The sequence below is a fragment of the Meriones unguiculatus genome, chromosome 14, assembly GCF_030254825.1.
Source record: "Meriones unguiculatus strain TT.TT164.6M chromosome 14, Bangor_MerUng_6.1, whole genome shotgun sequence".
NCBI classification, from domain to species: Eukaryota; Metazoa; Chordata; class Mammalia; order Rodentia; family Muridae; genus Meriones; species Meriones unguiculatus.
Window position 1 is genome coordinate 52,765,731 of NC_083361.1, and position 121,896 is coordinate 52,887,626.

Below are 121,896 nucleotides of genomic sequence, written 5' to 3' on the forward strand. Positions count from 1 at the left end.
CACATGCACATTCATGTACACATGAATGTATGCATGCATGCATGAGCACACACACATGTCCACCACCACCACCAACAACAACAACAAAACCAAAATGAAATTGGGAGCAGTATGAGTGCAAGGCCAGGGGCCTCTGCAGCCCTGACACTGGGAACACACAGAGCAAATGGAGCTCAGACAGAGCTCTCACACACGTGCCCTCTGCCTAGGCCTGGCACATAACGAGGCCTCCGTAAGTTGGTGTGGTGGTATAGATGAGAATGCTCATTAAATAACCACAATAATAAAGAAACAAAAAAGAAAGGACCATGACTGCTCCTAGGTACGGAGAAGGAGAAAGTGTATTGTAGACATAAGGGAGCGTGTAGTCTATGGCAGGGCCATTTGAGACAGTCCAGGGTGAACAGGACCAGACTGGGCCAGGCTGTGTGAGAGAAGATCCAGACCGAGAGGCCGGGAGGGTAAAGGGTAGACAAAGAAGCCTCAGATAACCAAAATGGTTGGGAGAGCAGCTGGGGGGAATGTAGCCCAGTCCCTGGGCTGAAGAAGTTTTGAACAGGGGGCAGGGTGTACCAGCCAGGAGGGCCTTGTAACAAGTAGAACCTAGGAGCCAGCCATATCTGATTTGATATGGGTTTTTTTGTTTGTTTGTTTGTTTTGCTTTTGTTTTGTTTTTAGTTTTTCAAGACAGGGTTTCTCTGTGTAGCCTTGGCTGTCCTGGACTCACTTTGTAGACCAGACTGGTCTCAAACTCCCAGAGATCCCCTTGCCTCTGTCTCTCAAGTGCTGTGATTAAGGCGTGATTTGATATGTTAACAGGCACTTCAGTTAGCCATTTGTCCTGGGTTTGAGACCTAACACTCATATATTTGAATACTTGGTCCCCAGACATTATTAAGACAAAGACAGGCGGAGGAAGGCCATGTCAAGACACAGCAGACGGTAGCTGAGCTTTTGGCTATTTATTGGGTTCTTTCTTTTACCTTTCCACACCATCTCTATCCCTTCCAATTCTCCTACACTAGGTAAGAGAGAAAGAAGGATAAAGGTGAAAGGGGGGATGTCGATTTTGTTAGACTACACCCTGTTGATTAGGGGCTTCGAGCTCCTTGGGGAAAGTTTGATCTTCATCAACAACAAAGAACAACGAGTAGTAGTAGCAGCAGCAGCAGCAGCAGCAGCAGCAGCAGCAGCAGGAGCATCAGCAGCAAACAGGGGCAGCAGCAGCCACCACCTCTCTTGGGTCTCTGGCATTGATAATACCCTCTGCACAGCCCCTGGAATTTCAAAAGCAAACTACCCTCAGCTGGCAAAATCATGGTCCTCCAAGAGCACAAGACAAATTATAGTTAGCTGTTGTGGACAATCTGAAGCAGCCCCATATCCCATACCTGGGATTAAAACAAAAACATTCCCAACAGTCTCACTGCAGAAGACAGCCATCTGCAAGCCAAGGATAGACCTCAGGAGAAACCAGCTCTGCAGTCTCCTTGATCCTGGGCTTCCAGCACCGAGGGCTGCAAGTAAAGTTCTGTTGTTTCAGCCCCAGTCTGTGGGATAGCTGTGTTTGTTGGTTCCCCACATCAGTGGCCCAAACATTTGGGAGGGTGACTTAAAGGTGGAAAGATAAGAATCTGTTTTGCCTCCTGGATTCAGTCCATGGTCACTTGTGTCCACGGTCACTTGTCTCCATGCTCCTGAGCACGTTGTCAGGCAGAGCATCACGGTGGCAGGAGTGCGTGACAGAGATGCTTTCCCACCTCACTGCAGAAAGAAAGCTGAGGATGAGACAGGAAGGGACCAGGGTGAAAATGCTCCCCAAGCACTTCCTAACAGTGACCCATTTCCTCCTGTCGTATTTCTGAAGTTGTCCAGAACATGGGGGGGGAGCTACACGCTGGGACCAACCTCCTAACACAAGGGCCTTTAGTTGGCTAGAGAGGGCAGGGGCAGTCTATAATAATTGTGTTAGGGCCGTGGTTCTCAGCCTTCCTAATGCTGCAGCCCTCTAATACAGCTCCTCATGTTGTGCTAACCCTCTAACCAGAAAATTATTTGTGTAGCTGCTACTTTTTTTTTTTTTTATTTTTAGAACAAGGGTTCTGCAGCCTTGGCTGTCCTAGAACTCACTCTTAAACCAGGCTAGTTTTGAACTCAGATATCCATCTGCCTCCACCTCTCAAGTGCTGGGATTAAAGCTGTGCACCACCACCATCCAGCTTCATTGCTACTCCATTAAGCATAATCTTGACTGTTATGAATCATAATGTAAAAATTTCTTAAAGATGGAGGTTTGCCAAAGGGGTCATGACCTGCAGGTTGAGAACCCCTGGATTAGAACATTCTGACCCAACTAATACAAGAAGTGATGCTACAAAGTTGTCATGTGATTCCAGGGGAGTGCTGGCTGGAGAGTGAGCTTACTCCTTCCACTTCTTTAGAAACCCACATCTGTACTCATCGGCTTTCCTCCATGCTAAGTGAACTGATGGTTTCCTACACCTGTGTCTTAGTGACCTTCATGCATTCTGTGAATGGTTACCAAGCTTTGGGCATCATAATCCAAGACTTACCCTCTTACCCCCCACTCTTACCCCCCACTGACCCCTCCCTGTACAGCTCCTGGTGAAGGTTATTTGTCAATGTTTGTAGTTACGGCACAGGGGACTGCAAACATTACCTACTACAATTACCTGGTGGGAATGTGTGGTGGCTTTCCATCACTATGACAAATACCTGAGATACATCAACTTAATGAAAGAAAAGGTTGGTTTTGGCTTAGAGTTTCGGAGGCTGCAGTCTATGGACTGTGGTGAGGTACAGCCTCAGGTATGTGTGGTCAGGACATCTGCTCACATTGTGGTGTCCAGAAAGCAAAGGGACAGAGAGGAAGTGGACAGTCTCAGCGTCCCCTCCAATGCCTCCTAGTGACCTGACTCCTTCTCCTAAGCCCTGCTTCCTAGAGGTTCTGCCACCTCTGAAGAGCCCATGGAATGGTGAACAGGCCTTTAACCCATGGTCCTTTGCGGAAACTTCAAGACACAATCTATATAAGACACTTCTGTGTAACCCTGACACCCAGGACCTCACATTCAAACCTGTCCTGCCCCAGCCTCAGCTCAGCACCCCTCTGGGAAAGCTGTGACACTCTTGGAATAAGTCCTAGAAGTTTCATGATGCCCCATGCTGTGTGCAGGGATGTGAGTGGAGCATCCTGAAAAGCTGGGTGCACCATCCCTTGAAAAGCACGTTAGCAGGGGCCCTCCCACAGTTGGCCCTTGGCCTGTGGTGCAGCCTTGGCTGGCGAAGGGAGTTAGTCTCACAGAGGTGACGTGATGTGCGTGGGGTTTACTGCCTGACAGGAGTGGTTTCCAGACCCTGACCTGTCTTTTGCCTTAGGAGTAAGAAGTAGTGATCTAAGGCAATAGACGCCAGATGTGATGCCAGATGTGACAGCTAGGGCCTGCATGCAACTAGATCCCGCCATCTCTTCTGTAGGAGGGCGGATTCCTGGGTGGTCTGTAATTCTCAGAAAGACTGTACCATGAACAGAGGATGCAGTATCTTAAGTAAAGAGGATCTGAGCAGAAGACCCTAGACAATGTTTCTGTCTCTTTTAGAACAGGATGTCCTAAAGTGGTTGAGCTCAGCATTCCTAGTGAATTCCAGGGCTTAGAACCCAAGGCAGTGTGTTTGGAGGTTCTCAGATAGAGTGAGCTGGGTACTCAGACCTGACCCCCACTGCTCTGTGCAGTTTTCCTAGGTCTTTCAATGTTGGCTCACCAGGGCTCTCAGCAATGGAAACCATCTTTTGCAAACATCAGACACTTATAATTAGTGAAATGGTTACAATGATGTCCTGTGCCTTTGGATTACTGTGCCTAAACATGTTAATAGCAAAAGCAGCCATTCTGCTAGCCTTAGGTCCTCATCATAGCAGCCATTCTGTAGACCTTTGTCCTAGTGAGCTTTGCCGCCTTGACATCTGAGAGGAAAGCCTTGGTCAAGTAGTTGCCTAGATCAGATTGGCTTATTGACGTAACTTGGGGGAGGGGATTATGGTGATGGTTAATTGACATATGAAGGCCCATTCTACTGTGGGTAGCATCATTCCTTAGGAAGGTGGTCTTGGGTTGTATAAGAAAACTAGCTAAGGGCTGGAGAGATGGCTCAGAGATTAAGCACTGGCTGCTCTTCCAAAGGTCCTGAGTTCAATTCCCAGCAACCACATGGTGGTTCACAACCATCTATAGTGAGATCTGGTGCCCTCTTCTGGCATTCAGGCAGAACATTGCACACATAATAAATAAATCTTGAAAGAAAAAATAAAAAGAAAACTAGCTAAGCAAGAGCCTGCAAGCAAAATCAGTAAGCAGCATTCCCTATGATTTTTTTTGTAAGTTCCTGCCCCAATTTTCCTCTGTAATGGATTCTCTAGGCTGAAACAAACACTTTTCTAAGTTTCTTTTGGCCAGGGTATTTGTTTAGCAACGCAAATCAAACTCAAATTATGGAATATTATGCAGTTTATAAGTGACGTCTGCACACAGTAAGAGCACTTACCCAAACAGAGCATGACGTGGGGCCCTGGCAGTTACAGAAAATAAAACTGCACAAAGCTCATAACTCTCCATAGAAGCTCAGCCCTCCCACCTAGGGAAGCTCTCAGAGCTTGGCCACCTGTGTCTTGTCCTGTGACATAGAGGCAGGTGGACAGCCAGATGTGCCTCAGAAATAAGAAGCCCCCCAACTCCCACCCTAGCATCGCTGGATAACTAACACAGGTGTGCCCCAGCTTTCATGCAGGGGCTCAGCTTTGCCTGGTGGACAGGCTTGCCTTTAATCCTGATTTAGTGCCCGCCTGAGTGCAGGAAGCTTAAGCCTGGGGAATGTAGTCAGAGCAAAAATGTTTGGGCTTAGTGCGAACTTAATTCTTCCCACTATTTGGGGTCCAGAGCTTTACAGTAGTACATTTAATGATACGAGCTCTCTTGTGATCTATTTTTTCAGGAGGTTTCAGGCTGTCTGCTTCTAGAATTAAGCAGCTCCTACCTAGGAAACACCTTCCTGTCAAATTCTCCCAGCCAGTGCTGCTGCTGTGTGATTTTGCTCATGGGCTCCAAACCAGCAGAGCTTTTCTGTGTTCTGACAAGATAATACAGTCATTTCTTAACTAGGAGGCCAGGGAGACTCATAAGAGCTGTGGAGGGTTGGACGCAGAACCTATGGAGCTCATGTTCCTCATACAAAATGATGCAATATTTGCATATAATGGACAATCTTCCTAACCACTGTATATCACTTATAAATACCTAATGTGATGCGAGTTGTATAAATAGTAACCAGTACTATATATAATACACAGGGAATAACAAGGAAAAAAAAGTTACATGTTTGGCACAGATTACTATTTTTTTTTTCTCGAGACAGGGTTTCTCCATGTAACTCTGGCTCTGCTGGAACTCACTCTATAGACCAGGAAGGCCTGGAACTCACAGAGATCCACCCGCCTCTGCCTTCTGAGTGCTGGGATTAAAGGTATGTGCCATCACTGCCCGGCTAACATATTAAAAAAAAAACATTTTCAGTTTATTAGTAGTTGAATCTTCATGAGCACAGCCTGTGAATACTTGGGTCTAACCGTACAGTTTTAAGGAACAGACTGCCAGTCACTAAGAATGGGGAGGAGGAAGGAGAGAGACTCCTGCCAGAGAAGCAAAGAGAAATTATATAGAGAGAAAGATAGAGGGTTTCAGAAATTGAGCTGGCAAAAATGCTGTCCTCAGTGGAGACCTGTGACGCTGAGACTGTCATTTCATGCTACAATCACAGTTGCTTCCACAGCCACGGCCACGCACAGCCAGGCTTCTGAAGTGCCTGTACGGCCTTCATGGAGTCACCTGTTGTGGAGTGAAAATATTTAAGAAGCAAGCAAACAAACAAACAAACAAACAAAACTCTGTGCTGAATCTACGTATGGACAGTTTTCTTTTCTTGCTACAGTTCCCTGATCACACAGGCGGACAGCTGTGATCACAGAACTTATACCGTCTGCCATTTTTTTTTTCAATGCAGTTTATTCAGGAACCTTGAACAATCATCTGACCCTGGGGAAAGCCAGCCCACTTTAAATAGCCTCTGGGTAGCCAACCTCAGCATGCCATGTGGGCAATGCAGATAGGTCCACATACATGGAAGCAAGCCAGATCCTCGGCCTTAGCCAAATGTGGAGTTGTTTGTGACAGAGAGCACTCATCATCGGGAAGGTGGAAGACGGAAACCAGCTCCATCTTTCAGGCTCCAAACCAGCAGAGCTTTTCTGTGTTCTGACAAGATAATACAGTCATTTCTTAACTAGGAGGCCAGGGAGACTCATAAGAGCTGTGGAGGGTTGGACGCAGAACCTATGGAGCTCATGTTCCTCATACAAAATGATGCAATATTTGCATATAATGGACAATCTTCCTAACCACTGTATATCACTTATAAATACCTAATGTGATGCGAGTTGTATAAATAGTAACCAGTACTCTACAAACGCAGCTCTCTACAGTTCCCCCTTTTTGTTTTGGACGCATCAGGCAAGAGTAGAGGTCTGATCTCTGATATTAGAAATAAATTGGGACTTTGTACCGATGTTCATTTAGGTGTCATCCACCCAAAGATCATCAGACCTGTCCGATACCTTTTTCTCAGAGGCGGGACCTGGGGCATCAACCCGCATGCAATCAGATATGCTCTTCTCTGGGTCGAAAGCGGCTGACCCTGAGTGCAGTGCTTAGCCTCGCATCCTGAGCGTAACATTTTAGCTTTTTATGGTAGCCAACCATGCTTGGGGAGACTGTCCTGCTTCAATGGCTGTAAAGGCCTGAATGGTCATGGCTGCATTACGCTATTGTGAGACTCTAATCTTGCCATTTTAAGTTGCTGAGCGAGGATTTAAAGCACAAGAGGGGACGTGCACGGGTGAGAGGCAGAAACCACACTATTTCCCAGAGAGCAGCGGTTCTCAACCTAATGCTGCGACCCTTTAATATAGTTCCTCTTGCTGCAGTAACCCCCAACCACAAAATTATTCCATTGCTACTTCATAACTGTAATTTTGCTACTGTTAGGAATTGTAATGTAAGTATCTGTTATGTGATCCCCAAAGGTGTTAGGACCACAGGTTGAGAACCACTGTCATGGAGGATTTAAGCATCCATAGATTCTGCTTTCTGAGGGAGAGGCCAGAGCCAGTCCCGTAGATCCTGAGGCATGGTCGTATTGGGCAGGGGACTCTAGCAGAACAATGATGCAATTCTTACCAGTCAATAAGCACTTCCCTCCAGCAGGAGTGAGGCTCCTCGATGGTAGGGCTTGTTTTCTGGAACGGAGCTGAACCAGTGGCTTCTAAGATGAACATGTCGCTCCTTAGAACTCACTCTTCTAAATCAGTTTCTCTGCCCCCAAGCCCAGCCCCAGGTTTCTGGAGCTTGTGTAAAAGTCTGTCATGACACTCCGGTGTCTTTCACCAGATTATAGGAAACAGCCAGGGAGGAGTCCTGCCTGTGAGCTTACAGGAGAGGCCACAGAGCTGTGGCGAGGCTGGGATGAGAGTCATGGGTGGAATCAGATGACAGAGAATGGAAAACCTGAAGCCTTGTCAGAAGCTGGAGGACACCGGCAGTGTGCTCACCGAAGAACTCAGGAGGTGGGCTGTGAAGTGTTGCAGTGGGGCCTCCTGAACCCCCCACAGGTTCAGCTCTCCCGTGGTTCAATGGGGTAGTCCTCCGTGTAAAATGGCTCAGCTTCTTTTAAGAGAGAAATTAATGCAAAGGGGATTGTGGCAGCAGGAATTGCGCTTTTGAATTTTGGTCTTTCTCAGGCCTGGAGATACTCAGCAAGCCTCTCTCCAGTTCTGGGCAGGTGTGGTAACCACAGTCAGCCACATGACTGAGAGAAACCAAGACAAACACCAGGGCACTCTGGAGCTTGATGTTTGGTAGCTTGAAAAGTTATTTCCTACTCAGGATATTTTCAATCTAGGAGGGGCCCATTGGGATATAATTTACCAGATCCCAAGGAGCACCTGTACTCCATAGCTGTAGGCTAAAGTATTAAGTAAATGGAGGCACATCAGTATGTATGTTGTCTTTAAGACGTCACAATTAGGATAATTAGGGCACAGTAAGAACAGCTTTGCACCAGGCATGGTGGCACACACCTGTAAGCCCAGAACTCCAGGGAGGATCTCTGTAAGTTCGAGGTCAGCTGGTCTACAAAGTGAGTCCAGGACAGATAAGGCTACCCAGAGAAACCCTGTCTCAAAGAAAAAACAACAACAACAACAAAGATAGCTTTGCAAGTCTCCTTCATCTTGCTCCACACATCTGGACATCATGCCCTGGAATCTCTCTGGTTGTTTTTAGGCTCATCCCTGTTTCCTCTACTTTCCCCCTTTACTATTACTTTGAGGAAAAATTCTACACCTCAAAGAACTTTACTTATAGCTATTTTGTTAAGAGCACACACACACACACACACACACACACACACACACCCTATTTTTAATTATAGAAAAAGGGGGGAATGTTGGGATCAGTAAGCAGGCATTTCTACAGGCAGCCCCTAGGGCCTGGCAACCGGGCGGGTATCAGGCATTTGGAAAGACACCCAGACCACCTGCTGACCACCTGGAACCACCCGTGCATGCTCTGGATCACGCTATAAGAGAACTGGGGCCCCTCCCCTTACGCTCCTTCTTCTCTCTCTCTCCTTCCTTCTCTCTTCCTCTCTCTGTCTGTCTGTCTCTCTCTCTATCTCTATCTACCTCCCTCTCTGTAACCCCCCCTTCCCTAATAAACCTCCCGCGTGGAACCGATCTCCTGGTGTGATCTGTGGACCCGCGTGTAACCTCTACATCTTTCTACAATTCCTAACACACACACTTACAATATTTTGCCTTGGGTTAATGCTGTCAGGGGATAGAAACTGTGACTTGGACACTGGAGAACCCCAATATACCTGAGAAGCAAATGACCAAGACAGGACAATCATGGTTGCTTGCTAGGCTCCAAGCATGGCCCACCAGGAACCCCAGGAATGTCATGCATCTGATAGGTGTCTGCAGCCTTGTCCTGTCTGTCTGTCTATAACCAGGTCAGACTGCCCTTGAGTCCTGCAACCTTCACAAACTGACCTCTGACCCTGCCTAGCTCCTCATCCACTTGGCTCTACAAAGCCTGGCTGCCATGTTTTCATAGAGCATGAGGAGAGGCTCCTCTGCCTATGATAATGCTGGACATAGCTTGTCCTTCTCTTTTGGTCATTCTTCACAGCCCATGTGACCCATCCTGCTAAGGCTGTGGGAAGCCTTTCTAAGGAAGCCAACTAAGACAGTGGGTTAGGTCTAGATTTCTGCATCAAGAAAGATTTTTATGTTCTTGAGGTCCAAAAAACAGAAGAAAACAAAAGGTTAGTGACCAGCAGACTTTTGTGAAGAATACTGACCCTCCCCCGCCAAGCCCCAGCCTAGCAACCCTTAAGTTGTTTTTCATAGAGCCTTCCGCAGGAATAGCAGTGAGCAAAGTTACCCAGGGGCTAGGCAGAGCCCTCCCCTGGGCATGAGCCTCTTTAACTATGCTGAAGTGCCAGTCTTAGGGGTCAAGGCCTGTGCCAGCCTTTCTGTCATCCTCTGTCCTGGTTCTTTCACAGTGAGAACCCCTAGCTCCAGGCAGATAAAAATACCATGCACCATGCACCTTGCTGTTTGGCTATAGAAAATGTTCCTTTTCTTTTCAAAGAAGAGCCTGAGAGAGCAAAACGCCCATTCAAGCGAGAGCTCAGCCCCCTGTCTGCTGGGTGAAGGCAGCCAGGCATCTTGGAGCACCAGTTTCTTTGTTCTTCAGGGACTCTTCAGTAGCAGCCCCAGAAAGAAGCTGAACAAAAGCTGGGCCTGTCAGAGCTGCCTCAGTAGGCAGAGCTCAGGCACATCTGCAAATGTCTGCAGGCTAACTCCCAGGTGGGCGGGAAGGGTGCTGAGAAAGGGGATTAGAATCCCCACCCCTCCTCACAAAACAGCAAGGAAATGAAAGAAAAACATTTAATATATGTAATTATATATAGACACAGATACAGATGTGTAAAATCTGGCTACCCCAAGATGGCTAACATTAACAATGTGGGGTCTTTTTTGGCCTACATCTCAGTAAGAGCACCCACATGTGTGCACACACATGTACGGTGACGGGGTCATATCATACAGCCATCATGAAAATTTAAACGCCTTTTAAAAATGCATTTATTTTTCTTTTGAACTTCTCCCTTGGACTCCTCACCTCCATCAAGCACTAATCTTTTAAAATCTATTATGGACTTCTGTTTAAACGCAGTAGATTGAAAATATGCATTAACCTCTGCTCCCTCTCAAAACCTCACTAAAATGATGGCAAATGGATAACAGAGGCATTATCCCTAAAGAACAAAGAGATCAGCAGAATCCCAGGCAGCACTGAGAGGTGCACACGGTGTTCAGGAAACTGGAAAGCAGACAGATGGAGCAGTGGTCAGAGCTTGGCAGAGCCGGCAGAACCAAACGCAACTGCCTTCGGATGGAAGCTAATGGCACTCAAGCAGAGGTGTGCCGGAGGACCCTGGGAAAGTGTGATATTTAGGGGTATTCGATTCCATTTGGAAGGTATGGAAGCAAGAGTGGTTACAAGTCATCTTACGAAGTAACGAACTATCCAGATCTTCTCCTCCTGCCCACCTTCAAGAGACTTCCCTATGCTGTCCTGTTGGACAAGGGTTGGGAGCTGTGAGGCGCTGAGCTCAGGCAGTTCACATTCTCTTGTTGCTGTATTCTGGGCGGTGCTGTTCCCTGGGCCCCTGCTCTTCCCACATCTTTCACTTTAATAAGCCTCAGCCTTTCCAAGGAGCAAACGCAGTTCAGTTAGCAAAATGTTGTGTAAACATGAGGACCTGAGTTCAGCGCCACATCCCTCACATAAAAGCCAGGTGTGCCTGCACACACATCTGCAAGCCTGTCTCTGGAGAGGTGTGGAAATGGTTAGATCCGAGAGTTCACCGCCAGCCAGTCTAGTCAGTCTAGCTCTGGATACAGTGAGAAACTCCATCCCATAATTAAGGTGGAGAACGATAGTGGAAGACACCCACTGCTCCCTTTTTCACTCATTAGAATGCTCAGTCTTAGATCTATCAGAGATGAGAAAGATATAGAAGGGATAAAAAACAAGAAAGGAAGAAATCAAACTATCCCTACTTGCCAATGGCAAAGTTTCATATTTATCATACTATCAAATCTACTAGGAAACTCTTAGAACTAATAAAAACTTACAGTAAAGTTGCAGGATAAAAAAAAATTAACATACAAAACCCAGTGGTCTTTGTATATATTACCAATGAACTCATGGAAAAGAAATTAGGAAAAATATTTTATTTCTGATGTTTCTCATTTCTTGCTGTTTAGCTCTTTGTGTTGTTCATAGATTCTAGACACTAATCCTCTATCGGAGACTCCCCATCCCGTGAGCAGCCTCTCTAGCTGGTTAACAGCTTCTTGTGCAGCCCAAACACTTTTCAGTTGCATGAAGTCTCACTAGTTGCTTTTCCCCATCCCCTGCACAGCCAGAGTCCTGTTCAGAGAGTTCTAACCTGAGCCTAAATCTTTTTTTTAGCTTTATTTATTTATGTATTTATTTATTTTATGTGAATGCTCTATCTGCATGTACACCTGCATGCCAGAAGAGGGCATCAGATCCCACAGATGGTTGTGAGCCACCCTGTGGTTGCTGGGAATTGAACTCAGGACCTTTGGAAGAGCAGACAGTGCTTTTATCCACTGAGCCACCTCTCCAGCCCCTGAGCCTAAATCTTGATGTCTGCTCCCTACTCTTTCTTCTTGAGGTTCAGAGTTTCAGGCCTACCACTGAGATCTTTGATCCATTTCCACTGGATTTGTGTCCAGGGTGAGAAGGAGCAGGTTGCATTCTTCTGCATGTAGATTTTCACTTTCTCAACACTCTGTTAAAGATGCCATTTTTCGCCAGTGCGTATTTTTAGCATCTCTGTCAAAAATCATGTGGCTGCTGATATATGATATCTGGGTCCTTGCTTCTATTTCATAGATCACTGTTTCGGGTTTGCATCAGTACCATGCTGTCCTTATTACTGTAGCTCTGTCGCGTACCTTGAAGTCAGGTGTATGATGCCTCCAGCAGTAGTTTTGTTTGTTTGTTTTGTTTCATTTGTTCTTGTTTTTGTTCAGGTTGTTTTGTCTATCCAGAATCTTTCATATTTCCATATAAAATTTTAAGATTAATCCTTTTCCTGTGAGGAAATTGTATTGTAATTTTGACAGAGATTGCATTGAATCCATAAATTACTTTTTATTGGAGGGAATTGTGTTGGAATTGTGATGGAGATTGCATTATACATTGGCCATTGTCACAGTTTTTGTCCTACCAATTCATGTGTATGGGAAGGCTCTTTACCTTCTGGTGTCTTTTTCAATTTCTATCTGCAGTGTTAAATAGTTTTCATTGTATAGGTCTCCTGCTTTAAGATTATTATGAATGGGATTGCTTCCTGGATTGTCTTACCAGTCTGTCTTTGGTATGTAGGAAAGCTAATGACTGTGTTGATTTTGTAGCTTGCCACTTTGCTGTAAGTATTTATCAGCTCTAGGAGTTTCCTGGTGAAGTCTTTGAGGTCTTTACTGAATAGAGACCTCATGAATAGAATCATGTCAAATAATGATACTTTGAGTTCTTCCTTTCCTGTTTGTGTCCTTTTTATTTTCTTCTCTTGTCTTTCAGGACTCCACACACTATTTGGAATAGGAGTGGTATAAGTGGACACCCTCAACTTATTTCTGCTCTTAATATGAATGCTTTGAGTTTTTCTCAATTTGACAAGCTACAGAATTCCCCATATGTTTAAGTTGCTGAGGGTTTTGCTGCTGTTGTTGTTGTTCCTGTCTTAGTAAGGACTGGTGGCTGTATGTTGTCAAACACGGAGCTCGTTGCTCTTTTTCTTGGTTTTGGCCCCCCTGGGATGGGCCATATGGCTTCTGCTACACCAAGATGATTATAGAGTGCCTCTGTTAATCTGTTCCTGTGCTCAACTGTTTGGATGGATTTTCTTGCACTGAGGACCCTTGCATCCTGGGAATAAGGGCAGCCTGCCCATCATGTGGTGCCCTTGTTTTAGAATTCTGTGAAGCCCACTTAGCACCTATAGTTATGAGTTTTGTTTCTGATATAGCTTCCCAGCAAATTGTCCAAAGGTGCCCTCTCCTGGTCAGGTTTTTATGCTAGGAGTATGCCAGCACCATCCATCAAATAAGCTGGAAAGTTTTTACACTTTCCCCTTGCTCTGAAAAGTAAAGAAATGGTAGAGTTAAGCCAGCCAACAGGCCCAGGGAAGGCCTCCAGTTCACACCAGAGAAAGAGAGAAAAGGGAGGAAGGAAGAAGATAGACAGAGAGACGGGGAGAGGGAGTATCACAACATAGCTTTACACCCTCAGGCCATGGCCAGTGTCTAAGTATTGCTGACAGAGGCAGTGAGGCCCACAGAGCCCAGAGGAAGGTCAAGGAGCAAAGGTCAGAGTAGCACCACAGGAAGACGGGTGGAGTGGGGCAGGAGAGGGGCAGGAGAGGAATGGGTTAGTCTAAGTGCCAAGGGCTTTGAAAGAGAAGACTAAGTCCCACATCTGCAAATTTGAAATGCTAATCCTTTTTAGTAAGTATGGCTAGGCTACTGTAAAGATGGGGCTCCAGGGCACCTGACTCCTCAGCCTCCACTTTACACCTTCTTCACTGGAACCGCTGAGGGGAGGAGCCTGGAGACAGGCCAGCTTCGAGAAATACACCAGGGAGCAACAAGAATTGGCCTGGCTCGACCTGTACATGTGGGGAGTCAGCACAGAAGTCAGTGTACCGTGCAAGGCCCAGAGCAGTGGTCAGGGCCAAGGGGCAGAGAAACGTCATTTAGACTTGAAGCTAGAAGTGAGAAAAGCCTGAGGGTTACAGAGAGCCTTAAAACAACAAACAAACAAACACAGATTGGATGCAAGGAGATGGACCATTCAGAGTGCTTAGGGTCTGCCAGAGACCAGGAAGAACACTAGGTCTGCCTGCTGATGAGGCATCAGAGTGGTTCAGTTCTTTTGTGAGGGCCACGAAAGGTTGGAACGGAAAATGCCATTAGTTTTAGCAACTATAAGTGATCAGATCACTACCCACACCTGCTCCCCACACAGCCTTCTTTGATGTTTTTTCGTTCTTTCATATTAATTAATTAATTAATTAATTAATTAATTAATTCTTTTGAGACAGAGATCCTCTGTGTAGCCTTGGATGTCCTGTACTTTGTAGACCAGGCTGGCCTCAAACTCACAGTGATCTACCTGCTTCTGCCTCCCTGAGTGCTGGGACTGAAGGAGTGCACCAACACGTCTAGCTGTTCTTTCTTTTTGAGACCATCAATATCTGTCTGTTATCTGAGCTGCCCTTCAGCTCCTGAGCTCAAAGCAACCCTCCTGCCTCAGCATCCTTTGTGCTGTTTGCTGCAGGCCACAGTGCTGTATCCAGCTACTCTGTACCTTATTCCAACCTGATCACTGTTCTTTTCTCCCCCAGACCCCCAACTCCAGCCGCCACCATGATGTGTTTTATTGCTTAAGGGTGGTGCATCGAGTACCCACCCCCCGTGCTGGCTAGTTTTACGTCAACTTGACACACAAACTAGAGTCATCTGAAAAGAGGGAACCTTAGTTAAGAAAATGCCTCTGTAAGATCCAGATGTAAGGCTTTTTCTTAATTGGTGATTGATGGGGATGGACCAGTCCATTTTGAGTGGTGCCATCCCTGGACTGGTGGCCCTGGGTTCTATAAGAAAGCAGGCTGAGCAAGCCATAAACAGCACCCCTCTATGGCCTCTGTATCAGCTCCTGACTCCAAGTTCCCTCCGTGTTTGAGTTCTTGTCCTGACTTCCTTTGATGCTGAACAGCAATATGGAAATGTAAGCCAAATAAACCCTTTCCTCCCCAACCTATTCTTGGTCATGGCGTTTCATTGCCATGAAACTAAGACCTCCCCTTACCAGGAAGGGTGAGCCCCAGGAGAACAAGGACTGCCACCTGCTCATCACCATTGTGTCCAAAGCACCTGTTAAAATGGCCATGGTAGAAGCTCAAACTGCATTGAGTGAATGACTGAAGGGAGTGGAGAGTGAAACGGGTTGGGGTGTGGACAGCCAGCATTGCCTGAGATGTGCGGAGGATACCATCCTCCAGATCTTCTAAGCCAGATTTCCAGAGGCCATGGCCCTACCTTCTGAATCTCCACACATACTTCTACCCTCCTCGGAACCCCCACAGCCAAGCAGTCCTCCTGGGGCAAGAAGCCACACCCAAGGAGGAGAAAATTGGATCTTGGGCTGCATGTCTGGCAGGGCAGCTTTCATTTACCTTTAGCCCTCTGTCTGTGTCGTGTGTTGGTTTTTGTTTATTTGTTGGTTCTTTTGCCTTTGCCAGTGGGGCTCCTTGTGTATGCTCTGATGTTCTGTGTTTTTTTCCACTGTACATTAGCTGATACACACTCCCAATGAAGCCATCTTGAGAGGGTCCCCAAAATATGACATGTGGGTGGACCTGGGAGGGCTCCTGGATCTGCTGTGTGCCACTAGCCATACCGATCCCACACAGCAACACAGCAGACCAGTGTCCTGTCCTGTCCTATCTTTTAAAGTGGGAAGGTCATACCCCTGAAATATGGTGGCCAGGATCCCCACAGAGAACATGCAGAGTGGACTTAAGACTGGACATGGGACACACACAAGGTACAGTGCTCTGTTACCCAGTTCATGGAGAAGCGCACCTGGGGGGCTTCTAGGAGGGAGATTTCATCTACCGTGTCTGGGCTTGAACACAACTCTGCTGATACCTGGGAACCTGGCCACAGTCTTTGTTAGTCAGATTTTTGTCAACTTGACATAAGTGTTATTTGGGAAGAGAAAGCTCAGTTGAGAAAACGCCTTTATCGGATTGTCTGTAGGCAAGTCTGTAGGGCATTTTCTTGATTAATGATTGATATAGGTAAGCCCGGGCCACAGAAGGGGTTGTGGAGCCACACTTGGGTAGGTGGACCTGGGGTATGTAAGAAAGCAGGATGAGCAAGCCATGAGCAAACTAGCCAGGAAGCAGCGTTCCTCCGTGGCTTCTGCTTCAGTCCCTGCCTCCAGGTTCCTGCCTTGAGTACCTGCCCTGACTTCCCTCAGTGATGGGATGTGGCCTAAGAATTGTAAGCTCAAACAATCCCTTTCCTCTCTGTGGTGGTTTGAATAGGTTTGGCCCCCATAGACTCATGTGTTTGAATGCTCGGCACATGGAGTAGGTGTGGCCTTGTTGGAGGAAAGTGTCACTGTGGGGGTGGCCTTCACGGTTTCCTGTGCTCAAACTCTGCCCAGTATGGAATAAGAATCTCCTCCTGGCTGCTTTGGATCATGATGTAGGGCTCTCAGCTCCTTCTCCAGGACCATGCCGGCTGGTATGCTCCCAAGCTTCCCATCACAACAATAATGGACCAAACCTCTGAAACTATAAGCCAGCCCCAGTTAAATGCTGTCTCTTATAAGAGTTGCCTTGGTCACAGTGTCTCTTCACAGCAACTAAGATCCTCCCCAACTGCTTTTGGTCATGATGTTTTATTTCTGCAATAGAAGCATTAACAAAGACATCGTCCAACAAGGGGCCCTGGGCACGAGTGCTGGAGGCTCTCACAGTTCACCTTTCTGGATCCCCAAATCCTCAACACGTGCCCCCCCCACCCCTCTGCAGCCACTACTTTCTCAAAGTAGATTTTACTTGCAATTGCCATTTGCTAAATCTGCCTCCTAAAAACCATGCGGGGGGAGGGGGGATTAAGGCTGATTACAGATGTTACAGAAGCCATCTAGTCTCTGAGCACTGGATGGGAGTCCAGCAGGAGGTGAGAAGCAGCTCAGCTCCTCCTGTCCCGACCCAGCCACCAATCTCACCTCAAACTCTGAGCCCTGGCGTCCAGCCTGGTAAAGAGAGCTACGGATCTCTTGCCTCAGCCTACCGGGGACTCACAGGCAGCAGGCTGGGTCTCACAGGGACTGCAGACACAGTCATGGGGTCCGTGAGGAAAATGAGCAGCTCCTTCAAGCGTGGCTCACTCAAAAGCTCCACATCAGGGTCCCAGAAGGTGAGTGAGCTTTGCTTGAGGCCCAAGGGCAGGTGGACAACAGGGTTGAGGGACATGGGCCTCTGTTCTGTTTGAATGCAGTGGGCTCTTGCCTTCCAGATGTGTGTGTGTGTGTGTGTGTTCTATGCTGAGTGTGTCTGTGTTGTGTAAATGTGTTGTATGTATATAGAATCTCTATTGCATCAAGCTTCCTTCCTAGGTGGTGACCCCGCATTCCTGTCTCTGTTGTCCTGTGTTTATTGTCTCCATTTTCTCACTTTTGGACTTTACCTATGGGCAGTGTCCTCAGGGCTGTGAGCTGAGCCATGGCATACTTTGTCTACACCACAGGGCACTCTGTGAGGGCTCCTATGTGACCTGCTTGCCCCCTGCTTTGTTCTGTTCACAGATCTGTAGAATTACTGAGGAGACTCAGGGATCCATGATGCCTGCAGTGTGGGCCTCACCCTCGTGGTGTGAAGTATCCCTTGTTGAGAACCCCAGAAGAATGGGTATAGTGATGCTTCTAGAAGTGAGGGCGGCCCTGAGCGAGGCCCAAGCTGGGTCTGGGTTTCAGCGGCCTCAGAGCAGGCTGAGTGGAAGTCCCCTTCTGGAAAAGCCACCTACTTTATCAGTTAGGCTCACTTATCTTCTGGACATTGCTCTTTCCAAGGTGACTGAAAACTAGCCCAGGAGTGGGTGGCCCTGGACATCTTGGGCTGCAAGAGGGGATCCTTTGGGCCCAGGTTACCATGGTCCATGCAACTGGGTACTTGAAACCTGACGGAAGGTTAAGAAAATCAGACACGAATACCTGTAAAGCAGGAATCCAGTGGGTCATGCCCTCCGATGGAGACACAGCAGCTGCTCGGTAGTCAGCATGTTTATTATATACAGGATAAACAAAGAGGCTGGTCAGATTTGTTTATTAGATACAGTATGGACAAGGGGGCTGGTCAGCCGATCTGTGTTTATTAGATACAGTATAGACAAGGGGGCTGGTCAGCTGATCTCTTTATTAGATACAGTGTGGACAAGCAGGCTGGTCAGTTAACCTGTGTTTATCATATGGTTAGCTAATCTTGGTAGGTGGTCTTTGCAGAGGAGCAGCCTCAGGGGCTGTGGCCATGCAGTCATCTGGGCTGAGGAAGCTCTGTACTGTTTGCACTACTGTTTTTAGCTGAAGGTCACCCATTCATCAACATCCACACTTGGACCAGGGAAAGGCCTTGCTGTTCCTGTGCATCTGAGGCGCTTATGTCCTGGATATGGCCATGTTCATGTCAAGAATGCTCATTCAACAGGCATACACTCTCTTCCCACACTAGGTGACCAGGATAGATCATCCTTCACTCAGCCACCCTCGGGTAGAGCCCAAACCAGGAGGTAGAGGCTTTGAATACTTGTTGAGAACCATGGGCTCTGGAATGGTGGTGGTGGTCTTCTGTTCTCCCAAGACACCTCCCCTACTGAGGGTAAGGGAGACAGAAAGAAGAGGGTGTGGGCAGGAGGGTACATCCCTTCAGGAGCTCTTTCTGAACATGTGACTTACCGGCCATGCCCTGGTCAGTGTTGGGAACAGAAGCCAGGGCAGTGGTGAGCCAGGTGAAGCCCTGGGGAAGGTATTCTTTCAAGCAGGATGCTGGGTCAGGCTGTGGCCTCCGAGCACACAAACACCTGGGCATGCATCCACCTAGTTGTTTACCAGTGTCTGATGTCCCGGGAACCTGAAAACACACAGAGAAAATAGGAAGTGATTTTTTTTTTAAAGCTTCTCCTATTTTCAAGAATAGAGAAGCTCCATCCAGGGGCTCCTTGTGGGTGGTAGGAGGTGCGGCTCTCTGTTCTCCCAGGAGGGCGAGAGTCTCCATTCTTTCTCCAGAGCCTGCACACCCACGGTCTTGTAAATTAGCATTCACAAATCTACCACCACACTTGGCAGGAACACGACATTCACATGCTGCTGCTAGCTGTGCCGCCTCGCCCACATGGTGCTGTGTGGCCCTCCTCCCTAGAACACAGCTGCTCACACGGCTAACTGATAAGCTCTGAACGGAAGCAGGCTGTGCTGTTCTGGAATCCCAGGTCTCTGTTGCCCTCTGCCTGGGGTTTAGCCTAATGGAGCAGCAGAGCCTGGGTGTGGGGAACTCAGTACTTTGAGAGTTGTAAACACTGAAAACTAGCACCTCTGTCTTCCTGTCTTTCTCTCTTCCTCTCCCTTCCTCTCTCCTGCCCTTTCCCTTCCTGTTCTCTTTCCTTCTTTCTCCCCCCTCTCTCCTTTTTCCCCCTCCCTCTCTCTTTCTCCCCAACTCTTCCTTTCCATCCTCCAGGACTACACACTCAAGCTTACTTCACGGTAAAAAGGATGCCCCTCCCACTTTTAAGATGACGTCAACCCATGGCAATTTATGGTGCTCTCTTGCATGGGCTGGTAAATGGTCCAGTGGCAGAGAACATGAATTGCGCGCGAGAGGCCCTGGGGTTCCCTTCTCTGAACTGGCCCCCACAATCCCAACTCTCCGAGTCCTCCCTGACACAACCAGACCCTGGCACCCCTCCCCAATCCAAAATCTCCAGGCCCTCCCTGCCAGAACCCGACCTAGTTAAAGGCTCAGTATTGCCTGGGGCCTGTTTATGACAATCCTCAGGCCAAGAATGAGATCATGGAAGGGAAAATAAAGGATGGTTCTTCAGATTGTTTCCTTTCACTGTATAGGAGTCTTACTCCGTAGTCCAGGCTGGTCTTGAACTCACAGCTTCCTGCCCCAGCTTCCCCGGTGGCTGGATCACAGGCGTGAGCCACCATGCCCACCGGTATGTAGGACTTTTAAGAAAGTTAATCTGTAAGAGGATACTGAGAAACAAGTTCCACGGTACAAAGTATGCTGTTTCCTCTGTTTTCATGAACACTTGAGCCTGCTTTGTCCTTAGGAATTGGTGCCCTTCCAAGTGCCATTGTACCTGGCCCTCTGTTGTAAAAGGCAGTTTTGGCCTTTGGCCTGGTCAGCTTTTCCTGGATGGGCAGCTCCTCCCTTGGCCTCATTCCCCCCTCCCCACCCGGACAGTAACCAGACAGGGGACTTGAACCAGAGAATGACGGCCAGCTACCTCTAGTCCAGGAGGCCCAGCCTTCCGCAGCCTGCCTTCTGCAGGAAAAGCCTCCAGGTAGCTATGTGTTAGGAAAAGCCTGTCTACATTTTACTCTGCTGAACGGTACAGACAGATAAAATCTGAAGTTGAAGATCAAGGTCTTGAACAAATTCAATGGTGCCGCAGCCTGGAAGCTATACCTTAGATCCCCTCCGAAAATTCCAGCACATGTACTCAAGTAAATACACAAAAAATTCTCACATCAGCATGGCATGCTGCTGCAAACAGGAGTGCCCCGGGGCTCACCAGCAAGGGTGTGCTGAGGTTTCTGTGCCTCTGAACAACGGAATACTAGACAGCATTTAAAATGAATGAGCCAAGTCACTTGTGTCAACACAGATAAACCCCAGAACATGTTATTAAAACAATAAGCTTCTCATAGACACTCTAAAACACACAAGAAAAATTCTAAAATTGACGTGTCTCTTCAGGATAGAGTTGGTTAGCTCTGTCTGCAAGTCTTTCTTCATGTGCTAGATGTGATCATTTTTCCTTTTCTTGGCCTCTTTCCTCACCTGTAACAGGCTCACAGGGCTCGCATGTCTCTTCGCCTTTTTGATGATTTTGAAATCAAAGCGTTCATAAATGAGAAGTGTTTTCATCCTTCCCAAGTAAGCTCAGGTGTGGCAAGGGAAGTGCCCGGGGCACTCTGCCTGCCTCCCACATTGCTGACCTATCAGCAGCTCCTTTGCTTCTTCAGCCCTGATGCCGCACACACATCAGGCCTGTTCTCTGTAGCAGCTGCAGCAAAAGACACACCCTGTTCAAGGGAACAAGAGCTGTCACCTTGGTAACCAAGCCGGGGGAATTAGACCTGGCTCCTCCGAGGTTGTCTTTCTTCTCAGAGAGTGTGGCTGGAGTCTGGGGGATCCCAGCAGATTTTCATGTTAGTCTGTTCCTGTGCAGGAAGTCACTGGGCTGAGGAAGCTCACTATCGCTGGGTGGGGGTAGGGACTGGGTAGGGCACTGGCAACGGGGAGAGCAAATGTGACAGTTGGGAGCACCATGGGGCAGGCCAGGGATAAGGGTTTTCCATGGCCTAGGTCTTAATGCTTATTGACCTTCCCGCTGGAGCCTGGTTTAAGGGGCTGTATGACAGTGAATAAGCCACTCACTCCCCTACAGGCTACAGGAGAAGGACACAGGAGAAGAGCCTTGGATGGGAACCCACAGTGGCAGCCTTGTGCTTCTGGGGAAGATACTGACCAAGGAATCCAGGAAACGTTTGAAAGATTGTTTTGTTGGCCTGAGACATAGGGGAGGATCTAAGGCTTAAGTAGAAACTTCAGGGATCTTGAGACTGGTCATAACCTGTCCAGCACCTCACAGAATCTCCATCACAGCCTAAGCCCAGTGCACCCCGGGAACACGATTTCAGTTCCAAACCAGTGGGATCAGCACACTGAGAGTCTTACAGTGCACACCAGGACACCAAGGGCTCTGATAAGTCTTGAGGGATGCAACCTCCCTTCAGTACAGAGTTCTTTATAAAAACCCTTTCCTCTGAGGGGCACATGACCGTGTATGTCGTCAGGGATTCAGGGAACAGACAAATGTGCTCTCAAGGATGAACTAAGGTGAGGGCTCCAGTCCTGCAACCGGGTTGCCCCTCCCACTACCCAGCCCTGCCTAAACAGTTCTCAACCCGTGGGTCTCGACTGCCTTGGATTGGGGGTCAAAAAGCCCTTTCACAGGGGTTGAATATCAGATATCCTGAATATCAGATATTTCCATTAGGAGTCATGACTACTAAAATTACCATTGTAAAGAAGCAATAGAATAATTTTATAGTTGGGGTCACCACAACACAAGGATTCTATAAAGGGTTGTGTTAGCATTAGGAAGGTTAAGAACCACTGGCCTAAAGGATGCACCAAGCAGAGCACATCAAAGATGTCCTGAAATACAAACAGAAGAAGATGCAGTCACGCAAAGTCACTACAAAACTATCAACATTCCCCAAAAGAAAATGTTCAAATTTCAGAACCAGCAAACTCGACAGAACGTGACAGGGAAGCAGGTTGTAGAAGATGCCCAGGGCCCACCTCAGCTGCAGTACATCTGTGGGTGTCTGCTTAGAGGCCCTGGAAGGCTCAGGAGGACAGCTGCTGCCCTGCTGCCCACCATCTTCAACAGAGCAGTACGCCCAATGTGCTGAGGCAGAGAACATGCGTGTGCCCCTCTCTGAGCGGTGATGACAGTTTCTCAGGGGCTGAGCCAGAGGTGGCCCTCTAGTGAGCAGGATGATTTTGGTAGCTGTGTCGGGGGTGGGGAGGACTTCTAAAATCCCCCTTTTCTCCTACCCCACCTTAAAGCCCCCAGGCAACCCTGGCTTCGCCCTGTTCGTGGTCATAGATATACCAGTGCCTAGGAGCCTCTGGGCCTTGCCACTGCAACCCACACTGCTGGCAACTCTGTCCTCCAGAGCCGGCCACAGCCTTGCAGGGGCCTTCACTCAGGCCTCTGGCCCCACCCTGGCTTCCGTCTTCCTTTACCTCTGGGATTCAGAAATGAGCAGAGCAGTGCCAGAGTTGGCTTCTTGCCAGACCTTTTCAGCCTCTGTGGGGTCTTGCAGATGCTCACATCCCCACAGATCCCGCCCACACAGAGCTGAGACGTAGCTCCGGGTAAATCCAGGTTGCCATGGCGCTACCCTTGCCTGCACCAGACCCACTTAGGGTTCTGCTGTGTGATTACAGGAAAGCTATTCAGCTTCTCTGGCCCTAATTTCCTCATCGATAAAATGAGGTGGATTTTCCTGCGTCCGTCAATGAAGATGTCTTCAGTTTCCTCCCATGTTAGACTACCCTTATAACGAATATAGATTTAATGTTTATAGCGCCCATGGAAAGGCAAAACAAAACACAAACACAAAAACTGGTTGTCGTGAGGGAGTATTTGTGGCTTGTTCTTTGTTGATTTTCTCTGCAAACCCATTGTGGTGTTTGGACAAAGGATGGCCTTTAATAAATGCACGCCTCCTTTTCTCCCACAAGCACATGCCAGCATTGCTGTGTGTCCAGCAGCGGCCCTGGAGCTAGGGGTCTAGAATGTCCAATCAGAAAACAGCAGCATGCCCTGCAGGGGTGGACTTTCTGTCGGAGTCAGCTATGCTGAGTAAGTGCTGCGGAAAAGGATGGGAGAGGGGCTTGGACATCAGGGTACATCAGGCAAATGCCTGAAGGCTGAAGAAGGGAGCCATGCAGACACCCGCAGGAAGAGCATCGGAGACTTGGGGCAGAGGTGAACAAAGATGGATGGGAAGCATGTGTGAAGGGGGAATGTGTCCCAGGACCTGCTGGCTCTCTGGGCCATGGCGCAGGCTTTGACCTTTTGGTATATCATTGACCCAAGAGTAAAAGAAGCATGCAAAGTATGGAGTTTAACTTTTGAGCAAGTCGAGGTGGCATCGTGGCCATCTTCGGAAGCAGCTAGACTTGAGCTGTGAGAGGTTGGGAGGGTGGGGTGGCAGGATGTGCATCACAGCTATAGAAAATGCTCCACGGGCACTGAAGGCTGCAAACAGCCCTGGATCTGAAACAGCTTGCAATGTGTATTTAAGACCGAAGACAAAAGTTTCTGTTTGCAGAAGCTGCTGGGAGAGGCACAGTCACGTGGGGTCACAGGGCCACCGGGGGCCTCCTGCTGCCTTGGGGACACCAGGGAGTTCTGGCTGCTCTTCCCACCTCGCCAGCCATCCAAGGATGGGGTGGCCACACCCCTTCTCACCAGTCTAAAAGTGTATGGGCAGGGATTTATTGGCAGCACATCTTGGTCTTGGCTCATACAGAACTAAACACGTCTCAGTTCTTCAACTTCATGGCTGTCCCACTTCAGTCAGTTTAGACTCTCACTGGCTTGCATTTCTGTTATTATTATTTTTTTTTACATGTGTCCTTGGGTGCAAATGGTTCTAATGTGCTTTCAGGGGGGGTGGTTTTTTTTTTTTTTAATTCTCTCTCTGTTTCTTTCTCTCTGTGTATGTGTGTGTGACTCAAGCATATTACATCCTCACATGTGTGAGTGCAGGTGGTGTGTGTGTGAGAGTCAGAGGACAGCTCCAGATGTCACTCTGTCTGTGCCTTCCATATGGTATGTGACAGACAGGTCCTTGAGCCTCCAAGAAATTACCTGACTCCATTTTCCATCTCTCTGGAGGAATTCTGGGACTACAAACACATGCTGTGACAGCCCACTTTTTAAATGCAGGTTCTGGGATTTGAACTCAGGCTTTCCCTGTTTGCATGCCGCGCACTCTACCCGCCGAGCCACACACCCCCAGCCTTATTTTTTGATTCTTAAAGAGACAAATAAAAACTGAACATCTCTACCGTGCACAACATGACACCTTGAGGTATATGAAGGGGTCTGTCTTTATGTCTTTAAGCTGTCTTCTTTCTCCCATACCATATTAGCTTTCGGTGATGCATTACTCACAGAGGTCTCTGCTCAAGGAAGCATATACCATTGTGTGTGGGAGATTGCACACACACTCCAGGGGGTCTTGGCAGTGTCTCTAAAATGGGACTGGGGGGATTACAGTCATTCTTTTCTTGCATTCTTCCCACAACGAAAGGCAGGTTAACACCAGCGAGTGGGACAGATGTTTAATGGCACAACCACCTGCTGTAAACCCAGAGAGAAACGCCCAACTGCGCATCTCCATGACCTTTCTTCAACCTCAGGCGTACATACAACTCTTGAAATAAGGACAGAAAGGAGGGTATGGGCAAAGGCCTGTGCAAACAGGATAGGACTTGTTCTGTAGATATGGTGTGTGTGTGTGTGTGTGTTGGAGGAGGGGTTGTTCACACATGTGTAGGTGCCCTTGGAAACCAGAAGACAGTGCTGGAGTTTCAGGGGACTGTGGGCCACCCTTCATGGGTGCTGGGAACCGAACTCAGGCACTCCGTAAGAGTGGTGTGCACTCATCACCCGAGCCATTTCTCCAGCCTCACCTATTAGAAGCTCTTATGACCCAGAGTCACCCTTGCTTCTCACCGAGAAGCCATGCCAAGCATGGAGACCCCTTTTCCTTCCTGAAAGGGCTGCCTCTGCTCTGCTTCCAAAGGGTTGTGTTGGTCCATGGTTTTCCAAAATAACTCACTCAAGAGAATCCTTATAATAAAGAGGCATATCTAAGGGCTGCATTTTGGGGTGGCATGTGTGTGCGCACGTGAGCACGAGCACGTGTACTTATGCCATAGCACATATGTAGAGGTCAGAGATGAGCCTAAGTGCCAGTCCTCACTTCCTTACCATGTTTGAGGTGGTTTACCAGCCCCTGGGGATTGTCCTCTCTCTACCTTTCATCTCTAGAAAAGCACTGAGATCACAGACCCATGCCACCAGGCTCAGTTTTACCTGGGTCCTTGGAATCCAAACTCAGGTCCCCACGCTTGCATGGCAAACCCCTTACCCACTGAGCTATCTCCGCTGCCTCCTCTCTGTGCAGACAGAACCATCTGGGGGAAAGCGGGGATCAGAGATGGGGGACACAGGGACCATGACTAGGTTTGTCTCTACCCTACTAAGACCAACACAACCTTCCTTGGCTTCACTCCACATCAGCATTCCAGCCACATGGGCCTCCAGCTGCTCCTACCAGCTGGCCAGAGAGAGGCCCAAGGACCAGCTGGTCCCCTTCCCTGGCAGCCTCGTCCTAGCCTGCCACAGCCCCACTTAGGTCATTCCTCAGGCCGCTTGACTCTGAAGCAGCCATTCCCATGATGATTTGCCCTCAAAGCCCATATGGGGTGTGTTTGTTGTTAGTTCTGTCCTAGCCACCCCCCACCCTCCACCCCCCATTCCCCACTCCCCACTCCCCATAGAGGAAAAGCTCCAGAAAGCAGGCAGGACTGCTGGTGTTTCAGCTCAGCAAACACACTTTCAGACTTGCTGGGGAGCCTTGGGGCTCAGAGCCTCTGAAGCGCCTCACTGGGTGGGGTCTTTACATTCCACTCATGGGTACTATTTCCCTTCTGTTCCTCCCTGCAGCCTGACTCTGTCTCTGTCTCACTACAGTCTCCAGTTGTCAAAGAGACTGCTGGGGAGAATTCTCACCGAATGGGTGATACAAATTTCTGCTCTAAGTCACTGGTCCACCGCAAGCAACTGAGTATTGTTCTCAGACCCTCAAGAGGTCCCCTCGAGGAAGGAAATGGCTCTAGTTAATCACAGGTGTGTACTCTCTAGGGCAGTGATTCTCAACCTTCCTAATGCTGAGACCCTTTAATACAGTTCCTCATATTGTGGTGATGCTCAGCCACAACATCCCTAACTGTCACTTTACTACTGTTCTGAATTGTAGCATAAATATTTTTGAAGATAGAGGTGTACCAACGTGGTTGCGTCCCACGGACGAGAACCGCTGCTCTCAGGTCTGATGCATCCTTAGCCTTCTGAAACAAATGTGACTTTTACTATTAGTTGTTATCATTACTAGCAAAAGGAACGCTGCTTAGCTGGAGGTACTGAGGGGCCCTCCTTTTGTTGGACGCCAATACCCTCTATTGTCCAATAGTACAACGCTTTGGGTAGTCAGTAAGAGAAATGGATCACGCCTGGCCATATATAGACCGGAACTGGAATTGGAGAGCTGAATCGGTGAGCCCCTGCCATGAAGTCACTATAGACTGGGCAGAGGTGTATCCCGGGGTTAGTCTGCTGTGAGCAGTCAGCCCACAGTGCAGACAGACATGTGCAGTGGCCGTTGGCCTGCAAGCCCTTGCCAATCCTCCTCAGCCCTGGAACCCAGCTGAACACCTGCTCCTCCTGGTTTGGGTTTAGCCTTTCCTACTCTGGCACCCACAAGGGCACCTACTTACCTTGGTTCTGCCAGAGCCTCCAACATGTGGGCGCCTGCTTTACCAGGCTGCCAGTGTGGCTGGGCATCAAGCTAGAAGGATATGCTCCGAGGCAGGCATAGCCCATGGAAAAAGATCTTTACATCTGCTTGCAGAGAGGAGACCCCTTAGCAAAGAAGTCCAGGGGTTCCTGCAGAGAGGCCTTCATAGGAAGAAAGCCTGTGTGCGCAGAGCACTGGGTCCCCTGTGTAAGGATCAAGGGCTCAGTCCCACATCCATATACCATGGGTGCCGGGTGCTGGCTGGGTCCAAGCATAATCTTCCTAATGGCCCAGGCAGCCGCGCAGCATCTGGTGGGGCCTAATGCCCTGGGAATATCTGCTTTCATGTGATTAACGGCTGTCGATAAGACTTTGATCCGGGAAAAGCAGGCCTGGCTGATGAGCCCAGCTACCAGCATCACCTTGTTAGGCTGGGAGACAGGAATCATTTCAGGGAAGAGGTGAGAACGGAACTCATGGGCAGGAGAGAGAGGGAGAGAGAGAGAGAGAGAGAGAGAGAGAGAGAGAGAGGAGGAGAGACAGGGCCAATCCTGTTGTTGAAGGTGTGAAAAGTAGCCAAGGGCAAAAGCATTCAGACTCCTAGGACCCCAGGGTATTATCCCCATCTCTCCCTCCCTGGGGCTTAGAGGAAATTCCTGGACCAATACCTACATCCATGAAGAGAATGTTCTACTAACACACAGTCTGTACTTACACCTCCTGGATCTGGCCTGCCTCATCTTCTCATCCCAGCCAGGCAAACAACTGTCGGTACAAAAGGCCAACTGCCAGACAGGGCACAGGGGCAGGTCCTTTCAACTTCTGGGTCTTAAGATTGTGGCCAAGGGCCCAGGAAGCCCTGCAGCTATGGAGAAGACCTTTCCCCTGACCTGCCTGGAAGCACATTGGTGTGTTATGAATCCTTTATGTCCACAGGTTTGAATCCAAGGGTTTAAACAGACTTTTTTCTTATTGCTATCTCCTAAACAATACAGGATAATATGTTTGTGTAATATTTAGGGTTGAGGCTGTAGCTCTGTGACTTAGTATGTGGGAAGACCTGGGTTCAAGCCCAAGCACCACCAAAATACATATGTGTGCATCTTCATACAGTATGTACACAGAGCACGTGTATTCTTATAGATATTCTATGCCATCCAGATATGTCTTCAAGAACAGACATAGGTTCTGTGCACACACAATTTTGTCTTGTCTCAGGGCCTTGAGTACTTGCAGATTTTACAGACCTCGGACCTTGTGACTGGTCTTCCTTGGATACCTAGAAATAACTGTATCCTCAGTACACTCCACTGGCCTGCAAGGCTTTTCCAATCCTCCTTAGCCCTGGTACCCAGCTAAATACCTTCTCCTCTTGGTTTGGCTTCAGCCCTTCCTACTTTGGCACCTACAGGCGCTGGAGTCTCTGCCAGAACCAGCGCATGGGAGAAGGCAGAGCCCCTGCCTTACCAGGCTGTTTACGGGGCCCCATGCTGTGGAGAGAAGGGGCTGGGGTGCTAAAACCACACATGAGGTAGCTAAGGCTCCAGGAGCCCACAGAGCCTGTGGCTTGTGGGTGTCACATCACACTCTCCAGGGTTCTCTGCACCACGGCGAGGTGTCGTGTGCCTCCAGAGCCAACACAGATCTCTGAATTCTGGAAGCTGTCTTTAGCATACACTGGATGGGTTCTAGGATCGTCTTTCCTCTATGGATTTCCACCTTTCCTTATAAAATGCGTATGACTAACAGGATTGGTTTGTACAAAATTTCAGACAGGCATTTGTGCAGGTCGGTAATTTGGCTAAGAAAAGCAGCAATTTGATAAATACTTTTATAGAAAGCCAACTACAGCTAGGGGTCGGGTTGGCTCTGAAGACAGCCAGGTGGGGGCAGCAGAGCGCTGAGCTGGCAGAGCTGGGGCTCACCAGGGAGAGGAAGGCCATTGAAAGGATGTGGAGAGTGCCAGGTCAGCCATGTCTGCCCCTATTCCACCCCCCGCCCCCCATCAGGACAGGCTGAGTAATTAATGTAAGATAGGGTATTGTTGTTAGACTAATAGCTCAAGGGTTCCTAGCCCTCTCCACCCCAGGCAGACACCCCAGGCTCTGGAAGTCCCCTGAGGGGCCCAGGGTAGAGAGGCAGCTCAACCAGTCAACCAAGGTACATGAGTCACTCACTTTGACACTTGCTGGTGACAGAGGTACCTAAGCCCCTCTTTGACTGAAGTCATCTGCATCCCGCAAGAAAGACCCAGAGGAGGCTACCATCCTGATCGCAGGCAAGCCTTTGGCACGTGGCGGGCTCACCTAGGTTTGGCGCCGGAGGGACTTTCATTGGAGATCTGCTGTAACCCTTGTTGGTTATAGCACAAAAACAATATGCACACTTTCTTGTTTTAATTTTTTTTTTTTCAAAAATTTCAAGATGGCAGTAGAATATGAAACTGAATTCAGGTCCGGTATGAGTACAGGGTCCCATGTGACAGCACATTTCGCCGACCTGTATGAAGATGCCTTTGGCCTCACCTAAGCCCACAGCCTGCTTGGGGTTTGAGTAATAGGTGGTGTTTTAGGGTTTCTATTGCTGTGAAACAACACTATGGCCGGAGCAAGTTGGGGAGGAAAGGGTTGATTTCGCTTGTACTTCCATATCACTGTTCATCTTAGAAGGCAGTCAGGGCAGGAACTCAGACAGGGCAGGAACCTGGCAACAAGAGCTGATGCAGAGGCCGTGGGGGAGTGTTATCTACCGGCTTGTTCTCCATGGCTTGCTTGCTCAGTCTGCTTTCTCACAGCACCCAGACCACCAGCCCTGGGTGGCTGAACCCACAACAGGCTGGGCCTTTCCCCACCAATAACTTATTAAGAGAATGCCCTACAGACTGTTCTGTTTTTCTTAATTGAGGTCCCTTTCTCTTGGATGACTCTAGCTGCTGTCAAGTTGACATAGCCAGCACAGGTAGCTTCATGGTTCTGAGACAGAGAAGCCAGCTCTTCTGTCTTTCCCGGAATGAGCTGGTTCCTGGCATGAACCCCACCAGCCCCTGCTCCCCTCCCCCAACTTAGAAATAGCTCTCTCTTCACATTCAAACCACATTAGTTTGTTCCCTAGGAGGCCAAGATTCCTGATACCTGAGCTCTCTCTCATTCCACAACTGCTACCTGTTCTGAGACGGACCTGTGGGCATGACTTTTCCTGGGGAGCCTATTTCAGTTTCTCCAGAGAGAGGCAGCAACGGCATGCCAGAGTAATGACTCCAGCCGATTCCAGCCTGGTGAATGATTGAGTTTATTGGGGTTACTCACAGCAGCACAGGAGAGTCAGACAAATGCAAAAGGGAAATTGTGTTGTTCTGTATTGCTTAGGAGATAGCAATAAGAAAAAAGTCTGTTTAAATCCTTGGATTCAAACCTGTGGGCATAAAGGGATGAAGGCATGATCAGTGTGCTTCCCTGCAGGTCAGGGGGAAAAGTCCTCTCCAGAGCCGAAGGGCTGCTGATCCCCACCCAGCCTAGGTGCTGACTCACAGAAGCTGCGTCATGCCAGCCCTTGCACAAGGTTCAGGTGGCACCGCCAAAGCGTCCCCTCTCCCTCAGACACTGTTCATGCTTACGTAACTTCAGGGAGTGCCTCTGAGACAGGACTCCTTGGGGGTTTGGTGGGGCTTGCCTCCCAGCACACCAGAGAGGGGCGTTTCAACAGAAAGGGAGCAGCTACATAACCCCCTCCACACCCTCCTCGGCCTCGCTAGCCTGTTCCTTTTATAACCACCCCCTGCCTGCCAACAGGTAGTTGTAGGAGGTTTAGGCTCAGGAAAGCTGTCCTGAGATGCCCTCAGCTGCCTGTCTGTCCACAGAGCTCTGCCCGCCCCCACCTCAGTTCCCTCTGTACATCCCACCCCACCTCCTTTCCTTCACCAGAAATTCAGCCCTTAAGATAATGTCTGCAGTCTGGGTACACAGCTCAGTGGAAGAGCATTTGTGCTGGCTTTGATGCCTAGCAAACACACACACACACACACACACACACACACACACACACACACACGGTGGTGGTGAAATGCAGACACATAGACACAAACAGGGAGAAAGAAAAAGAAACAGACAGAGAGACTTACACTTTCCTGGGATTAGGTCAGCCTTGCAGAGTTCTGAACCTCAGCCAGATGGCAGTTGCCCACAGGAGTTCCTCACATGACAGACTCAGAAATACACATGTACTGACTTCCAAGGAGTTCTGTGATCCACGCTTGCGGTGTGCCCTTAAGGAGAACAGGAGAAAGGCCTCAGGCCGGGGCATTCACATACCCGCTCAGCAGGAGTGAATCTTTCAGTTTCTCCATTGGAGAAAGGCAGGTGTTGGCACCCTTGCCACCAGCTTCTGGGGCCGTGAAGGGGGTAAGGACATGTTTATAAAATATGGAGAAAACCACAACATCTCTCCTCTGCTTAATAAGGTGTACACATGTGCTGGGCGGTCCCAGCACACGCCTTCAGTCTCAGTACTCAGGAGGCAGAAGCAGCTGCGTCTCTGAGTTCAAGGCCAGCCTAGTCTATAGAGTGAGTTCTAGGATAGCCAGGGCTACACAGAGAAACTCTGTCTTGAAAAACAAAAATTAATAATAATAATAATAACAATAATGTGAACACACATGAAAAAAATCTTAAAGCACCTTGGTGAATTAAAATCTTTTTCTTTACTTTTGTTAGAATAATGAACTTCATGTGTTCTTAAAAATTAAAACATAATTACACCAATTCTCCCTTTCTTTTCCTCCCTTAAACCCTGTCCACTTGCTTCCTTTTAAATTCATGGCCTCTTTCTCTTCATTACTGTTACATATACATACAAATATGCATAAATATATAAGCGCCACCTGCTCAGTCTGTTTGGTGCTACTTGTATGTGCATGATTTCAGGGCTGACCAGGAGGGACTTAATAACCAATTATTGTGATCACCCATTCTCAGATTCCTTAGCTGTCTGAAGTTCTTTGCTTAGGGTGGGGTCCCTTGAGATTTCTCCCTTCCATGGTTGCACAGAACTTAAAAAAATAAAATAAAAATCACTTTATTGTAAAGAACTTACAAACAAAACATCAAGAAACGAGGTTAACATAGCTGTCTAAACAAACACCTGTCCAGACTTGAAGTCTGTATGTCTCAGTGACCTTCCACACAGTTAGAACAGCCATTCTGAGGTGTGGGAGTGTCTTTTTTTTTTTTTTTGGTGGCACTGTTCTTTTTAGATTTATTATTATTTTTTATTTATTACAATTTATTCACTTCGTATCCCAGCTGTAGCCCTTTCCTCATTCCTTCCCAATCCCACCCTCCTTCCTTCATCTATTCCCACGCCCTCTCCAAGTCCACTGAGAGGGGAGGTCCTCCTCCCATTCCATCTGACCCTAGCCTATCAGGTCTCATCAGGACTGGCTGCATTGTCTTCCTCTGTGGCCTGGCAAGGCTGCTCCCTTCTTAGAGGGAGGTGATCAAAGAGCCGGCCACTGAGTTCATGTCAGAGACAGTCCCAGTTCCCATTACTAAGGAACTCACTTGGATACTGAGCTGCCATGGGCTACATCTGAGCAGGGGTTCTAGGTTATCTTCATGCATGGTCCTTGGTTGGAGTATCAGTCTCAGAAAAGACGCCTGGGCCCAGATTTTTTGTTCTGTTGCTCTCCTTGTGGACCTCCTGTCTTCTTCATGTCTTTCTATCTCCCCCTTCTTTCATAAGATTCCCTGCACTCTGCCCAAAGTTTGGCTATAAATCTCAGCATCTGCTTTAATAAGCCTGCTGGGTAGAATCTTTCAGAGGCCCTCTGTGGTAGCATCCTGTCTTGTTCCTTGTTTTCACCCTCTTCTGATGTCTAACCTGTTTGCACTTTCACTGTTGGTAACGTTTTTATGCACCTACCTACCAAGAAGGAATGAAAAATCTATGACAGAATTAAAACTGGAAAAACAATTAGCTTCATCTACTTTGTCACAGTTCATGTGTCCTTTACTTTAGTTCTGGTCTTCCTCATTGCCTAATATTACCCTTTCTTGTTCTTCATTCTATATGTCACACCACGCCCATACATACCTTTGTTTACTGATAAATGCGTCTGCAGTATAGGCAAGGATCCACATGTAAGGGAGAACATATCCAGTTTTTTTTTTCTTGAGATTTTGTGACCTCACTTAATATAAATTCTATACCCACCAATTTTCCTACAAATTTTGGGATTTCATTTTTCCCATAGAGCTGAATGGTATTCATATACAAATATATATATTTTAGTATATCTCTTTATATTATTCATTCTTTTGCCTTATGATCTTTGCCCAGATGAATTTTCTCTCTTCTTTTGTTTTCAAGTTTTCTATATTCCACATATATGTATATATGTGTGTATGTATGTATATATACACATACATTTTTCTTATATTATAAGTAGACTAATTATAAATGCCATATGGCAGTTTGGGCTTTTTAAAAAGCAAAGCATGACCTTTTACCCTTTCAGGTAAAACATTTATAGCATTGCATGCAATATAATTTTGAGATGCTTATGTATCTGCCATCTTAAAATTCATGTGTCTTATGTTTGATCTACTTCTGTATTCCCACCTCTCTTTTTCAACCTTTTTTTTTTTTTTTTAGGCTTATTAAATGTCTTTGTTGTTTTTCTCTTCGTTGGAAGGTTTATACTTTTTTCCTACACCTCTATTGTTCCCTAGGATTCCAGCCAGATAACTTATCTAAGTAGAGTGTTAGCTTCCGAGGCAATGCAGACCTCGGGGACCCCAGTCCCTCTAGCTGCCCCAGCGGAGACCTCGGGTCCTCCACCCCTCTAACCACCTCAGCTGCTCAGTAAGTGATGGTGATCGCTGCAGGAGCCTGTCAACCTAGGTTCGATTTCTGGAATTCACGTAAAGGTGGAGAGAGAGAACTGACTCCACAAGCTCATTGTCTAATGCACACTGGCACAAAATAACGACTTCAAATTAAATCTGTGCTCCAACTGACCTACTCATCCTCCCCTTCATCTCCCGGAACCCACACGGTAGGGTTAGACTCTTACTGTGTGTGGCCCTCTCAGGCTGGCTTCTTTTACTAAGCGACTTGCATTTAAGGTCCTCAGTCTCTATGCCTTGTTCTTGTTTACTGATGATAACACTCTCTATGCGGCATGCAATGTTCACCTGTGAATGACACCTCATTTGTTTTAGCTTTTCAGCGACTGTGAATAAAGTTACCGTCAACATTTGTTTGCAGGTTTAAAAAAAATTTTTTTTTGTATGGACATAGTTTTATTTGTTTGGGCTTTTGAGACAAGGTCTCGCTTTATAACTCTGCTAGCCTGGAACTTGTTTATCTAGACCAGGTGGCGTCTAATGTCTGGCAATCTTCCTAATTTTGCCTACAGAGCCTGAGGTTTACATGCATGTGCCATTATGTCTGGCTGGACATTTAAGTTGTGAACCCATTCAGCCACTGGGCTATGTGGCGAGACAGCTCATAAGATGCTGCCTGCCTGCCCTTCAAAGAGGCATTTGAGAGCAGCATCAAGGAAGGGAGAGAAAAACTGGGAGGAGACAGGAGCCCCACAAAGAGACCAACAGAGCCAAAAAATCTGGGCCCAGAGGGTCCTGCAGAAACTGATGAATTGACAAAGGACCATACATGGAGAAGACCTTTAACCCCTGCTCAGATGTAGCCAATGGACACATGGACTCTGACATGAACTCTGTTCCCAGCTTTTTGATCCCTTCCTGCTGGTGGGGGGCAGGCATTGCCAGGGCACAGAGGAAAAGGATCCCTCAGTTCCTTGGTTGGCATTTTTTTATTTTTATTTTTATTAATTACAGTTTATTCACTTTCTATCCCAGCTGTAGCCCCTTCCCCCATTCCCTCCCAATCCCACTTTCCCTCCCTCTTCTTCGCCTATGCCCCTCTCCCAGTCCAATGGCAGGAGAGGTCCTCTTCTTCTTCCATCTTGGCTGGCATTTTAAAATAGGCAGAAGAGCATAGCTTCCAGGGACTTCTGGAGACAATGCCTTTTGCCTTAAATCTCTAGCTGCAAATCCTGTCTTCCTTAAGGAGCTCTACTCCACAGAGGAGGGAGGGAGCTTTTTCTCAGTGCTGAGCAGAGTTCTCTGGCTCCTGGGCCTCAGTAGGGACAGCACACACACACACACACACACACACACACACACACACACACACCCCTCCCCCAGCACATGCGCACACATGAACATGACAACCAATATAATAAAAATACTTAAAGAAAATAGAATATTAGGATAATGGACTGTCCTGTGCTGTGTCCCGAGCTTGAAGAGCTCGCCCTGTATTCCTGTAATTCTTTGCTCACATGTGTGGCTTATTAGCAGCCTCCCCAAACGAAGATGTTCAGCAGAAGATTAAAGTGCAAAGTCTTTCAAATTTTAACAAGAAAGATTTGAGTGACAGAGCGTTCTACCCTGCGAACTTTGCTGGTCTTCCACATGATTTACTGAGGGCACCCAGATAGTTCTTTGGGGTCTGCGATGGCTATTCCTGATAGTCAATTTGTCTACATTTGGAATTAACTATGTGGCTGGGCACATCTGTGCAGAAAGTTTTCTTAATCATTTGAAGTTCGAATGATTTAAAATCCATTTGAAATGCAGATCTTTTGAGGTGGGGAAGATCCACCTTTACTCTGGGACACACCTTCCACTGGCAGCCTGTATAAAGACAAGGAAGAAGGAAGCTTGCTCTCTTTGCCTGCTTGCCTTCACTTAGGCTGGCAAGTCTGTTCTGTCACTGGCATTAGAGCCCACCTCTTTGGGGTGCTGGTGTATACTGAAGACAAGCTGAGACATCCAGCCTTGTAGACCAAATGACGGCTGGACCTTCTGTTGTTAGACAGCCATTGTTGGACTGGCGTACCACAGCCTGTAAACCACTCTAATAAACCACACACAGACACACACAGACACACACACAGACACACACACACATTCTGTCAGTTCTGTTCCTCTAGAGAATCAACTAAAGAACCTGTACAGGGTCATATTTTCTTTAAAGATTATTATTCCCCAAATTAAGATTAAAAAAACTTTATTTTTGGAGTGATGATGTATTACTCAAAAAGGATGAGCCTGGAACAAGACCCCCTTGGTGGCTTTGAGTGCACCCGTTAACGCGCCTGCCTCCCAGCCTCCCAGCATCCTTCACAAAGTCCATGAGGAGGCACAGCTGCCTGCCTGGCAGCTGCTCATGATGGCGTCCTTCCCATGCAGTTCACTGCTGCAAACCAAACAAGTGTGCAGTCAGATGGAGGCAAAATAACCCCTTCCGACGCCATTCCTGCCCAGATTTCCTCTCAGGAACACAGACATCTTGAAAGAGGAAAAGGCCACATTGGCTTGCCCGTAATGAGACCCACATTCTGGGAGGTGCGCCCCAGCCCCAAGTGACTGAAGAAGCTTGAGTCACAGATGTGAAAGTCCTCACTGGGTCCCAGCAGAGGGCAGCCAGTGCAGACACCGGGACTGGTGAGATGTCAGGAACGCAGGGAGCCACCTCTATGGCTCTCTCCCTGGAACATCCAGAAGCTCCAGCTGTGGCCCTTTGCTGTAGTAGAGCCCGGAGCCTTCCCACACGACTGCACTAGCTCTGCGGACACAAAGCTTGTGGGATTGTTCACAGAGCTACAGCCTAGGGCATTCTTTTGAAGCAGTCACTACCGGTACCTTCATTGTAGGGCTTATCCCGGAAACTAAAGCATATCCAACTCTTGGCAGCTCCTCCACACCAATGTATCTGTTATCCCAGAGCACGTCATCTGCCAACATTACAACATAGCCCTCTGAGATGCAAGAAGAGAGAAAGAGAGAAAAAAAGAAAAAGAAAAAAAAGAAAGAAAGCCCTTGCAAGCCAAGAGGAAGGCATTGTCCACTTGAGATCCACTTATGGATTCTTCCACCTTTGGTTGTCCAGAGCCAGTGCATTCCCCAAGCAGAAGGGTTGATCCAGCTACTGCCGGTCTGGAGGGCTGGGTTCCAGGTGGAGGCTGCTGTGAGACTAAACTATCGACAGGCCTGGATTCCTCTGAATAACAACGAGCATTATTTTGGCCAGCAGATGCTGTGGGCTGACATGGGCTGCCTAGCTGAACTGGTCCCCTTTCTGGAAAGACCCTCTGCCCTTCAGACAGAGACAGGAATTTCCCCGAAGCCTGAATGCTTAGAGTTTGAAGATGGTACTGTCCCCTAACTGGGGAAACATTTATCTTTTTATTTAGTCAGGCCCTCGGAGAAATAAAGTGCAAGGCAATCAAAGGCATCAGCCAACCTCTTGGTCTGTGCCTCATCTGGTCGCTCGTAATTACCTTTTGTAACAAAACCAAAGATTTGAAAGCTACCACCTAGCTTCCTCTGCTCACGCGGGCCTGACATGATATGATTCCACTTTAAAACAGTCTTTTTTTCATCTTCTGATCTCTGGATGTGTCATGGAAAGGCAATGGCATCTTGTTTTACATGTGTAAATAAATTTCTGTAAGCTACAGAAGCTGGCCCCTGCTGCCAATCTCAGGAGCGGCACAGTGTTTTCCCGCTTGTCTTGCCTCAACTGGGCCTTTGTAAAGGAAACGGATTGGGTCAGGGCTCCCAGGGCAGGACCCGCTTGAGCCCGGCAATGCTGAGCTGAGCATATGCCGCCTTCTGTCCGTGTCTCCCTTCAGCCCTTCTTCCTTCTTGAGCGTCATCTCCTCATCTCCTGCCTTTGTCTGTCTTGGCCAGGGACTGTTCTCCAGCTCATGGTGGCCCCTGGCCGGCTCGGATGCCGCACAGCTGCTATTTTAGCAGCTCTGCCTGGAGTGCCACCCTGACTCTCACCCAAACTACCCCACACTTTGAAGCCCTCTACGGGGGCTTCCTCTCCCTCTCTGCCTTCCCATTGCTCTCAGGTCTGGTTGAAGCCCTTCCTCTCACCTTTCTGGAGCAGATGACTCTCCTTGTTCCCGACTTTTCCCATCAATGCATTCAGCCAAGCTCAGATTCAACCAAACTGTACGCAAAAGCCCTTCATCTTTACTGGACACAACCATTTACATAGCATTTGCTTTGTGCTAAGTATTGCAAGTCACCTAGAGATGATTTGACATCTACAGGAGGCTGGCTGTAGCTTCTGGACAAATACTGTGGCATCTTTTTGAACATGTGAGGGGGTTGGTACCTTGGAACTTATCTCCTTACAAATACCTTCAGGGTGACTGTTTCCAATGTGTTCATATGGGGACCACCTACTACCCAGCCTGTGACCCCTTACAGGTCATTTCTGAGTCACACTTGTCACACTAGCAGTGTTTGAGGATAGAATGACATCAACAATGCACAGAGATACCAGAACACCTAGGTAAAATTGAAGGATAAATGACGAACTGCAAGTGTTTGTCACTGTACATAATCCTTTAGTATAATGTCAAATGAATTTTGTTTTTGTTTTCTAGGCAGGCTTTTCTTTGTGTAGCCGTGGCTGTCCTGGACTCCATTTGTAGACCAGGCTGGCCTCAAACTCACAAAGATCTGCCTGCGTCTGCTTCCTCAAGTGCTGGGATTACAGGCCTGGGCTACCTCGCCAGGCTGCAAAAAACAATTTTTTTTTTCTTTTTTAGGAGGGGGGCAATACCATGTAGGAAAATGAGCAAGGGGTGTGCAAAGTTCCACAGAGACAGGATGCATATGGCCCTCAAACATGAAGCGATGCTTACCTACACAAAAGAAAACATTTATTAAAACTGCACTGACACAGCATGCATTAGAGCACTTGGCCTGATGAAAGCAGAATGCACATTCTTTTACGGTTTTATTATCGCGTGTGTATTCATAACACTCATGTGAAGGTCAGAGGACAACCTTGTAGTGTCGGCGCTCTCTTTCTATACTTATGTAGGTTTCAGGGACTGCACTCAGGTCACCAGATTTATGAGGCAAGAACCTTTATTGGTGGAGCCATCACACCGGCTCAAGAACATACATTCCACTCAGGAGCAGGTGGATGTTCCCCAGAAGAGACTGTATACCAGCCCACAAAGCAAGTCTCAACAGATGCTAAAGGCCTGGGACCGTGGATCATATTCTTCACACACTGTGGAATCACACTACAACTCAAAACTAGAGATTTGAGATATTTACAGACCTGTGGACATCAAACCATAGAGCCATAAACAGGCAGTGGATTACAGAAACATTGAAAAAAAATTTAAAAAAAATTTGAAGGAACAGAAATTAAACAGCAAAACTTGCAGGATGCATCTTAAGAAATGCCCAAGGGAAGTCTGCTGCTATGAGCATTTGTGTGGCAGATGGAAGCGGTCCTAATGCGTGCATGGTATGCCACAACAAAACTGAGTGCTTTGTTCAAGTGACATCAACCTGTATGCAGGGAGTGACCTGATTTTTAATGTTAGAAAGCTAGAAAACAAAAACAAACAAGAGCAGCCAAACCGTTACCGAGCGGAGGGAAAGTCGATGCTGCATGGATAAAACAGGGAACAGAAAAACCGTGGGAGAAATCGCTGTCTGAGTCGGTTCTGTGAGACGGACAGGTGAGCCAGGAGAAATGAAAGGAACAAGAACATGAACAACCGTGCCCAGCAAACTAAAAAGAAGCTGAATAAAGTGGGAGAAAGTTTTGGAAGAAATAAACTATAGAAACTGATTTAAAAACCCGAACAGACATAGAAAAGTAAACACAGTGATTTTAAAGATTTCTGCCCAGAAAATTACCGACTTAGATGGAGTCACTGGTAAGTTCTGCTAACTGTGTAAAGAAGACAGAAGACTTGTTCTTCGGGGTGCTTCCTGCCTTGTCCTACAAGGTCAGTTTTACTATAATAGCAAGCCAGATGAGGCAGGAAAACTACAGCTAAACTATATTGAGACCCCATTTAAAAAAGATTTATTTATTATGTGTACAATGTTCTGTCTGCATGTGCACCTGTATACCAGATAGAGCTCATTATAGATGGTTGTGAGCCACCATATGGGTGCTGGGAACTGAACTCAGGACCTCTGGAAGAGCAACCAATGTTCTTAACCACTGAGCCATTCCTCCAGCTCCTGAGACACCATTCTAAATGAGACTGGCAAACGCCAACCTAAAGTTAAGCATTATCCTTTGTTGATGAGAAAGGCAGGAACCCTCATAAGCGCTGGTAAAAAAAAAAAAAAAAAACAATCTCTGCACAGCAGAACATTTTTATTCATTTATCCTTTCTCACTCATTTCTAGAAGCCCCATTTCTAGGAGTCGAACCTAAATGTTAAAGAGACACATGGAGAAGTTTGGGGTTGCAGTGTGGTCTGTGAGACAGAGAACAACCTAAGAGTCCTCAAGAGGGCCCCGGCTCCATCAGTTTCCCTGAGAGGTATTGAGAGGGGAGCAGTGCCATCAGCTTCCAGACATTCACCCCCAGATCACAGCTGCGAAGCTATGTACAGAACAAGGCAGAAAAGCAGTGGGAAGGCCCTGGGGGGAGAGGAGTGGAACAAACATGTGCATACTGAAACCCAAAAGGAGGCAAAACATCTCTCCAGACATCTTGCTTGTGGAGAAGCAGATAAGAGAGAGAGCAGAGCCACAGTAGCTACACTCTGCAGAATAGATGACATTTGTGCATTTGACTTTACAGTAATGAAAATACTTCACATAGGTATAGCTTGGATTTAAATCTAAAAGCTAACTCATAAAAAAATACAAAGAAAAGTTAAGTACGTAAACTTTACTGTGTAACAAATTTGTAGAATAACTGGAAGAGAATTAAGAGATTTGAAAGACCCTAAGAGTCTCTCCCTAAAGCAGAAAGGAGCAAGAAAGCATTTGAAACTTGCAGAAGTTAGCAGCGAAGCTGACAGTGTTTTCTAAACTGTACCCAGGGAAAGGGGGACTGTGCTGACATCACTAGGAATGAGACTTTCAGAGCAAAGAAAGGGACCAGGATGTAGCTAAGTCCTCATACTTCCACATTTGAATTGGAAACTCATTTTCAGCTCATGAAACATTTTATGATCACACATACATGCATGCACACACCCCTTGGTCGTTCTGCCCTTTGCCCTTTCTCAGGCTGAGAAACAGCCCAGTGTAGAAGTAGGCATTGTGACTGTGAAACCAGGCTGCTTGGGGGAATGGTGGAATCCAGATCTGTAACATGACCTATGCATGACAAATCAGAAACCTTAGGTTTTCATGTCACATAGCTGGGACACTTTGAGACACTCCTGGGTGTAATTGGCAGGACTTGGGAGCCCACGTCAAGTTGGACAGTTGGAGCTACAGGAAGGAAAGCAACAGCTGTGGATTAAGATACATCAAACGAGTTCAAACCCACGAATTTTGTACTGACAGTCCGAGAAAAGGAGCATGTTCTCCCTGGGATGAGGCCAAGGATCCAACTCACTTCTCAAAATGGGAGCCATCTCCCTGCTATGCAACCACATCTGACCAGAGCAACCCTCTCTTTTGAGATAAGAGTCTGTTGCATTAGAGATAGACATCTAGCAAGTCTTCATTACCGTTATACAGCCTAGAAGGAAAAAAAAAAACACCAAAAAAATCAAAAGAGTCAGACCTGTGTCAGGGCTGCTGTGATACAGGCCTACATAGCAGCTGTGAACCCAGCTCAGTGCTCAGTCAAGCATTGGTCCACAATTCCTGTCCAGTAGCACCAGTGCCGGCCTTTGCTGGGCCCAGAGCTGAAAGGAACCAAGGAAAAGTTGGTTCCTTTCAACTGCAACATCTGAGGGAAGTTAGACTCCCTGTAACCCTGGATACCTGCCAGACTCCTGCCATGATCTGCAGACTGCTGGCTATAGGTTATCTCCAGGGCTAGACTGTGTCCCTTCCTCAGGGTTCTGCCCTGAAGAAAGCAACCTGGACTGAGCAGCCAGGCCTGTTCCAGTTCACATGCTCTTTGGGCAAGTCAGCCATTCACCAGTCCAAGCTTCCCGGTTGCCTCCAGCTACACAAGCTCCTGGGACAATAGAGAGCGGTCTGCTCCTAGGAGCCTCGCAGAGCTGTGGGGAAGAGCAGTCCTGAGGGAGTGGATGTCAAGGAGCCTTTCCGGACTTCCCTTCCGGCAGGCAGAGAAAGCACGCCAGAGGCTGGGACGCATGTGCAGGCGTGTTGTTACAGCGGATCCACGAAGCTCTCACTGTGCTGGCCTAGGGGTGACTGTGACCCCGGTCAGGCAGACTGCTGGCAGAGCAGAGACAGAGAGGATTAGAAGCCTCACGTGGGCCCGAGAGTCATGTGGGACTCACCCCGCATTTGCCGTTGGTTTCATCTCAGCCCAACTCTGACCAACTTGAAAAAGGCTCAGCTGTAATTAGAAGCATGTGGCTCCTCTTCCTGACTCCTAAGGGCTGGGGCATTAGCCGCCTGACTCGGGGCTTCTCAGAGAATGATTATGCCCAATTGTCTCAATTATGCAAAGTAGTCTGACATTTGCCTCTCAGAAGGCCTGGATGGGGCAGGGGAGGTGGGGACTACTTCAAAGGGAGCTAGCTCCTTGTGTATACCGCGCTGAGCAGCCTGGGAGCCAGGTCATGGGGCCATTGTCTCACAGGGATCATGAGGACCAGGCATAGGCACTCACATGCTCTTCATGTGGGCTACCTCCTCTTAAAGACTGAGCCCCCCTCCCGCGGTTTCCTGCCTGGGCCCAGGAGGAGGCTGAAGGAGGCCGGGCGGCATTCTTCCCGCTTGTTCGGCAGCTGAGGCAGGTAAGCTCGGCGGCAGAGCTTGGCTCTTTCAGCCCCTTGCTCCTCTCTGCAAAGGTGGCTTCAGGGCCTCCTGGGGACTGAGTACCAGATCCAGGCTCAGTGGCTGGACAGGTTGATTGACAGGAGAGTCTGTCAGGTCAGGGAACGGCTGAATACTCTGAACTTCCCGGGGGAGGGGGCGGGGGGGGGGGACAGTTTCTCCAGGCAAGTGCCTGGCATTTGCTGGGACTCGCCATCTGCAGGGCTGGGCAGCACCTGTCCTCTCTTAGCATCTCATCTCACCCCGTTTTTTGGGAGGGAGGGGAGGGAGACAGACATCTTTCTTAAAAGCTCCGCAATACTGAGGTTCACAGGGTGTGTACTTAGAAGGCTGCAGCTGCGGGAATGTTGGACTGCTAGAGTTTAATTAGGCTTAGGGGGAACATGGGTGGAGGCCCCATTCCCTCTCGAAGTGTGGACTGGACTCTAGACGCATTCAACAGCACGTGCCAAGGCCAGCAATCCCATGTGGAGGAGTCTGTCTTGAGAAAACGACCTGAAGGTATGAGGACATTCACCCAGCCCTGTGTAGCACAGTGCAAGCCACGGCTGCCCAGACACGGAGGCTGGCCCCATAAATCACGGCCTATCCAGATGCAGCATTATGAGACACTTTTAAGCGACAGAGAGGAAGGGATGATAGCCATGTGCAGAACAAATCACAGCTTTGAGGTTTGCTGCCCGTGTCTGACTGCATGTCTAATCGATTTGTAGAGAAAATGCAGGGGTGAGCACATGAAAACATCAATTGTCCTTTTAGGATGAGGCCTTGGGAGCACCTGCTTATTCGTTCCTTTGTGTGTTTCACCTTCTGGTTCTTCTCTTTGAAGAAAAAAATCTATGACAAATTTTTAACCCCAAATATACATGTTTTTAAATCATAAAAAAAACCTACCTAGAAAGTAGGGACTATGGCTCTGTGCCTCTAGTGGGCTTGGGTTAATGAGAATGAAGGCGGCCGGTGGAGGGAGAGGAGAGACGCTCACCCTGTCAGGGCTCCATGCAGCCACAGGGCTAAGGCCCGGCCTCTCCACGGGAGGAAGGTTTAACTGGGGAAGGCTTGTCTCTGGCAGTGTATTGCATGCGCTCTCCACAGGAGAAAGATGGGTTTGATGAGGGAAGGGTTGTCTCTGGCAGTGTTTTGCATGGCATTTGCAGTTTTATTTGTAGTGCGAGTTGGCCACTCTCTGCAGCTTTTTTTAGACCCCAGAAAATGTCACTGGAAATGTCAGTTCACGTCACGTGTGTTTGCTATAATTGTTGTTTGCTTGATTATTTTCTAGAAGTCTAGAACTTGATTTGACTCTCTCTAACTTCTAAGTTAATAAGCGGTACAAGAAACAGAACGGCACCCAGACACTCGCCTGTCATCCTCAGGCTGAACGGATTAGAAATAGACTTCCCAACAAGCTGAAAGTCTTGTACTAGGGGAATAGTAGATGGTTTTGGAAAGTCCCTGTTTCTCTTGAATATTTTTCAAAAGATGAGAGAGACAGAGAGAGAGAGAGACACAGGGAGAGGCACACACAGAGAGAAATTGGAGTTGGCCTGGAAACTGGAAGCCCCCAGCTAGCTTGAAAGGCTGGGTCAGAAGGACTCATCAACTGGGCTGCAGTTGTGACACTGTCTCAAAATCAAACAAACAACAAAAAACCAAGTTCAGCTAGAGATACATTGGTGACCTGACCAAAGAGCTGGCCTGCTTCTTATTCTTTTTGAAACCCAACCTTTCAAGCGTTGGCATCACGGGTGTGTGCCACCACCCTGGGCAGGTTACTTTCAATGGAAGATTTTAGACATTGAATCCCTCTAGGTTGCTGAAGATGTTGGTGGATAGGGGTCCACTCTGCTCCTAGCTGGGGGCTTCCACTTTTCAGGCCAACTCCAATTTATCTCTCCTCTCTCTCCCTTTGAAAAATATTCAAGAAAAACAGCTCTGTTAGATTAGGTAGTAGGCAGATGAGACAGAGCAATGCTGAAAGTCCCCATAACCCAGAAAACAGATCAGTCCATGCCTCAGACACCTCACAGTCAGGAGGTGTCATCCCAGGTTCTTGCAGAAAGGATATATTAGTATTGACTATTTTTCAGAAACCATCTTTAGCTCACACACACACACACACACACACACACACACACTCACACACACCCGGGCACGCGAGTTTGGGCACACAATGCTGGAGACGACTTCAAGAACAGAAGCTATCGGTAGCTCCACGGTCTCCACAGTGACCGGGCCTCTTGTATTTTCTGTGCCTCCCTCCCTCTGGGTTGCCACCCCTCCAAGCTCACCCCTATGTGAAGATATTGAGTACAAGCATCCTCCCCCAGAGAGTTTATCTGTCCTCCCGTGCCTCCCCTCCCCCAGGGTTGGCAGTGTTTGATATGCCTGACGTTGAAGACCACAATCCTCCTGGGGACGGAGCATCAAGATAGGCAGCTCCTCTCGTGGGACAGGGAAGCTGTGCTCAGGGAAAACGGCCCATGCGGTCTTTTTATTCCATTTGGTAACAACAGTAAATGTAACGCATGAATATCCAGAGTTGTTAAAGCAGTCAGGAGAGGAGAGGGCTGCCCGCCTCTGCCTCTCCTCACCTGCTCTGCCACAGCGAGATTCACAGTAGTTTGGTCAGCATCCTTTTCCGCCATGCACACAGCTGGGTCAGGAGTCATCAACTGCATAGTAAGACTGTTTCAAGGAAAAAAAAAAAGGCAGGTTCAGCTAGAAACACACTGAAATAGCATGCATGAACTGCTACCATGATAGTAAATGAGATAAAGCCACACTAAGAAAGGAAAAAGAGTAAGCAAAATTAACCTTAATTCTACACTTTATTGAACTCAACATGTTACCCAATACCAAAAACTTATTTATGATCTATTTCATGTCGCTTTTCTGCACTAGGTTTTTGAAATCTTGCAAACTCTGGGGCACCCGTGGTCATGGTGAATGGCTGTGGTTTACCCTCCACTCAGCGTATTTCAGACAAAGCGGTTCTAGCTCTTTTCCTATCAGCAAGTATGTTCCTAAAGAGCCAGATCCTCCCAGAACTGTCTTGACACACCCTTTTCCCAGATGACAGATGTTAACACTTACTAGAACTTACAGCTCTATTTCAGTCTTACATTTGCATAACCCACGATTTAGATTAATCCTCACCCTTGACTAATGGGGGATCAGAAGGGGCCACCCTGCAGGTCCCCATGCCTCTCATGTTTAGTGCCTGGGCACACAGGGTCGGGGCCAGCTGACCCTTTACATTTGGGATGCTTTAGAGATCAGCACTGGATACAAGGACCCAAAGGAGAAGGAAAGGATGGAGCACAGAAAATGAGAGGGCATGTGTCATGGGTGCCAGGAGGCACCCCTGTCCTACAAAGAGTGGCCCTCTGCATAGGCCCTCCTAACAACCTCACCCTTCTGTGTGAGCCTGCTGGGCAGCAGCAAACCCTGAGCAAGGGCTGTTTGTTGAAGGGCTTCATGATCCCTGTTGGGATCCCTCAGTGCTCCAATCAGGAAGGAGTCAGTGACACAAAGGGTGATGGGACACATCGTGCTCAGGCACTGTGACTCTGTTTCCCCCTCTTTGAAGATATCTGATTGTGAAATGGAGACTTGGAAACGTAGTCCTATGTGTATATGGTACTTCAACTGACAACAGATTGCATGGATGACACAAAGCTGAAAAGTTCCTGTCACCAGAGATAGTCCAGCCAGGGATGAGCTGCATCACCAAGCATGGCTTGTGGGTATGTGGTGATGACAGGGTAAAACCCAGTGCAGAGACAGCACACAGCACTCAATAGTGACAACAAATGACGCAGTTACCAGCTCCTGTGTTCACAGTGCTCCGCTGCTGGCCACTTTACAGATTATCCCTCCTCCCTACTAACGACTCTCGCGCTAAGAACACGTGTGTTATCCCCATATTAGAGGAGGTTCCACAGCTTCATTTGAATGGCTGAATACTATTCCATTGTGTGTATGGACCATAGTTTGTCACACTAGCCATTGATAGATACTTGAGCAATTTCCAGTATTTGGCTGTTTTGAAGATCGATGTAAACGTGTATTTGTTTGAGGCTGTCCCCTCCCCCACCTCAAAAACACTTGTTACTGGTTTCCTGCATGTGTGTGTGTCTATCTGTATGTGTGTGTGTGCATTTGCATGTGTGGGTGTAAATACAGATACACATGCATGTGGTTTTAGCTGTGTGTGTGGGTATATGCAGAGGTCAGAGGTCATTCTTGGGTGGCTTTATTCAGCCACATCTACCTTGACTCCGACAGGGTCCATCCCTGGCCTGACACTTGCTGGTTAGACAGGGCTAAATGGCCAGTGAGCCCAGGGATCTTCCTGTCTCTGCTTCCCCAGCACATCACAGCCTCTCCATCACACATCAGTGATGGCAAGTGAGTGCCACCTGGCCTGGCTGTCTGTTTAGGGGATGTGGCAATGGTGAAGGTGAAACAGTAACTCACTATGGCTTTGATCTCTGTTTCCCTGATGATTAGTGATCCATCCTTTTTGTCATTATTGGCTACTATGTATTTTCTAGGGAGCTCTGCCAACTAAAATTCTTTGCTTACTCTTCTTTTAGAATATCTTATTTATTCTCTGGTAATTTTAGAAATGTATACACTGTGTCCTGATCATAGTCAACCCCAACTCTCTCTTCCCATGCCCTGAGGATACATTCCATTATGTTCCCCTCCTACTTTTATGTCCTTTTCTTTCTCCTTCCTTCCTTCCTTCCTTCCTTCCTTCCTTCCTTCCTTCCTTCCCCTGCCTCTTTCCCTCTCCTTTCCCTCCCCTCCCCTTCTCTTCTGTCTCCTCCTCTCTTTGCCCTCTGAGTCCATTAGTGCTACCTCCTAGAATGCTGACTGATCTTGGATTGACCTTGTGCAGGTCTGGGTAACTGCAGCTGCAGTGAGTTCCGAAGTGTGACAACCACATCACATCCAGAGGACAGCACTCTACAGCACTCCTGCCCTTCCTGCTCTTACATTCTTTCTGTTCCTTCTTCCTCAGCGTTCACTGAGCCTCGTGAGGTGGGGGAGGTTGATTTAGATGTTGATTACATGTCCTATTCAGGGCTGAGCACTCCAGCACTTGGACCAGTTCTGAGTCTGCGCTGCTGCCCCTTCAGAAAGGAGCTTCTCTGGCCAAGGTTGAAGGCAGCATTGATCTATGGGTATAAACATAAATGTGTATGAGGCAATTTAACATGTTTGTTTGGCAAAACAACAATAGTAGGTTCTCCCTGGGGAACTCTGACTACCTGAGCCATTGGCTTTTGACCAGGTTTACAGTACCAGGCGTGAACTCCCTCCTCTGGAAGAAGCCTCAGATCTGATCAGAAAGCAGTTGGCTGTCCCCAGAAATCTGCTGCTAATGTATCAGTGGGCACATCTTGCCTGGCAAGTTGATATTGTAGCATAATCCAGCACTGGGTAAGACCAATCTTTCCCCCCACTGGCATGCAAGGCACTTTCCAGTACCATGAAAGCCAGCTAGCGGGGAGAAGGTTTTCAGGTCAGTTCCAGCTTGATACCTCTATGTCCTGCAATTGAAAGGTGTGGTATCTCCCTTTGCTCCCTTTCAGCCAGCTTGTCCTTCTGTTGTTGAGTGGCAAGGCACCTTCATATGATCTAGGTACTAGGCCCTCACCAGATACATGAATCGTGAATGACTTCTCTCACTCTACAGGATGCACCTTTACGTACATTTTTAACTTAATGAAATCATCTGTTTAATTTCTTTTGTTGCTTGTGCTTTGGTGCTGTTTAGATGTGCACTGTCAAGTCCAACATCAAGATTTAGCTCCATTTTCCTCTTTCTCCTAAGATTTATGATTTTAGATCTTAATTTTGGGTCTGATCCTATTTGAGTTAGTTTCTGTGAAGAGTGTTAGGTAAGGGTTTGAATTTATTCTCTGGTGTATAAAAATACAATGTTCCCAGAACTATTTGTTGTAAAGACCTTTCCCCACCACCACTGAGAGATCATGACAACCTTATTATATGTAAATTTTCCATAGATATGTGGATTTATTGCTGCACACATTTATAATTGCAACATTAAAATCACAATCTTCTGCATCAGCCAAGGGAACATGATGGCGGGAAGTTTGACTCCTGGAGGAAACAGTGTTTTCGTTTTTCCTTTTGTTTATGGTTTTTGTTATGGAATCTAGGCATCTGGAATTAGGTGGTGTTTTTTGGTATGGATGTTTGATCTTCCCTTGTTGAGTGGAGGCTTGGATCTCTGTTTGCTGTTACCCAAGCTTGCAAGGTGGCGGACTGGATGAATGGCGCTTGGGGTTCACTCTTGGGGCAGCTCTGTATTGATCTGAGAGTGGTGTCAGAAGTGATACAGGTTCAGTTAACTAGGTATAGGTTCCGTTTCTGAGGCCAGGAGCAACCCCTCTGAAGGCTTGTAAGGCTCTTGCTGTCCATCTTCAGCAAGACCGCTTCAGGAGAGCTTGCTTGGTCCTGCAGGCGGTCTATGGATGGCCGAGGCCGGGGTCACAGTGTTTCATGAAAGTGAGGGGAAGGATACCGTAACAGCTTCTCATGGAGGTGAGTAGGATAGGGGCCAGGATGGAGGTTCTTATCCGGGTTCAAGGACAGGACAACACGAGGCACTAGGCACTTTGATATGTGGGTGGGCTGGGTCTGAAGATGTCTAACTGAGGCTGTGGTTATCAGGAATCCCCATAGTCCTGGAGTGGCTTAGTGGGTGGGATGGCTGTAAGGTTAGCAAGGAGAGTGGGTCTGGCTGTCCTACCTTTATTTCTGAACTTGAAATCCTCTTTTACTGGTTGATACTTCTAGATCTATGCCAGTACCACACTGTTGTACATTCTGGATAAAACTGGATTCACAGATTTTCAAGGATTCACAGTCCATTTAGCCACTGAAACCTCTTTTGAACTTGGGAATCAACATTGATCCTATTTTTACAAAATAGGTCTGTGGAATCTCCACAGGGCTGCCTTGAGCCTGAACATTGTCTTGAGTTGTTTGCTAAGTTGCCATATTGGGCAAATGTAATGATACAAGTTTCTAATTGCAGCCCCTAGGAAGTGAAAGCAGGAAAATAATGAGTTTAAAGTCATCAAAGCTACAGAGCAAGCATGAGGCTAGCCTGGACTTTCTGAATCTTTGTATCAAAATGAACAATAAAAATTCACCTTGTTAAATCTCCCAGTTAATGAACAAAGATGTGTTTCCTTGCACTTATTGTTTTAATTTGTGTTTGGTCGTTGTGGTAAAGAACCAGTGACCAAAAGCAATTTGGGGAGGAAAGAGTTTATTTGGGATTACATATATCTTAGTCCACCATTGAGGGAAGCCAAAGCAGGAACTTAAGTGGAGCAGGAACCTGAGGGCAGGAACTGAACCAGAGGCCATGAAGGAGTGCTGCTCACTGTTTTTCTCAGCCTGTTTTCTTATAAATCCCAGGACTACCTGCCCAGGGTTGGCATGGCCCACAGTGGGCAAGGCCCTCCCACATTCATCATTAACCAACACAATAGCTATAGGCCGATTTTATGAAAGCATTTTCCTCCATCGAATTTGTGTCAAGTTGACAAAAGCCAACCAGCACAATTGACCCCTTGTCTACTAGACACAGAACACATTACTATTAAACCATAAACCTCCCTTTCTTGTTTATCCCTAAGAGCTCATATTAATAATGTTTTAATATAAAACAGTCCAACTTTTAAAAGTCCCGCAATCTTTAGAAATTCAAACACTTTAAGAGTTCAGTCTCTACCCTGTCTCAAAACCCAATAAAAATAAAAGTTCACTCTTTAAAACATCCAATGTCTCTTTCAAAGTTTAACGTTTCTCTAAAATTACAGAGTCTCTCTAAAAGTCCAAAGTAGGATCCCATAAAATAAAATAAAAAATAAGTTACATAATTTCATACTCTAAGAGGGAAGAATCAGAGCACAGGCACAGTCAAATCAAAGCAAAACCAAAGTTCAGTAGTGTAAAAAGTTTGGTGCTTGACATCTGGGGCATGCTCGTGATTCTGTGGGCTCCGAAGGGCTTGACAGTGGCCTCTCTCCAGCTCTGCCCTCTACCACACACACAGCTTGTCTTGTGGGCTCAAGCAGGCATTTCTCCTTGGCTGCTGCTGTCCTTGCTAGTCATCCATGGTAGTGGCCTCTCCACACTCTTGGATCTGCACTGCAATCGGACTGGACCTTCACCAGTAGCCTCCCTTGTCCTCTCCTCAGGGACTCTAACCTTGTTACAGGAGGCCAGGCCTCACTTTCTTTCTGTGACCCCTTCAGTCTTGGAGCTTCAGCTGCACCTGAGTCTGCATCTTCTCCTGTGGCCCCTCATGGTCTTCGACAGGGCCAAGCCTCAGTTGCTTCTCATGACCCTCTCATGCTTTCAGAACCAGTACCACTTGGATAACTCTCACACATTACCAAGTTTGGCTGCCAATGTGAGATGCAGCCTTGGCCTCCTCTAGCCAACAGTTTCTGTGTGCTGACTGGGAGGAATTAGTTCCAGATTTGTAATCCTAAATAATGCTGGACTCGTTTTAATCACACTGGCTCTTCAGACCCAGATGACCAGACACAAATTCTTAATTCGGAATATGAAATGGCCCTGATAGAGTCTTTACTTACCTCTGAATCTTTGCAACAGACTTCCATCCTCTGCATTTTTCTCAACACTCTTAACTCCTAAGTTCCCACTGAACAGTGCACTGAGCTCTATAAACGTTCAAAAGCATTTCCAGCCCAAAGTTCAAGTGCCATTACCATCCTCCCCCAAACACATGACCAGGTCTGTCATACGAATTCCGCATAACTTGGTACAAATCTCTGCCTCAGCTAGGATTCATATTGCTCGGATGAAATGCATAAGCAGCTTGGGAAGGAAAGAGGTTATTTGAGTTTACGCATCCCAGTCAGTTTCATCATGAAGGGAGGCAAGGCACGGCTAGCTCACTCTGTGTGCATCTCTCTATCCACCGCTGGACACTGGATTGCTCTCTCTCTCTCTTTACTGACCTGTTTTTCACTCTTTGGGATATAAATAAGTATAATTGCAGGATCGTATGCTAATTCTGGGCTGGGTGTTGAAGAACCTCTATACCAGCTTTTGCAATGGCCATCCTATTCTTCATCTCCTCAGCAATGAGTGCTATTTCATTTTATTTATGTCGCCCTGGAGTTCCATCCACCAGGTAGGAAGGGCATCAGCTGTGGTTCTTGTAACCCTGCTTTAACTTGACTTCCTTGGGTGTTTTGTGCAGTGGTGGGAACCTGGACACAGCATGAAAACATGTGACAGTACTAGAAGATGTTAGCGATGCTACAGACACGCCTAGGGTGTGGCGAGGAGCCCAGACCTGGAGCCTGCTGGTGCTGGGGAGGCACTATAGGTGTGGGGACTTCTTTGTCTAGACTGGGTGACCCTGGGAACCGTCTTTTTTTCTTCCCTTTAACACAAACCATGCTCGTTTTTAGAAAATTAAAAATTCAACATGAACAGTGAAGAACCTAGAGAAAAAGTATACATCCCTTACCAACAAGTGAATGAATCTTCTTCACCTTTCTCCTGGCAGTATTCAATATTTCCTTTAAAAATAATGATGTCTTACAGCACTATTCACAATGGCAGAAAGATGGAAGCAGCTTGCCTAGTCACGGCTCTGTGGGTATTAGCAATGTGCTGTTTCTGACACTTGGAAAGGAATTCAGTACTGACATGGGCTGGGATGTGGTTGTACCTAGAAAACATCATTTTCACCTCATTACCTTCTCTCTTTTTCTTTGTTTCTTTTTTTGATCTTTGACGATTTATTTTAAAAAATTTATTTATTACAATTTATTAACTTTGTATCACAGCTATAGCCCCCTCCCTCGTCCTCTCCCAATCCCACCCTCTCCTTCTTCTTTCTCCCATGCTCCTTCCCCAGACCACTGATAGGGGAGGTCCTCTTCCCCTGTCATTTGACCCTAGCCTATCAGGTCTCATCAGGACTGGCTGCATTGTCTTCCTCTGTGACCTGGTAAGGCTGCCCCCCCTCCCCTCAGGGGGAGGTGATCAAAGAGCCAGCCACTGAGTTCATTCATTACTTTCTCTTATTCCCTCCATCTCCTACTAACTCCTCCCTCTCCTCCCCTTCCCACCCCCAGCTAGTCCCCCTTCAGTCTCTCTGCATGTGGTACACTGAGTTTAACTGGAGTTGCTTTTCTAGGTGTGGGTAGGAGGCAATCTACCAAAGAGAACTGGCCTTCCCCTGCCTTAAAGATCACCCTTTTCCTCAGGACTCCCATTTGGAACATGATCTCTTGGTGTCCCCAGGGCAATGCCCCCTGGCAAGAACAGAGGGAGCTTCTGGGAAGGGTGCACTGGGTCAATTCCTGACATTTCACATAGGCTAGCCCTGTGCCTATGAGGGATTCGGAAGCCCAAGCATTACAAATAAGGTCTTCATACCATCACAGGCACCATGACGTTTGAGTCGGACACCAGCCTAGGGTCCACAGACGAGAGGGAGCTTCACCTTCTTTTTCTGGAAAAACCTTGGCAATGTTAAGGGCTGCTTTGCCACAGGAACAGACAGGCTGTGTCTACCTTGAGACACAAGAGCCAGAAAGGCCTATTGGCCACAGGCCAGGGCCTCCCCTGAAGCAGAGGGTGGAGCAGGAAAGGATGATTGTGGGTTTTAATCCCCTGTGTGCAGAAGAGTGCTCTGGCTGGGGAGCCTGTCTGACTCTCTGAAATGGAGAGTTTCTCTGGCAAGCTGGTGCTACCCCTGGTGCCCCCACCCACCCACTGCCGGGATCCAGTCACCTGCAGCATGCAGGGACATCAGCCAGTCTCCCCACCTCCTGAAGGCTAGATGGAGAAGCCAGAAGTCTAGACTCCGCCTAAGGGATAATGCCAACTAGCAGTTCTTTGTACGGAAGAGTCCAGCCAGGCCGCTGTGTGGGACGAGCAGCCGTGGGTGAGCGTTTGAGTCGTCTGCCCTAAATATACACATGAAACGAGTGGTTTATCCTGGCTATACTGGTCCACAAATCAGTCATTGCACTGTGGAGTTTGCTGTTAATTTTGGCCCAAGAAATGGCCATTGCGTAAACAGACTCATGCAGGAGAAAACCAGTGTTTATGCTTGGAAGCCGATTTTCCCATCCCTGCCAGAGCAGAGGCACACCCTGCCTTTGCAGTCAGCCTGTGTCACCCTTGCTCCTGCCCTGGCCTTCTCAAGAGTGTATCCTAGCAACCCTGCTTCCTCCCATAACCTCCCTGTTAGGTCACCCTCCTTCAAGAATAGACATGAAGGTCAGGTTGTTAATGCCCCTGTGACCCCGTATCTCCTGGTACCCCTACTTCTCAATGAGCAAACTTCCCCAGGACCTGACACTGTTTATGCCTCCTCACTCAACCCTTCTACTATAAAACTGCATTTTAAATGCCAGAGAATTAGCAGGGTATGGTGGCTTATGCCATTAATTCCAGCAGTTCTAGCGGGGTAGAGGCAGGTGGATCTCTGTGAGTTTGAGGCCAGCCTGGTCTACAAGCAAGTCCAGGACAACCAAGGCTACACAGAGAAACCCTGTCTTGAACAAACAAACAAACAAACAAACACTAGAGAATTCAGATTTGATCTTAGGACACCTTGGCCATATTTACAGATCATTCTATCAGAAAAGAAATATACAGTAGCTAACAGTCTCCATTGCTCACCTGCCCAGGCTCCCTCCCAGCCTTTTCACTGCTTGCCAGGACCTACACACTAGTATTTGTTAGAGGAAAAGCCTATACTTTGAGTGAAGCAGAGCTGAGGAAATCAGCTGTACTTGATCAGGGCCACCAACAATGGCAAGTGTTCAGAACTCAGAAAAAAACCTCACCTCTCCAAAGACTAGAGTGGAAGAGACACTGACCTAAATGCCAAGGGTACATTACTCCTGTCCCAGCTTCCTTATCCACCATGCATGACCACATGTGCAGGGCAAAGCGTACCAGCTAGAGCAGGACATCTGGTGTCTTCCTCATGCTCTCCACTGTATTGCCTTGAACAAGGGTCTCTCACTGGACTGGAAGCTCAGTTTCAGTTAGGCTGGCCAGCCAGGGAGCACTCAGGAGCCAGCTGTCTCCACACACCTCCCTGAAGCACTGGAGTGCAGGGGCCTTGCCCTTCTTTTTATGTGCCTGCTGGGTTTCAAACTCAGATTACCCATAGAGCCATGTCCCCCAAACCCTCCCTCCTTACCTTCTTACTCCAGGGTGCCTGAAAGCAACAGAGGGGCTAGATTACAGGCACAGTTTTGATTTTTTGAAGCTTTATTATTTTATGTGTGTGGGTGTTTTGCCTGGGTGTATGTCTGCGCACCATATCAGTGCCTAAATAGGACAGAAGAGGGCATAGGATGTTCTGGAACTAGAATTACAGATGGCTGTGAGCTGCCATCCTGTCGTCCTCTGGACAGTAGCTGGAACTCTTAACCACTAAGCCACCTCTCCAGATCCTTGCTTTGTTTGTCAGAGACGGTCTTGCTATGTAGCTCAAACTCCCAACAATTCTCCTGCCTCAGCCCCCTGAGTGTTGTGTGAGCCACCACACCCACCTTCTTTTTTTTTAAAACCATACTGCAGTTTATATATATATATATAAACACATAAGAAATTTCAACTCTTATTCTTTGAGTTACAAAAGTCAAGGTTTGACTAAGTTATTACTGGATTTCATGCAATTGTTTGTATAACTCTAGTAATGCTCAGCGGCTTAAGATCAGAACCAGTTCTTAAAAAGAAAAAAAAAACACTAAAAACATAAGAATACTTAGCCCCTGTCGAATATTTACCTGGAGGGTATGTTCATCTAGACTTACATTCCAGGATTGCTATATCACTTCTAATTTTAAAGGTCACATCCAAAGGAGAAAGCAAACCACCTATAAACGGGCGTTATTTGTTTATTTCTTGGCTTGTGATACATCCCTAATTTGTTGATGTATCCAACAAATCTCAACTTTGCTATGCAAATTATAGAAGGAATCTGCTCAGCAATTAACTTAGAGTTCAATTTCATACAGGCAACATGTTATATGTGAAAAAAAATTACTAACTGAACTGCAGGTATTAAATACTGAAAAAATTAACAGTTTATTACAATTTATTTCATTTAACAATCTAGGAAGTTTGCAGCCATTAGTAGTTCCAGTGCAATTTCAGATGCAATCGGGAATTCAGGAATCTCCGTGGAGCTCAGTGGAGCTGACCTTGTAGGCAAAATACACGCACACTTTCGATAGCACGTGAGAAGGGATCTCTCTAAAATTGACCTCATTGGTTTCATTCTCAGCAAATTGCCCTACCCCACTCAACATGGCCTTCATTGTCCCTGATGTTAATGTGTTCTCTTTTTACGATAAATTCATGACCATCAGAAGATGTTGATTTGACAGACATGGCATCAGGGCCTTCACAGCCACCACAGGTTTTCTCCTCTCCATCCTTTATGTTCTTATAAAATTCTACTTGATCCCACAAGAACTTTAGTAGTTTCCTGGCAAGGCAGAAACTTTATCTTCAGTAATACAGGCCAATTTCACATCCACCTTCTTAAACTGTGAATGGTGAGCCGGGTGGAGCAGGGTGAAGACGCCGAGATCTGGGAACACTGGCTGCAGCAAAAGGTTTCTGAACTGGGTGACCAGAAATGAAACCGAGTCAAATGCTTGATGAATGCTCGTGGGTCCGTGGCCCGGCTGCGCTCCACAGTGCCTGCGTCCTGAGCACACTGTGGAGAGGAGAACTCTTTCCTGGGCAGGCGTCAGGCCAGGTATCGCCACCTGAAGCCCAAAGGCTCAGGCTGTTGTCCGACGAGTCCCGGTGCTTTGGCTAACTGCTGTGCTCTTCTGGAAGCATAATGATTTAATTACGGAGAGCAGAGACGTTTAATATTTCCCTTGCCACCTCTCAGCATGTAAGTACCAAACTAGTATAGCTTCGGAACTTTTAAAATTAGTCAGAATGTCTAATTTTAAAAAGTGCTGCTTGATTTGTTGACTTGAGTTTCATTTTGAAAAGTCAGCGAAATGAGTTTTACTTGGACTTGGGAAAAATTTCCAACAGTTTCTGAAATGGTCCTAAACCTGCATTGAAAGTTCATGTGAAGCAGCATCCTCAACATTGACAATTATCAAATTAAAACATCAATCAATTCTGAAAGCTGTTGAAGTTGATCTGAATAATGCAGTTATCAAATATTCAGCAGACTGAATTCTTTATGGAAAACAAACAAGCACATTCATCTGACTGATGTGCAGGATTGCTTTCCTCTTCAGTAAGTGGTAAAATTATATATCATAATGTCAAAAGGTTATTATAATGCACAACATGTAATTAAATAGTTATTTTAAATGCATTTCTTTATGATTCATTATCAATGAATGTTATGCATATATACACACGTACACTTTATATGCCAACTTCTGGAGACTCTTTAAAAATTTCTCAAGTGAAGAGGTTTGAGTGGAAGAGGTTTGAGTAAGTCCTGGTTTATGGGAAAAGGTGGAGGACAGGAGAGGGGGTGTGACCTATGTGGTGACAGTACCGGGGACTGTGAAAGGGGTGGAGGGTAGAGGTGGGGGCTGGGCAAGGCACAATTCTGTCCCCTCAACCTCTTCTTGGTCTGCAGTCTGCCCTCACTTTCCACGGGCTGGACATCTTTGGAGGGTGTGGGCTGGACAAGCAGGATGTCCATCCTCCAGGCTGCCTGAGTGTCCTAACTCAGGGGTTACACCTTTCCGCTACTGGTGGCACTCGCTCAGTCTCAGGTGTTTACCAAATGGCTCCACTGTCCAAACTTACCCTTGCCAATAATGAGCATTGACCTCCTGTGTTTTCAGATACACAAGTTCACCGGTACCCTTCACAGCTTTGATTGATGGCTGCAAAGCTGGTTTCCTGATTCCACCTGCTTCCAAGTAGTAGACCCCTCCACTGGGAGAATCAGCTCTCCCAGCCTGTGTATGTCTACACAGGTGTGGATCCGTGGTATACATTCAATCCAAAGGTTGTAATTCCCACACTCATTCCCAGATAAAGCCAATGACAGTCCTTCAGTGTAGCTCCCATGTTCTTTTGACACACTTGTAGATTATAGATTAGAAGCAAATACTCCCCTACCTTCTGATACGTGGAGTTATAGGCTCCAGCCCTGACTTCAGTTCTTTCTAAAGGAACCACAGTTTCGTGAAGGCTGAGATTTAGAAACTGTAATTTGAACACTGGGTATATCTGTAGTTGTGTGAATGTTGTTGCTGTTAGGCCCTTTCAAGGGATGGACATGACTGTGTATTCACATAGCCTAAGTTGTGTGAGACAGACACATTACTGGTCCCTGCCTCCTGCAGTCATGTGTTTGTAACACCTTTGAGTGGAATAAGCTGAGTGACCTACTTCTAATGAGCAGAATCTGGGAAGGTAACGGTATAGACCACAGATACTAGGATATAGAGGCCTGTGTCTGCTCACTCTGATCAGTTCAGCTGCCTATAGAGAGGCTCACATGGCAAGAAATGGGATGAGGGTCAAATCTCTGTGAGTCAGAAAATGGTCCCTCCCTGGACGCATCTCTTTAGACGAGACCACAGTTTCACTTAATTGAATCCTTATGAAAAAACCTGGAGTCAGAAGCACCAAACACACACACATCAACCTCCTAGGTCCTACATGCTGGGAGATGAGAGCTATGTGTTGTTTTAAGTCTCTAGGTCTTGAGGAAGTTTGCAAGGTCAAGCAATATATAACATATTCATCACATTGTATGGATGTATGTTTTTATGTCCCATGTCCCCATGTGTGTGTATAGAAAGATGACCTATCCGTCCTCATATTGCTCTATATATCACAAACTAGTCATACTGATAATTTCATTTCAGGTCCGTTTCATTGAGCTCATCCCCATTTTCCATATTTGTACTGCTTTCTTCAATAGTGGAAGGCCAGCTCCAACTGACCATAACTTGTTCATAGCTATGTACGTCTTCATTCACAGAATACATAGAGAACGATGTCAGAACTGCTCTTAGCTTTCCTTTGAAAAAGTAACCTAACTGTAGAGTTTAGGATTTGTTTGGTTGGCGTATATTTCAGACTCTGTGGCATACAGTCAAAGCACTGTGACCTTGTTTTCATAATCAAAACACAAGCATGCTCTGTGAGCTCCTCTGGGAGGCAAGAAATAACATACAAAGGGGAAAGCATGCTTCCTTCCAGACAGTGAATGTCTGCTTTGCTGTTGAGCTGGGCTCTAGCATTCTACTTGTGAAGTCTGGGTGAGATGAAGCTTCTACTCGCTTCCCTGTGTTTCATTCTCTGAGCTGATGGTGCATTCCTTCAAGAGCACAATAGCACCGAATCCCAAGGCCAGCAGCACAGTGTACAAGGCCCGGCGCTATTCAGCCTTCCTAACGCTGTGACCCTTTAATACTGTTAGTTTCTCACATTGTAGTGACTCCCAACCATAAATTATTTTCATTGCTACTTCATAAGTATAATTTAGCTACTGTTACAAATCATAATGTAAATAGTTTTTGAAGGTAAAAGTTTGCCGAGGGGGTCGCTACCCAAAGGTTGAGAGCCATTGTCAAGCAGTGATTAAATTATTTATACATGGGGCTTTAGCTCAGTGGTGGAGTGTTGGCCTAGCATGTGCAAAGCTTTCAGACTCATTGATCTCTGGTGTGGGTATACATGTGCACTTACACACCACACACACACACACACACACACACACACAAACAAACACAGTTGAAGCCCTATGAAGCCCTATGAAGACAGACACTGTTAACTCTCCTCCAGCCCACCTGGTCAGGTTTTGTCAGAGACCTGCTCCCACTTATGGTCTCCCACTAGAAGACAAGAGGGGTCATCTGAGGTAAGCCAATCACTTCACTGCTCTGAGCTTCCTCCTCCAAGTGAGGGTGTCACTGGTGTGAGGCCAACATGACTTGGGTAAAGACCTCTGCCTTGCCCACACTGGGAAAGCCACTACAGGAAGTTTTCTCAATCTTTGTGGCCTGGATGCAGCCTGATGCTGCCCCACCCCTTCTCCTTGTGTTTTCTCAGCCGCCACCTGCTATTTTTAGAGGGCGAAGGATACTTTTTCTCTGCTTCCTTTCCTTGCAAAGGCCCGCAGCACCCAGCACAGAGCCTTACACAAAGAGCATCTTCAGCTGGTGGGTGCCTGTGGATTAAGCTTAGCAAATGGAAAACAGGAGCACATGTTTCTAGGCCCCCACTCTCACAGACCACCAGATCCTGAAACACAAGCAACCCCTTGATTGAAATGACCCTGACTGAAATGCCAAGGCCTAGCTCAGCAGTAAAGACCGTGGGTGAGGCATAGGTTTCATCACCAGCATTGCAAAACACACTCACCCACATACCCACACCCACCCACACACACACACACTCTCTCTCTCTCACACAGACACACACCACACACACACACATTCTCTCTCTCTCTCTCTCTCTCTCTCTCTCTCACACACACACACACATACACACACACAGACTGTGGGACATAGGAAACTTCCTGTTAATGCATGTTAATTTTTTTAATTACATTGATTGTGTGCATGTGCTCATGTGTCATACATGGTTCATGGATGGAGCAGAGGACAACTGTTCATACTTTATATGTAGGTTCCAGGGATCAAACTCAGGTCATCAGGCACCGTGGAACACCTTTACCTCCTGATCCATCCTGCAAGCCCATGTGATTTCTTTTTTCATGAGTCATGCTGATGGCTTACAGAATCTAATTTTCATTCCTTTCTCTTCCAGGGTCAGAAAGCTTGGATAGAGAAAACATTCTGCAAAAGAGAATGCATCTTTGTAATTCCTAGTACAAAAGACCCTAACAGGTATGTCAGATGCTGCTGTGGAGACATTATCTGAGTCAGGGCTTGCCCAGCAAGTCTCAGCAACTGTCCTTTCAGTATCCATGGGAGAAGGGAGAGGAGGCAAGGACTGGCCAGAATCTGTCCCCACAGAGCGTTAGCAAAGAGTCACCTGGCTAATGAGATCCTCTGTTCTTAGCAGGGGATTTCTCTTTGCAGCTCTCTCCTGGGCTCTCCCCCAGCCAGATGGGAGCAAGAGCTTCAGACAGTCTCAGAATATCTCACTGAGCCTCTGCAGCCCGACTCCCTAATTGATTTATATGAAAAGGATCTTGTATTACTGGGAAAGATCTGAGTGGTTGAGTGAAATGGCTACAGCCCTTGTCCACAAGAAGGCCAGCACTTCCACTCACCTGCTCGAAATGCATGCTATAGGGTGAATAAGAAGCCTTCCGAACATGCAAGCCATTTAGCCCAAACCTCTCCTCAGACAAAAAGCTGAGGCCGAGCTTGAGGAGCAGGAGAGACTTACCCACAGGCTCCCCCTGAGATCCATGTGAGCAGGGTCATTCCTTCAGGAGGGTATAGACGCTTGGGCATCAACTGCTTCGGATTTGCTTGGTGCCTAATCCCAGTGTCTCACATTCTCAAGCTCCCTGTATCCATGATACCCTGCAAGCATGTCTCCTCACCTCAACCTCTGTACAGTAAAGGGGAGAAAGAATCTTCTAACACAGGGCTTCTCTCTCTACATGCGGCCACTGAAAAATGACCAGCTCTGTCCCTCCTTCTCCCTGCCATGATGGACAGAGGTATTTGAAACTGTGAAATAAGTCTTCCTTCCTCATTCTCCAAAACATAGCAACAAAAGTCTAACATTATCCCACTGGGCTTGGATGACTTTGTTATAGAAATGACAATCAAATTCTAAAATTCGCATGAACTTTTGTAAGAACTCAGAACAATGAAACCGACTGGGAGGAAGTGAGGGAGGAGGAGAGAGAAGAGAAGAGGAAGATGAAAGGAAGGAAGAGGGAAAGGGAAGGAGGGATAGAGGGAAAAAGAAAGGGAGGGAAGGAAGAAGATAGAAGGAGAGAAGGCAGAATGGGGAAACGGAAAGGAGAAAAGGGAAGAGAAAGGAAATGGAAAGGAGAAAGAGAGGAGGGAGGAAGAGAGGAAATGAAAGGGGAAAAGGAGACAGAGTAGGAGAAAGAGGAAGAGAAAGAAACCCCACTTAGAAGCTCACACCACTGATGAAATAACCAGGTCACAACCCCCACTTGTACCAAGACATCACTCTGGGCCACTGCTGTTCTTACTAAGCTCAGTTGTTCAGGCAGCCAACCATGATAATAACAAAGAAAATCCTGGACATGCACAGAAAGACCAAGGGCCATGCTCAGGGGAGACTAGAAAAGAGAGTGGGTCAGAGGCTGACGGAGCTATGAAGAGATGCTGAAAATCAGGATCCCCAAAGCCAGGGGAGTAACAGCATAGCAGATGGCTTCTCAGGACAGGACACCCCAACCTTCAGTGCTACCTGGGCAGAAAAAGGTTTCACTGAAAACAAACACCCCAGAAGAACCATGAATCTCTGCTGCACTGTAGAGTGCTGGAAGGTCACTCATCTGCTCTACGGCTATGACTGTACTTTGTCACAAAATATTCAGCAATGTTCAGTGGTCTCCTGCTGACATCCTCAAGACAGTAGAAAGATAACCACTCATTCAGTGAGAAACAACAGCCACCCAATAGGTTGTCAACAGAATGGTATATAAGGAGTGATGTGTTGTTCTTTGGGAGAAGGATACTGCAGGAAACACTTCTGTCCCTGATGAAGCCGATGACAAAGATATTCTCGCGGCCCTGGTTGGCCCCAGCTGGTCACTCAGGCTAATTTACACTCACTGGTGGGAGGGAGGGGAGGACATGCTGCTGACTGGCCTGCTTTGCTTTTCTTTCAGGTGTTGCTGTGGTCAGCTCATTAACCAGCACATCCCCCCACTGCCGGGGGCTCCCAGCCCAACAGGAGAGGAGGGCAAGCAGGGGGACACCCAGTCTGGGAAGTGGTCTGTCAGCAAACACACCCAGAGCTACCCAACAGACTCCTACGGGATTCTCGAATTCCAGGGTGGGGGCTACTCCAATAAAGCCATGGTAAGAGGGGTGACTGGGCACTTTGTGCAGGGACCCAGACTTCACCAGAGCCTGTCTCCTGGCCCCTAGGATGGGGAGACCTGGCTCTTCCTCAAGCTTACAGCTAAACCTCCGTAGGCACATTACTGCAAGTCCATGAGATGAATCTGTGCAGATGGATTTTACCCATGAGTCAGAACTTGACATCACTGTAAAGTATACACAACCTATATGAATCCACCCCAAGCTCTAAACCACAAAGCACGCCCCAGCTCAGCCTTGCACACATGCTCTTTTGCCCCATCTCTGGCATCCTCATTTGTTTTGTATTGCTATGATAAATACTGTGACCGAAAGAAACTTAAGGAGAAAAGGGCCTATTTCATCTTATGTTTCCAGGTAATAGTCCATCACTGAGGGAACTCAAGGCAGGAACCTGGAGGCAGGAACTGAAGCAGAAGCCATGGAGGAATGCTGCTTGCTGGCTTACTCCTCATGGCTTGCCCAGGCTGCTTTCTTATACACCCCAGAATCACCTGCCCAGGGGTGCTGCTCCCCACAGTGAGCTGGGCTCTCCCGCATCAATTATTGATCAAGGAAATGTGGTACAAACTTGACCACAGGCCAGTCTGAAAGATGCATTTTCTCAGCTGAGGTTTCCTCTTTCCAGATGGCCCTGGCTTGTGGCAAGCTGACATAACAGCTCACCAGCACACCTACTGATGAGAAAGTTCTTTAAAACAGTAATAATAACCGGGGGCTTGCCACCCTCAGCACATGTGGAGTCTCTGCAAGCATTTTCCCCTGAAGGCAGCTTCCCTGCGTCTTCTCTTCTCAGCTAGCAAGAGGAGAGAACAGTCTCTCACAGTTGGCTGTTGCTAGGGAGAGCTAGCTCCCTTTCTTGAGGGCCGTGTAACCTGCTGCTGATTCTCAGTATCATTCTTGAAATTCCATTTCATTGGTCCAACATTATGATTCAAATGAAATTGTTATGTTCCACATACCATGACACAAGACCCTCTGGCAACACAAGATGGCTCCCTACATATTAGCACGGATACACAAGGGCAGCACGGAGGAAACATGACCTGTGACCATTAATTTTTTTTTCTACTCTGAAGAGAAGAAGGCTAAGTCCAGATGTGGCCCGTGACCACCATCCTACTCACTCAATGATAGCATTGCCCAACATTCTGGACCCTTGTTCTAGCTGAGTCAGCTTGGAATTGATTCTTTCAAGATTCACTTTGCAAATAGAGTACTCAGATAAGCTTGAATGTCAGAGAAAAGAAAAGATGTATATTGTGTCCTGCACTGGATTAGAGTTTAAATCATAGTACTGGTGTTCTATATTTTCCTTTGCTGAATCTAGCCATCTTTCCCCAAGTTCCCTTTAGTCACTTGGCTGCAGATTAATGCAGAGGACGCAAGACATAGAGGGCCTCGGGGCACTGAAGGAGTTCTTGCTTGGACTTGTGTCATAGCCCTGCTCTCCTCTGACAGAGAAACAAAACCGGTGCTGAGCACCACACATTCTTTTGTAGTATATCCGAGTTTCCTACGACACCAAGCCAGACTCCCTGCTCCATCTCATGGTGAAGGACTGGCAGCTGGAGCTCCCCAAGCTCTTGATATCTGTGCACGGAGGCCTCCAGAGCTTCGAGATGCAGCCCAAGCTGAAGCAGGTGTTTGGGAAAGGCCTCATCAAGGCTGCCATGACCACGGGGGCCTGGATCTTCACCGGGGGTGTGAGCACTGGTAAGAGAAGCCCCGCCCTTGCTGTGAATCTACCTAACTGGACCGCACCAAGGCTGCAGAGGATCTCCTAGAAAGAATGGCTAGAAGACTAGACACATGGAATCCTGATCCCAACTGTGGCAAGAGTTATTCAGCAGGGGTTTGTTGTTAGTGTGATTGATTTGTTTAAATAATATTACTATAAGTCTGTTAGGTGGCTTTCCGTCACCACAGCAAACACCCATGATAATCAGCTTATAAAGGGAAAAGGTTTACTCTCTCTCAGGGTGTTAGAGATTTCACCTTACAGTTAGTTGGCCCCATTGCTTTGGCCTGTGGCAATACTTCATGGAGGGAATACATAGTAGGACAAAAATAAAGAGTAGAGTGTTAACAGCTCTTCGGGGCACTTCCAAGTGACCCACAGACCACGCGCTGGGTCATTTCTATTATGGTTTTCACCCCTTCCCAACAGTTTCCTGCTAGACACCAAGCATCTAACACGGGGCTTTGGGGCGGGCGGACATTCAAGGTCCAAACCCCAGTGGGAATAACAGCGATGAGAGAGTGAACACCTGAGTCAGCCAGTCTGTGCCATCCCCTGGGCATAGCCATGGGCAAGTGTCATTTTCCAAGAGCCTATGGGCATTATTTCCACACTTGATTGGAGAATAAACCGAAGCATGTATGAGTTATGGCACATCCCTGATGGTCTGGCTCTTGCTGTTAGCAGAACGTAGCCAAGGACTACCGACGAGACCCCAGGGACTTCCAGCTTTGGGTCATAGAAATCTGTGGAGGAAATCTTTGCCTGGATCTTCCGGGCTCTACTCTTATTTTCCACACTCCATGAGTTAACACAGGACGGATGGTTATGATGAGCACAGACTTGTGTGATGTTTTCTGTTCATGAAGAGAACAGGTCCCATCCCTGATCCACAGGGATTATGGAGGCTCAGCACAGGCACCCCTGAAGTTTGTCAGTGGTGATGTAATGTGGCTTAGAAGGGCCTGAAACGTGGCATATGGCTGCTCGCAGGTGTCGTCAGCCATGTGGGGGATGCCTTGAAAGACCACTCCTCCAAGTCCAGAGGCCGGCTCTGTGCTATAGGAATCGCTCCATGGGGCATGGTGGAGAATAAGGAAGACCTGGTTGGGAAAGATGTAAGTTGTCTCTGAAGGCATTGACTGTTTTTTTAAAAATTGAAGCCCATATTTTGAGATTGTTGTAAATCCGTACATTGTTGTAACAAATACCGGAGAGCACCTTCACTCATTTCTCCTGTAGAAGCGTCTTGCAAAATGGCAGGACAATCAGGATGCTGATGTTGGTACATACCGTCAAGATACCTCATCAACCTAAGGACATCCCCTGTTGTCCTTGCATAGCCAGTTTCCTTCCATCTCTACTTCTTCCTTAACCGGGACAACCACTAATGGGTTACATATCTCTATACCTCTGTATTATTTTCAGGCAGTTGTACCATGAAGCGTGCAACCTTAGAGGGATGGGTCTTTCCAGTCTATGTAATTCTTGGGGACACTCAGATGTCATATGTTCCTCTCCACTGCTGAATTGTGTTCTGCGGTGTCGACCTACTGCTTCAGGTTGTTTAACCAGCATCTCTTGAAGAACATCTAGGTTGTCTATAGCTGGCCTATTAAAAATAATCGCTATATAGTTTGTGCTCAGGGGGCTAGAGAGACGGCTCAGAGCGTGGGTGAAGGGCTGGCTGAGAGAGCATGAGGGCATGAGTTTGGATTCACAACAGTCCTATTAAGCCAGGTGTGACAGCGTGTGACTGTAATCTCAGTGCTGGAAGTGAAGGCAGGAGGTCCTGTCAGCTGCTCCAGGAAGTCAGTGAGCTTCACGTGTAGTGAGAGACCTTGTCTTAAAAATAACCTCTGATCTCCGCAAGCATGCATATCCACCACAGTACACACACAGAGGCACACGCGCAGACACTAATCTGTGCTCAGGAGTTTGTGTCACTGTCAGTTTTCATTTCTCTGTGGTAAATAAGTGTTCAATTATTGGGTTGCCAGTGTCTAAAGCAGACATGTTTCTTTCTGCTTTAATACATCAGTTGACAAAGTAGCCTTCAGTGTATAAGGTAGAGAAATGACACTACTGTGGTAGTCAGGCAGTGGTGGCACACACCTTTAATCCCTGTATTCAGGAGGCAGCGTCAGGCAGACCTCTTGAGTTCAAGGCCAGCATGGTCTATAGAGCTAGTCCCAGGACAGCCAGGTCTGCACAGAGAAACTGTGCCTTGAAAAACAAAACAAAGTTTGCATCCGGTATCTGTACACGGTTCCTGTGTCCCCTGTGACTCTAATATCTCAGTTCTGCATCTTTGATTTGCATCGTGCTTTTTGTCAGGTAACGAGAGTCTACCAGACCATGTCCAACCCTCTGAGCAAGCTCTCCGTGCTCAACAATTCCCACACTCACTTCATCCTGGCTGACAACGGCACCCTGGGCAAGTACGGTGCCGAGGTGAAGCTTCGGAGGCTGCTGGAAAAGCACATCTCCCTGCAGAAGATTAACACTCGTAAGTCCCGGGCAGCCGTGGGCGCCAGCTCAGGGCTGACTCTCCCAGGGTGGAAGCCAGCTGAGAAGGACGTTCCCCGAGGGTGTGGAGAGTCTTAACCCTGATTCTTGCTAGGTCCATGGAACACGAGCTAGCCCTAGCTGCCTACCAAATCGCCTCCACACAACAGCCGCGTGATGCATTGCTCAGGCTCACGAGTTTGTCTGAGAGTTACTCTTGAACAGTTTGTTTGACATGATGATAGCACTGCCCATCGTGTTGACCTCGTTCTTGTAGTTATCACTATTATTCTCCTTAATGTTTTATCAGGGGAGAAAAGGCTGTTCTCAAAGACTTGTTATGGTTTGTCCTAGGTACTGATAAGTCTTGTAGGGTCTTTATATACCTCTGTAGCTCTGAGTCTCTCACACATACTAACACGGCCAGATGAGGAAGTCCCTGGACCTGGCTACAGGGCCATCTGTTCCTGATGGGAACCATCCCTGCTGGTCCAGTTAGCACAGCTCTGAGGAATGAACACCAATGTTGTGGAGGTGGGGGGGGGGGAGGGGTTGAGGATAAGTTAGAGAGAAAGGACTGGCTCCCAGTCAGAAGAAAGGATGAGAGCTCATTAGGACTGAGGTAGTTGGCATAACCTTCTCGGACATGCCCGCTTGCAAAAATTCTGTCAAACAATTGTTAAATAATCTCACAGAATATTTTGTTCTTAACATGACCAGTAATATCTTGGTGCACCAAAATCTAGAACTAGGAAATGGTCAGAATGTAAGGAACTGTGATATCATTCAAGTGGTTAGGATTGGGGTGGCTGCTATGAAAGGCTGTAGACATCCAAGAACCAGCTTTAAATATTTCTATTAATTCTCTGAGAATTTCATACAATTTATTTTCACTAAATTCTCCCTCTACTTCTCCCAGATCTACCCTTACCTCCGTACCCCCCCCCCAATTTCATGTCCTTAAAAAAATAAAAAACTCATTTGAGTCCTATTGTGCCGATCATGCATTCATGGGTGTGGCGTCACCCACTAACACATGGTCAACCTACCAAGGCCACACTCTTAAAGAAAAATGACTCCTTTCCCATAGAAAACCTCGGCTTGTCAAACCCTTCCCCAACCCCATGCTGGCATGCTGACCAGCTTGATCCTGTGCAGAGAGCCACGGCTGCTGTGAGTTTCTGAGTGTAGTGGTCCCAAGAATCAGACCTTGATGCAAACCAGTTGAATTTGTTTTACTCATTGATACCTTGGACTTGTAAGTTCTACCCGGACCTGTGACTTGTGGGCTTCCCTTTGTCATCCTTTGCCTAGGCCTCTGAGTGGGGCAAGGACAGCAAAGGGGGGCTCAGTGGTCACCCCTACTGCAGAGAGCTTTGGGAGCCCAGCCTGAGCCAAGAGCAAGCTCTAATCTGCTTCTGGAAAAGAAGTCATCATGTTCCTGACGATCTCAAAGACAGAGATAGTGTCACTTTGATCTGTTTTCCATGTTACTTCCATTTTATTTCTTGATCCATTTTCCATTATTTCTTGTTCATGGCTTAGCCCAGTGGTTCTCGGCCTTCCTAATGCTAGTTCCTGTTGTGGTGATCCCCCCGACACACCATAAAATTATTTTTGTTGCTACTTTAAAACTGTAATTGTGCTCCAGTTATGAATCATATCTGATATGCAGGATATTTATTTGATTTGCTTCCCCCAGAAGGGTCATGACCCACAGGTTGAGAACCACTGTCTTAACCCATGCCGTACCTTCCATGCTTGTTTGCTGAAATAAACTTAATTGTAATTCTTCTAGCAGCAGAAAACAAAGTTGTTCAAAACGCTTAAGTATCCACTGGGGAAATCACAGTAGGCTACAGAGGCTCTGAATTCACTCATCGGTATTCTCAAGGCTTCTTATAACCTGTGCTGGCCGGTTTTATTTCAAGCTCTTGAGAACCATGAGATCAAGGGCCTTTCTCCCTACTTGCCACTTACAATTTTGCTCACAGCCACAGAAACCCAGCAAAACTCCATCAGCAAACAATGACCCTGCGTGTTAACAGGGTCCAAAGCCACATAGGGAAGACATTCAGGAGAGAAAATCTGTCTTTAATTAATGTGTACAGAGTTTTTTCCTGGCCATTACCTCTGAGCAACACAGTGTAATAACTGCTTTCATGTCATTACCTCATGCCAGGTATCATAAGTTCCCTAGAGGTGGGTTGAGGCCTATGGGAGAATGTATGTGCAGATACGACACCATTTTATAGAAGCGACTTGAGCATCTTAAATTTGGTGTCTAGGGGGATGTGTGAGGTTCTAGAAACAATCCCCAGTAGATGCCAAGGAACATGTAATATGCCCTGGCCAGGCAGAGATGACATTTTGAGGTAGGCAAATTTGTCACAAGGACTCCTTTCTCACTGCCCTCCCAGGATTTTCTCAGCTTCCCAGAATTCTCTTATCACTTCCTGTTTTCCAGAATCCACCCTGCTGGGATCTATCACCCAAAATTTGTCTATCTACTGTGTTCTTGAAGAGACTATTTATTTATTTATTTACAGTTTTTATAAACAGGGTTTCTCTGTGTAGCCCTGGTTGTTCTAGAACTCACTCTATAGGCCAGGCTAGCCTTGAACTCAGAGATCCACTGTCTCTGCCTCCCGAGTACTGGGATTAAAGGCATCCACCACCACCAGGTTTATTTATTTATTTATTTATTTATTTATTTATTTAATGTCAAAGTAGACCGTGGACATAAGCAATTAGCAATAGACTAATAGCAGTCCATATTTTTTGTTCCTAAGATAATATTCTGGGGTGTTTCAGGTTTGATTTATGAAAACTTGGCATATCTGCATAACCTTTGCCAACGATCATCTCCGATACAAAAGTGTGATAGCTGAAATGCTCTCAGTTTTGTACTTCAGACATTTAGATGGGTGCTATTCCGTCTGTTCTGCCTTCTTCCAGGCTCGGGGGGCAGTAACAAGAGCAGACCACGCCCCTAGTCTGCCCCTCCCCGCTAACCATTAGATGACAGCCTCCAGGGTGGGCGGTTTACACCCGGGCAAGGCAGGAAAGGAGCTTTCTTAGCTCACTCCCAGGCGTCCCTGTGTCCGGGTCTTTACTGGAGTGAGGTCACATGGGAGTGTCAGGGAGCTAAAGAGTTTTGAGGTTCTGGAGTTTACCGTGAGGCCAGGATAGGAAGTTTGAATGCAAGAATGAGCACAGACACCCTTCACCTGCCTTAGGCCGGGTGTTTGTCAACACGAACGCCGAGGGGAAAGCCCTGGGGCAGGAAGTTGTGTTTTTTGCTGTTTCAACGTTTAAGACAAGTTGGAGGTGCTCATGCCGGAGTGAACAGCGAGTGTGGTTGTGTTGCAGGCCTGGGCCAGGGTGTGCCTGTCGTGGGCCTCGTGGTGGAAGGCGGCCCTAACGTGGTTTCTATCGTCCTGGAATATCTCAGAGAAGAGCCTCCTGTCCCCGTGGTGGTTTGCGACGGCAGTGGACGGGCCTCCGACATTTTGTCCTTCGCACACAAATACTGCGATGAAGGAGGGTAGGGTTGGCATGTGATGAGGGCGAGCTCTTGATGGCTTTTTGTTAGTCTGGGGAGGATGTGATTCACTCAGACATCCCCAAAGAGTCTAACTCGTAAGGAGACTTCTTCATCTCCTCTCCAGTTCCCAAGGTCAGTATGAGAGCACTCCGGGGCTCCTGTTCCCAACCCAATCCTCTCTGCAGAAGCCTCTCTTTATAGCTTCATTTTCCCTTATAAGTCTTTCAAAGAGCTAAACTTAGGCCCCTTTTTAACAAAGCTTTTAGATCGGGGTAACTTTTTGTCTCCTGTACACAAGTCACTTCCATCAGCAGTCATAAATCATAAGTACTGGGTGGGCAAAACTGTCCAGTTTACTGGGGGGCTGCCCTAATTCCCTTGCTTCCTTCTCTCTTTCCCTCTTTGGACAGGATCATAAATGAGTCCCTAAGGGACCAGCTTCTGGTTACCATTCAGAAAACGTTTAATTACAGCAAGTCACAATCGCATCAGCTGTTTGCAATTATCATGGAGTGCATGAAGAAGAAAGAGCTCGTGAGTGTCTTCAATTCATTTCCAAACAAGATCCACAGAGAGAGCTGTTTCCGGGTCTAGTTCTGCCATGCTTGCTTGATGGACTCCTGCACACTTCAGTTGACCTTCTCAAAAGGCAACTTACAAACTCATTCCAAATTAGCTGTCTGTGCACACCTGAGAAAAAGGAACATGCCCACAGAGTGCCGGTTCTCAGCCTGTGGGTTGGGACTCCTTTGAGTATCAACCAACCCTTTCAGAATGCTCACCTGAGATCATCAGAAAACACAGATATTTACATTACAATCCACAACTGTATCAAAACTGTGGTTATGAGGTAGCAATAAAAATAATCTTATGATTGGGGTCACCACAACACACAGAACTGTATTAAAGGGTCACAGCATTAGGAGAGTTGAAAACCACTGCCACAGGCTCAGGTGTTTCCAGACCTTAGCAAACATGAGGTGAAGTCACACCATGTCACTCAACCCAGAGAGGCAAAACATGGATCAGATTTAAAGTTCCTGGGAAGCGAGACATAAGCATATAATTTAGGCGTGGCACAAAGTCACTTCCCTTGGTAAATTCAGGGTCATTCCTCATTTCTTCCTTCAACTGTATTTATAAGGCATAGGCACTCCTCATTCACAGATGATGACATATTCAAAATTCTAAATCTGCAAATTTCCTGATAACATCCTCCTTCTAGTCAGATACCTGTTCATCAGCTCTGATATTTAAATATTGGGGTAAAGATCCTGAGTAAGCACCCTTTTCCCTAGGTGAGATTACTGATAAATTCCAAATCCAGGCAAGGATTCCATCAGCAAGAACAACATGGAAGCCTGTGAACCTCTTGATTTTGGTTCACTGCATCAGTCTCTGTATTCAGTTCTTTAAAAACAGCTCAGTTCCTCCTCTTTTTTTCAATGTTGCCTTGACTCTGTCTTTTCCCCATTCGCCTGTTTCCAGGTCACTGTGTTTCGGATGGGTTCTGAGGGTCAGCAAGATGTTGAGATGGCGATTTTAACTGCCCTGCTGAAAGGTAAGCTTCTGGGAAATGGAGTCTGATCTTCCTCTCTTCGGAGCTGCCTGGCAAGGGCTTTACCAGCAGTGGGAGCTCCTACTCTTGCCCTCCTACTGGAGGACTTTTAGTAAAAGAACCCTGGGCCAGCCAGGTTGCCTGGGGTGACCTCAGCATGAAATGCTGGAATGACCAGAGTCTGAGAGGGCTTTTGTGGGGTAGGGGTTGAGGGATGCCTGTGGATGTTACTGAGCTATCAGAGCCATGCCCATTCAGAGTTGTCCCAGTGAGTCTGAACATTGCATCCCTTCTCTAAGAACAGGCTGCTGTCAGGAGCTCGGGATGTGGGATGCCCGGGGTGGGGGGTCCCTTGTGGGAAGCGTATTTCTTCCCTGTCTCTCACTAGCCTGGGTCCAAATGGACAAGGACAAGGGGAAGTTCACCACTGACTGTCTGCTGTCTGTTGCTCTGGGCTGCCCTGGCTTATGGTCTTTGGCTGGTCCTGGCAGGTGTCAGATTTCAGATTTCTCTCCTTTTCAGATGAGGGCCATGAATTACTTGGCTCCTCCTCCATCCCTTCCAGGAAACCAGGCCCAGTTGGCTAGGGATGAAGTTGCCCCTGGCTTACTCACAGGAAACCTAAAAAAAAACCCAAAAAACAAAAAAACCAAAGCAGCGTTCTTAGCTTTGGTGGTCATTTTGGGTCAAGAAAGAAGGAAATGATAGGTGCTTAGATGCAAATCAGCTCCCAGTAGAAGAGCCAAGTTTTCTAACGCAGAACCTGACAGACTCAGGTGGTCCAGACACGAATGAGGAACACTCCTTCCTTTCCCAGGAACCAACGCGTCCGCTCCAGATCAGCTGAGCTTGGCACTGGCTTGGAACCGAGTTGACATAGCACGAAGCCAGATCTTCGTCTTTGGCCCACACTGGCCGGTGAAACTATTTTTCTGTTGTCGTATTTGTTTTTTGATTTCTGGAGAAAGTGTCTCATATGGTCTGGCCAAGAAGGCACCTGTGTAGGCAAGATTGGTCTTGAACTCCTGATCCTCCTGCCTTCACCTCTCAAGGGCTGAGGTTAAAGGCATTTGCCACTATGCCTGGTGAAACTGTTTTCTGTTTAGGATTTTTATCGTAACTTGGCACGGTGCTGTGTTAGTGTGCCCTTGCTCATAACATGGATCTCAGGAGATGAGCTAAGGGTTCTGATCTGGGTAATCCATGAGATTACTGGAATATGTTTCTGTTTAACTTCAAAGAAACCAAAGAAACAAAGGCTCTGAGCACAGACTCTGCACTAAGCTGGTCTTCCTGAGGAAACTAACCACCAAACCTTTCATCATTGTTGGTAAAAGAGGGTTCTCATTCTTTGAAAGAAGAAAATAGACCATTAAAGTTAACTGCAGCATTTCCTTCTAGGGCCTTGAGTTTGCAGACTGTGTTTCTTTAAACTTTGGGGGGCCTGAGGAACTCCATGTGTGATGTACATGTGTTTTATGTGGTGTCTCTGGTCTAATATCTATGGTGTGGTTTAATGTATTGTATGGAGCAAATCTGTGCACAGCATGTATGTTGAATATGTGTCTTGTGATATACGGGCTGTGATATAATGATGTAGTTTAGCATGTGTGGTGTCTATGGGGTTATACCATGTATATATGTGCATGTGTGAATGTGAAGGAATGGACATGTGTAACTTAGGTGCATATCACATCTGTGGAATAATGTCTGTATGTATATGCTATACTACATGTTTGTGGTATGATGTGTGAGTGAGTAATACATGTGGACATGCATGGGTGGTGTGTATGGGACTGGCAGGTGTGTGTGTGTGTGTATGTGTGTGTGTGTGTGTGTGTGTGTGTGTGTGTGTGTTTGATTAAGGGATTTTTTATGTTTGTAACTGTGACAATGTATATCAAAGAGAGACGCTGAATGTGTGTGGTCAAAAGATTGTGTGTGTTGTGATGTAGGGCAAGTTGTGTATATATGCACACACATGAGCACACAATGACACACACACTTGGCATGTGTGATCAGTGACTCAGGTGCCCTTCAGTCACTCCTTCAAACAATGCAACTTCTTTGCTCTAAAAAAAAACAGAGACACTAATTCCAGCGATAACTGCTCAGCCCGTATTTGAAGTTTGAGGCACACTTTCCTCTTTGTGGATGTAGTCCATGCCAACCCACATCCTTTCAAGGGTGTGGTACCTACAGTGTAATGTCCTGTGTTGGGTGTGATCTCACCTGCACAGCACAGATGACTATCACCTGCCTTGTGCCTGCTCTGTACATCCCCCAGCCCAGAAATAGACTCATCGCACCACTATTAACCCATGTGTAGAAACCCCTATGGGTCTGACATGCAAACCCCTATAGGTTCTGTCATGTATACACACACCCCTCATCCATCCATCAGCTGCCCTTTCCTGGACAGCCACTGAAGCTCCCCTTTAAGAGTGTAGGCTCTGCCAGCCTGGGCTACAGGCTCATCTTTCGACATTACGCACAGCGCTCTTGGAAAGCAACTAGAAGCTCTCTTCCTATACCAGCCACACCTCTGGTGCCATCTCTACTTCCTGCAACAGCAATCCAGAAGCCGCAGCAGAGAGGCAAGCTGCTGCTCTCCCTTGCTCAACATGTTTTCAAAACTGCATATTTTTACTCACTAATTTATAAAATGTTGGCTGACAGTTGCTTCTTGTGTCTGGGGCCCTTGTTTCATGTGCTGGGGACAGAGACGTGAATAGAACAGACTCACGAAAACCTTTAACAAAGTCTTCACTGGGGCAGATGTGAAGGTGGGGAGATGGAAGGAAGAAGGAGGCTGGTGTGGAACAGAATACCAGGTAATTATTGGATTCCAAATTGTAGGAGGCTACGGTAGATGCACATGCATGAGAGAGAAGATAGAATGCTAATTTGTAATGGAATACCAAGAAAGGCATTGCTGAAAAAAATGGGTGGACACTGAGTCTGGATAATGATAGATAGATGCAGGCTGGTGGGCCATGAGGAGTGAGTGCCTTCCATACAGAGGGACAGGCAACTGGAAATGATTGACTCAAAAAAAGAAATGGGCAAAACAAGGAAAGGAAAATGGGAGCATTATGGTTGGAAGACGTGACTCCGGAGAAGGATGAAAGCTGGCCAGGATGAGCAGAAAGACTTTTTTATTTTAAAGCAACAGTGAGTATTTGTTATCCTGCTCCATTTCTGAGGGTCAGGAACTTGGGGGTGGCTTAGCTGGACAGTTCTGGCTCAGGGACTCTCACTAGTGGAAGCATGGTGTTTGTCCTTGGGTGACTGGCTTCTTCCACTTAGCACAGTATCCTCAAGGCTCTGCCACTCTGTGTATGAATCAACATGTGTCAGAATTCCCTTCCCTTCCCTCCCCTCCCCTCCCCTTTTCCTTCCTTCCTTCCTTCCTTCCTTCCTTCCTTCCTTCCTTCCTTCCTTTCCTCCCTCCCTCCCTCCCTCCCTCTCTCCCTCCCTCCCTTCCTCCCTCCTTCCTTCCTTTCTTTCTCTCTTTTTTTCTCATCTTCTTGGTTTTGTTTTAAGATAGGGTTTATCTGTGTATCTCTGGCTGTTCTAGAACTTGTGCTGTGGACCAGGTTGGCCTAACACAGAAATTCACCTGTCTTTGTCTCTCAAGTGCTGATACTAAAGGTGTGTGCCACCATACCTGGATGTTCTTTTTAAGGCTGAAAAAAAAAAGTTTCACTTTAAATCTAGTGTGGTGGTGCACACCTTTAATCCCAGCAGTTGGGAGGCAGAAGCAGGTGGAACATTGTGAGTTTGAGATCAGTCTGAGTTCCAAATGAGCAGGGATACATAGTAAGACACTGTCTTGAGAGATAGAGAGAGAGAGAGGGAGGGAGGGAGGGAGGGAGGGAGGGAAGGAAGGAAGGAAGGAAGGAAGGAAGGAAGGAAGGAAGGAAGGAAGGGAAGAGAGTCCTATTTTGTGTGTGTTCACACGGCTTATCCATCCATCCATCAGTGAATGCTAGCTATCATGAGTAGCACTGCTATGGATGTGGGTGTGCAGGTATCCATATGAGTCTTGCCTCAAATTCCTTTAGGAATATACCAGAATTGGGCTTCTGTTATAATTCACTTAATTATACAATAACTCCAGTTTTTGGGAGTCACTAAAATCTTTTTCAAGACACTGTCATAATTTTATATTTGCACCCAAAATGCAAGCATTCTTATTTTTCTATTTTCTCAGAAACATATGTTATTTTCTATTGTTTTTTTTTCCCATTATAGCCACCCTAGTGGGTTGAGATGGTATCTTAGCTGATTTTTATTTGTTTCCTTTGTAATCCCCGGGGGTGAGCACCTGTGCCATCCACTTGTGAAATTCTCTGGAGAAATAGCTATTCAAGTCCTTTGCTTATTTTTGAACTGGATTTTTGTTGAGTTTTAGGAGTTCTCTATACATCCTGAACATTAACCTCTTCTTTTGTATTTTTGATTTGCAATATATTTCTTCACTTTAGAACAGCGGTTCTCAATGTGTGGGGCATGATTTTTTTTGGGGGGGGAGGAGTCACCTATCAGATATCCTGCATATCAGATATTTACATTATGATTCATAACAGTAGCAAAATTACAGTTAGGAAGTGGTAACAAAATAATTTTATGGTTGGGGGTCACCACAACATGAGGAGCTGTATTAAAGGGACCCAGCATTAGGAAGGTTGAGAACCGCTGTGCTATAGGCTGCCTTTACTCTTTTGACGGCATCATTATCACTATTATAGTCTCTCTCCCTCTCCCTCTCTCCCTCTCCCTCTTTTTCTGTGTGTAGGTGTCTGCAGGTGGCATTACACACTTTCGTCATCTTTTTAGGTTCCTTTGGACTATCTTGTCAGAGCACTAGGAGGATACCACCATCATGGCAGCTGAGCAGGACCCTCTAATGGGCTGTTGAAGTGACTCAGATGAGAAAGAGCATCTGGACCTAGAGTGGAGAGAGAAGAGAAAACGAAATGGGGTAGAATTAAGCAGTTTGGGGCATGAAACGTGACCACATTTAGGGATGGGTGCCACTTCGTGGAGATGAGGGATGCTGGAAAGGACTGGCTTGGAGGAGAGGTCTCCTGGGTGCACTCCAGTTTCTCAGCAACATTTTTTACTTTCTCTTTTGTTTGCTGGCTTCTTTTAACAGCAGGCATCCTGATGGCTCTGGTGTGTCCCTGGAGGTTCACCTATTAGAGGCTTTGTGTCCAGAGCAATAGTGTTGAGATGGAGGAAGCTTTAAGAGGTGGGGTCTGGTAGAAGATACTTAGGGCACGAGGGACACTGTCTTCGGAAGGGATTGCAGTCATTCTTTGGACCATGGCTAGCTCCCATGGGAGAGGTTGTGATAAATAAAAGGAGCAAGGACGCCCCTTCTCTCCCTTCTCTGGTTTCCTTTCCCACCAGGTGATGTCTGCAGACCATAACTGCTCCCACTGCAGTACCTTTCCCCACGTTCATGATGCTACAAGGAGGGCCTGGGCAGAACTGGCCCTGTGCTATTTTGGAGTCTCAGCCTCCAAAACTGTAAGCTATATATATTGTGTCAAGCTTCTGTTATTTCATTGTAACAGAATAAAGCTGACTAATACAGAAGTAGAGAGTCTATGAGACATGCATATGGCACTCACCATAGGAACCAAGTCCACAAAGGAACTCTAGGGAGGAGAGTAGGCTGAAGCTGGACAGGGAAGATTATTCATAAATACATAGCAGTGTAAGCATCAGTGAGACTGCTGAGGGAGAGAACAAAATGAAAGCAAAGAGGGCTAAGGGCAGATCCTAGAAGAGCCTTGACATTGAGAGTGCTGGCCACACAGAAAGAGGCTGGAGCTTGCAGTGCCCACGAAGCTGGCAGAGAAGCCTAAGGGAGGAAGTAGCTGTTGAATTTTTTGACCTAAGGGCCTGATATGAAGGGCTGGCTGATGCCCAGGACCTGGGTACCAGCAATGTCACCAGTGACCAAAGTCAGAGAAATGGACAGACAGAAAGATGCAGCAAAGCAAGTAGAAAGAGGGAAGAGGAGAGACTGCATCTACCAATAATCTACCAGCAGAGCATGATGGGGAAAGGCAGTGAGGAGAGCACAGCAGCAGAGGGGCAATGGTTCGGTTCTAACACTGGTTGTGTTATCATGACATAGCCCTGTTCCACACTTACCGGACTTCAGGCCCACTTTTTTCTCCCTCCTGCTCTACTGCGTGAGTACTCTCTGCCCTTGAGACCTTCAGTCCATCACCACTGCATGAACCCTTGAAGCCTCCCCCCATTCTCATGCTGTATGTACTCCCGAAGCCTCTATCCATCACCACATTGTGCAGGTCCATGGCACCGTTTAGAGCTGCTTTGGCCATGATACTCTCCAGATCACATTTCTTCCTGGCCAGTAACTTGCTGACCAGTGCCTGCTGCCTCCGACCCACTCACAGTAACACTCTCCCATCACCAGAAGACTACCAGCACACCTTTAGTACCTTGTAATTTGCCTCTCAGCATCCTTTCCCTAAAATACACCCATCAATCAATGCGTTATCCGCTCCAAATACACACAGCCACTGCATCAGGCCAAGTGAAGTCTTTGTACCCATGAGGATCAGTAGTTCAAAGTATCAAAATATTCATTAGACAGCCAGGCCACAGTGTATATACATGTATGTATGTCTGTGTGTGCTGGTGCATGTGTGCCTTAGATGTATGCATGTGCATGTCATGTGCATGTCTGTAGCTTTATCCATGGGTGTATGCTCCTTTACCATGTACACATGGAGGCATTATTTGCAGGAGTATGAATTTGAACATGTGTGCCTTACAATGTACACATGTGTATGTACTGTTCATGTGTGTGAATATGTGAGTCTGTGCTGAGTGTGTATGTGTGAGCATGTGTGTGTATGTGTGTACGTGTGAGCATGTGAGCATGTGGGTACGTGTTCAGGGCGTCACTATGCTTGTTTTAGAATACAGGGCAGTCTTGCTATCTTTTTTCAATACTGTTCATTGTGGATTGCAGCCACTGGGAAGCCTGGCCCCTCCTGTGGACACCAAAGTCATAGAGAAGGAGAAGAAGCCACCCACTGCCACCACCAAGGGAAGAGGGAAAGGAAAAGGGAAGAAGAAAGGCAAAGTGAAAGAAGAAGTGGAGGAAGAAACTGACCCCAGGAAGATCGAGCTGCTGAACTGGGTGTGTGGAGAGTCCTTGATCATGTGTCTTGAGATTGCAGAGACCAGAGTTGGCATTGTCCTGGTTCTCCAGGAAAGGGACACCCTGTTACCTTTGCTTCATCCCCACCAGGATGAAGGACTAATGCCAATGGAGGTTAATGTCAATGTTTCAGTGGCAATATAGTGTGTTCACTACAATGTGGCCATCAGCTGTCAAAACCGTGTCATAAATAGGAGTACTTGTCACTATGGCATAGGCTTGTCACTGCAGAGGCCCTGACTGCCTGTGATTCAGCAGCAGGAAAACCTGGTAGTATCATGTACGGATGACTCTGGCCTCCCAAGCTGGGTAGCTGCTGCTACCTACTCCTCACCTCTCTCCACAGTACCACTAGATTTATCTTCAAAGGGGTTTTGTTGCATGAAATGTAGTTTGTTTTCCATATTTTCCTGCACCAAGTGTCTGCATGCCTGCCAAGCAGAGAGAGCTACTACTGAATAAGATGACAGGAACTTCCTTCTGGAGTGGTTCATTTGTTCCATAAGTAGGAATTTGTGGTTACTCACCCACACGGCACTCTATTGGCCTGTGACATGCCCACACAGCCATGCCACTGCCAAAAGATGTTCCCCAGTCAAGGAAACAACACAGAAAAACTAAATGGGGCAGCTTTGGATGCTTGCCTTCAACTCATTAATTTTTTTTAAGATTTATTTTTATTATTTTTACATGTATGAGTTTTGGCTGTATGTTTGTATGTGTACCATGTACCATGCCTGGTGCCTACAGTGGTCAGAGGAGGCATTGGATGCCCTGGGACTGGAGTTAACAGACAGAATGTGAACTGCCATGTAAGTGACTTGAACCTGGGTCCTCTTCAAGACTAATAACTGCTCTTGACTTCTAAGCCAACTCTCCAGCCCTCTTCGACTCATTTTTTAAAAGATAAAATCCCTTACAAACTTTGACAGAACATGTGTGGGGCAGACCAAGGGGAGAGGAAAGAAGGTTAAGGCATGTTTATTCAAAGGAAACCACGCTGGGAACCATAGGCCAGAGTGCAGGCCCCAAGTACAGCTCTTGACATATGTGAGGCTATAGGCCCAACTCCCAGCACCAGGTTAACAAAAGCAAGACAGAACCTTCAGAGAATACAGCTCAGAACACTCCAGAACTTTCCATGATGTGTCCCAAGGTCTCCTGCCTGGAGTCTCTGGAGAGGCAACTCATGGTCTCTCTTCTGGATTTCGCGCAGGTGAATGCCCTGGAGCAAGCCATGCTGGATGCTCTCGTCTTAGATCGGGTTGACTTTGTGAAGCTTCTGATTGAAAATGGAGTGAACATGCAACACTTTCTTACCATCCCGAGGCTGGAGGAGCTTTACAATACTGTGAGCACCCCATGAGGAAGGGCGGAGGCGAGCTAGCACCAAGAGTACCCTTATCATTGACACATATACAAAAAAGAACAAAGAAAGCAAAAAGCACTCAGCAGAGTATAGACTCAATGGGGAAGGCCCGGATGTAGAGGGAGGCAGCTACTTCTCACTTGCTCCTGGCTAGTCTGCACTGATATTCTTAGCAACTATGGCATGCCAGCCAGCCAACCACTCCAGCTGGAGCAGACAGATGATCGTTGCTGTACAATATACTCACATCTTCATACAGCTAGCTATCTCTGAGGTGAAAGTGTCCTGAGATGAAAATGTACGTGATGGTCCCAGCCCACTGAACACCATGACTTAGCAACACAGAACACTGTAGCATCAAGCATTTCCCTGGGGTTCAGGGTTTACCAGGAGCTTCGGCTCCTGTGGAGGAGGAGGACGAGACTGTAGATCACTAGCCTGGGGAAATGATTCAGATTCAGTTCCTCATGAAGGCCCATGTGTTGATTGTGCAACAGAAAAAAAAAAAAAAGCCTAAAAATGAGCAGATGAACTATTATAACTCTGCATTTCCATCCAGGGCTCATGAAGCAGGAGGACCTTGTGTCCTAAGGAGTCAGCATACTGAACAGTCTCCAGGGTTGCTATTCAGTTGTTGCTTGGGACCCTCATGTCTCTGTGGGCTACAGTGAAAACAAGTCTTAACAGTCGGGAGTTGTGCCGTGTCAGAACAGGGAGTGTTTGAATGAAATTTGCTTTGCCTACACTAGTACAATTCAAGTTTTGAAAATTTATAACTTCTCCATTTGAAGACTTTTTTCAGTGGCATAAGTGGTCATAAAACATGCACTAAAATTATTCAAGGTTTCCACACACATTTGAATGTGGTGACCACGGCCAGTTATCTTATAAAAGAAATGAGTCAATGGTTCACTACAGACACTTCAGTGGGGCAGAATTTGGCTCAAGAGTTGAAGAGCCAACCATACTCACTGTGGCTGACGGCTTCCCTTTCAGAGACTGGGCCCACCAAACACCCTTCATCTGCTGGTGAGGGATGTAAAGAAGGTGAGTCCATTTGCCCTTTTACAACCCCTTGCTAGCATCTGTTGTTAGTATTTAAAAATAATGCCATGCATATACAACAGATATAATGTGAAAGAGTTTATTGGATGGAGATGCAGAGAGAGAAGGAAGGAGAGAGAGAGAGATGGTTGGGGAAGGGAGGGAGCATGCCAACAGAGGACGGGGAGAGAGCAAGAGAGCAAAGTAAGAGGCAGGGGTCCCTTTACCCCAGGCCCCTGTGGATGTCAGCCAATAATGACATCACAGGTGCCTAAGCAACCTGGGAGTGGGCTAATGCATCGACTTGTGAACCAACATCCATCACTAAAATAATCTCAAAAACAATTTTCTGTTTCTAATATATACCACCTTCTTATTTGTGACATAGGAAATAATGCCTTCCTCTGCTCCTACCGAGAGTTTATTTGTAACTTTAAAAAGAGAATAATAAAGGGCTAGAAAGATGGCTGTAAAGTGGTTGAAGGGATGAGAACTGGAGTTTGGGTTTCTAGAATTAAGTAAACACTAGGTGAAGTCCCATGAGGTGGCTTAGCAGGTAAAGGTGCGACCTGAGTTTTTTTTCTGGGACTTGTAAGGTAGAAGGAGAGAACTGATTCCTACCGATTTCCCTCTGACCTCAGGAGGTGTACTGTGGCACATGCATGCCTGCACGCAAACACACAAATTATATGTATAATTGTTACAAATCTAACCTGGATGGACATGATGCCCATCCCCTCTGTAACCCTAGCCTGGCAGAGGTAAAGACAGAATCTCTGAAATAAGCTGGCAAGTTCCAGGCTTTTTGGAGTCTCTAATTCAATATATACGGTAGAGAGAAGTTCAAGAAGACACCAGACATCAACCTCAGGTCTCTACGCACATGCGGACACATACAGGCATATGTCCCACACACACAAACATAGAGACACACATGCGTGCACGCCAATCAAACACACATACAGACCAAAAAAAATAAAACTTAAAGTAGAGGGGAGGTAGAATAAGCTGTGTCACATTGATAACTGCTTGATCGTAGTGTAGCAGGTGACCCCAGAAGTGGTAACAGGAGGTTCCCCAGGAAGTCTGTGTGTCCTGTGGATTTCATCAGAGGTTCCCAGCCTTTGCAATTCCTTTGTTTCCAAGGAGAGCTGTTCTCCTCACTCTCCAGGTCTCCCCATTATGGATAGCCTGTGTTCCTGTGGGAATTTCCTCACATTGTTTTACTGTGGCTCCTCTTGTGTCCTGTCATCACAAGTTAAAGACAGAAAATCCATCCCTGTAGAATGAGAGAGTGGGGCTCTTGGTCGTGCTTTGAATCAATATTCAGATCTAAGAATATGAGAATATGATTTCTACAGAGCAGAACAGAATCAGTGGACCTGGAAACTGAGGGACCTCAGAGGCCTCTGGCGCAGAGCCTTGTTCCACACACAAGAACTCTGCTTCCGCCCTCACAATCCAGGTGGAAGACAGATTAGGAAGCGCAAACTTCCAGAGTGGACGCTACCCAAGTTCAAGCCCAACCATTTCTCAGCTAAATGACTTGAGTAATTGCCTCTCTCCCGCCACTGGACTCCCTGTTCATAAACACCACCCCCAAATTGTCCCATAGCCATAATCTGAAGTTCAAGCTTGTTCCAATACACATAAATTCCCAGTGACCTTGGCCCATGCCCACGACCCCTACTCCCTCCCCCCACATTCTGCCACCCTCTGTACTAACTCACCTGAACATGGGGAGCCCTAGGAGGCTGTATTCTGTCTGGGACACAGCTCCTCACATCCACAGCACTCAGCCTTCCTCCTTTTATCCCATCATCCCTGTTTCATTGCTATGTCACCATCTCCTGAAAGCCCTTACTCACCCTAAACAACCCACCTTGCCATTGCCAGACATTCCTTCTGTGAGTGTCACAATGCTGCACTGAGCTCTCCACAGCTCTGTCCCTCTCCTCCAGCATCCAGCTCCTTAGCGCAGGCTTGCATCTCCTTGTCACCAATAAGAAATCCTTGGGCCAGAATGTAGCTCAGTGCAGCATACCTACATTGATAATGTTCAGTCCTTTTGGTAACGTCTAGTGTCTTCAATGAAGAGCCAGTGTCTCTCAGATTCACTAAGTACCATTTAATCCAGAAAAGCTCCACCCTCAGAAATATTCTGACCTCCTACAGGTTCCCACTACTTCCTGCAGGAAATGGCCCCTCTCAGAGGCTACCCCTCCTCTGCAAGGGGCAATCAGAGTTGTGTGTGTGTCATCCAAATAAATCTGCTGATAGTCCACCCTGTTCCCCCCACCTCCATATACCAGCTACAAACCACTCTGTCTGGCCATGGGTGTGCCAGAGACGTTATAGTTGCTGGATGTCCAACTCTTTCTTTTTCATGGAAGAGCTTAAGCCAATTTCTTGAATGTGGTTTAACCTGTCATTCCTGTGCATCACATAGTAACAGACTGAATACTGTTGTTATAGTGACAGCCAGTTGCCACTGGGATGATGACATGTGCCTGACTTGTGGGATGATGTCCTCACTGCGAACCTCCTTTCTTACAGAGCAACCTTCCTCCTGATTACCACATCAGCCTCATTGACATAGGGCTGGTCCTGGAGTACCTCATGGGAGGTGCCTACCGCTGCAACTACACTCGGAAAGGCTTCCGGACTCTCTACAACAACTTGTTTGGCCCTAAGAGGGTAGAGCTCAGCAGACACGCGGTGTCCTGTGTTTCCCAGAGTAGCATGCGGTTCCTTCATGTGCTTTCCCCTACATCCACCTGTGCAGAACGCAGCTCCTCAACCCCCCTGTCCCAGAGTACACCACCCTGCCTCTGCCCTGGCCCCCAGTGCAGGGCCTTCCCACTAAATGTGCACCTCTTAAGACTCTTAAGACTCACCTCTTAAGACTGGGCCAGGCAGTGCAAGCTGTCAAACATGTCTGCCCTAACCCTCCTTTCCCACAGTAGCCTTCCTTCTCCCCACGTCTCTGTTCTCTCAACCCATCCTCCCGCCAAGCGCCGGAGCTGCTGTCATCTTCCAAAACAAGGGGCGCGGAAAAGCATCTGTCACCCCCTGCCAAAAGCCCGGGGCTCCCTGCTGGCCAAACAATCATAGCCAAACTCACCACACATCTAAGGGCATCCAAGAGAGACAGCTGTGGCAAGTCACCCCCACCCCACCACACTAGATCCTATTCCTCCACCAAAGTCAAAGTTAATTCCCGACGCTGTCACACTGCCTCTTGCTCCAGCCTGTCAGAACCCCTGTCATGTAGACTTCAGGTTGGTGGGGAGCCTTCGTCACTCCCATTCCACAATGTGTAAGGCCAAATTTGTTTGGTTCTACTTACAAGAAGTGGTGTGTGTCCGTGAGTCTTTCCCAACTGACTTTTGCTGACAAAAGCAGTTTGCATACGAAAGCATTTCCCCACTTGGATATTGTCGGTAATTAATAGTGATACAAAGTATTTAACTTAATCAACACAGCACTGTCAGTTAATCTGAAGTAAACATTTCTTTTCCTGCTTCTTCTTTACGCAGCCGAAAGCACTTAAACTTCTTGGAATGGAAGTAAGTAGATCCTGTCTGTGGCAGTTCCTGATACCTTGGTCACTCTGTGAAAGCTTTCAGATTTATATTAAGACAAAAATCCAGAAAAAAAAAATCCAGCAATGTTTTCCATGAATAAGTACTCTGTACAAGTCACCAAAATCTTAGATGAGTTGGCTGACTCATAAAAAAGCTCATACACCTTTTAAAATTTAAAGTACTCGTGTGTGTGTGTGTGTGTGTGTGTGTGTGTGTGTGTCTGTCCTGTGTTTTCCTGTGTTTGTGGGTGTGTACATCGCATGCTGTCATCGAATGTTTCTCTCAGTTGCTCTCCACTGTATTTATTGAGGCAGGATCTCTCATGAACCTGAAGCTTGCTAATTACAACAAGTTTATCCAACCAGCTTGGCACTGCCTCCCAAGGGCTAGGATTACAGGCAGATATGACAGCTGCCCAGTTTCTACGAGTGTTCTAGAGATCTGAACTCATTCCTCACCCTTCACAGGCAAGCATTTTATCTGCTGAGCCATCTCCCCAGCCTAATGCTATCACATCTGAAATTTTTTCACTTTTATTGAGAATTTCATACATGTATATAATATGTCTTAGACGATCAAATCCACCCTCATTAACTTCCCTCCCTCCAACTCCTTCTATGTCCTCCCGCCATTCTTCCTTGGATGTGCCTATGCTCCCAGTCCTGTTTTCAGTTTATTTTTCATTTCCTTGATGACAGGCACTGGGAATACAAATTCATTCAGGCTTCCTGTCTGACAGAGTTGAACTTGGTAATTTTCATTTTCCTAAAAGTTACTTTATACTAGACTTTCTAGGTGCAACTGAGTTTTCTTTTTAATTACATTGTGTGTGTGTTTGTGTGTGTGTGTATGTGCATGCACATGTGCATTACATGCAAATAGAGGTCAGAGGACAACTTACAGATGGTCTCTCCTTACCTCATGTAGATCCTGGGAATTGAACTCTGATCCTTAGGCTTGGCAGCAGGAACCTCCTGGGCCACTTTCCTATCTCCTGAGGTTTTTTGTTTGTTTGTTTGTTTTTTGTTTTTTGTTTTTTTTTTTGTTTTTGTTTTTAATGCACATATTTCCCCACGCCTCTTTCTCCCCTCCACCCTTATTTTGGAGCTGCAGTCTCTCACTGAAGCTGGTCCTCATTGATTGGCTAGACTGACTAGGCCATCAAGTCCCAGGAACCTCTGCATCTGCCTCCCAGTGCTGAGATTACGGGCGAATGCGGCCTCAACTGGCCTTCTACACGGCACTACACAGCAAGCTCTTTACCTTTATTTAGAGGCAGAACCCTACTCCCTTGCCCAGATTTGCCGTTGACTCGCTCTCTGACCTCCTGCCTCAGTCTCCAGGTTAGGCGGTACCACAGAACCTTCCACCCGGCCGCTCACACTGTTTCTAGCTCAACTACATCTTGCAAACAAGTGTTGGTGTCCTGCTGTGTTGGAAGGCGACCCTGAAGAGACAGTGTTCTCACCATTCCTGTTGCACTGTCTGCATTGGGTTTATGGGGAGGCTTGGGGGGTGTTAAAGCCTTCTGAAAAAAGCACACTGCTAACCCAGTGCGGTAAGTTATTCAAATAGCAGCATTCCTTTCCAGTTCACTTGGCTTCAAGTGATTCGCTTTTCATAACAAACGTGCGCCTTCTCAAAGGAACCCGTATGCGGGGTGGTGACCAGAGCCCGGCTTACCACATCTCAGCGGCCTCTGACACGGAAGAACTACGGTTTCTTTTTAAAAAAGTGTGTTTCTCTCCCCTCAGGATGATGAACCTCCAGCCAAAGGGAAGAAGAAGAAGAAAAAGAAGAAAGAGGAAGAGATCGACATAGATGTGGACGACCCTGCCGTGAGCCGCTTCCAGTACCCGTTCCACGAGCTCATGGTGTGGGCGGTGCTCATGAAGCGCCAGAAGATGGCGGTGTTCCTGTGGCAGCGTGGGGAGGAGTGCATGGCCAAGGCCTTGGTGGCCTGTAAGCTCTACAAGGCCATGGCCCACGAGTCCTCCGAGAGCGAGCTGGTGGACGACATCTCCCAGGACCTGGACAACAATTCCAAGTGAGTATCTTGAGGAAATCCGAGGACCAGGCTGGCTACCGCCCTGGGTCTCTTCCTGTCAAAGGCCAACCACTGTGCTTCTCATTTAAGGACCGTTGTGGTGAAGGTTTACTCATAAACCACTTCGCCCATCACGCCCGTCAGTGTTTTCACTGCTGTCCCTCTGGGTTATGACTGAGTTGCTAATGATTTGGTCTGCTGCCTTCTCATGCAAATGATCAGACTTCTGATGCAAAGGCAGAGAAATAAATTTCCAGAAAGAGGCACTTACTGGTGCTGTGCAAACATCAACACATCCGTGCACAGGGCTCTGGACGCCTGAAGGACCTCAGGATATTTCTTCCCCTGGAGCTGGGGCAGGTGGCTAGCTTGGCTTTTTCTCTTCCTGGGCTCTTATATCCTGGCAGGGTAGGCTTTCTGCTTAGCTAGTTTCTCCTGACGGCAGGCCTGGCTAAAGCGAGCAGAGTACTGCCAGATTTCAGCATGGTTCCTTTTCCTTTTCCAGTACTGGAAGATGGAGTTTTACATTCGCTGTGAGAACCTAGTCGGGTGGAGCCCTGGACTTGATCACATTTAGACTTGGCCACATCGGGCATTCAGCAGTTCATCTATTATAGCTCGTGTTTCCTAAGCCTGCCCTGGTTCTGTGCACATGCCTGCTACAGGAAGCAATGATTCTGTGTCTGCTTGCCTGTGCCTGCAGTCTAGGGACAGCAGTCTCTCCTGTGATGGAATGAGGACGGGATGCTGACCTATGGCTTGTTTAGGGTTTTATCTCTTGTTAGGAGAGATCAGCCCTTTCCAAGTTCGACTCAAGCCAGACTGGAAATCTGAGGGCCAGGGACGGCTTTATAGACACATGAACTTGAGGCAGACCCAGCCAGGAGGCCGTGCCAGCTTTGTTTGGAAGCCTCTGATTTCGCTCTGGATTTAGCAATTTCCGAAATTATTATCTGGCTTCTAAGTGCTAGAACCCAAGGCTTTAACTGTTTTTCTCTTAGATTTGTTTTATTTTATGAGTATTTTGCCTGTGTGTGTGTGTGTGTGTGACCTGGGTCCTCTTGCAATCAATGCCTTGTTGAAGTCTTACATAATCCATGAAAAAGCACATGATTTAAATTGGCTTCTGTCAAGCACATGGGAATGGCCAGCACTCTTCAGAACCTAACTAACACCTAAGCCATCCTGAAATACTCCATCTGCCCCACTCCCTGGACCCCCAGAAGCAGCCACTGGTTACCGCTTGCAACCCCACAGATCCTGTCTTTTCCCTCAGCCTCGCTGTTCTGTGTACAGCTCAAGGAAAAGGACTTGTCTCCTCAGGGGCTGAGGAACCCAGGTCCATCTAAAGCTCTGTGGCAGGAAGAGCAATCAGTCCCCTTCCTGACCAGCCTAAGCGCCTGCTACTTGCTGCCCGCTCCTCTGGTGACAGGTCTTGAGAACGTACAGAGGACCTCAAAGTCACTTTCAATCTTATGTTCTGTGTCTTGTGGCTCCCCGAGTTCCAATGTTTAAGTACAGACTCATAGCCTCTCTGGCTTCCTCACCACTGACATCTTTTCCCCTCCAGAGATTTTGGCCAGCTTGCTGTGGAGCTGCTGGACCAGTCTTACAAACATGATGAGCAGGTTGCCATGAAACTTCTGACCTATGAGCTCAAGAACTGGAGCAACTCAACCTGCCTCAAGCTGGCTGTGGCAGCCAAGCACCGGGACTTCATCGCCCACACCTGCAGCCAGATGCTGCTGACCGACATGTGGATGGGGAGGCTTCGCATGAGGAAGAACCCCGGCCTGAAGGTGGGTGTGCTGTGGTCATTAGGCTGGGATCACAGACAGGGGACATTAGGCTGAGCTCGGAGCCTATAGCCGTTCACAGCGGTCCTATGGTACAGGAGTTCACGTTCCTCCATTTCAGTTACCCCCTCACACAGTCTAAAAGCGCTAAATGGAAAAGTCAAGAGAAAAAAAAAATGGATTCACAAAGGGTCTTTTCTTTGTTTGTTTGGGGAGGGCAATCAAGGGCCTGGCGTGAATTAGGTGAAGGCTTTACACTCTAACCCCCACACTTGACCTGTAAATTGTGTATTGTTTTGAGTAGCACAATGAAATCTCACACAATCCCACTTTGTCCCTCCCAAATCATACAGCATCTGCTTGTCCAGTGTATCTACCATGTATGCTGCACTGCCCACTAGTCCTCTTGGTTACCAGTCAACTGTCACAGCACTCCAGTGCTTGTATCAAGTAACCCTGAAGTTCTTTTCTAGTGGCTCCAAAGAGGAGAGGTGTGCTGCCCAGGAGGAACCTGGATGTAAATGTATGGCACATTAGCTCTGCCTCTAGACAGCAATGCTGCAGGGCATAGAGACGACACACAGGGGATAAGGAGGTCAGCGCCATCTGTGATTCAGGCAGCCACTGGTGGTTAAGGACCACTGCATACCCCTGAGCAACCCCATGAGGGAGACACTGCTACAGTCCTCCCTTTACAGATGAGGAGCTCGAGGCTTGGAGATTAAGTCGCCCAAGGTCTGAGCTGGTGAGTGTGGGACAGGACCTGACCTGAGCGGGTCAGACACTCCAGTCCCAGTATAGCCAGCTGCCTGCCTTACGGAGATCTTGGTATAGTCTGTGTTTTCAACTGGAGCCCACCATGACTGATCATGCTCTCCCAACAGAGCTCCAACTTATGGTGGAAGCACAGACCTGGGGACTGGAGAGATGACCCAATGGTTAAAACTGGTCTTGCAGAGGATCCAGGTTCAATTCCCAGTGCCCCACAGTGGTTAAGAAATGTCTGTAACTTCCGTTGCCAGAGATCCAGTGTTCTCTTCTGGCCTCCTCAGGCACTGCATGTACACAACACACAGACATACATGCAAACAAAACACCCACGTACATACAAATAAATTAGTCTTTAACAAATCAAAGTCCAGTCTGTTTCTACAGTACTTTAGCTGACAATGTCTCCCTTATGAGAGGATATGGAGCCATAGAAAGGTTTGAAAAGGATCTGTTGAGTGAAAAACCACTGTTAACAAACTCCTAGATTGTCTTGGGAAACAATTCTATCTGGCACGTAATCCAACTGTCTAATGGTTATATTATGTTGGCTTTATGGGTTCTCTATGAGAATACAGGCAAAACACTAAAGGTTCAGTATTCCTTATCTGAAATGTCTGGGGCCAAAAGTGTTCAATTTCTTTTTAGGTTTGGAATTTTTACATAGACACAATAAGCTATCTTGGAGATGGTATTCAAGTCCAAATGCAAAACTGATTGTTGAACATTCACTTTATTTGCACAGCCTGGAGATTAATTTTATTTACTATGTCTAGAATGCTTGCATTTTGATTATGGCCTGTTACATTGAGTCAGGTGTGGGATTTCCCACTAATGACATTGTGCTAGGTTCAGGTTTTAGAGTATTTAAAATGTCAGGTTTTCAGATTGGCACTCATTCTATACAGCATAATGACTAGCAGAAGAGATCATCTCTTAGAAATACAGATGTTAAGCCTAGCTAATCAATTCTATACAGTGCACTGGCTTCTTAGATTGATATTGTATATAGCCTGAAATATTACCAAACATAGTTTATTTTCAGAATACCAACATCAAAAAGATCCTAAAGGCTTTAAAGAAAACAAGTCAAATGTGAAGTGATGAACAGTGGATTGGCATCACATGTCATCCAAGCACCGATGCCTAGAAGACAGTAAAATAATAATAATAATAATAATAATAATAATAATAATAATTAAGGCCTTCATCTTCATAGTTTTGATTGCAGAAACACTTAGAACCTGGAAACTTTTTGGTTTTTGTTTTGTTTTTAGTTTTTTTGAGACAGGGTTTCTCTGGATAGCCTTGGATGTCCTGGACTTGCTTTGTAGATGAGGCTGGCCTCAGACTCACAGAGATCTGCCTGCCTCTGCCTCCCAGAGTGCCAGGATTACAGGCGTGTACCAATGTGCTTGGATGAACCTGGAAACTTTTGAAAACCTGAGCCAGCTATTTAAAACATGTAAGGAGAGCCAGGATGTTGCTCAGTGGTACATCTTCCTAGCTTGCATGAGGCCCTGGGTTCAATCCCAGCATGGCAATAGAATAAACAGTGAAGTGCACAAGGAAAGCACATTCATCTAAAACAGGCAAAGAGCCAGGGCAGGACTGGCGGTGCATGCCTCTCATCCTAGATAGGTGGGAGAAGGCTGAGGCAAGGAGGTGGTAGTTCAAGGCTTGCCTGAGCTAAAGAGTGAGTTCCAGTCACCCCGGACAACTTAATTATACTCTGTCTCAAATTAAAAGTAAAAACAGGGCTAGAAATACAGCTTAGTGGTAGAGCCCTTTCCTGGGGTGTGTGAGGCCCCGGGCTTAAGCCCAAGTACTGGAAAAATAAAGACAAAATAAACCAGACAAACACCAAAACTGTGCTCTCAATGTACATTTCTCAAAATGTTAACAGAATAAATAAGCTCCTGTGTTCTACAACCCCTGCCCCCATATAAAGTCCATGCAACTGAATGTGAGTTGATTCAGACTGAGTAAGTCCAAAGATTTGGGGGGGACCTAAGAAGGATGTACTCAGGGAGAAAAGCTGAGGAGGTAGGGGATGCTTCAGTCAGTTAAGCACTCACCGTGCAAGCACGAGGACCTAAGTTTCCCTCCCCAGGACCCATAATAATAAAATAAAGTCAGATGTGAAATCTCAGTACAGAGAAGACGTGATACATGGATCTTTCGGCCAGGAAGGATACTTGAACTGGTCCCTTTCAGGCCTATGAGAAACCCTGTATCAAAACCTAAACATACTAAGTAGACACTCCTGTGGAATGGCACCTGAGGCCCTCTGCTCGCACATGAGCTCATATACGATGCACATGTGCAACACACACACAGAGAGACAGAGAGATGGAGAGAAACCATTGACAGATAAAGTAAACAGCTAAGAAAACCCAAAGTGTGTGGGATGCAGGCCCAGGAAAGCAAACACTGTTGATAATCCCGGCCAAGAAAACAGATGGGGAATCTAAGTTTCAGGGTGAAATTAAAGCTACACACAAAAAGTTAAGGTTCAGGTTTCATTAGAGTCACCACTTGGAGTGTTTTTGACAATCAGCGGAGCACAGAGAAGCACCTGATAAAACAGCAGCAAGCCAGGTGTCATTTCATCCTCCAGGCCGAGCTCAGCCCTTCCCGCATGGATCACATGAGCCTTCCAAGTCTGAATACACATATCTTCATCACACTGAAGTATTTTTATATAAACAGGAATTACTAGGCTTTAATTTAGTTACGTACTTGCATTGTTTGGGAAGTTTGCTTTCATGGTGTTGGGATCTATGGCAGGGATGCATCCATGCTGGAAAGTCCTCCAGCCAAGCCTCTTACCTGTGTGGAGATTAAATGTTGGATCATTGCCTTTTAGAGTGTGGATTTCACACAGCATTGCTTGTCATTTCTCTTTTGAAAAAAAAAAAAATCAGTGGATATTTTTAAACATCTCATGATCTGCTGTTCTGCAAACGTATCCAGCACACAGACACAGATCATCAGAGCAGGAGCGAACACAACCCAGGCTCCTCTTCAAATGATAAGTGTGGACAGTCTAACTTTTCACCTCTAACTGTACAGTCAGCCCTGCAGCTCTGAGGATTCCATGTTCTTGGGATCAACTAAACACACTTCAAAACCTCTTTAGAGGCTCTCAAAATGCCTTGGTGGGCAAAGGCGCCTCATGCCAAGCACATCAACCTGAGTTCAATCCCTCGAGGTTGAAAGAGAACCAACTCTTGCAAGTTCTGCTCTGATTTCTCCAAATTCACAGTGGCATGTGACAAGCACACGATAAGTGGATGTGTGATAAAAGAAAATGTTTGTAAATACATCTGAAGTGAGTGTGTATAAGCTATTCTTTTCTCTTTACCCCCTAAGTAATACAGCATAACAGCTCAGAACCCAGCACTTATATTGCATTAGGTTAGCGTATCCAGACAGGATTCAAAACATATGGAAGGATGTATGCAGATTATATGCAAATATCGTATCACCCGATGACCGTAAATATCCACAAGTTTTGGTATCAAACAGTTGGTGACTCAGTAGAACACACTTCTGCGTCCACTGTGAGGGCATATCTAGGAGGGATTAACTGGGAGAGAGGGGACAGCTGGCCCAGATGTGGACAGCATCAGTCCCTAGACTATAAGTGGCTGAAATAAAGGGGAAAAGGAGAAAGCCCAAAGCGCAGGCTCACTAAATGCCCACCCCACCGGGATGTGAGCTGCTCTGCCCTCTCCTTTTTTCTCCCCTCCCCACTATGATGAGCTGAAACAAGTTATTTCCTCCCTTGATTTCTTAGGTATTTTGTCACTGCACACAGAAAAGTAACCAACAGAGACTAGAAGATTTTCTTAGAATTACCATAGCTTAAGACTTGATTTGTTCCTCATCACTTAGGTCATCATGGGGATCCTTCTTCCTCCCACTATCTTGTTTTTGGAATTCCGTACATATGATGACTTATCATATCAAACATCTAAGGAGAACGAAGACGGCAAAGAAAAGGAAGAGGAGAACGCGGTCAGTGGCACCCCAGAGGGTCACATAACTCTCATTGTCAGTGCAAAGATTTGCTTTCCAAGGATAATAGGGTCATTTGGGGAATTTTTTCTTGTTTAAGGCCACTTTGTTCTGGGAATGGTGTAGTTCTCACCTGCCGACTTCCAGCCATCTTTTGGGGATGCCCTATTCCCACCTGCAGACTTCCTGCCATGTGTTGGGGATGGCCTGTTCCCACCTGCAGACTTCCTGCCATGTGCTGTGTTGTTTTCCAGGATGCAAATGCAGATGCTGGCTCGAGAAAGGGGGATGAGGAGAATGAGCACAAAAAGCAGAGGAGCATTCCCATTGGAACAAAAATCTGTGAATTCTATAATGCGCCCATTGTCAAGTTCTGGTTTTACACAGTAAGACCCTCCCTGATGCTTGCCCTAGGTCATGTGGGGAATACTGAGCTACACCAGAACCAAGAAAAATTTCAGAAGCTTCAAAAAGTGTCCCAGAGTTCATTAAGCTAAAATGAGTTATAAAAATGAAACTAGAACTAATTAAGAGCTTTATAATATGATCCCAATATATTGTCATTCTTATTTCATGTATGTAGGAATATTGGTCATCTTAGGTCCACATTGGTCATCCTAGACCATACCATGAGGCAAAATAGCTTTATTCTATTTGCTTAACAGAAAGGGTTTCTAAAATTCCTTTAGTAACTGAAATTTAGGGAAGTTTTGTTTGGTTCTAAAATAAACAAAAATGGAGGCTGGAGAGATGGCTCAGCAGTTAAGAGCACTGTCTGCCCTTTCAGAGGTCCCCAGTCCAATGCCCAGCACAATGGTGACTCATAACCATCTATAACCCCAGTTCCAACATCCTCTTCTGGTATCCACAGACACCAGACACATGGTGCCTAGACAAAATACCTGTACACATAAAGACTTTTAAAATAAATGTAAGAAAGTGTTTCTAAATAAAAATGATTAGTGAATTAAAGAGAAAGCTCACAGATCCCATTTTTCCAATAAAATGACATGATTATTAAGAGATTATAGCTTGTATTAGCTTCCTATCACTGTAATACACACCCAAACTGATCAACCTATGGAAAGAAACGGGTTTGTTCAGCTCACTGTTCTAACGTTTCAGCCCTTGGTCAGTTGGCCCTGGTGCTTTTGGACCTGTGGTAAGGTAGAAACTTCAAAGGGAGGCTGTGGTAGAGCAGAACCACACTTCTCACAGCTGTAGAACAAAGAAAAGTAAAAGGAAGGGGTTAACATCCCAACATTCCCTCCAAAGGCCCACCCAAGTGACCTCACACTAGGCCTGGCTCTTGAAGGCTGCACCACAGGCTGGGAACAAAGTGTTTAAACCATGGGCCAATGGGCCATAAACACACTCAGAGAGCTAATGACTTTCTTCTCTAAGGCCCTCACCAAACAGATGTACTTAGAAATAGGTCATTCATCAGCCTTAGGTCTATTCTCTTCAGAGAGCATGGCTCACTGGTAGCAAGAGCAGGACAGGACACAGGACAGATTGGAACATCCCCAGAGTTGTGCTCAGGAGTACCCTAGCTTGGGCACAATGCCATTCTGGAGCGCCAGCTGCAGAGAACCTCCCTCCAGCCATTTCCTTTTCCCATGTGCCTCACCTCTTCCCCCGCACCAATTCTACCCTGTCCTAGTCAAAAAGATAATTTGTGTGGCCACAGAACATCACAGACCCATCACTGAAAGCCAAGGGGACTCTTAGGCCAGCTCTGTGGACCTTAGCAGAGAACTCACCCATGTGCCCTGTCCTCTAACTTCTCAGCTGTTCATCTACGATGGGGGAATTTAAGAGCAGGCTGTCTGAGGCAGGAAGGCCCAGTCCCCATTGCTGTTTTCCCTGAATGTAAAAGCAAACTACGAAGAGAGTCCCTTGTATATTCCAATTTTGGCAGCTTCATAACAAAGGTCTAGCAGAGCCTGTATTGCACCAAAGTGTAGGATGCCCCCCGTCTACCTCGGTTTCTGCACTGGTGATGTGCAAGGAGGAAGGGGGGTCCTCTATGTAAGTCAGTCTATGGGAAGAAAAGAACCGTTTGTAGATGAAGCATCGACCGTTACCCCTGAGACACAACGACCAGCTTTTCCTTCCTCAGATCTCCTACCTGGCCTATCTGCTGCTGTTTAACTACGTCATCCTGGTGCGGATGGATGGATGGCCCTCCCCACAAGAATGGATTGTCATCTCTTACATCGTGAGCCTGGCGTTGGAGAAAATCCGCGAGGTGATTATCGGAAAGGCCTGTCCCACCCCGCTGACTGCTGGGTTTAGTTCGGATCTTATTGGTGCAGACTTTTGTGTAGGTGATGGCTCCTAGGACCCTCCCTGTGGGGCATCACTGGGCTGAGTCATTCGATTCACTTAGTGCAGATGTGCGCACCTCCTCCCTCTGACTGAGTTTGGACTCACAGTTCAAAACACAAGGCAAAATAAGTGACACTTGATAATGAAAATAGGCATGCGTGTATAAAAGAGCTATAGCAAATGCTGCCAGCTACTTAGGATGAATGCCCATCCACGTGGGTACACTTACCCACACTGCTACAGGTTGACTTCATTTCTCTACCTTCATGGTTGAAGCGGGTCTTTTAGTGAGCCTGAAACGCATTGCTTTGGCCCTTGCCCACCATGCCGGGATTATAGGCCCACACCACCACATCCAGACTTCATGTGAGTTCCGGACAGCTGACGCTTCACCAACAGGCACATCACCCGTGATCTCCCTCCCCGGCCCTGGGAATGGCATTTTTGCCGTAACTTGGGACTCTGGATCACACTGTGAACTTGCGCAGTTGGTCTTTTGTTTGAGAGGTGCATGAAGCAGAGTTCTTGGTGAGAGAGAGCGAGGGAAAGAGGCCAGAGGAGGAGCTAAATGAAGTGCGGCTCTAGAAAGAGGCCGTTCTCAGTGTAGCCGCACAGGTGATCCGCCCTGAAAGAAGGGAGGAGAGTTCCATACCCGCCTCAGTTGTTTGGCACCAAGCGCAGCGGTGACTCCCATTCCCCAAGGGCAGGCCTCCCACAATGGGGCAGGTGTGGGTTCTGTAGCAGCACCTGCGTGCAACAAATTCGTGGCATGCCCACCTGGTGAGAGGCTCCAGGGCAGGGCCCAGAGCATTTGGTGCAAACAGAGGGGCCCAGTTTTCAAAGTAAGTGCTGGAAAAGAGCAGACACACTCTCAGACATGACACACGTCACTGAGGTCTTTTACTTAAAATGGAAAGCCAGGAAGGCAGTTTCTTCAGGAAGCAGAGGAAATGTTAGTTAGGATAGGCCAGGTACTTTCCTTCCTGCTGTCACCCACAAGTCTGAATTTACTATATTCATTCATAAACAGCAAGTTTTTTTTTTTTTAATCCAGGCAGAACATGAACTTGAGGTGAAAAAAACATTGCTGATCTTTTCCCAATGCACACAGAACCAATACTGTCATTTTGTAATTACTATTGACCTCATCTAGTACAGTAAGTTGGGTGTCACTAGTCAAGTGACAGCTGAGCAATCAAGAGTGCTGGGAATTCGCTCTACACCCCACCCTCTCCCTCTTGCATGACTCCTGTTGCTTCCCTGGCTGGGCTCCGTTAGATTTCTGTGGCTGTGACATGCAGGCCTTCCCAAGGGGTCTATCTTACCATTATATAATGTGTATGGTATGGGGGTTGAGGGGCACATGTTAGGGGTCAGAGGACAATTTTGGGAAGCCAGTTTTGTCTTTCTACCTTTAAGAGGGTCCCGGGCAATCAAACTCAGGTATGGCAAGTGCCTTTACCCACTGACCCATCTTTCTAACCCTCCATCAAGGTGGGGATCCTGCCTATGGTTACAAGAGAGACAGCGCTTCTGTCAGCCAGTAGATATAGCTTTTGGAGACAGGGAGCCCTTCTGTGTTAGCTGATAGACAGTTGACACCCCACTAGCCCTGGGATCCTGGGATCCACTCAGGATTTTCAAAGCTGAAGCGGTACCCTGGCTTCCTTGTACCCTATTGTGCCTCCACTGTGCCTGCCATGACTGTACATGCGTGACTATGCAGACTGTTAGCTGAAGAGTTTCCACTTTACTCTGTGGAAGTATCCTTTTAGTCAGTGGTGATGCAAAGGGGGTTACATCTCAAGAAGGAGGAAAGATCAGGTTCAACTTTCTCTGACTTCTCACGTCTAACCCTAGAAGGAATTTTGGCAAGCCCGTGTTTCCCAGCCTCTTCCAGCCATCCTCTGCCAGGTGGGTTGTCCCTCTGTGGGAACATCAGACTTGTTCCTGATCTAGAGTTGTCCTTCTTTACAGTTCTGGAATGTGAGCCAACAGGCATGAGTCCAGATAATTAAAAAGGGAATCAAAAGGCAGCTGCTCTAATTACAGCCAGAAGGAGACAATTTGGAAGGCATTTCCTGAGTCTACAAAACCCCTGCATCTAAGATACAGAGGATTACACGGAATTTCCCCCTCTACATATACCTCTGCCTGAAAAATTAATGTGCAGAGAGCTTGAGCCACACAGGTCCCAGATACACTGGAATGTCCCAGCACTCTTCTCTTTCCTAGGTTCTAATGAAGATAAGGTTTCTTTCTAATAGGACCCACTCAGTGTATTGCTCTTTGGGGTTTACTTGCAGATCCTCATGTCGGAACCAGGCAAACTCAGCCAGAAAATCAAAGTGTGGCTCCAGGAGTACTGGAACATCACAGACCTCGTGGCTATTTCCATGTTCATGGTTGGGGCCATCCTTCGCCTCCAGAACCAGCCATACATGGGCTATGGCCGGGTCATCTACTGTGTGGATATCATCCTCTGGTACATCCGAGTGTTAGACATCTTTGGTGTCAACAAATATCTTGGCCCCTACGTGATGATGATTGGAAAGATGGTTAGTAACAATTCCCCATGAGTAACCAGATAGTCTGGCTGGCATTAGAATACCAGATGAGGGTTGGGTGTGGCTTCCTTTCATTTCCTTTGGTCTTTCCTTGGCAGCTGGTTTAACATATACAGTTGCCCTTCATGTTGACATATTCATAAACTCAAACAGGAAATAGATGTTTATCTCTCACTATGCACCAGGGACTCAATACATGCCATCTTCCTTCTTCCATGTCATATTTGAAGTGTAGGATGATCAACTGCATTTATCAAATTTGTTCTGAATCTGTATTAATTATATTTCAATAGTAAGAGAAAAGAAAACAGCCTCCACTTTTCTAAGAATTTTCTTTGCTGTCCCAAGACAGAAGAGAGCCTAAGTCCTCAGATGTAGTAAGAGTCCAGGAGTTAAGAGCACTGGCTGTTCTTCCAGAGAACCTAGGTTTGATTCCCAGCACCCATATGGCAGGTAACAACCATCTGTAACCCCAGTACCGGGGATCCAACACCCTCTTCTGACTTCTGAGTGCACTATATACAAATATTTCAAGGACATACAAGCAGGCAAAGCACCCATGCACATAAAATAAAATAATTTTTTAAAATTTAAAAACAATTCACCAACAATAGTTATATCTCAATATAGTTGTTCTGCATCTTGGAGGCTGGAACCATTACTAGTAGTCTTCACACTAGGATCTGGATTTCAAGTTTTATGAAGCTGCATCCATTTTAGAATGCTTTCACAGTAAAATTCAGGTTGATAACTTTCTAGCCTTTAGCAGAAGTCAGTGACAAAGGGACCCAAGGCTGGCTCCTACCTGTAACCCAACAATCTTTGGCTCATACGCTCTAGCCTGAGGTGGTAGACACATGTTCTTTGGGTCATTAGTATGAAAGGGATCCATGGTGACATTTATTTCGGAACAGCTCACAGAATGCTAAACTAACCATGAATCAGCAAGGTATCCCTGCATTACTAAAATAGCTATGTTAGGATTAGTCCCAGAAGAAAGGCAACCTTCTAAGTTATATCACAGCCAAGTAATAGAATTATAATTATTAATTTAATAGAGCCAGTGTATTGGTGCTACAGGACATATGATTTAGTCAATTCCCATAAGAATGCACACACTTAGGGATGTTCAAAATTAAGGATTATGGGGGCTAAAAATATGGCTTTTTTGCTTAAATTGGGGTTTACAGTTGTTTAGCATTGGCAATGTAGCTCAGTCCCTGCCTAGCACATATGAGGCCCTGGTTCAAACGATGGTACCACAAAAGGGAGTGGGGAAAATAGGAGTCATAGCAGTTTAGCATCTGGAGCACTGTCCACTGAGCATTCATGTAATGAATAAAGATTAGTGAGCTGGGCACCATGTTGCATGCTTTTAATCCCAGCACCCAGGGAGGCAGAGGCAGGTGGATCTCTGTGAGTTCAAGGCCAGCCTAGTCTACAAAGCAAATCCAGCACAGCCAAGGCTACACAGAGAAATTCTGCCTCAAAAAACAAAAACACAAAACAACAAAAAAGATTAGTGTGTCCTCACAATTCTTCATGTCTGTATTTCCAAGATGAATACTCTCTTGCTCCTAAAAACTCCATGTTTTCTGATAAGTCTTCCCTTTCTCTATCTCCATTTCATTTGTAAGACAGGGTATTTACTAGCTCTGGCTGGCCTGGCAATCATTATGTAGACCAAACTGGCTTCAAGTTCACAAACCATTCCCTTCCCTGCCTCTGCTTTCAAGTGTTGGTATGCCACCATGGCCAGCCCTTTTTCTATTTGCAGTTATAATTACCAGAAGAGCATCAGTGTATAGGTGTGCCAGTTGGCTTTTTGTCACCATAATAAAATATAACTCATAAAAGAAGTGTATTACAGTTTACAGTCATGGTTGGCAGAGCCTGTTGCTTTGGGTGTGTGTCAAGGAGCATCTCATGGTAAGAATACATGTTGGAGCAAGCATGCTTACAGCATTAAGCAAGGAGAAAAGACAGAGGGAGGAGATGGGATCTAGCTATCATCCTGATGACTTAGGGACCTCCCAAAAAGTCCCATCTTTATCTTGGGGATCAATAGTGTAAACCTAAAAACTAAACCTTTAACACATGGCCTTTAGTAAGAAGTAGTCTAGATTAAAAAAACAAACATGATTCAAAAGCCTTCAGTGAAGGGCATTCTAGAACCATCTAGAGCAATGGACAGCAGCCGCAACAACAACAAAAGCAAGAAGGCTCCCATGCAGATGAAGGCAACAGCATTCTGGAATAAGACAAGTGCTTTACATGGGGTATAAAAATCTACCAGCCTTTGGATGAGAAGGAAAGATGGGAAAGCTTTCCTTATGATAAGTAAAGTGATGTCTTTGGAGAGCACAGTAGCATGAGCCAGTGTAAACTTGGTCCAGGAGTCAACGCTGTAAGATGCATATTTTTCTTCTGCAGATGATTGACATGCTGTACTTTGTGGTCATCATGCTGGTTGTGCTGATGAGTTTTGGAGTAGCTCGCCAAGCTATCTTGCACCCAGAGGAGAAACCTTCTTGGAAACTGGCCCGAAACATCTTCTACATGCCCTATTGGATGATCTATGGAGAGGTGTTTGCAGACCAGATAGACCGTAAGACTAGAATTCATAGTAAGACTCAATTCCCTGCTTCCAGGGCACATGATGAGTTCCAAGTTAATAGAAGAGCATTCATTAGTTTGGAAGTAAAGTATTTTTCATTCTGCCATAGGCACTGGGCTGTATTACGAAGAAATAAATACAGACTGAAGTGTAGATTTTTGAGGTACCAGCTGGTTTGGTTTTTTTTCCTCTAAAACTCACTCTCTAGAGTTCTGAGTCTAACTTCTCTTAGGCTATTAAGATGGTCCATCACACGATTGAGCCCCAGATATCACAACAACTGTAGTTACCTACACGGGGCCCATCAGTAACTCAAGGAAATGGGAAGTGTTCACAGGACCTTACCCTTTATCTCTGAACCATCAGCTATCAATAGACTCTCAGAAGAGGAAGGGAAATCATTGTCTTAATTGTGTAGCCTTTGCTGAGCCCACTGGACTCCAAAGAATAGCCTCCAAACTCGTGAGCATACAGGTGTTCCTGATTAATCTAAGTGGTTCACAGATCAAATGAATAGTCAGAACCAGAGAGAAATTTAAGGGAGAAGAGGAGATTGACAGGGAGATAGGAAGGTGGGGATATAAGTAGCTGGTACACATTGCATAAATGTGAGACGATGTCTAAACACATTCAATTACATGTATTTAAAGCAAACAAACAGAAGTTTCTGGACTATAAACATAACTGTAGTATTTTCATTGTTCATGTTTTTGATTATATTGGTTAGTGAGAGCTGATAAAGAGGTGAACAAAAGACTTTTTCTTCAGTAGCATCATTAAGCGCAGGTTTTCAGCCCCTCATCTGGCTGCTTCACTGTACCTTTGCATCCATTTGTGCTGATGAGTTTTTCACAGTAGGATACAGGGAATGCTTGATTGTTCAACTCAAAAGTGAAAAGAATCATCTGCGAGCAACATGGTGTCTTTCCAGTGTTTAACTCCTGAGCTCAGGCTGTTGCTCAATAGACATATGGCTAGACAAATATTCATGAAATCTGTTTCTCAGAATTAATAATAGGTACTTTTATTCTAAGCAGACACTGTGTCCAAGCATCAGCTTGTAACTCCCAGACCTGAGTCTTTGCATCTCTTAGCAGCAAATTAGTTCCTGTGTTGGTAAATCGTTTTTATGTTCCTTTCAACCATCATCTTGTTTTCTTTCCTCTCCTCCTGGGACAACTGAAAAACTAAACATACTCCTCATATCAAATGATTGTCTAGTCTACGCCATGGAAATCAACCGTAAGTTCACGTGAAATTGGTGGGTTTAGTTTGTGAAGTGTTTCATTAAATAATCTTTCTCCTCAGCTGATTACTGATAGCCTTATCCTATTTTTAAATATGTCTTTAGTTTCCTCAGGCCTGTACTTTTTTAGCCTTCATATAAAAGTAAGCAGACTGTAAGTTGCATACTGGGATCATCCATTTTCCCCGTTGTGGGGAACAGAGAGAGGAAGGATTCATACATGACTCCATAGTTGATCTGAGAGGAGGGCAGGGACCCCTACCCCATACCTGAAACCAAAGAGTTTTCAGGATTAATGTACAGTGCAACCCAGAAAATAAGAAGAAGACAGCGTAAGCAAATGCAAACAGTCAAAAGACAAAATAGGCTTCTAACAGACAACACAGGAAGATACAGAATGGTAAATGAGTTGGTTTAATCATTAAGAGCTCGTATATGAATGGGGTGTAGTTCAATTGTAGAATGCCTGCCTAGCATTTGTAATCCCCTTTGTTTATTTTCTCTGGCACTACCAAACCAAACCAACCAAACAAACAAACAAAGCTTCTAAATGAGGAGGGGGAAATAAGAAAATAGAAAATGTCTGCAGATACAACAAGCTCACTAAGACTATTTCAGGGTGAAAATATAAGTTTTATTACTTTCTTCATATGGTTTTATATTTTTGCTCAGAAAATTACTGCTTATGAAACACAAAAGTCAAATTAAATCAAGAGTGGGGGTGCATAACTGTAATCCGAGGCATATGAGAGGCTGAGGCAGGTAAATTTCCTTTGAGGCCAATCTGGGCTACATAGTAAGACCTATCACAAACAAAACAGCTGGGGAGATGGCTCAAGGGGTAAAGTGATTATGTGAAAACACCTGAGTTCTATGCTCTAGAATCCATGTGAAAAAGCCTGGTGAGGCAGCACATACCTAACAGGAAGATACCTAGGGCTTCTGGCTCTAGTGTAGCCAAAACAGCAAATGGCAGGTTCAGTGAGAGACTGTGCCTCAAAAGATAAGGTGGAGAGCATCTGGCCTCTACATACAGATACACATATGTGCATACACAATCACATATGAATCACCCCAAAAGAAATAAATTATTTAAAATGCATATAACAGATATTTATTCTTTTTGTTATATATACAAAACAAGCCCCTCCCCCAAGAAACAAACTTTTCTTTCAGCTCCTTGTGGTGAAAATCTCTATGATGAGGAAGGCAAGAGGCTCCCTCCTTGCATCCCTGGTGCCTGGCTCACCCCTGCCCTCATGGCCTGTTATCTCCTGGTGGCCAACATCCTGCTGGTCAACCTACTGATTGCTGTTTTCAAGTAAGTATGATGACCAAGCATGGCAGAGGCCTCAAGGTAGTTGTTCATTGCTCTACAGGTTTCCAGTTCAGGGCCAGAGAGTTATATATATTCAGAGAAGTTTACTGAAGCTTTTAAAGGGATAGGGTTTTGCTCAACAGTCTTTTGCTCAACTTGAATGAGTCTGGGTGTGGTCATAAATTGTCAGCACTCAGATACATTTAAATTTAATCTTGGCTAGTATTTTAACACTGAAGCACACATTTTAATCTAATGAAAATATTTTCTTAGGCAGAAGTCTCCTGAGATTGAGGAGAGGTGAACAAGTTGTATCTTTCATTCACTGCCAGAGACACTCAAAAATACTAGCTCCACAAGCTTTTGTGATTATTTTTTATATAAAATACCAAATCTTCTCAGTCAAAGGAGGGAAGAGGCTTAAATTACTAAACCAAACTTTTTATAAAACTGTCCATTTGATATGCATTGAGGATGTTGCCAATATTTAATAAATATTGAAAGATCTAATTTATATTCTAAGATGGATTTGGGAAGTGGAAGCAAGGTGATCAAGGAGTTCAAAGTCACCTTCAACCATAGACAAAGTTCAAGACCAGCTTGGACTATACAGACCCTGTCTCAGAAAAAAAAAAAAATCTGCTAAATTGAGAAATATGAAGAAAAATTCTCGCTGGAAGTGTAAAGCCATACCATGTAACAAGACAAAGCACTGCAGAGAACAGGCTCCAGCTGTGGCTTGAGAAAGGAGAAAGCTACAGTCTCTAGACAACAATGGGCTTTCTCAGTGCCCCGGAGCTAGCAGACAGTGCAATCACTGACTGACTCCTGCTGGAAGCCAAAATACGACAAAGCTTGCACTTACCCACATCCAAAATAATGCACCTTCCATCAAATATGCTCAATAATTCATCAGCAGCTCATCTACAAAGTACAAAAGTAGGTTGTCTAGCGACTCTAATTGAACATCTTAACTCTTTAAAGTACCTTTACAAATGTGAGCTGGCACACTGAGCACATTAATCAGCAGCTGGGTGCGGACTTTCAAGAAAAACGGCAAATGCCGAAATTCAGCAGACAAGCTGTGTGTCTTTGAGCTTAAATAATCCACCCTGAAGAATAAGGCAAATAGTAAGATGATTGAGAAACCAGCCTCAGTGTGACTGTACAAAGTCCAATTCAGGATTTATTTTCATTTAATCAAGTCACCGATGTCCCTGAAATCGCATTAGAGAGTAACTGTAAACACATCTTCTTTTAAAGCAATACCTTCTTTGAAGTCAAGTCAATATCCAATCAAGTGTGGAAGTTCCAGCGATACCAACTGATCATGACATTTCACGACAGGCCGGTCCTGCCCCCGCCAATGATCATCTTAAGCCACATCTATATCATCATCGTGCGCCTCAGTGGTCGCTGCAGAAAGAAAAGGGAAGGGGACCAGGAGGAGCGGGACCGTGGGTTAAGTATGTTGCAGTGTCCTCAGTTCTATTTATGGGTTAATTTCAAAAAAGGGTACTAGATAGAGGCTTCCATAGCAACCTCAGCCAAACACCGAGGTGTGTGAAAAACATGACACTCCAATTGCTGAGTGTTTTAGGATGTTTCTTGGTTTGGGTTTAGCTTGCTTCTATTATAATCAGTATTAATAAAAGCCAAATCACGGAGACCAGAGACTGAAAGCTCTCAAAAGCCTGTCCTCCATATCCACTTCCATATGCTCCAACCCCTTTAAATATATTAATGTGTACCAACTAAAGAGGGTAAGGAAAGAAGCTACGTAAGCTTGGCTATGTATGCAACAGTGTGCAAAATGTTTTCTGGGAAACCTTCCGCTTTCCAAATAGATGCAATTCACTTCATCATTTCATTTTTCTATTAAAAAGTGACACTTTCTGCTCCAATAGCATTTGAGGTGGCGCATGAGACAGTCTTTCTTTTGGGGGCAGAGTACAGAGGGGGATTAACAACTACTTGAAGTAATCAGGAAATGGCCTACCTGTGGTGTAGCATTAAAGCTTTCATCAAAGTCAGACTAGAAAAGTCTCAATGACACAGCTAAACGGATCCTTGAGTGGTTCCTCACGTGCCCCACATCTCTCCCCCTGCACAGAGCTGTTCCTCAGTGACGAGGAGCTGAAGAAACTGCATGAGTTCGAGGAGCAGTGCGTGCAGGAGCACTTCCGGGAAAAGGAGGATGAGCAGCAGTCATCCAGCGATGAACGCATCCGGGTCACATGTGAGAGGTGCGCCGAGCTCTGCACCCTCCTCTGCTCGGGGTGCTGAAGTTCACTTTAAATTACTTCTTGGGTTTTTGGCTAAGATCATGTGTAGTTGCTCAAGAGTTCTCCTTCCTATTCAAACTGTTTTAAAGACTCACCTTTCCCCCACGTCTGCAATAGTGATGCAAATTGTACACAAATGTGAAAAAATAACATTTATTTCAAATAAATGCTACTCAGGCAGGAAAAAAAATCATACTTCCTTAAGGGGGGGGGTTACCTCAGATCCTACATCAGCTACAGAAAGGCATCATTCCCCTGCCTCTAGTGTGCTGTTCAAGCCAGGTGGCCCACTGCGGGGGAATGAGCTCCTCAGCCAGCATGTATCCGGAGTTCCTTGCTGCTGCAGTAATTACCAGAAGAAAAGGCTCCCACCTCTGGGGTGGCAAGAGAGTGAGATCTGGGAGGGCTGGCAAGCGAGTAGGTCTCTTCTTTCCATAATTCTATGTATTAGGCAGGATCCTGTCCTGCAGACAGAGAAGTCAGCATGATACTGCTTAACCATGAATGAATGGATGAATAAATGAGCACATAAATCAATGAATGGCTCAATGAAGGAAGGTCGAGGAAGAGCAGAAAGCTAGTAGTGAACCAGTCTGATGTTTTTCTGTACTCTGAGCTGGGAATAAGTAGCCAGCAAAGAAAGGGTAGGCAGGACCAATACGCTCATTCTATCTACATTTTTTTTTTAAAGCAGAATTGTTGGGACCCTTATTGCTTAGGGAAAGCAATATAAACTTTTTCAGATCTTGTACTATGTTGTTCCTGAGAGTTTAATCAGCACTGTGGGTAGAAACAGATGCAGGAGACATGCCCAAGTGAGGATCTGGCCCATCCGTATGTCCTTGAGCACTTAGAATTAGTTTTCTGACACTGATGCCAGTGTATTCAGAGAAACATAAACATGACAGGATTTGAAAAGGGCGCCTTAAACAACCTTGACCACCAAGAGCCCAACTACTGCTACAGACCTCTCAGGCACATCTTCAGGCTCCTCCCCACCCCCCGAGCATGCCAGGCTGTGGGTTTTGCCCCAGCCCATATGCCTAAATATGCCTCTGACATCTGTTCCCCGGCCCCTCTTAGCCCCAGTCACCTTGTCATTCAACTGAGCCCAGCCAGCTACCTGCACCAACACTTAGCCTTAATAAAGGACATTTTAAATAAGACTTTGAATCATTCAGTTGATAGTTTTACAGCAGTTGCTAAGCTTCTAAAACATACAGACTATTTCTTCACAATGTAGTGAAACTTTTCCATTTAGAAGTTAGACATGAGCTTGAAGGTAATTGTACTCAGTCACTCACAATGGAAATTGTGTTCGGTTTTGTTCTGCCTCTCTCCTGTCTCTTTTCCCCTAGCATTGTTTGGATTTTTATCATTCTTGGACCAGTGATTCATGAATGTAGTTATCAGTGCGTTACCAATTGCATTTTTCTCTTGGGGCTCTGTGCACACGTAACAGGTATAAAAGCATGCAGGGCAAAACAAACACACTCCTTCCTGTTTTCTTGGATGAAGCCCCCACAAGAGAAGGGAACACATTCCTGGCCCTCTGCTTCCTTTTGCTGCTCTTTGCCAAGGCTGACTCACAGGTGAAAGCTCTAGACAAGAGGAAGAGCTTTCAACCCAGTAACCAGCCCACCGTGGGAGCAAAGAACATGGAGGAAGGGGAAGGGATGTGCCTTGTCTGTACCTAATCTGAGGTACTTACGGTTGGTTGCTTTCCAAACCAACCTTCGTGTATTTGGAAATTTCTGCTAATTCTTCTATCCCCGTAATTTATGCGGTCAGCTCACTTCTGCACCGTATTTGCCATTTGATGACTGACCGCTCTTTCTCTCAGTGGTATCTGCTTCAGCCATCAGGTGTGTGTTCCATCTGGTCTGGGGAGGCATGAGTCAGACCTTCTCTCACCTCTCTGTTGCCCAACTGCCTTTGCAAACACAGACTGCAGAGTCTCAGTGCTGTTATCCTGATGGGCTCACCCAGGACTCTGCACATTAGTCATGTCCCTCCACACAGGGTCCACTGAGCACATCAATGTGGGAACCACTCACATCCTTCCTCCTAATGCCTGGAAATGAACATTACATTCTAACATGTATTTTTGTTATCAAATGTCAATATTTTACAGCGCCCAATGTTTAGTTCCTCAGTAAGAGATTTGCAACGTGACTCAGTGTCAGATAACACAACCCTGGCTTGCAGCAGAGGGTTCACCCCCAAGCTCCACCAGCCTGCGCACTGGCTCTCATGGTTCTCCCAGCACAGGCAACATCTCCTGGGCTTCAGGGCCCATAAATGACACTACCACTCAGCTGCTTCAACAAGGCAGAAATGGAATGCCACCGGGATTACGTGTTCCTTACCTTACTATTCTTTGGCTTCCTCAAAGCACCTTGTCCTTTCTGCCCATTCCAATCCCTCTACCTGGTACACACACACACACACATACACACACACACATACACACATACACACATACACCTTTCCTATTCATCCTTTGGATCTTTGCTCAAATGCCAATGCCATATGAAAAGGTTTCCTGACCATTAAACACATTTAACTAGGTCAAGACCATTGAACCCTAAGTTGCAGTCTGGATGCATGTCTGGATTTTGCCCACAATATCATTCCACAAAGTATGAACAGAGTTTTATGAATGAATGAATGAGTAAAAGTTTACCTCTCCAGACTTGACTGCAAATCTTATTCCATTCTCAATCAAGTTCTATTATAGAATTTGAGGCAGGTGATGGGACTCGGCTTTGTTCCATCCTGGCTCAAAATTTCTATGGTTTTGACCAACCAAACATGTAATGGCAGACTCTGATCCCCTAGAATATTCTACACTAGGGCTCCTCCCCGCCAGACTTGTGCAAGAATCTAATCATAGGGCCTTCTCTTTACTCATTTTGTTTTCTAATACTTCAAAATATACAGGAAAAAATGCATTTCATAAAGTATACATTTAGATGCAGTTGGTCCTGTACTAGAAAAGCTATTGCTCATAAGTGGTCCAAACCTTTAATAGCAGGTTCTGACTCTTCCCAGTCCTGTTAAGAGGTTTTCTGTCAGATCTGAGTATCTGAGTTAAGGTTTTGGCCTTCCTGAAGGTTTGGAGATTCCTATTAAGAACATTTGATATCAGCTGGGCATGGTGGCACAGGTCTGTAATCCCAGCACTTGGGGACCAAGGTAGGATGATCAGTAGACTATCATTCTGAGGTTTTCAGTGAGTTCCAGAGCAGCCTAAAATGAATTTGTATATAAACAAAACAAAACAAAAAAAGAGAAGAGAAAAAGGAGGAGGAGAATGGAGAGGAGAGAGGAGGAAGGATGGGGAGGAGGAAGGGAAGGAGGAATGCTCAATATCAGCAACACCAAAACAAGGGCTAATGTTGGCATCACCTCTTTCCTCAAGCAGCAACAGCAGACAACCAAGAACTGGGGGCATGAAACTAGGTCATAACACCCACCAGCAAGTCCAAGTCAGAACTTGCCGATTTGAACATTTCATCCTCATCACGTGTGTTAGTGAAGTTTCTTGTTGCTGTGACAAAATCCCTAAAACAAACAGTGTAAGAAAAAAGGGGGTTATCTAGGCTCACAGGCTGGGGCCCTGTGTGGTGGGAAGGCATGATGGCAGGCGCCTGAAGCTGCCGGTCTTCCTGCAGTGAGGAAGCGGGAAGATGAAGGCTGGCGCTCAGCTTACTGCTTTCTCTTTCCCGTCACTCAGCCTGAGACCTCAGCCTGTAGATGATGCCACCCACATTCAGTGTAGGGCTCCCTGATTCATTTAACCCTCCCTAGAAACACCTTGTCTACACACAAGGCTCTATCTCCTAGCTGACTCAAATCCAGTTGAACTGAAAATGAGATGATCATAGTTTACCTGGTGACCAGCAGGCCATGTGTATGGCTGGCAATTGTGGTATCAACATCTCCCCAAGTCTTCTGCTGGTCTAGTGTTGACCATATGGTTCTCTTTACGTCTTGCATCTCTACAATGGGTCCACAGGGCCAACTGGGTTAGAAAGAGTCTTTTTTGAAAAAAAAAATTTTTTATCAGAGATTTAACTCCTGTTTTTTCAAAAATCAATAATTATGTTATCTACTGTGTTTATATTTTTCATGTGGCTTCAAGGAAACCTAGCACCAAAATGAATGTCTGATTACAATAAATATATTAGGCTAGGTTTTAGAATATGTGATATTTCTTCTTCCCCTTTCAAAAATTATATATTGCTGCCATTTATATCGTTTTGTTTGTCTTGCTATGTAGTCCACTCTGGCCTCAAATTCAGTATCACTCTGCCTCAGCCTTCAAGTGCAGCACTTACATAAAGTTTATTATGTTTATCCCAAAACATAGAGACTAGAGTTCACAAGTTATAAATTTTGAATGTAATTGCCCGTGTACCTAGAAAGCCGTAGGCCTGGGCTAGCCTAACTTGTATCCATAGATTCTGGTCTGGTGGGCTTTTTGTCATATTCATGGATCTGGGTTTTGGGTCTATCATTGGCTTGACAGGAAGTCAATACTCTATAGCTTTGAGATTTGGCATTCTCTTGTCATGTGACTATGAAGAGAAGGCACTGGTGGTAAAGACCTCAACAAGGAGGAGATAAGATGGTAACTAGACAAGGAATGGAGAGATCAATCTTAGAAAGATGCAGAGTGCATAAAAAAAGACAAAACTCACAGTAGTGAAAAAGACATTTGGGACAGATCCCAGCTGAATGCTTTCATCATACAAATTAATGGGAATCAAGGCTCTTGAATAGAGAAAGTAATGGATTAAATGCTGGGCTTTATGGGCTCATTGAATGACATTCTTACTCCTCCTCTGACTTTGAGAGCCTGTTTTAATTATAGTTCTGTTGCTGTGGTAAAATACCATGACCAAAGGCAACTTGAGAGGAATTATTTGCCTTACATATCCTGGGTCACAGTCCATTGATGAAAGCCAAGGCAGAAACTCAAGTAGGAATCTGGAAGCAAGAAGAGAAGTAGAAGCCATCGAGAAAGACTGCTTACTGGCTTGCTCAGCCAGCTTTCTTATACCATATTAGACTACTTGCCAACGGTGGAAGTGTCCCCAGTGAACTGGGCCACCTACATTAATTATTAATCAAGAAAATGCACTACAGACTCCCTACAAGTAAACCTTATAAATCGTATGAGGCATTTCCTTAGTTGAGAGTTCCTCTTCCAAAATGATTTTAGCTTTTGTCAAGTTGACACAAAACTAACCAATACAGAGCCAGTTCAGAGACAGACACAGACATTAGGCAAACAGATAAAAATATCAACTTCATTAGCAATAGAGTTGTACTGGATGATGTGGCTCAGAGCTTGCCAAATATGCTCGCAGTATTGGGCGTGCCAGCACCATCATTGGCAGCGGTAATCACCCCAGCACCTGCTCGCAGCCCCACCAAGCTTCTGCAGGACAAGACAAATAGAAAACCACTTTCCTTGCAGGCGGTTGACTTTCAAAGAAAGAAGGAAAAGCGTGCAGGTGCTCTGGTTTCCAACGCCCAGCCAGAAAACCATTTCTCACTCAGAAGAAATAAAGGCCATGGGAGAGGCAGGAACATTACAATAGTGTGAACACTGGGAGCCTAGAAGGGAAAAAAAAATCAAGACTCAGGGCCAAACACAGCCACCCACGTGAGGACAATAGCTGTGGCAGAGTAATGCAGATGCAACAATAATGAGACAGCATGGCACTGTCACTGGGCCACGCCAGTGTGGCTGCCATGGCTTCCATCAGTGGCAGCCAGTCTTAGCTGTGTCAAAACTCCATGACCAGGTCAGGGACCTGGAGGCAGGAGCTGATGCAGAGGCCGGGGAGGTGGCCTGCTTACTGGCTTGTTCCCCGTGGCTTGCTCAGTCAGCTTTTTTATAGGGCCCAGGACCCCTGTCCACAATGGGCTGGCCCTCCTCCATCAATCACTAATTAAGAAAAATGCCCTACAGCTGGATCTTCTGGAGCCATTTTCTCCACTGAGGCAACTCTAGCTTGTGTCGAGTTGACATAAAACTAGCCAGCACATACTCTATAGTCCAAAGGTAAGGGTGCATGAGCTTGGAGGCTGAAGAGGTGTCTGCTCCCCAGAACCAACCAGCAGGGACACTGTAACAATGCTAGTGTCACCACTGTCAGCACAAACAGCCTGGTTGCCTTCAGGCACTATTTATTTTTGCCAGGCTCTGTATAGCCCTGGTGATGATAGATGAATGGTGAGGAACTAGGAATGTGGAAGGGAGAACCCAGGATGTGAATGTACTTCACTTAGCCACTGAGATCAGGGTCTAGCCCACACAGGAAGTGCCAGAAGAGCTAGTGATTCAGATGCCTCTAATTCTAGAAACATGGGAGATATCAGGAAAGGCCAGTGGTAGTAGATAAATAAGGAACACAGCTAGCCTCCCAAAGAGCTCAATATTCTTTTAGCAACTGCTTAGTGTATTGTTGGCTACAAAGAATGAGAAAGATGAGAGATTCAAGGCTTGAGCTTTATTCTGTCATTATTAGTCTTCACTCAGCCTTTCATGTATGAAATCTCTGCAAGTCAGAACAAGGTGCTACCCTGGGTGTTCTCCCTATAATTACTAACCTTAAAGACAGCCCCGTGTAAGGAAGTAACTGGAAATTAAAATAACCAGATGTAAAATTTAGAGTGGATTAGACAGCTTTATGATCTATGGATCTGGAATAAAATTATAGAGTAGGAATAGTCTTAGAACTCAAGTGTACAATACCCTGAGATCTTGAAACATGGGTTTATGCAAGAATGAACTGGATCTAACTCTGCAAACAGCATATTTTGGTGTGAATATTTAACTCTGTCATTATAGAAATGTTCTATATAATTTATGAGGTGCCTTGCAGATAAAGGGTGACTGTTCCATACACACAAAAAAAAATTGTATTTTAATAACTGGCTCAGGGCAGAGCTCCACATGTCTAGGACATTTCCTTCAAAAAGACGCACAGAGTCTCATCATGAGAAGATGAAGATGAAACTTACACCAACAAATGAGAACCCATGCAAAATCCAACAGAATTGTACCATACAGAGGTAATCCTGCAGAAATTACTACGAAAGTTCTACATACTGTCCAGAAGTTCCATATTGTTAAATTATTGTTTTTAATTGATATGAAAGCACTACCTTCTAGTTATTTAACAAAAACAGGTTTTTTGCTCAACTTTAAGGTTTATGGACATTACACTAAAAACAAAATACCCATTTAGAAATCAGTACAGAGGTCCGTGGAGACGTGGAGGAGGCTGCCAATGACACCTAACTCCACACAGTCATATTGTTCGACACCTGCATAACATCTGCAGTTCATGGGGAACCTTCACTTACACAGTTTCAATTTCTTCCAAGAGGACTGTGCTATAGTCACTGTTGTTGTTTCACAGAGGACTCTTGGTGACAGGTACACGATAAAGAGAAGTTAGAGGCGTAACTCCATCCCCGGCTCTAGAAGAATTCCCCAAGTTGGTATTGGAGTAATCAGAAATAGCTTTGAGGGTATTTTTTAACCCTAAAAAAACTAAACTAAACAAAACAAAACAAAACAACAACAACAAATCAAAGCTACTACAAATATTATTCAGGTGTGCCTGGATTCACCCCGAGTTGGTAGTCAAATTTAATATTGTCCATGTGGTTCTGGCTTTAGAATCATGGAGGATCCATGAATAGAAGGGTTTAGGAATGTTGTATCTATAGTTAAGTCGATCTTCTTAGACTAGGTGTGTGGCAAAGGAGTCTGTGCATAGAGGCCCTGAGAGGCCATTTCGGGAAGTTGTGAAAGTGAAGTGTATATTGTGTTAAAGATAAGAAAATGTTGGAGAGTCCAGAGCCATAAAAGACCTGCTAAGGAGAACTGCAAATAGGAAGTGGAACCAGTCCAAGGGAGAAAACTATGTTGCAGATACAAAGATGGCAGTGGGGGCACATCTAAGCCCTTTGACACTAGACGTGGAGCTACAGGGGTTGAGGTTTGCCCTGCTGGGTTTTGGTCTTCTTTTGTTTAGTATTTCCTCAGTATTCCCCCCAATCTTTCCTTATGGAATGATAATGTATATCTGTGCCATTGTATGCTGGAGGTGTATAATTTGCTCTTTGATTTTACAGGAAGCTACCATTAATAGATTGCTTTGAGTCTTAGAAGAGACTTTGGACTTTGAAACTGTGTTGAGACTGTGAAAGAGTATGAAGACTTTTAATGTTGAACTAAATGTGTTTTGTATTGTGTATAGCAACATGACTCTTAAGGTCAGGGAGTGAAATGTGCTCTTTGAATGAGACTAGCCCCATAGACTCGTTTACTTGAATACTTGGTCCCTAGTTGGTGGAACTGTTTAGGAAGGATTGGGAGGTGTGGCTTTGTTGATGGAGGTGTGTCACTGGGGGGGGGTAGCCCTTGAGGTTTCACTCCATTCCCAGTGCTCTTTTTCTGCCTCACAGTTGTGAATCAAGATTGATCTACCAGCTGTTTCTTTGATCCCCATCAGGGTCTTTAACCCTCTGAAACGACAAGCCAAATTACATGCTTCTTTCATAAGTTGCCTTGGTCATAATACCGCGTCACAGCAATAGAAAAATAACCAAGACATTTATAACGTATTATTTTCATTAATCATTTAGAAGTAAATGAACTCAGCCCATTTTTTTTCTTCTTTTTACATATATACTATAAAATATCAGTATCAGAAAAAAAAAGGCAAAAAACAACAAGAAGAATTCCACCTCAGCTCAACCTCCTTTGATCTGGCATAGTGATTAACAATTTGCTTTCTCCAAGTGGCATCAACTTAGGGTTCTAATCAAATATCTCATAGTTTCTCTTGTTCTCTGCTGTATTACAAAACATTTTTTTCCTCAGCTTCAGGAAGAGAGTAGCCTTAGAGAAGCAAGATTTGAGAGTCTAAAATAGGATCTCTCCCAGAGGCCTGGATCATAGTCCATGTGGTGGGGTAAGGGTTAGAGAGGGAATCAGAGAGCAAGGGGAATGAAGAAACAATGACACTGAGGTTTCTTTTATCATCTATGAGTGGCTGGCAAGCTGTACTCTGGATTAGTTAATGTGGAAGATCAGATATTCATAGGAAATGTCAGGGGAAAGATGCCTGTCTGTACTTTCACCAGTTTATTTCTATTTAAATGTGTGCAAAGCTGCATTGTCTTTTACTGTAGGGTCTGTTGACAGATTTCAAGTTTGACTGTTGCAGAGACATTGTGGTTTGAATACAAGAGGATTGAGGAGAGCAAGGTGCATATTTAACAGCGAACCCTGAGTATTGTTCAGAAGTAATCTTTCTTTCAGAAACTATCTTTCAGAAAGCTTTCAGTGAAATTCTTCTGCACATTCCTGAAGGGCAAGAGCAGAGAGGATTCTCAGAACTGGACTGGTTGATAGAGAAAGGCTTTGCTGTGAGGCAACCACGTCTTCTCTCCCACACTGAATGTGGTTCTGCCTAGTGCAAGTTTCCAAGAAGCCAGATCCTTCCTGCTCATATGATGGGGCTAATCAAGAGGCACATAAATAGTTCTCTATCCAAGAAAAGAGCTAAGAATAGAAGCCAGAACCCTGCCACGCAGGAGAGTGCAGCTGTCAACGTGGGCAACAGAAGAGCAGCGTTGACCAAAGTAACTCTAGGTAAATGCCAGGCAAGGGTTGCTAGCCCAATGGCAAGTTGTGGGTGGCATACTGGATATCCAAAAGGGCAGAGGTGGCAGCGCAAGGAGAGCGCCAAGCATCACCTAGACGACAAAAAAAGAACAAAGAAAAAGGGAAGGCAGACCCTCACAGCAGGAGTACGAGGAAAGACAGCAGAACAGAAAGGTGTTTATGAAGATATACAACAAGGACACCAAAGACCTTCTAGAGACAGACTGCTCTGCAAGCCAAGTTATTATAGAAGCCACAGATTTTTCTCTTAAGAAAGTTGGGAGAAAAGCAAAGCATGGTGGAATCGAATCAAGTTGTTGCCATCAGATAGGGAAGGAATCTCCCTTAACAAGCCACTGAGTACCCAGCTAGAGCCAGGACCCAGGACTCCCAACTCATCCCTGGAATAAATTAAACTTTTAGAAGATAGCCCAAAATAAGTCAGGTTAAAAAAAAAAAAAAGTAGTCCAAAATCCTGGGCATACCTCACTGCCTCCTAGAGTCATATGTCACGAGCCTATCCACACTGTACGAACTGAAATAGAAAACAAGGTTTATTCTAGCAGGTTTCAGTCCAAGCAACATCAGTTTCATAAATTGTTGCTTGATGATCTAGGAGATTTTTAAAAAATTATCTAACACCAGATATTAATACTTTGCCATGATCTTTTCTCTAAGAGAATATTATTTAATATAAATAAATTATATTTATTTATGTGTATAATTTAATGATACATTGTCCTTCAAGTAAATCATGATAGTCTGCACTTAATAAAAATTCATTGTTTGAGTGCTTCAAGCTTTCAACAAAAATTTTATTTCTTTTGTTATGACCCATTTATTGTTGATAGCCATAGTTAAGACTAACAGGAGTAACTACTGGTACACCTGGCCTTCTGGATCTGTAGATTCTGCATCTGTGGATGCAACAACCTCAGGCTGAACACATATAGTCAGGGCAGGCAAGGTGGCTCAGTCAATGGAAGTGCTGGCCACCAGGCTCAACCATCTGAGTGTGTTCTCTGGGGCCCACGTAGTAGAGAGAGAACAAATTCTGCAAGTTGTCCTTTGACCTCCACACATACACTGGGGAACATCCACCCTCCTGCACACACATCACAAATAAAGATAATAAATGAATTTAATGAACACACACCACAAATAAATGATAAATAATTATGATAAATCTTTAAAGAAATATTTTTTAAAATTCTTTCTATACTGAATATGGTCAGGCCTTTTTATCGTTGTTGCCTAAATAATACAATGGATCAGTTTTTATGTAGCATTTACATTAGGCATTATAAGCCATCTAAAGATGATTTGAAGTATGAGGGAGGATGTGCACAGATTTATGTATAGTTAGTGCCAATTTATAAGGGACTTGAGCATCTAACGGAATCTGGTACCCATGAGGGTCTCCGGTAGATACTGAGGTTGTACTGTTATTTGTAGAAGCAACTTAAAAGAGGAGGGATTTATTTTAGCTCACAGTCCATCATGGCAGGATGACATGGCAGCTGGTTTGTTCTGAGGAGGTGGGAGCTTGTTCACACCTGGTGGGTCAGGAAGCAGAGAAAGGGGATGCCTTCATGACTCATCCATGTCCTACTGCAGTGGCTTTCTCCTTTCCTTTCCATTTCATGGGCACCTGAACCTATGGGGTGGTGTTGCCTAGAGGTAGTCTCCCTCCTCAGTGGCTCCTCCCTGGAAATGTCCTGACAGGCACTTCCAAAGGTGGACTTAGTAAGACCCTGGGTGCCTGCAAGGATCCCTATCCAATCCAGTTGCTCATCAAACAACCGTCCCAGTCTCTTTTGCCTTACTGAGGCGGTACGAGGAACCAGCGGAGAGGCAATGGCTGAAGCAAACATTTTGTGCTCAAATCATCCATCCTGGGCTCGCTCCGTGGTTTAACTCCCTTTCTGTAAAATGGGGGAGAAGTAACGGTGCTCACCTCATAGGGCAGTGATGAGGATTAAATATGCTTAGACCAGCACCGTATAAAGACTTAGTAGTGAGCACCTAGCGCCCTAACAGAATGCTGGGCATACGGTAAACACGGAATGCTAACTGGTATTTCCTAATACTTCTCTTGTAATTGGAATGAGAGTTTGTATTCAGGGGTACGCAACATGCACAAACAGGCTCAGCAGGGCGGGCGACCAAAGCTTGGAGGCTCGTGCAACAACGACATTATCTCCAGTGTTTTCAATATTGAATTAATCTCAGTTTGATCAACCTATCCCTTTGTGTTTATCAGAGTTGAAAACATGTCAATGAGGTTGGAGGAAATCAACGAAAGAGAAACTTTCATGAAAACGTCTCTGCAGACTGTCGACCTTCGGCTCTCGCAGCTGGAGGAGCTGTCCGGCAGGATGGTGAGCGCTCTGGAGAATCTGGCGGGCATCGACCGGTCTGACCTGATCCTGGCTCGTTCGCGGGCGTCCTCAGAATGCGAAGCCACCTACCTGCTGCGGCAGAGCAGCATCAACAGCTCCGATGGCTACAGCATGTACCGCTACCATTTCAACGGCGAGGAGCTTCTGTTTGAGGAGCCTGCCCTTTCCTCGTCGCCAGGGACAGCGTTCCCCAAAAAAACCTGCTCCTTCCGGGTGAGGGAAGAGGATGCAAAGTCGCACCTGGACGGCCCGGGCAGCCGGCACCACACCCCGGCCCCTAGCCCGCCCACCACGCCAGGCCGCAGGCGGCTCGCCCCGGATGGTCCCACGAGCGCAGAGCCCAGACCCGGACCGGACTCCTGCGTCTCCGACTTGAAGAGCGCGGAAACCGCACAGAGTCTGACCGCAGCGGGGGTTGCAGGCACTCAGCTGACGGTCCAAGGCACAGCTTCCCACCCGCTGCGGGAGGGCAAACTCGTGCGCTACTACCCGGGAGACCCCAACACCTACAAAACAATGAAGTCCAGAAGCTTCGTCTATTCTGAGGGAAGAAGGCTGCTCGGGGCACATACCAACTGGGGCGCTGAGTACAGCTCAATTATGGACCAAGCATGGAACTTCCACTCGGCAGAATGGAAATGCCAAGTTCAAAGGATCACCCGCTCCCGCAGCACAGACATCCCATACATCGTATCCGAAGCAGCTACGCAGGAGGAGCTAGAGGACGAGCACAGCAGTTCTCTCCTGCCTCCTCAGATCTCCCGTTCAGCCCTCACGGTCGGCAACAGGACTGAGAAGGAAAACTTACTGTCTGTGAAACCACAGCAGACTTTAGGATTCCCCTGTCTTCGGTCAAGAAGTTTACACGGCCATCCTAGGAGGGCTGAACCCGCTCCTAGCAAATTCGACAGGGCAGGACATGCCAGCAGCATTAGCAACTTAGCGGTTGTGGCAACTGCTCCAGAGGGGCAAAACGCCAAGCAAGAGGAGAGAAACGCGGAAACCGAATGCTAATCTCTTTTGCCTCTTTGATTAAAACAGCAAAAACAAAACAACACACCTACAATCAGAACCACGGACGGGTGCCATCTTGGCCATCCAAAACATTACCAGTTTCTGGAAATGCATTCATTTTAAAGTGGTGAAAATTTAAATGTAATTTAAATTGTAATGAATTTACAGCGGTGCTTTCTTAAGTAAACTCTGTTGTCCTTAGTTGTAGAAGGGAATGAAAGCCACACTGCCAGGCTGGGGCTGTAGCTCAGTAGGAAGAGTGCTTGCTTGCCAAGTACGTCCTGGGTTCGAGCAGCACATGAATCATGTGTAGCACTGCACACCTGCACACTTGTAATCCCAGCACCCCGGGAGGTGAGGGCAGGAGAATCAGAAATTTACAGTCACTGTTGGCTATATGGCAGGTTCCAGGCGAGCCTGGGCTACTTAAGACTCAACAAACAAACAAACAAATAAACAATAAATAAATGAATGAATAAATAAATAGTGCGGTATATTTGTTCCCATTGTGACCCCGAGATTTCGAATCCTAAAAACCAGTCTTTTGTGTGATGCGGCTCAACCCTAGGTCAACAGGTGGAGCAAGTAACCAGCTGAGAGGGATTAACAGGAAGGAGGAACTTTGAGTTAAGGGGTATTTAAGACAGTGTTGAGAAGAAGGATCTCTTTAGCTCTTTGGCTTTTTAGCTTTCTGGGCTCATTAGCTTTTGGCTTTTTCCTCCTAGGCTGTCAGGTGAGCTAGCAGGCCTTTTCCTCCTAGGCCATCAGCTGAGGTAGCAAGCTCCTGGCCTTGGGCTTTTTGGTTTTTTCCTCTGAGATGTGAACTGAGTAGTAAGGTTAGCTGGGGGCTTTCTCTGCCTCTCTGAGCTAGGACATTTTTGCTCTAGCATCTGGCTCCTGAGTAAAATCAGATGATTTGGGATTTTCATTCTTTTAAAACAACAAATAAATATATAAAGAGACAGTAGGCCAGTAAAGCCAATCGGTTAATCACTATCAGGATTGCATGAGCTCTTTGTTCTGAGGGCCACTCACATTCTGACAGAGGTCTTAAGGCAATGAAGTCACTACTGAGCCCTTAATAAGTAAGTGACACAAGAGAAAGTAAAGAGGTAGTAGATGAGAAAAAAAAAAGGACAGAAGAAAAATAAAAGAAGTGAGCATTAGACACATACTTCATATGCTTTTATGAAGAACTTTTTTCTTTGGTTTTATGTTTTAAAATTATATAAGTGGGAAGTCACACAATTCTATGAAACATTATTCTAATAATATAGAATGACTGAGTTTTGTGAATACAAGGTTACTGAGTTTGCATTTTCTTGACTTGTCCTTAATAGCAAAAATATCCAAATCAACATATCTTCCTCTAAGAATGGTTTGTGTAGCTAAAACCTATGGGCCAGTGATTCAACAACCACAGAGAATGGCTTAAGGCTGAGAATACAAGGTGTTATGTTTCTTTTGAAATTAATTAATTTATTCATTCAGTTTTCATTCCTACAACAGCCCTTTCCCTCCTCTCCTCTGCGTTCTACCTTCCCATCCTTCTTTTCCCTTTCCCCCTCAGAAAAGAGGAGCTCCCCCTCCCCCCACCAAACCACCCTGGCACATCAAGTCGCATCAGGACGAAGCAGATCCTCTTCCACTGAGGCTCAACAAGGCAGCCCAACTAGAGGAAAATGATCCAAAAGCAGGCAACAGAGTCCATGTCACAGGCAGCACCCATTCCACTTGCTAGGAACCCACATGAAGACCAAGCTGCCCATCATCCACATATGTGTAGGGGGCCTAGGTCCAGTGTGTATATACTCTTTGGTTGGTGGTTTAATCTCTGTGAGCCCCCATGGTCCTTTGTTAGTCGACTCAGTAGGTCTTCTTGTGGCCTGCTTGTCCCCTCCCTCTGTTCTTCCCCTTCCACAAGAGTCCCCGAGCTTCAACTAGTATTTGGCTGTGGGTCTCTGCACCTGTTTTGATCTGCTGCTGGGTGGAGCCTCTCAGAGGACAGCTATGGAAGTCTCCTGTCAGCAAGCATAGCAGAGTATCGTTAATAGTGTCAGGGGTTGGCTCTAGTTACTAAACTATTTATTAAACATAAAATAAGGTGTTAAGTTTCAATGCAGTG

The 121,896-nt window shown here is 46.2% G+C and overlaps 1 protein-coding gene and 1 pseudogene across 2 annotated transcripts; one reads left to right on the forward strand and one right to left on the reverse strand.

Moving 5' to 3' along the window:
• The first annotated feature begins 42,893 nt into the window (after window positions 1-42,893).
• On the forward strand, window positions 42,894-120,337 carry Trpm1 (transient receptor potential cation channel subfamily M member 1). Of its 2 annotated transcripts, XM_060367268.1 has the most exons (27): window positions 42,894-42,972; window positions 60,857-60,936; window positions 62,877-63,069; window positions 64,593-64,806; window positions 65,825-65,949; window positions 67,169-67,340; window positions 70,712-70,886; window positions 71,297-71,420; window positions 72,375-72,447; window positions 73,262-73,362; window positions 79,466-79,636; window positions 80,874-81,008; window positions 82,023-82,073; window positions 84,627-84,767; window positions 85,610-85,639; window positions 87,412-87,704; window positions 89,275-89,503; window positions 94,169-94,291; window positions 94,546-94,677; window positions 96,414-96,542; window positions 98,929-99,180; window positions 101,623-101,797; window positions 103,028-103,048; window positions 104,229-104,373; window positions 105,634-105,836; window positions 106,484-106,616; window positions 118,619-120,337. In XM_060367268.1, exons 3-27 carry the CDS (start codon window positions 63,067-63,069, stop codon window positions 119,769-119,771), a joined length of 4,503 nt encoding a protein of 1,500 aa, XP_060223251.1. In that variant the 5' UTR covers window positions 42,894-42,972; window positions 60,857-60,936; window positions 62,877-63,066; the 3' UTR covers window positions 119,772-120,337. The 2 variants fall into 2 exon arrangements, with proteins under 2 accessions (XP_060223251.1, XP_060223252.1); XM_060367269.1 differs by lacking the exons at window positions 42,894-42,972; window positions 60,857-60,936; window positions 73,262-73,362; ... (13 more) ...; window positions 106,484-106,616; window positions 118,619-120,337 and having other exon boundaries at window positions 62,934-63,069.
• On the reverse strand, window positions 56,184-56,515 carry LOC110564230 (elongin-C-like; annotated as a pseudogene).
• Window positions 120,338-121,896: the final 1,559 nt, after the last annotated feature.

What these genes read in the sequence shown, in the direction of transcription:
- Trpm1 (XM_060367268.1), top strand. An exon ending in TTAAACTTCTTGGAATGGAA is followed by an intron (nt 85,640 to 87,411) that starts GTAAGTAGATCC and finishes CTCTCCCCTCAG; the next exon opens with GATGATGAACCTCCAGCCAA. An exon ending in CGTTGGAGAAAATCCGCGAG is followed by an intron (nt 96,543 to 98,928) that starts GTGATTATCGGA and finishes GTTTACTTGCAG; the next exon opens with ATCCTCATGTCGGAACCAGG.